This window comes from Microtus oregoni, unplaced genomic scaffold, assembly GCF_018167655.1.
Source record: "Microtus oregoni isolate MIOR12 unplaced genomic scaffold, Mior012 000057F_ref0000458, whole genome shotgun sequence".
NCBI lineage: Eukaryota > Metazoa > Chordata > Mammalia > Rodentia > Cricetidae > Microtus > Microtus oregoni.
This window is the reverse complement of record NW_024543833.1, coordinates 195,861-339,695: the sequence shown is the minus strand read 5'-3', so window position 1 is coordinate 339,695 and position 143,835 is coordinate 195,861. Positions and strand designations below refer to the sequence as shown.

The 143,835-nt window shown below is 44.3% G+C and overlaps 4 protein-coding genes and 1 non-coding gene across 9 annotated transcripts in view; 3 read left to right on the top strand and 2 right to left on the bottom strand.

Moving 5' to 3' along the window:
* Skor2 (SKI family transcriptional corepressor 2) overlaps nucleotides 1-32,500 on the top strand; it is a 41,656-nt gene extending 9,156 nt beyond the window's left edge. Inside the window, exons 4-8 of the mRNA XM_041639308.1 lie at nucleotides 8,524-8,589; nucleotides 8,969-9,067; nucleotides 16,983-17,050; nucleotides 25,177-25,242; nucleotides 32,286-32,500. Coding sequence (XP_041495242.1) covers nucleotides 8,524-8,589; nucleotides 8,969-9,067; nucleotides 16,983-17,050; nucleotides 25,177-25,239 — 296 coding nt within the window. The 3' untranslated portion in view covers nucleotides 25,240-25,242; nucleotides 32,286-32,500. The remainder of the gene's footprint in view (nucleotides 1-8,523; nucleotides 8,590-8,968; nucleotides 9,068-16,982; nucleotides 17,051-25,176; nucleotides 25,243-32,285) is intronic.
* Nucleotides 32,501-48,999: 16,499 nt separating this feature from the next.
* Ier3ip1 (immediate early response 3 interacting protein 1) lies at nucleotides 49,000-61,307 on the top strand. Its single transcript, XM_041639262.1, has 3 exons — nucleotides 49,000-49,182; nucleotides 56,941-57,042; nucleotides 61,115-61,307. Exons 1-3 carry the CDS (start codon nucleotides 49,092-49,094, stop codon nucleotides 61,168-61,170), a joined length of 249 nt encoding a protein of 82 aa, XP_041495196.1. The 5' UTR covers nucleotides 49,000-49,091; the 3' UTR covers nucleotides 61,171-61,307.
* Nucleotides 61,308-66,432: 5,125 nt separating this feature from the next.
* Hdhd2 (haloacid dehalogenase like hydrolase domain containing 2) lies at nucleotides 66,433-94,420 on the top strand. 4 transcript variants are annotated; one of them, XM_041639259.1, is made up of 7 exons: nucleotides 66,433-66,567; nucleotides 69,857-69,967; nucleotides 73,843-74,051; nucleotides 77,794-77,878; nucleotides 86,998-87,214; nucleotides 89,468-89,531; nucleotides 93,103-94,420. In XM_041639259.1, the coding sequence occupies exons 2-7, from the start codon at nucleotides 69,867-69,869 to the stop codon at nucleotides 93,204-93,206; spliced, it is 780 nt and encodes a 259-aa protein (XP_041495193.1). In that variant the 5' UTR covers nucleotides 66,433-66,567; nucleotides 69,857-69,866; the 3' UTR covers nucleotides 93,207-94,420. The 4 variants fall into 4 exon arrangements, with proteins under 4 accessions (XP_041495193.1, XP_041495192.1, XP_041495195.1 ...); XM_041639258.1 differs by having other exon boundaries at nucleotides 66,489-66,642; XM_041639261.1 differs by having other exon boundaries at nucleotides 66,536-66,650.
* On the bottom strand, nucleotides 72,096-72,218 carry LOC121438856. Its single transcript, XR_005973130.1, has one exon. It is a non-coding gene; the product is annotated as a small nucleolar RNA SNORA40 (small nucleolar RNA).
* A 4,645-nt stretch (nucleotides 94,421-99,065) lies between the features above and the next one.
* Nucleotides 99,066-138,155, bottom strand: Katnal2 (katanin catalytic subunit A1 like 2). 2 transcript variants are annotated; one of them, XM_041639285.1, is made up of 14 exons: nucleotides 138,068-138,155; nucleotides 136,478-136,523; nucleotides 130,624-130,738; nucleotides 129,739-129,837; nucleotides 126,989-127,087; nucleotides 126,727-126,804; nucleotides 123,547-123,645; nucleotides 121,025-121,088; nucleotides 120,797-120,915; nucleotides 116,021-116,112; nucleotides 110,852-110,962; nucleotides 101,331-101,493; nucleotides 100,031-100,133; nucleotides 99,066-99,317 (listed from the first exon to the last, which is right to left on the bottom strand). In XM_041639285.1, the coding sequence occupies exons 1-14, from the start codon at nucleotides 138,138-138,140 to the stop codon at nucleotides 99,178-99,180; spliced, it is 1,401 nt and encodes a 466-aa protein (XP_041495219.1). In that variant the 5' UTR covers nucleotides 138,141-138,155; the 3' UTR covers nucleotides 99,066-99,177. The 2 variants fall into 2 exon arrangements, with proteins under 2 accessions (XP_041495219.1, XP_041495220.1); XM_041639286.1 differs by having other exon boundaries at nucleotides 136,478-136,520.
* Between the last annotated feature and the right edge of the window lie 5,680 nt (nucleotides 138,156-143,835).

Below are 143,835 nucleotides of genomic sequence, written 5' to 3'. Positions count from 1 at the left end.
GAGTGGGTTCCGCATCTCCACTTTGAATAACTTCAGTGAAGTTAAGTGATTTGAAATTGAAAGCAGTGGGGTAAGCTGGCAAGAGGGCTCAGAGCTATTGCAGGTCAAGGAAATGAGGAAAAGAGGCATCCTCCTGCCGTTCAGTCCCTCGGACTCTGAGCGCAGCCACATCTTGCTATCTGTATAGAAGTTTTAAAATCAATTTGATTTCCACGGATATGATTCTATAGTGTACTTAATATGCTGGGGATGGATTTCCAAGAATAGTAAGAAGCAGTTACACTTCTCATGAATATATAGCACATGAGGCACTCTGATTTATTATTCCATTCGATTTTAGAACATGCTTATGATTTAAAAAAAAAAAAGAAGAGAAATTTTTAAAAGCCAGAGAAGTAGATCTGAATTTTTGTTCTCTCACTTGTAAGAAACTTAGGGTAAACAACACAAAAAATATTACAAAGCTCTGTATCTAAGTTCATCTGCCTATAGAATATGATAAACCCTCTGATTTATTATGAACATTATTTTTAGAAAACATATCTTGAAGCCTTTCAATATATGTACTCAGATTAAACAATCCCTGTATTTAGCTTTCTATTTATGAATTTTTTCTTTATGCTAATTTTTTAATTTATCTGAAACTTTGAGATAGAAAACGATGGAAAGATTTCTAGGGAAAAAATTACGAGTATCGAGATGGTGGAAAGAGCAAACCAAGTTCTTCAAGTTGTTCTCTGACCTCCACATGCACGTGTTACATTCATGCATGTCCCCAGCCATACGCACACACAGACACACACACACACACCTCACACACAAAAGAAATAAAAGTAAATGCAAAACAAATAGAAACATTACATAGTGTTAACTCATAGAATCTATTCTAAAACTCAAGAAAAATCTAAATTGAACTCAAGGGTCATGGATGAAAGTAAGAAGTAACATATATACAACTAATGATGGGATTTGCTTGTTTTTTGAGCCACAGTCTCTATACAGGCAGGCTGTCCTCAAATTCATGGTCTTTCTGACTTACAGTCCCTCCTGATTGCTGGGACTACAAGAATGTGTAGCCACAACCAGCTCCAATAATACATTTTGGGTATGCATCGCGAAGTGTGCCACTGCTGGGCTTTATCGTGACCTCCCTGGCATTACACTCTCCAACAATCTCTTTTCACCAGTGGGGTAGTACTCAGCTAGCCTGTTCTTTAGTACACCCATTTTGGTGACTTTTTGTTTTGTTTTGTTTTTTGTGACCTTACAAAAGTATCAAACATCACAGAGAAGTAGTTTAGTGTAATACCAAGAAAAAAGCAGGCATCTGTATTCCACTGACAGAGGAGAAAGTCATTTAACTTCGCTCCCTATGTGACTTATGACTTTGTGATGTGTTTCGGGTTGTTTGTGAGTATATTTTTGTGCATGTGGGGGCACTTGTGTGCGTGCACACATGGAGACTGACGATCAGCATTGAGTGCCTTTCTTGGTCAGCAAGAGGCAGGGTCTCTCTCTCATTTGAACCCAAACGTCTCTGATCTTCTAGTCTAGCTAGCCAGCCTGTGCAGGGGAATCTCATCTCTCGCTCTCTGGGATACAGGCCAGCCACGACATCCACCTGTGTTAGTGGGTGCATGGGATCTGAACTCCAGCCTTCATCTTTTACCTGCTAAGCAATCTCCCTAGCCTCTGTATTTTGTTTTCTTATTCCTGGATGCAAGGAACCTTTTAAAACCTCGTAAATGTGCTAAATGTTCAATTATTCCAGTTTAGAATAATTTTGAATCCATCTAACTTGTACCTCTAAGATACATTATAAGGAAAAGAGAAAAGGTGTAGAAAAGTCTTAAGCCAAAATCAGTTATTAAAATTCGGTGTTTATTTTGGGAGCTCAACAGGCCTGTTTGGCAAATTCCGGGCCGTGTGGAGAGAGTACTGGAAGGCAGGGGGGCAGCAGAGCAGCCATCCGGGTGGAGATGATGTGATAGTGTGTTGGGAACAGAACACAGACAGGAATGCAAGAGTCCCCAGGGCTGTTGAAGCATTTGCTTGCTGGACATGGCCATCTGAAAGTGTGAATACATGTGTATCTTATATATAGAAGCTGTCCCCAATCCAAATGCGTGTATCTACTGAAGTGACCTTCCGAGGATACATGCTTTCTTCCTGTGCAAGCAAACATCTTCACCAAGTGTTTTCAGTAACAGTATCGGGAGGATCAATGTGCTGGCTTCTGGGGCTGCTGATGGCAGAGTCCCTGAGAGCTGTGTGTGACTCAAGGAAGATTTGAGGAGATAGCTAAGCCAAGGTGTAGGATGCCAAAGAGGGGAGGCCTTTCAGTAGAAGGGATAGGCAAAAGCCAAATCTTTTACTACTTATTTTAAAAATTGGATTTGATATTGTGCCCCACACCGGTAAGACACCCTGCATCCTAGGGTGAACATGCAGGTTACAGTCTTTAAATCTGATTTATTTAACGCAAAATGTAAAGATTTGTTCTTACTCTTTGAAATTTTTAGACATGTATACAATATTTCTTGATTATATCTACCTCTCATAACTCCCTTCCAACTTCCCCCAGAATCCTCCATCATATCTCCCTCCCAAAGTCATGTCCTCCTTTTATAACTGTTTATTCATTCATTGCTGTTTTTAACCCACTGAGTTCAATGGGATCATCCATAGGGGCTTGGAGAACCTACCAGTGACCACACTCCTAAAGGAATGTGACTCTCCCTCCCCACCAGCCATTAACTGTCAGTAGCTGCTCAGCTAGGGGTGGGAACTTGGGATTCCCTCCCTAAGCCTTGCTGGAATTTTTACCTGGCTTGATCTTGCACGGATCTTGTTCAGGTAATCACAGCTACTGTGAGCTGGTGTGCAATAGTCATGTCATATGCAGAAGACAGCATGTCAGAGCTCTCCTCCAAGTCCTCTGGTTGGCCCGTTCTTTCCACTCTCTGTGACTTGGGTGGGGAGGGTGTCCCATCTATGCTGAGCCCCCAGAGTCACTCACTCCCAGCACTCATTGAGCAGCTAAGAGTCTCTGCATTGGCCACTGCTCACTTCAGTAAGAAGCTTATCTGAGCAAGGTTGGGAGCAGCACAAATCCATGGCTATAAACACAAATCTTTAGAGTAGAGTTTGACTGCACAGTCACAGAATAGGGTCTCCACCGAGGACCAACAAGTTCCCTGGCCATGCTTTGGGCCATGTCTACAATGCCCGGCTTGAATTCTTTCCTGTAGGGCAGGTCTGAAACCCAGGGGAGTTCAATTTGTTGCCTCTGTAGGCAGCCTTGCCACTCCTGCGCCAGGGTTGTAGATCACATCTCAGCCAGTGTTTCAGCATGTGGGTCCGGTACTAAGACCATTGATGCTTTTTCTCTTCCAGAAGCCTGCCTAGCCCTTTTCAGCACTAGGAAAACAAGCATTCAGAGAGAGTTTCAATGGCATCTATGTCATTGGCTTCTTTTTCTGTCCTGTGCCCATCAACAGAACATGGCATCTCATCTATTCATGTGGCCTGGGAAATGAGTGTGCCTAACTTGCATATGGTCCTACATTTCATCTCTAGCCAGTAAGATAGAAATAAATCATTAACATAAATAGAAAAAATGAAACACTTTTGTAGTAAAATTATTATTGTAGTAAAGTTAATAAATTCTAATATATGTGATATTTTATTGGAAGCCAGGGCAGACATTTATGTTAATTACTGTTTTCCATGTTTTCGCTAGAATTCACACTATGTGTTTTCACACAGAAACTTTGAAACTGTCAGACATGAGCAGAACCTATTTTTTATTGGGACATCATAAACTTCCCAACAGAACTGAAAATACAGTTAGCCTGATTAAGTCTGATTTTTTTTAAATTAATTGAAATGTATTTTTTTTCACTTAAAAGAGTTAGGTTTAACTATAAGAATTAGTTTAAACATCCCCGTGGCATTTGAAGATTTACAATAGCATTGGTTGGTGTTCCTTTCACAAACTGGAATAAATTAGTACGACGGGCATTTGTGGGAAGCATTTTCAGCGTACCTGGGATAGGGTGATGGGTGTTCCTGCCTTCAGAGAGCAAAGCGCCTAGTCAGGAAGCAGAAGGGTAAGGAAAGACACTTAGAACTGTGGCCCAGGAAGGGAGCGATCATCATCCGCATTTGCAGATTCTGAGACCGGGTCATGGAAGCAGTATCTTAGTCCTGTCGGGTGCTGTAACAAAAATACCTCACTAACTTAAACAGTATTTATTTCTCAGAGCTCTAGACACTGTGAAGTTCAAGATCAAGGTACCAGCAGACCACAGTGCCTAGTGAGGGCTTCATAGGAGATCCGCAGACAGCAGTTTCCTTGCTATGCAGGACATGATGAAACAGAGCCCTGACAACGGCACTGATCCCATTCATAAGGGTTCTGTCTTGATGACCTAATCAGCTCCATAAGCTGAACTGCCTCAAACCATCCTCTCAAAGATAGAGAGTGAGAAATCCTCGGTCCATGCCAAGGAGACTTGGATGGAGTTTGGCTTTGGAATAGAAAGTGGGAAGAGGGTCAGGCACCCGAGGCAAGACAGACAGTACAAGGCAAACACAATCCACAGTGAGAAACAGGCCTGGATGCAGTGAAGGATGAGCTGGGGGGGCAGGAACACAGGTTATAAGAAGACCTGGAAACTCCAGAGGAATTTAGAGTGGATATTTTTTCCCCATTGATGTCCAGCGGATCCATTGAACAGGAGTATGCCACGATATACAAGAGAAAGTGATTACTCTTGAGCCTATAAAGGCTGTGCTTGTGTAGTGACTGGCTGATTCTTTTTGTGTGTATATGTGTGCGGATTTTTTTCTTATTGAGCTCTATATTTTTCTCTGCTCCCCTCCCTGCCTCTCCCCTCCCCTTCAACCCTCCCCCAAGGTCCCCATGCTCCCAATTTACTCAAGAGATCTTGTCTTTTTCTACTTCCCATGTAGATTAGATCCACGTATGTCTGTCTTAGAGTCCTCATTGTTGTCTAGGTTCTCTGGGATTGTGGTTTGTAGGCTGGTTTTCTTTGCTTTATATTTAAAAACCACTTGTGAGAGAGTACATATGATAATTGTCTTTCTGGGTCTGGGTTACCTCACTCAAAATGATGTTTTCTAGTTCCATCCATTTGCCTGCAAATTTCAAGATGTCGTTATCTTTTTCTGCATGTAGTACTCCATTGTGTAAATGTACCACATTTTCCTTATCCATTCTTAGGTTGAGAGGCAGTTAGATTGTTCCGGGTTCTGGCTATGATAACAATGCTGCTATGAACATAGTTGAGCACATGTCCTTGTGACACGATTGAGCATCCTTTGGATATATACCCAAAAGTGGTATTGCTGGGTGTTGAGGAAGGTCGTTTCCTAATTTTCTGATAAATCATCACACTGTGTGTGTGAATTTTAGCCCCTGCGCATTTGGTTTCCTATTTATGTCAACTGAAGCGTGGCACATCCTCACATCCATCCCTCTTGTCCATTTTCTGATGGCTGAGTATGGGCAAAACCAGGCAGGATGGAATATCTCCCAGAACACGAGGCCACCTGAGCTGGAGGACCCCAGAGAGAATGGGAAAGCGGAACTATGTACCCGGGCCTTGGCTTCAGGTTGCATTTGGTTGTCATGGGGTTGGTCCTGCCTGGCTCACTCTCAGCTGTGGTGAGCACCATTCATGGGATCATGAAGGTAGCACAAGAAGGTGATACATCCCTACTCAGCAGCTTTGGGTCTCATCCCTCCCCCAGTGCATTTATATGCTAATGATTCATCCCTTTCTCACTTCGCACTACTTGGGTTTCTTCTACTGCCTGACATGTTTGAGGCCAGGGCCCTGAGAAAGATATCCATTCCATGCACAATGTTCTGTCCTCTATCTCTAAGGAACTGAGGTCTCTCGGCTTCTTCCACCTTCTCTGCTTGTAAATACTTCTTAAATGATGAGTGTAGGGAAGGAAGGTAAGCATTTTAATTTTGGGGATGTCTCCAAACCCATTCATTAATTTTGAAAAGTGAAATGCATCTAACCTGATGGAATATTTATAAAAATTGGAGGCCCATTGTCAACTAAATCACATTTATTTAATCTAGTATTAGACTGCCTTTTTTTTTTTCCCAACCAGATGGAAAACATTAGCAGTAATAGTGAACAAACATCCAGGCTCCCAGAGGTCATTTTTAACCACCATTAACAATCTGGTTTTCACAGATTAGCAATAATGCAGGGAGTGGCAGTCCAGTAAAAGATGCACAAGGTGCAGCTGAGACTGCTCTGGCCTTAGTTACCTAACACCTAGACGCTTCTCAGAAACTCGTTGGAAAGGGAACATTTACATCTTCTAAGCTCTAAATGGGCCTTTTTTCCCCCTCAGAATGCAGTAAAACCTCTATTTGAAATAGACACTAATGCAAAATGTTAATAAAACCTCCACAGAGCTAATGAAAAGGCCAGTCCATGGTCAATGGCACCATCAGATTTTCCTGTAGTCAGTATTCTTCCATTGATTAGCTATTGATTTAGGGGTATTCTCTGAATATAATGCTAGTAATTACGAAGGGGAAAAAGAAACATAGCTATATCTATTTTAATTTTTAAATGTATCCATCCAATTGGAATGTAATACAAGATAAACAGTTCCCAAAATATATCAAGGAACCAAAAGACCTGGTCTACAACATGGCAAGAACGTGGCTTCTAGATGTGGTTTCACGTCCATCTGAGCCATGTTTTGAAAGTTAGACTGAGAACGTTGTAGAATGGGACAGTGCCATCTCAGTGCACGTGAGCACGCACAGAGGCAGGCACCTGCTCGCTCTTCTCTGTTTGGACTCAGCATTGCATCAGGAGGGAACCTCTGTACTGGTCAGTTGATGCACACAGGCAGAGCTGCGCCTGGCACACATTTATCTTGTTTCAAACATCACCATGCTCGGTTTGCATATTAATGGTTTGTAACCCACCTATTACTTTTCTAGTAGAGAATCGGATTTCTTAGGGATTCTATTGAGGTCTAGAATCAGGATGCTTCACAGGTATTTTCCTTACCACAAAGAGAAGAAAACCAAGTTGTCAAGGTTCCAGGGTGCCCCTGAAGCTATAGAGAGAGGTCATGTTCGAGATGTACCGGAATGAAGTTGTGTGACTACGGTCTACTTGTTAGAGAATGTCTTCCATTAAGGAACATGGGGGTGTGACGGATGTAATAGGCCCCACCCCCGAGTATGCGTCTACTTGAGAATATTTAAATGTATGAATCAGTTGCATATAAGTCCTTTGAAGAGAAGCACGTACATCCGTGTGCACCTTCACACACTGCAGAGAGTCAGCATGTAGAATACAGATGTCCGTCCATGGCATAGGTTGCTGCTTTGTGGAGAAATCCTTCGTCTTTTATAGAAATCTTAACTTGGCAGTGAGATCTTCCGGTATTCCAACAAGTGCCCCGGGCCATTACACTCCATTTCTTTCTGAGGGAAATGAATAAATAGCGAGAAGAGAATTGAAGTGATACATTCTGCTGGAGCCATGACTTAAAATTTATGTCCTCCTGGTTTTTTGTTTGTTTGTTTGCAACAACAGAAGACAACTTACTGAGGGCTCATTGTACGTCCAGCCCCTGTTAGGCACCAGCTGGTTTTAGAGAAGAAACAGGGCCTTTACCTCCAGCGGCATTGGCCTCGTCGATGAAGAAATATCTGCAGGCATATGGGAGGTGCCTCACCTCTGGGAACCAGTGCGGGGGATCCATAAAACCTTGGAGAACCGTTACCTGCATGAGTACACCTCTTCAGACAAAAGCCAGAGCTTAATCAGCCATGTGGCTGTCACAGACATTTGCATGAAATTTGAAAACACAATTATCTAATTAGCCGAATGAATGGGCTAAACCTTTGGTGTATTTTCTGACTCTTGAACTGTAGTGAGTACACTATTTAGTTTGCCGTTGTTCTTGTTAGCACACAGCAAAGCACGAACGGTCCAACCTTCATTCATGATCCAGACGGCTGGCTAATTTCGTTTGGCTTACAAACTAGCAGATAGGTTACACTTCACATCTCTGCTTGCAGTGCGCATTTCTTTCCAGCCAGCTACCAATGACCTGGAAACCCTCAGGTTGACCAAGACAAGTCAAGGACTCTCCATGCTTTCTTTTCTGCTGTCCCAAATTTAGGGGGCCCGAAAGTTCAGGAAACTTCTGCCAGTTGTGCTCTCAAGGGCCTTCCAGGAGAGCATGTGTCCTCACTTCAGTGATCCTGTTCTCCAAGAACCAAACAGGCTCTCCTCATTTCCTAGAGGGCTTCTGCAGATCAGAGGCGTGGTGCCCATTCACAAGAACAGCATTTAGTCCTGGGAATAGCATTAGTCCTAATGTCAGGTTAAATTAAATAAACACCTTTTCTAGATGTAAAATAAATAAATGAATGAATAAAAAGAAAAGCTGGGGGAAAGTAGTCCATGCAAACTAATATTTATCCTGTGTTTTTTTTTTAAGGTGAACACACACAAGAAACCAATTCACCTCATTCACTCAAAAAGGATGTAGAAAATATGGGGAAAGGTAAGAACAAGTTTGAATGTTGTATACTTCTCTTAGCTTTTAAAGAGTACAGAGATAATAAGAAGATATTTTTGTTCTGCACCATATTTTAAGCCTGACAAGCAACATATGAATAATATATGGACCATTGGGTGGATATAATTGAGATTAATGCATACATATCAATCAATACATGACACTGTAATATGATACTTTAAAATAATATATTACATTGATTTATATTCATGGATTTCTGCACAAAATCTATCCTATGTCTATGCAACATTTTTTAAACTGGTAAAATATTTTTGTCTTATAATAACAAATTGCCCTGTGGAACAGTTCTCCGGAGAGTTGTTTGTAAAGATTAGTAAAACTGCCCTTCTTCCTTCTCTGCTAGAGGAACTTCAGAAGGTTTTGTTTGAGCAAATAGACTTACGGAGGCGACTGGAGCAGGAGTTCCAAGTGTTGAGAGGAAACACGTCCTTCCCCGTGTTCAGTAAGGAATCCCTTTCCTTTCATTCCGTGTGTGGTGTTTGCTGGAATATCTACGGTTAGGCTTAAGAGTGTGCGTGTCAGCCGGAAGTGCCCGCACAGCCTTCCCACGCTGTGCCGGGATCATAAGCATGCACGTTAATCCCTTTCTGTGCTTTGAATTGACTCAAAGATCATTTGCTATTTATGCTCTGATATATGGGCAGCTATGTCTGTGCATTTAAAATATGTATGTAAACACGTAATTCAGTATGAAATGTATTCACATATTCAAGTATGTCCATTTATATATTTTAATACACAATGATCCTTTGGTATTTGTTACTTTCTGAATAGGGGAAAAAAGAGACAATTACCCTTCATTTTCAGATAGCTCCGATTAGCCGCCGATGTGAGCGATATGTATAAACACGAAGATCTGAACAATTTGAGGGCCACAAATCTATTGATTACAGTAGCTGCCCCTTGTTTTGAGGGGATTCGTCTGGCAGTACCCACTGGATGCGTGAAACTCGCAGATAGTTTCAAAGTCTCTCTGTACCCTTTTTCCCCCCTACTCACGTTCTTATGACAAAGCTTAATTTGTGAGAGATCAGTAAAAATAACCAAGGACAAAAATAGAACAATTATGACCATCTATACTATAATAAAAGTTATTTAAAATTTATGAATTGTTTATTTCTAGAATTTTCCACTTAATATTTTTAGGCCACATTTGACCTTGTATAAGCAAACCCAGGGTTAAAGGGCACTACCATAATTAAATCGATATCATTTTAGTAGTTTTACACTCTCAATCCATTTTACTGTGAAATTCCATTCCAGTGGGAAGCAGGAAGCCTGGCAGCCTCCAGGTTATCACTTTGCTCCCAGAGCCGTAGAATCTCAGAAAGGCTTCATGGTAGGTGTGCGTGGAAAATTGGAAATTTCACCTGTCGTGAGCAGGGTAGCCCAGGAGTGATCTTGGGAGTGTTTCTCAAGTTGTGTTTAGTTGGATTCCCCTCTTCAGAGAAAAGAAAATGAGAAAGAAAATGGCAGGCAAATGATTTTTTAAGATTTATTTTATGTGTGTGTGTGTGTGTGTGTGTGTGTGTGTGTGTGTGTGCCTGTGTATGTGCACTTGAATGTAGGAAGCCAGAGATGTCAGACACCCCTGGAGTTGGAGTTAATAGGCAGTTATGAGCTGCCCAACATGGGTACTAGGGATCAAACTCTGGTCCTCTGCAAGAGCAGTACGTGCTCTTAGCCACTGAGACAGCTCTCCAACCCCAGTATTTTTTATATTATGCAAACTTCAGGTTTTTTCCTGAGACAATTCTTTTAAGTGTCAGCATGTCTCCTATGATTAATCTGGACATCGCAAAGCTGCATGAAGCTGCGTGAGGCTCTAGGGGTCTTGCTTGAGAAAGAATGTAACTTGTGGTCTCCATAGCACACATAGCTGGACTGATCTAAGGGTGGAGTTGGGGAATCTCTGCATTAAGATCTAGCAGAGTGGGTTCAAGATCAGTGAAGCCCCAGAGTACCTTCGCATTTCCCCATGAGGCCAGTGTGATCATGATTTCTTCTATGGGTAACAGCTAATTAATAATCACTTAAGGGATTAAGTAACTCACCATGATGTATATACTTATACCTTGCCCTTTACTCTAACACAAACCATGTATGTTAAAGCAATGTTAGACTGGTCTAGGGCATAACTCAGCCCTGAGTTCAGTCCCCACCACCACACAAAAAGCAAAAAACCCTACAACGAAAAAACTAGGCCTAGACGTCATCACTTTGATCTGAGCTGATGTGAGTCAATCTGTAAATGCCAGACATATGAAGTATTTCAATAAGCAACATTTTCTAGTTTTGGAACTCTGCAACCTTCTCCACTCCCCAAGAAAGTGGTGTGTGCATACCCAACTTTGAATAATGCGTGGTTTAGACACACCAAAAATAAAAGGTAGCTTCACACAGTGAAAACAGTAGATATGGATTGCGTGCTTGCTAACTAAGTGTAACTGAGTGAGGCCAATGCAGACTCCGCCTTCACTGATGAGGAGGGGAAATCTAAACTCTGGAAAGCCACACCTGGAGGAAGCGCAGGAGATTCTGCAAGAAGTCTGAAAAGCCTTTTCCAAAGGTAGACAGATCTTCACAGTCACAGGCAAAATCCAGTGCTTAGACCATGCAGTGGTGGTGCATGCCTTTAACCTCAGCACTCGGGAGGTAGAGGCAGGCAGATCTCCGGATTCAAGGCCAGCCTGGTCTACAGAGTGAGATCCAGGACAGCTAGGCTTACACAAAGAAACCATGGTGTGTGTGTGTGTGTGTGTGTGTGTATGTGTGTGTGTGTGTGTGTGAGAGAGAGAGAGAGAGAGAGAGAGAGAGAGAGAGAGAGAGAATGAGAATGAGAATATCCTGGTGCTTTAAAGCACTGAGGCTCGGGAGAATCTGTAGGGTGTTTCCATTAGGAATGCAGGTTCTAAAATCTACCAGACTCAAGCAAGCTTCTCCTCACAGGTTATTTGACCTTAGAAGCTGCCAACTGGGGCATATAATTCCTGCCCCACGGGATGAAAGAACTAAATGACACAATCCATATAAAATTCTATGCGTCCACTTGACTCAAGGGAGGCGTTCAATAGCTGTCATTTGTAGTCCCAGGTGGTGAGGCTGAGGCAGGGTGAGGAGGAGAGACTCAACCGTGTGGAGAGTCTCTAAACATTGGGCAGTGTGGTCTTTGCATGGTTCTGAGGGCTGAGCAGAGTCACAGAAATGAGTCCCAGACACAGAGTGGATAGATGATATGAGAGCGAACGAGAAAGGAGGCAGCGGGAGAAGAGAAAAAGGAAGGAGAGAGGGTGGGAGAAAGAAAGGGAGGAAGGAGAAGAAAGAAGTGAAGAACGAGGATGGGGGAGAAGGAGGAGCCTGCATCCTTGGAGGGGAGCAGAAGTCTGGGGGTGGGGTAGCATGCTTTCCAGAACCCTGGCCCTGCTGGGGAAACACTGGAGGAGGACAGACTCCCAGTGCCAGGCAGACGGTCACTAGAGCAGGCTGAGGGTCCAGGTTTGGCTGCAGCATACCCTCCTGCTTGCCCGGGACACGTCCCCCAGACTCTTTTCCAGCCGTACAGCAGTAAATGGATGCTCTGTGTCCACCACCATCCTTCTCCACTCCAACCCTCTCATTCCCTAAAACACCACCTTTGACACCAAGTTCTGCACCCAAGAAGCTGTCTTCAACCCTTCTGCTTATTTAAGCGTCTACAGTAGCTCCTGCCCAAGAAAGCATCTATCTGGCACCGTCTGCCTTGGCGCCTTTCCACTTCTTCCCCTTTCTGCTCCAGTGGCCACGGAGACGGCCCCTCCTCTTCCTTTCCCTTGGCCTTCTAGTTCTCAAGACCTCCCCTCTCAGGTCCTCCTCCCTATCTGTAGCACAGCTCAGGTTTCTCCACCGCCCACACACACTGTGGAAGCCAAAAGACAATCTTGGGTGTCATTCCTTGGGGAAGCCCTTTCTTTCCTTTGGATCACTCATTGGCCTGAAACTCACCAATTAAACCTGACTGGCTGGAGAGCCAGTCCCAGAGATCCTCCTGCCTCTGCCTCCCCAACACAGGATTACATACCTGTGAAGCCATGCCTAGCATTTTTCCATGATTTCTGAGGGCTGAACTCAGGTCACAAGGTAACCTTTGCCCACTGAGCATCTCCATAGTCCCCTGATTATTTCTTACTGAAAACAAACTCACTGCCACCCACACAAACCCTACGGTTCACGTTCTCTGTGTCTTATTTGTGAGGCTTCGTTTTACACTCAGTAGTCCACCACCTTCACGCCTCTCTTTTTGTGGTCTCCTCTGGAAGTGAGCATAGGAGAGAACTTCCAAATACCGACAGATCAAAAGTCCCCAGAGTTGTTTGCGAACCGTGACAAAAGGTAAAGATGATGAGCCGCATGCCCACTGCTCTGTGAGCAGAGCCTTCCAGTAGCCAGATGTGCCAGATGGTGCTCTTCTGGCTCACAGTCCCAGGGATGCACGCCGCACACTTTCTGTTGTTGTTCTTGGCTGCCATGCAGAAGGGCACTGCGGAGCACTGCGCCAGCCAACATGGCGGCAGGGTTCTGGGAGCCGACTATGGGAGAAGGCATAGAGACAGGGCAGTTTGTGGTGGGGGCTGCGTCTCTTGTTGCCTGGTGCCCCAGACTGTGGCTCCTGACTTCTCACAGGGCACCTTATTTCTGATTGTCATCAGAGCATATCAGAATCAAGCCCTCCTGGCAGGAAGGGTGCTTGGACCCTGAACAAATCAGTCTGCTTTGTCATCAGATCTTAAAGTGCTAGAGTAAGAATATTCCTTAGGGGCATCATCCCCACCTGTTCCTTCCAGGAAGGCCCCAGGCCCCAGAGCAGGGCATTTGCATTGCTACCCAAGCCTGACCCTCGGTTGATATGGCTTTGTTTTTCTTACACTCTGTTCCATCACTCTCCCTCATTGCCTCCTCAGGACTGCTGTGGGCCTGGAGATTTTTAAAGAATTTAAAACTTACCTTTCTGTCCTATGAACTCACTAGATAGCGAACTGGAAGGTAGATGTATCCCAACTAGTAATACATATTATGGATATGTTAGTAGTGGTTTGGGCAGCTAGCTGGAAGAGTCCAAAAGAAAGATAATTGATTCTGGCAGGAGAGTCAAGAAAATTGAAAGACTTTTACAGGGAGGAAGTATTTGAACTGGGATTGGAGGTCAATGAAGGTACTTGCTATAAGGGTAGACTCCAGCAGGAACAAGGATCCAGAGACAGGGAACACAATGCCTGTTTGAAAACTGGAGAGTGGTTTCACGGGCAGCAGAGTTCTGGAAACTTCCTCCTTGCCCTCTGCTTCAGCTAGCCAAGCCACCTACAGTGATCCTTCCTCCCCTTCCTTCTACCCCAAGCTTCCCTAGGGTGCTGTTTACCTCTCTGCTCTGGAACTCCCTCCCTCCCAACTCCCTGTCATTGACCCACACTGACCCCTATACTGTAAAGTCTTCCCACCCATCACATTTGGAAGTGAAAGTTCGGACTGGATGTTTTTCAAACATGAATGATAATATATGCCTTGAATTCTAATCATATAGAAAGTCACATGCCAAGAAAATGAAAAGACCATATTTTTAATTGATAGGCACCTGGAGACTTAGGATTTGTTACCTTGAAAATGTTAGGAAGCCATTGAAGATTTTTTTTTCAGGCAGAATTTTAAGGAAATGAAAAGGGTTTGTGGAGGAGGAACTAGAGGCCTGAGGTCAGTCAGAAACCTGTTCAGAAAGAGGCAACTGTGAATGGGAGGAGGGAGAGGAGGGTGAAGGGAAAGGAGGTGGAGGAAGGAGAGGAGGGTGGAGGGAGAGGAGGTGGAGGAAGAGGAGGTGGAGGGAGAGGAGGGTGGAGGGAGAAGAGGGTGGAGGGAGAGGAGGTGGAGGGAGAGGAGGTAGAGGGAGAGGAGGTGGAGGGAGAGGAGGGTGGAGGGAGAGGAGGGTGGAGGGAGAAGAGGGTGGAGGAAGAGGAGGTAGAGGGAGAGGAGGGTGGAGGAAGAGGAGGTGGAGGAAGAGGAGGTAGAGGGAGAGGAGGGTGGAGGAAGAGGAGGTGGAGGGAGAGAAGTGGAGAAGGAAGAGGAGTTGGAGGAGGGAGAGAAGGTGGAACTCGCTCTGTAGCCCAGGCTGGCCTCAAACTCATAGAGATCTGTCTGCCCCTGCCTTCCAAGTGCTGGGATTAAAGGTGTGATTGTAGTGTGTGCCACCTCCACCTGACTTTATAGCAGTATCTCTTAAAGCTCCCCTTTCCTCGGATTGTGGCCAAGTCTATAGCACTCATGAGACCAAAGAGGACCACAGCAAGGCTGGCATGGGTAAGAAGGCTCGCCGTGTGTAGAGTCAGGCTGGAGCACAAGGGCGCTAAGGTGCACAGGAGCAGGGCAAGCATTCTCCCTGTCTTACACAGCTCTCAGCGCCCCCTATGGTTAGCGCCCTATGACCTGCATCCCTTCCACTGTAGCTGTAGCTGCAGACTGTAGGTGCCTTCCACGCATTAAGTAGAGGACCCAACAGCCCTGCTCATTTCTGGGTGATTCTTACATGCAAGGAAATAGACACGATGGAGGATGCGGTACTGTAAAAGGAATGACCTGCTCTTACGTCTCAGAATTCCCTGTGCAGTCTAATCAAGTTACAGTGTTGAGAATATATCTTCGAATAACTAAATGTTTGCTTACAAGGAAAGAAAAGGAACAGACTTGTGGCATGTGTCTGCAACCCCCGCCCTTGAGAGACAGAAATATCAACAACAGTTTGAGGTCAGCCTGATCTACTGAGCGAGTTCCAGACTAGCCAGGGCTATCCAGTGAGATCTTGTCTTAAAAAGAAAAGGAGAGGTCAGGAGAGGCCTGAAAGGCATAGCAGACTCTAGGGTGCTGTCAGTCATATTTTTTCAGATGTACTCATTCTTCCGTACCCATGGCGGATTGGCTCCAGAACCCTCTGCAGACAACAAAAGTCTGTGGTGGTGCCAGTGTCATACAGCATTGCTTAGTGTTCTCATATAACCTGCGGATAATCCTCCACATGCTTTCGTCTACACCTACTGCAGCAAACCGTCAGTCACAACCCTCACTCGGGGCCACACACGCGAGTGAGTCATGTGGTTTGGAGCAACAGTAAAAGGTTTCTGAACATTAAATGAGCAAAAGTTAATTCAAAATCAAGTGCATAATGAATCCAAGGCTTTGGGGGCGGGACTTGTCCTTGTCATGTAGCATGACTCAACCACTACCGCTAGTCAAGTCATGCAGTGCCAAGGAACGCTACAGGAACACCTCGGCTCAGGGACTGCATGTTTTGAATTTCATAATTACCATATGAAGTTTTGGCTCTTTAAGCAAAATGGTTTAGTTACAGAAATTTAAAATTTTTTTTACATATATAGGTATTTCACCTAAATATATATGTCTATGCACTTGACATACATGTCAAGTGCCGGTGGGGGCCAGAAGGTGTGTGATCCCCTTGAACTGAAATTACAGACAGTTGTGAGCTGCCACGTGACTGCTAGGGATTGAGCCCAGGGCCTCTGGAAGAGCAGGCAGTGCCTTTAACCTCTAAGGCATCTTTCTAGGAACCTGAGCACCTTTTTATACATCTCTATCATCATTCTTCATCATATAAAGATCAATGTAATGTGTCTTTTGATTATATTGTGTAAGGATGTTTTGGTTTTTAAAAATTGCTTGTTTGAGTTGCTGACTTGGGTTTCCTAAAATAGTAAATAAATGAATTTTGGTTTGGGATTAGGATAGAATTTCCAACAATTTCCTAAGCATACATCTGCCATTTTGTGGTCCATGTTTATGTAAAAACCACATTCTCAGTATTGATAATTATAAGATCAGGATATCAGTCAAACGAAAAAACGCTGAAGATATCATATAGTATCAAATATTCTGCCAACGTCTGACTCTACATAAAGTTAGGCCAGCACATACATCCACCTGTGTGGCAGGTTTGATTTTGTCACTCATAAATTGTGAAGTTAGATATATACCACAGAGTGGTTTTAAAATAAACTTCTTTATGATTTATATACTTATATATCATCAGTATTTGGCTTGTCTACCTATTTTATATACCTACATACGTGGTGAAAAGAGGTCCTGCGGGGTTCTCAGTATAGAGGGATTTAGAGACCCTGCTGTGGGTGTCTCCATCACTGACACAGGCAGATGTGGGTGGATGTTACTCCGTCTTCCTTGTTACAGATCCAGTGTCATGTTGTTGATCTGAGGTTGGTTCAACCCACATCACCAGGAGTCTAGGATTTGGAGGACCAACTGCATACTAAATGTGGATTCTGCACTTGCATTAATTTCCTTTCTGTTTCTCTCTTCCCCAGATAACTTCCAGGATCAGATGAAAAGGGAGCTGGCTTACCGAGAAGAAATGGTGCAACAGTTACAAATTGTAAGAGCCATTTCTGCTTATACACACATGTAAGGTCGCTGGTTTGTTTTCAAAGCCCTCAATGCACGCCACACTGTTGGTCCACTTCCCTCTCCGCTGGCTAAGATGCTGATTACCAGGGGATTTATGTAGACCCAGAGTAAACAGATGTGTCAGTGTGTTTCTTCGATCTGTAACTGCTTCCCATGTGTGCATTGCCTCCATGGGCAAATCAGAGGTATGGCGCGCCCTTTCACGCTGCAAACTAGCAGGCACCATGTGGGGACAAAACAGGAACTCACAGAAGGGCACAGCTCCTGCCCTCCGCACCAGCCAGGCCCTCCATTAACACTCAATTAACCAATTATGTGCACTTGAGGGGTGATGAAAAGAAGCAAATCGCTTCCAAATGAAGCCCTCTTCTCTATCCTCATCCTGTCTCAACGTGATCTCTTTAAATGGGAAAGAGCAACAGTCAGGAAGATATGGTTTTGGGGTTTTGTTTTCGTAATACCTTGCTGTTCCGTCCCATGCAGGCACATCTGGTGTAAGCCCTGGATTTTAAATCAGCCTCCCAAGCTTCTTTTTCCAAAGAGCAAGCAATACAGGAAATAATTTATACAGAATATTTTTGAGATTATTTTTAAACACCTGGCTAAAGACGCTGATGTCTGGTAATGCGGTTGTCATAATTTGGGTTGTTTGATATTGTGTTTCACTGATCTCTTCTACGTGTAGACCACTGAGCATGTCTAAAGTGTCTTAAGAGCCAAATGTAGCTTTGTCAGGATTATTTGAAGAAGATGGTTAGTGTATGGGAGGAGCAAGCATTCCCTGTCCGCAGAGATTCCTGGGAGTACTTCAAAGCAACCTTGGATTTTATTACATTTTCTAAATGAGGGTCTCAGCTAAAAGTGGGGTTTATGATAACGGTGACACCCCCACTGTGGTTCCTCTGGTCTCAGTGCTCATTAATAGCTCCAGGTTTAGAAAACCTTTATGCCAGATAATGCTTAGGAGGGTCTTCCTGTGGGGTTTTGTTGTTGGTGGTGGTGGTGGTGGTGGAAGTGTGTGTGTGTGTGTGTGTGTGTGTGTGTGTGTGTGTGTGGTCTTTGATTACACCTAAATCCACTGGGAAGCTGAGGAAATCTTGATTGATAATACATTCCATACAGAGGGTAAAAACAAACGTGTCTACTATTCTCAGCCTTTGATGTTGGATGATACGAGCTAAAATTCTTTACAGCAAACATGCTGGTCATTTTCTAGAGGGATCTGGGGGAGAATGTCAGTGAAGGACTGGAGGGAGACCGGGTAGGATGTTAAGGCCTAAATTAATCTGCTTATGGTATCTTTTTTTTTTTTTCTGGCTTTTAAAACGGAAATCTCCATCCAAGAAACAAACAAGAATTGAGATTTCGGGGCGGCTGTGAATAGGACAAAATGAGCGTTTAGGACGGAAGTTAGGCGCTTATTTCAGGGCCCCCTTTCAAGGCCACCTGGGTAACTTTAATGTCTTAATTTCTTTTGACAGTTGGTTTCTCTAGTAAAAGAGGAAAGAATGGTATAGGCATATAACAAGTGTGTACTATTTTTTTTTTTTTTTGGTTTTTTTCGAGACAGGGTTTCTCTGTGGTTTTGGAGCCTGTCCTGGAACTAGCTCTTGTAGACCAGGCTGGTCTCGAACTCACAGAGATCCACCTGCCTCTGCCTCCCAAGTGCTGGGATTAAAGGCGTGCACCACCACCGCCCGGCTACAAGCATGTACTATTGCTAGAAGAGAAAGTGTATCAAATCTTTCTATGTACTGCGTTCAAGAAAGATACACGTTGGTAATATTAAACATGCAAATGTTATTTATTCGTGCCATACTGGGTAGCAAAGGGCTCCTGGAGTTAATGAAACAGTTTGGGAGAGATAAGACCTCCCCAACACACATGAACCATGCACACACACACACATACACACACACACACACACACACACACACACACACTCCTTTGGGTATAATACAATTCTTGAAATTCACGAAGACATTTGTAGGCAAGCAACTTGAAAATTAATGAAACAAACATGACTTATTTTTCCTTAGTCCCTCTATTTTGGGTCCCCTACAATAAGACACCCAGGGCTGTGGAGCTGCCTCCAACACCCAGCATAGTGACAGCCTTCAACACTTGAAACACCCAGCATAGTGTACAGCCTGCAACACTTGAAACACCCAGCATAGTGTACAGCCTGCAACACTTGAAACACCCAGCATAGTGTACAGCCTTCAACACTTGAAACACCCAGCATAGTGTACAGCCTGCAACACTTGAAACACCCAGCATAGTGTGCAGCCTTCACACTTGAAACACCCAGCACAGTGTGCAGCCTTCAACACTTGAAACACCCAGCATAGTGTACAGCCTGCAACACTTGAAACACCCAGCATAGTGTACAGCCTGCAACACTTGAAACACCCAGCACAGTGTGCAGCCTTCAACACTTGAAACACCCAGCATAGTGTGCAGCCTTCACACTTGAAACACCCAGCACAGTGTGCAGCCTTCAACACTTGAAACACCCAGCATAGTGTGCAGCCTTCACACTTGAAACACCCAGCACAGTGTGCAGCCTTCAACACTTGAAACACCCAGCATAGTGTACAGCCTGCAACACTTGAAACACCCAGCATAGTGTGCAGCCTTCACACTTGAAACACCCAGCACAGTGTGCAGCCTTCAACACTTGAAACACCCAGCATAGTGTACAGCCTTCAACACTTGAAACACCCAGCATAGTGTGCAGCCTTCACACTTGAAACACCCAGCATAGTGTGCAGCCTTCACACTTGAAACACCCAGCATAGTGTGCAGCCTGCAACACTTGAAACACCCAGCATAGTGTGCAGCCTTCACACTTGAAACAAACATTTTATTGCACTGATCACCCCAGCCTAACCCCGCACAACACAACCATTCTTTTCCATTCTTTCTCAGAGTTTCCTGGGTTGGTTCTGCTATCCTCACATGCTCTCCACACCCCAGTAAAGGACAGCACAGTTGGGAATTACAGAGAGCTCGCTCGTGTGTTATTACTGCCCTGCCTGCCACTAGCAGACATGCTATAAGGTCTACCAAGCTGGACCCAAGGCCCATACCCTGAGCGTCAGCTCTCCCAAAAATGAGCTGCTGGAAGACTGAACCTGACAAGATTGTATTATAATCCAAAGTCACGTGAGCTGCAGTATGAGCGGCCAGGAGAATAGCATGGCTCTTCTCAAAATAGTGGAACAAAATAAGCCTGGTGTCAGAGTTGCTTTTGGGCAGGAAGGACCTGTTTTTTGTTTTGTTTTGTATTTTTATCCTTCTGTTTACCTTTAGAAAGGAGACAGCAGATGCATTGTTTGAACAATTGTTTACCCAGTTCCTTATGCAGCCTTGCGTATCTGCGAAGCGCCTGAGGATCTCTGAAGATGAGCAAGGAGTTGCCAAGTGGCGCAGTTTGGTTTGCTCTCACAGCACTGTAGTGGGATAGTCTCTTCATCAGTCAGTCGGTATGGCTATGCACTGTGCTCCCTGGTAACAGGCAAAGCAAACGACTTGCGTCATTTCATATCCAAAGTCTACACAGCATAGAATCACAGAATACGCCGTCTTTTCCTTTGATGAAGTAACAACCTAGCCTGTCTTTCAATCCCGGAGAATTTAAATATTTAAAACCATCATATTTGGTGATGGTTCCTGCAGATGCACAGCACATTTATTCTGTATTGTTACACAGTGCTCCTATTCAAAATACGTACACAGAAAGCATTTTGGGTATCATTGCCATAAAAAGAGAAGTCATGAATTTCTTTGGCTCCTACGTTTTTAGGTCCTCCCCTGACTATAGTTTCTGCGTCTTTTTTTTCCAGTTTGTTGAATATACACATGCAGTGGCTATACAGTCACATGATGAGCCACCTTCTGCATTTAGAAATGGATGTGCATATACCGCAATGCTGATGTTAAAGCGCGTGCAGAATTAGGTTACATACCACTTGTAAATGGCCACAAGCTGGCTCTTAAAATGACACTTAAAATTTGAATTTTTCTATTACTTGTGTGCACAAAAGAAATAAAGAATCTGGCATCCCTGATCTGAGCTTTCAAATCCTTAAAGTGTTTTCTTTACTAAACCAGATTTATTTCTACAAAACAAAGAAAGACATTCCTCTAGCTATGAACAAAATGCAAACGTTTTAAAATTTAGCAAGTTTGTAAAAAACGTGTTAGCATAATAAAAGGCAAAGGACTTCTCAAGTCACAGTAAATTACGATTCTGGGAGAAATGTGTTCAGTTTTAAAAAGTCAAATCTGCCGTCTATTTGGGTTGGAAAGAAACTGAAGATGTTTTACTCAGCACATAACTTTCCATTGAAACTGACCTACATCTTGAAGTATGTAATAATGTATAGCGAGGACTTGGCTTGCTTCTTCACTGCTAATTTGACAATCATTCTTGAAGAAAGTGTGTCTGTATAAGCAATCACTGCAGGGTTGCCTAAGGCACACTCTTCCAACCCTAAGCTCTTCAGGGATGCTGTCAACTACTGGTCCATAGCTTCTGATCCAGGGCTAGGCCCAGACTCAGCACCTGAACTTGCCTGACAGCTACCGCGAAGCTCAGAGACAAGACTGATGTGCTAGTCTTGAAGTGCCCTCTGCTGTTGTTCTAGGACGCTGCAGTGGCACACAGCCAAGGAAACACAAGTTCCCCATTGAAAGATTTGAATTAAAATAATGTTCAAGCAATAAATTTAGTATTAATGTTTCATTTGTGGTAGACTAGTAAACTCAGTTTACCGCTTCCCTGTGAGAGGAACACAGTAGCTCTTCACAGAGGAGCGGTAAACCCTTCTCATTGGTGGGCACCAGTGAGGCGGGGGACACAGCTTCCCAGCGATAACTGTCTTTCCTCAGACAGCATCCAGTATTCTTTGGGATGGGAACTTGACAAAATTTCCCCAGACTTAAACCGGAAAGTTCTTTAAATTACATTGTCTATCTTCTTCCTAAAAGGCGAATAGAACTATTTCTGTCTTGTGTTTTTACAAAAAGATCTCCAGGGCTATCAAGCAGCTTTGCTTGCGTGACTAAGCATGTGTGGTAAGAAGGTCCCTGCAAGCTTTGGGCTTGATGAAAACTCTGAACTGCCATAGGAGCTTCTGCCAGATTCTATAGCAGTAGGCAGACTTTGATGCTAAGCATCTTTTTTCCACCAGTAATCAAGCATCCTGTGCTTTGACAATGGCTCCATTGTCCTTCCATCCTGGGGCATTCTTCTCATGTTTCTAGCTTTGAGATATCGACTCATCTGAGTATCTGAGCTCAAACCAACTCTCCCGCAACACAAACTTGAAATCTCTATTGGTGAGACACCACTACTTTTGACCTATTAGGGTCAGCTGGGTAAGATATAAAGTATGTAACATTTTGAAGTTTTCTAAGCCTTGGTGATTTCCACAGTGGTAAAAATGGAAAGAAAGCTTTTGTAAGTTCTATAGTAGACTTCATAGGCGTGAATAGCTTAAGCATAGTCTCTAGAATATGAAACTCCCAAGTCAGGAGTATTTGCTGGCATCTGTAAATGTAATATTATGTTTTATAGAATCTTAGAAGCCATCGACTGTACAAGGCACCGTTGCCTAATGACTCAAAAAGGAGAAAAGCTTCTCACTCTAATTCTAAGATACCACCAATTCCAGAGACATTAAAATGTGCAGGGGAAAGTGTGTCTTGGAACCAGTAAAATAGCGTAGCTCTTGGCAACAAGTGGGCCATTTGATCATCTTTACTTATCATTTATGATTCAGGGATTGGAATTTAAGGCATACAGAGGTTGGCCCAGATGCTTTTGCTGTTTGCTTTTGTTATTGCCTTGCCTTTCATTTTGTCCTTGTTCCATGGAAACACGACATTTGTATGAGGGTGACACTCTGTGGCAGTTTAAGTTCTAACCTGGAGCTTTAAGACTCTGGTGCAGTTATTTGAAACACCCCCCCCCCCTTTATTTTTCTAGCTAGATAAAATGTGAGCAAGGAAGGGAATGAATGGAGGGACAGTGAGAGGGGAGACGTGTGACTTGGCTGCAAAAGCATCATCACTCCTGTGGTTTTCTCCAGGTGAGGATGTGGTTTACTCACTTTGGCGAGTGGTCCAGGTGGTGTGAATGTCTCTCCTATGGTGCCTGGGATGTAACAGGCCCTCACAAAGTCCTGCAGCATCTAACCATTATTTTAAATGTCCTTCGTAAGCAGAAAAATAGAACGAGCGCGTCTCACTATTAACTCTCACGCTCAGAGGTTTGCATCAGATCTTGCTACCCTAAACAATAAAATCCCATTCAAGACTCTCCTGTCGTGCAGCTGACAAGAGAGGTCACCTGTGTTGGTCGATGCCAAAGCAGAATGGGAAATCCTCATCTGTCTCTGTGAATAGCAGATACAGCATAACCTCCTGTGAAAAGAGATGGTATAGGTCCCCACCTAACTGCCCTTGTCACAGCTCTCGAGATGATCCTAACCTGGCTCTAAAACATGAGATTAGGGGGCTGAGCATTGTCTGCTGTCGTGTGAATCGTTCATTTCAGTGCTGCTGCTTTCGCTTTGTCCAGTACGCGATGTGTCATCATGGTGAGGTGCTTGTTTCCATCTTCCTCTTGTCGATTAAAATCCTGCTTGATTCAAGTGACAAGCTTTATCTGCTCACCGTCTCAGCCACCGCGCCAGTGTAAGCTCGCAGGCTCTCTCCATTATTAAAGGCTCATGTGTGGACCAATGAAGCAAGAAAGCAAATCAAATACCCAATAAGATTCTGGGGTGGGGAGATGCGCACCACAGAATTATTCAAATATTCCAAAGCTAAGCACGGTGGTGCACACCTCTAATTCTGGCACTTGGCAGGCTGAGGCAGGAGGATCACGAGTTTGAATTCAGCCTGAGCTACAAATGGAAGGAAGGAAGGAAGAAAGATGAGGGAGAAAGGGAGGAAAGGAAGAAGAGGGGGGATGGAGGGAGAGAAGGAGGGAAGTATTATCTAATTGAAGAAAAATGATTGTATTTTTCCCTCACTGACTTTACATAACCGTCATATTTTGGGTTACATTCTAAAAGACTGGAGAGATGGCTCAGTTTGTTAAGATCACTGGCTGTTCTTCCAAAGGACCCAGGTTCAAGTCCCAGCATAACCCCGATCCTAATCCCAGGGGATCTGATCCACTTCTGGCTTCCACAGCACTGCATGCAGTTGTGCAGAGATATACCATGCAGACACAGCAACCATAAAGCAAAATAGAAATAAACAAAATATCAAAAAGGGCTGAATATTTATTCCCTCAAATGTAACATAGATGCAAATTTAGAGTCCTAAATTTAACCTCCTATTGATGCAAGCAGGTAACACAATGACAGAGATGCTTGACCAGAGTTAGAAGAAAACAATGGCAGAGCTGTCTGACCGGGTTAGCAGGAAAGCAGATGTAAATAATGCATGTGTCTCTCTCTCAGGCATTTGAATTTTCTAATGAAACGTCGCGTATCAAATGTGGTAGGCTTTCATTCACAAACCATTCGGACACACTTTCCAGGTCCACCCAGACAGAGTTCTCGGGTCGTGCCTCCCACTCAATGCCCTTGTTTCTAATTCCCTTCATCAGTAATTGAGAATTTACCCAAAGTAATAATTTATGCTTAGACTTCTTTGTGATCCACAATGACAGTTTTATAAAGAAACACTAATTAAACTGCATGATCATCTTGAACAAGTTTGCAATCACATTCATCTTCTGTGACCTTGGACCTATTTCAACATTGTGATGCAGTTTTCAAATAACAATAATGTCATACTGCTAAACACAAAGACCTTAAAACCTTTTCAAAAAGAAAACGCCTCCTGGTAACCTCAATGATTAGCTGTAGCAACAACCCGGGGTGTGATTGCCCGTTCTGTCCTTGCCACACTTTGCAGGCAGACTGCGAGCTGTACCTGGCAGCCTCACACAGCTGAGCAGAGGGGCTCTCAGCAGGGAAGATCCACGGGCATTCAAGTTGTTAGGGGCGATGATGATTCTCCATTAAGTATGTGTCTCCAGCTTGATGGTCTTGTTTGTTTGTCTTACAGATCCCCTATGCAGCAAGTCTGATCAGGAAAGAGAAGCTTGGTGCCCATCTCAGCAAAAGCTAAAAGGTGAGCTTGCCAGAGGAGACGGTTCTTCCTAACCCTTCCTGCAGATGCTGGGGGTGTTCCTTAATGAAGTGCTGGTAATGGCCCAAGGGACTGAGAAAGTTGTATCCTCTGTTTAAGCCAACGCATTTGTTATCCCAGGCTCGGACTTCCTAAAGTAAAGGCTAAGTGCTTCTAAGAAATGACACAGCAAACTCCTAAATTTAAGAACTTCTCTCTCCAATCTTTAGAAGTGATGACCATTTTGTTCTGAAGTTTCTTTTTCTGTATGTCCCTACGAAACATCAACAGTCATTCCTGCAGTATCTCATTCTCTCTCCTTTCCAAAAGTCTGGCTTTCAGTGACTCACTGAACGTGGTGACATGAAAACCTGAGGAGTCACACAAACCATGGAGATACTGTTCAGGCCTTTCCCTAAGCCAAACCTTTTCTTTTCAATGAATCCAGCTTCACAGGCACATTCCTGCCAACAATTTAAAAGAAAAACGTCTAAACGTTAAAAAAAAAAAAAAAAAAAAAAAAAAAAAAAAAAAAAAAAAAAAACAGGCAATGGAATCTCTAATTATATTCAGGGAAAACTAAGAATTTCAAAAGCGGTCTTTTAGGTCTATTGAGGAAGATACGCATATTCATTAGAACTGCAAGACTACAAAACTAAAACATGACTAGATTAAGATGACCTAACAATCAGGATTGCTAAACCAGTCCAAGTCCACTGCTAGACGCACCCCGTGTGTGTGTGTGTGTGTGTGTGTGTGTGTGTGTGTGTGTGTGTGTGTGAGTTTATAGTATATGCATGTAGGTGTGCACGTACACTTGTCCATCCATGCCTTCAGAGGTCAGAAGTCAATGCTGGCTGGTCTTCCTAGATTGCTCTCTGTCTTACTTTTTTTTTTTTTTGGAATTTTTTTTTTTTTATTGAGAAAAGGAGAAAAAAAAAAAACAAGTTTCCACCTCCTCCCAGCCTCCCATTTCCCTCCACCTCCTCCCACCCTTCTCCCCCTCTTCCCACCCTTCTCCTCCTCCCCCCACTCCTCTCCCCCTCCCTCTCCAGTCCAAAGAGCAGTCAGGGTTCCCTGCCTAGGTCCTAGGTCCTCCCCACTCCGTCCATTTCTAGGAAGGTGAACATCCAAACTGGCTAGGCTCCCACAAAGCCAGCACATTACGTAGGATCAAAACCCTGTGCCATTGTCCTTGGCTTCTCATCAGCCCTCATTGTTCGCCATGTTCAGAGAGTCCAGTTTTATCCCATGCTTTTTCAGTCACATTCCAGCTGGCCTTGGTGAGCTCCCAATAGATCAGCTCCACTGTCTCAGTGGGTGGGTGCACCCCTCGTGGTCCCGACTTCTTTGCTCATGTTCTCCCTCCTTCTGCTCCTCATTGGGACCTTGGGAGCTCAGTCCAGTGCTCCAGTGTGGGTCTCTGTCTCTATCTCCATCCATCACCAGATGAAGGTTCTATGATGATATGCAAGATATTCGTCAGTATTGCTATAGGATAGGGTCATTTCAGGTTCCCTATCCTCAGCTGCCCAAGGAACTAACTGGGGACCTCGGCTTGGGCACCTGGGAGCCACTCTAGGTTCAAGTCTCTTGCCAACCCTAAGGTGGTCTGTCTTACTTTTTGATACTGTGTCTTCACTGAAACCGGAATTCACCACCTCAGCTAGACTAGCGGGCAGCAAGCTGGTGCCACGATCCACCTGTCTTTGCCTATCCCCCAACCCCAGCGCTTGCGTTATGGAGATGCGCCACCAGACCCAGCTTCTCTGTGGGTAGTGAAGACAACTCAGGTTCTGGTGCTTTTGCGGCAAGCACACTTTACCACTGAGCTATCTCCCAAGGCTCAAGGTAGCCTTCCCTCCTGCTCATGGACAAGAAGCACATTTTATCCATTCCCTCCAGATGACACTGAGAGGCCCCTACCCCTGAAACTTGTCTTCAGCTCACTAGAGTTTCTTTGCGGGGTGGAGGTGGGGTCCTTACAAAACTGGTTCATCGTCCTTTCTGTCACCCATGTTTCTCTTCCGCATATTGTGTACCCGCCATGTGTGGATGACCGTCTTTGCCACCATCTCTATCAAAAGTATATTTCAGTCTTTGCTTTGACAATGATAATCCCACATATCATCTCCTCTCAAACCCCGTGAAACACTCACGTGCCGCCTCTTCACTTTGTCCTTGGGGAAATGAAGTGTAGAGAAAGGACATGAGACATCGTGTGTGTGTGTGTGTGTGTGTGTGTGTGTGTGTGTGTGTTGCAAAGCTAGGAAGAGGTGCCAACGCAGGCTGCCTTAGATACAGTGTTGGTCTGTTCTAGCCTGTACATCTTGTTCTAGCGGAGAAGAAAGTAAAAGGATTGGAAGTAACATTATTCTGCTTCTGTCTCCATAAAACTAAACTCAAATGAGCTTGTGAGTTTGGCTGTCAGCTGAAGTATTGGTACTAAGTCTGAGGATGATTGAATGATTGGATGATTTTTCTCATATTAAAGTAGAGCAGGTTGGTACTAGTAAAACGAATGGAAATTTTTAAGGTGTTCAGATTCCATGACTCTTAAGTCAGAGAATATCAAGGTAATCAAGACAAGACTAACCCAAATGAACTGTGGTGACTATTGGAAATGCCAAACTAATTCTCTTCCAAATCATCGAGAAAATACTAGCACGGGTGTTTAAAAAGAACCTGGTGTAACACACGTTCAGCAAAGCCTCCACATTATGAAGTTGCATACATGGTGGTGTCCGCAATCAAAGCTGAGTCACTGTAGACAAGATAAATCTGCTTTTAGGTTTCGAGCCCTTGATGGCAGTCTTGCCTCGCTCACAGCCTTTCTCCCACTTCCTGCCCCCCAGTGTGAGTTCATTTTGCGTGTTTGTGAGCCTCACGTCAAAGACAATGTATTGAATGTTTGACTCAGTGTTTGTGAGATTCATCCATTAGAGGGCGGCTTGATTTATTTGTAGGAGCTGCAATGAGTTCTTTAATTCCTTCCACCTCCCATCTCATCCTCACAAATCCCATCTCGCACCTACGTAGTGAAGACGCATTGCCCTGAAGTCTCTGACAACGGCAGAGCATATGGCTAGGTGGAGAAAGAGATTGATTTACGGTTAGAAACTAATGCTTCCTCCATGCTGATTTTGTTTCCATCGTTGCAGACAACAGGGATTTCTCTAAGTAGACCCTGGTGCTTTCGGAAGATTAGCGGTTACTTAACTGCTTAGCCCACTCAGCCATGCAGAGAATCATGACCATGTTGTTAGAGGCAGTCTCTGACTTTCCACGTGTGGAGCCTGCAAGGAGTTACCCCAAGAGAGATTACGAGATAAAAATCATTACAGCAAGGCAGAGAGACGGGTTCTGTCTTGCTGAGTGACCACAGGTTTCCAAATTAGGGCCTGATGCATTAGCATCTTATGCAAGAGCGACCCTTAAGGTAGTGTTCATGCCACCCAGTGGATTCCAATGTGAATATTAAGGGGAGGAAGCTTTTCAAAACCACAGGCAATCCATTTAATCAACCGGGCAAGTCCTGCCACATATCACTGCTCCACAAGTCCTTTTTGGCCCTCTGTTAGAACATAAGAAATGCCATGGTGTGTCCAATTACAGCATCTACCCAGGCCAGCACACCAACTGCCATCCACTGGAAGAGCCAAGCTACTGTTACTAACATCAGTCTCACAGTTAAGGCGCAGGCGTCGAGCACTCTTAACTCGCCCTTGGTATATTCATTATCTGTGGATTTATTTAAAGTCTTTCTTCAACCTAGGCACAGTCCCCTTTGGGGCAATGAATTCTATTTGTTTAGCAACCAGCTGTGTAAAGGGTAGTTTAGTTTATTTATCTCTAAACCAGCTACTAAAACAAGCCCCATTAGGTTAGACATTGTTCTGCTTGGCTTGTCCGTTGTATTGTGAGTTCAGGAGAGCAGCGGGAAGGAGTGGAGAAACATGTCCAAGAGTTATGTGGGTACTCACCTAGACCCTTCTAAACATTTTTATTTTGTTTTATCGTGTGTGTGTGTGTGTGTGTGTGTGTGCGCGCGCATGTGTATGTGCATGCATGCGTGTGTGTGTGTGTGTGTGCGTGTGTGTGTGTGTGTGCCATGTATGTGCAGGAGTTCACAGAAGTCAAAAGTGCCATCCTGGAACTGGAGTTAGAGATGGTTGTGAGCCTCCTCATGAGTGCTAGGAGCTGAACATGGTCCTCTGTGCTTTTAAACACCGAGCCCTCTCTCCAACCCCTGGACCCATTTTCAAGTCTGGGGTCACTTCTGATGTTGTTCCTCCTAGGTAGTTATTGCTCTGAACAGCCTCTGCAAGACACCTCAGTGTCACCAGTCTACAATCTCCACCCCAAATAGAAAATGTTACAACATCAACATTGCTTTAATTTTGACTTTATGTTCATTTTCTTTTAATTACCTTCAAAATTTTACAAATGCTGTTCATGTCACCGGTAGAAACACCTGTGTCTTTACCAGGAAATAATGAGATTGTTTTACCTCAGTGGAAACTGAGTCATAGAAAGGCTCATTTACAGTGGCATGCCATTTTCCAAGACAGTGTATCTATCTAGTGATAGATACGACAGTACCTATCATTGCTTTAGCAGTAACTGTTCCACTGGGGACTAAGTGCTTTGTGTGTATACCCCTTGTGGTATACAACCCTGAAGGTAGATGCTATAGGACAGGATGGCAGATCACATTCCAGCCCCCATTTCATAGATTCAAACACCGAGACATAGGGAGTCACAGAGTTAGCAAATGATAATACCAGCATTGAGCCTTGGTCTGCTCACCGCTTAGCCACTTTCCTGCCTTCCTTGGATCCTAGGGCTGATGAGGAGCAGACGGGATTCTAAATACGACATATTAGCCTTTGTCGCCTGGAGTAATTCCATCCAATGTCTTTGCCTTTGCTCTTACCCATGCATTATAGAAGGCAAAGTCTCTTCCTTTTCTATAGCTCTGGGGATGACTCTCGCATTCCAGACTACTGCTGCTTTCTCTCTCTTCCCTGAAGGGTTGGTTTGTTTATTTTAAGTTTTATACAATATCAGTTTATTTTGAATTAAGTGAGGGGTGCACAAGAGTACAGGTGCTCAGAGTCCAGAGGAAGAGATCGGGTCCCCTGGAGCTGGAGCCACAGGCATGGGTAACCAGCCCAGTGTGGCTGCTGGGAATCAAACCTGGGTCCTCCACCAGAGCATCGTATGCTCTTTGCCACTAAGCCATCTCTCCAGCCCCAGAAGCTACTTTTATTAAAGCCGGATCAGGACCATGTGTAACAGACCCTCAGATGATGGCCTGCTTATTTTTGCCTAATGTTTGAATTCTTTCTATCACTAACTGCTGCTTTGAACACTTTTGGAGAGTTTGAAAACGGGATTTCCGCCCCCATGTTAAGAATATCTACCTCTCTGCTAAATTACTAGTGTTTTCACTTCACTTGTGGGAAAACCAAAGCAAAAACCAGTCTTAAGAACAATGATGAAAAAAACATTGCAAAAGGCTCTTGAGGGGATATGGCTAAACACTCTACTCTGCCTTCTATAAGTATGACCAGAGATGAAGATGGGGGATGGCTCTAGTCAGACCCTGGAGGACCTCTCCCAGAACAGACATCTTCTGTCAGTTGTCCCGAGTCACCCCACTGAGATGCAGGCAGCTGCTTCTGCCGTCTTTCATCTGAGAGCAGACACATGGGCCTGTTCTCTGCAGCATGGCCCGAGACTCTGGACTTGATCTGTGCCTCTCTGATCTGCAACCCGGAGCTGCCGCCTGCTTCACATTTCTCATCCGTTGTCAATGTGCCAATCTGATTTTGAATCGCAAAACCCTCAGGGACGCTTCTACAGAGTCACTGACACCATAAGACAAAATAATAATAAATAACAAATAAAATAGCATGACTTAGAGTACCCAGCCAAAACCAGCAGGCGAGGGGGCATGGAATGCATCTGTTCCTTCATGGCAGGCTGGCTTGATGCTTGCCCAACAGCTGGAAACTGGAGTTCCTGAAGCAAGTCAGATACCTTTACTGCAAAGAAGGCATAGTGAGACAACGCACTCTGGTGTGCTTCACTGTCAGCAGAGATGCAGACTCTACTGTCACGCCCACCTCGTCCAGCAAGGATGACGCGAGACACATCGGAGCTCTTCTCACTGCAGTTTATTCCAGGACTTTATTCACTTTCTCTCTCTCTCTTCCCCTCTCTCTCCGGGCAAACCTCTCCCAGCCCTTAAGTAGGCATGGGCTGCCAATCCTGGACTGCCAGGTGGGCACTGCCCATAGGCCCATGCACATGCAAGCAGCTGATGATCATTGTGTGATAATAGCATAAGTCAGGTCTTAGGCATAATTAGGAGCTGATTATCAGATGTGGCTTCATGCAGCTCGCTACAGACTCTAACACAGCAGACAAATATATACAAACAAAGATACTAGCGCATTTACATTTTTTAAAAAAATATTAAGGATCTGGGAAGATGGATTCCCTGGCAGAGTGCTTGCCACACAAGCATAAGCGTCTGCATTTAGGTCTCCATCAACCATGCAGCTGTGCATTTCGGGAACCCCAGCACTGGACGGGCAGAGACAGGTGCACCCCCTGTCTCACTGACCATCCAGCCTAGCCAAGTCAAGGGGCTCCCAGTGAGAGACCTTGCCTCAAAAACTAGGGTGGAGGGTGATCTAGGAAGACATCCACATTGATCGCTGTCTCCAACACACACACTGATGGGCATGCATGTGCACCCGTGTGCACACACACACAACAACCTATACACATGCATATACCAGATGTCAACATTGACCTCTAGCTTTGACATACACACTGATGGGCATTCATGTGCACCTGCATGCATACACACACATGCATATAACACACACTCACATTTATTTGAAATGTATTGAAACTGTAATAAAAAAATTTTCTAAGTGTTTTTATTATCTGATTGTATCATGCTTAGGTTGTCATGTGTCTATCTATTTATCTATTTATTTATTTATGTATTTATTTATGTCTTATCCCAGGTGACAGATGCATTTACTCTCGTTCTCTTGTAAGATACAGCCTACCACTGAGCGCTTGGGACCTGCAGAAGAACTGCGAATTGAAAAAGCTTGGGAATCAAAATCAGGTTCAAGAGTCGCCAAGGACAAGTGGCCGGCCTCACAGCAGCACGGACAGCCATGTAAAATAGACTGTGGCCATCATTCATTAGTGGGGGGAGGGGGGAGCCAACCAGAGCAGTCGATGCTTGTCACATCTCCTGGTGGAACCAAAGTTTGAATGTTTGTGTTTTTGAAGCATAACTAAATCCAGAGTGTAGGAAGTGCTGCTGGCCAACAGGCTGGGTGGGGGATCCAGATGGTTCCATGTGGTCTCTGCAGCGCCACACGATTGTCCTTTGCTTTCATGGAAGTGACTTGTAGTGGAAAGAAAACAGAAAAGCAATCCCAAGAATGGGGACTTACGTTTAGACACACCCACTTTTCATAGCAAGCTGGGACAGACACACATGGCCCCGTCCTCTCTGGTACTTTGCCTGCTGTATGAAGATTGTATTCCTTGGGAAATATTTTACAGTTTAATATTGAGTGTAATTAAGAATATAATCATGTTATCAAAAATGGTATTTAACTCTGTTGTAGTTTCTTTAACATTCATGTGGATAAAAAGTCTATAATAAAAAACTATGAAGTCATAGATGTGTTCATGTAGTTAAATGCACACTTGCTTGGGGGCAACTCATAGAAACTATGCTTTTTAGAGTTATTTTGGCATAAAATATTTGAATAAATTATTTTTGAAATCATAATTCCTTCACAGATGATTATTAAAGGTTAGACTAGCTTTGGACCCTGTCAGATCTGGGAACTATTCCATGACTCTAGGGTCTTTCCAAATTCCTGTCAGGCGGTCTACCAGACTCGGTGACAGAGTTAGTGCCATGGCTTCCTCCTGGCTGGGATGGAAAATTCAAATCCGTATAATAGTTTTGTGAATAAAGAAAAAAGTTTTTAGATGTAATAAGCAGAAGAGTCAAAATCGTGCTCCTTTTCAGTGATGGTTTCTAAGGTAGCTCTGGGCCCACCGTTGGATGACCCCGTGGATGACCTGTTGAAGCTGCCAAAAACCATCCTAAATGAAGACACTCACTGCTATTGGCAACCCTTGACAGACTTTAAAAGATACTTAAAAGGCATCTCCATGAGGCTGGAGAGACAACAGTTAAAAGCACTTGCTGCTCTTGCATAGGACCCAAGTTCAGTTCCCAGCACCCACACTCATCTGCTCACAACCACCTGTAATTAAAGTTCTGGGGGTCTGGTGCTTATGCAGGCTTCCTCACACCCATGTGGACACACTCACACACACACACAATAATAATAATAAAGTGAATTTTAAAAATGCATATTTATGATATTTAATATTTTTACCCATCAGCTTTATTATTGTGAACTATCTAAGGAAGTGCCCCCAACTTCCTCCTGAGATAGATAAATGTTTTTATCTCCGCTGAAACATTTTGATAGCTTTCTTATGTCGTAGCAAACATCTGAAATACATGAACTTATAAAAAGAAATAAAAAGTTGGGGCTGGAGAAATGGCCCAGAGGCTATGAGCACTTGGTCTTCCTGCAGAGGATCTGGACTCATTCTCAGCACCCATGTTAGATGGCTCACAACACCGCAACTGCAGTTCCGGGAGACAGAGTGCCCTTTCCTGGCCTCTTTGGCCCCTGTATGCACATGGTGCACATATATTCAGGTACACACATGTACATATTTTTTAAGAAGATTTCTCAAAGGATTGGAAGAAGGCTCAGTGGGTAAAGCAATCACCTCAGAAGTAATGAGGGACTGAATCTGGAGCCCTAGAATCCACATAAAATCTCAATGTGATGGCATGCATCTATAATCCCATCACTCCTGAGATGAATGGGAGGCCAAAGCAGGAGAATCCTGGAGGCTCATGGGCTAGCTAGCCTGATCTATACAGTACGGATACGACCCCACCTCAAACAAAGTAGAAGGTAGGAACCAGTGCTGGAGGCTTTCCTCTAACCTCCACACATGCACTTTGGCGTGCACATGACTGCGCTCACACATGTGAATGAACATACGCCAGAGATGGATGGGGGCAGAGACAGAGAGAGACTGAAAACAGAAGAATCAGAGACCGTACTTTGCTGTATTGGCTTCAGTCCATGGTCTGCTGATTTTATTGCCTTTGGTCTGATAGCAAGGCATCGCACTATGGTGGAAGTGTATAGAGGCACCATACAGAAGCCAAGAGACAAAAGCAGGGAGGCCCAGGATCCCAATATCCCACTCAAGGGTACACCCCTAATAATCTCACTTCCTCCCATGAGTCTCTACCTTCTAAAGTTCAACCCCAGGCAGCAATGCCACAGGTTAGTGCCTGGAGATGAAACCAAAAGAAGCCTACTCAGTTGTACCTATTTTCGTGGCTCATGAAGAAAGAGGACACATGGGAGACAATATGTAAATAGTCCCTGCAGCCACCTGATGAAAACGCTGCCGTGAAGATTGCTCCCTGTAGGGATGGACCAGGACACGGGAGACACCTGTTCGAGAAACTGTCTAACAGTTAGTCCTCAGATTGCCCAACTAATTGCTTCAGTTTGCTGAAGGCAAGGAGAAAGGGGGGCGTCCCATCCCAATTTCCTTAGGTTGAGCAGTAAGCATAGGCAGTAGAGGGAGAACTCTAGCTGCAAGGGACATGATCAGCCAGAGAAGAGCTCTGTTGTTTAAGAATTAAAGACAGCCTTGATCGACAGTGGGGAGTGTTAGTGATGTTTACTTTGTCCACTTGACACAGTCTAGAATCACCTGGGACGCTACCAATAGGGATTGTCTAGATCAAGTCAGGCCGTAGGCATGTCTGTGAGGATGGTCTTGATTCTGTTCTTTGAAATGGGACGCCCCAGCCCACTGTGGGCAGCACCATTCCCTGGGTTTGAGTCCTGGACTGTGTAAAGGAGGAAATGATGAGCTGAGTGTAGGCACACATGCGTCCATTCTCTCTGTCCTGACTGTGTGTGATGTGGCTAGCCACTTCAGGTCCTTCCCGGACTCTCCCACAGGAAACTCCAGCCTGGGACTGTAAGCTAAATAAATCCTTTCTTCCTTAAGTGGATTTTTGTCACGGCATTTACCACAGCAACAGAAATGAGGACAGTCAGAGAAAAGGAATTCTGTCATGTGAGACAAATATGTGACCATGTCCTTTAGGGGGTCGTCCAACTGACCCCAAGGTCCAATGACAGTTCCTTTGTCTCTCTTGACTGTATGTCCCAGGTCTGACCACTTCAAACCTCCTTCCATTATACCCACTTTTGTGGGGAGATTGTTACTGTGGTTTGAGCTTGAAAAGTTCCCTTTGTGTTTGAACCCTTAGTGACATTATTTGGGAAGGTTATGTTTGGAAGGTAGAGCCTCGCTGGAGGAATGCATCACGGGGTGGGCGGGGAGCAGGCTCTAAGGTTTTATAGCCTGGCTTCACTTCCTATTCTTGTTCTGCTTTCTGGCTAGGCGACCTCACCTTCGCACTGCTACTCCTACCCCTCCACAATGGACTCAATCCCTGGAACTGTAAATCAAAATAAATCTTCTCTAAGCTGCTTTTCATCAGGGTATTCTAACAAAGCAACAGAAAAGGAAGTGATTGTGTGTGTGTGTGCTTGTGTGTGTGTGTGTGTAAGAAAGGTTTTCAGGGTATTATAACACAGCAACAGAAAAGGAACTGATAGTGTGTGAGTATGTGTGTGTGTGTATGTGTGTGCATGCGTGCATGTGTGTGTTAAGGAGAGGTTTCAGGGTATTCTAACAAAAGGAACTGATAGTGTGTGTGTGTGTAAGTATGCATGTGTATGAGCAGGTTGTCAGGGTAGTCTAACACAGCAACAGAAAAGGAACTGATTGTGTGTGTGTGTGCATATGCATGTGTGTGTGTGTGTGCATGTGTGTATGTGTGTAAGGAGGTGTTTCAGGGTATTCTAACACAGCAGCAGAAAAGGAACTGATAGTGTGTGTTTATGTGTAGCGGGGGAGATGAGGGGCATACACACATGCTATGGTGCACATGTGGGGGCCAGAGAGACAACTCCAGGGTCAGTTCCCTCAATCCACCTTTACGTGGGTCCTGGATTTGAACTTGGGTCACCAGGCTTGTACGAGTGCTTTGCTCACTGAGCTATCTCATTGGACCCCTTCTCCTTTCCTGAAGTCTGTAAGTGAATGGAGCCAAAGCAGCCATTTGGGACAATGTGGTGAGTTTGAAGACGGGAACAATATGCTAATAGGACACAGGAAGGGAACAAAAGCTTGGGAACTACTGAGTCACCATTCCAACTTTGGGCTTCCTATTTCCAGATTTCTTTTACATCAGGAAGAAAACAGGAAAAATGAGGTTTTATTCATTTCATACGAGAATAATGTTATCAGACAACCCCCCCCCAGTTACACTGTAAAAAATATTGTGTGAACTTACCACATAGAATTAAAAACCTAGAAAATGAGCATGTTAGTTTTTCGTCGATTCAAATGAGTAACCCCCCTTCTGATAAGTCACTTTGAGATGGGTCTGTCTACTTCAGAGCAACTGTCTGTGCTCAAGTCCTTTCTGAAATAGTTTCCAGAGCCCAGGTAGAGGAGGCAGGTCATGGCAGGACTTTGATTTTGTCCTAATCCTGCTACATCGTGATTTTCTCCCCAAGATTTACTCCAACTGATTTAAAACCACTTCCACCCGTCAAGCCTGCGTATCCCAAACTGCAGAGCTTGGCTGTTAATATGGATGTTAAAATGCAAACATCAAGGCTGGACGTGCAGTCATCAAAGGCAAAGTTCTAAATGTGTTTTTTTTTTTTTCTGCTCCCTTACCAGCCCCTCGCTCATGCGCTCATGCGTGGTCCTTTAAGTCCCAGAAGAGCTGTTACACCTGGCAGTGCTGCGCTCACTCTGGGTCTCCAGTGCTGATCACCCTGAGTTAACTATGCCGGGGACCATTTTGAAGAATGAGGTATTGAACCAGACACAGAAATTCCAGAGCAGCATTTGGAAGTCCCAAATTGTCAAGTCATGTCCTGCAGGTGTTCTGTCCTGGGTATTCTAATTTTGGAGGGAAGCGGCTCCAAACAATGTGGAAAATCTCAATCTGAACATAATGCTTTAGTGCTTATAAATAAGCCAGGACCTCGATTGTCTGAGAGTACTAGTTGCATTTAAAATCATCTAAGTGGGCCAGCAAGGAGCATTTCCAAACCCCAAGTTTTGTTCATATATAAAGGGTTAAGTATTTTAGGAGAAAATCTTTGTTTGAAAGTAAACTTGAGTTTTAAAAGCAATAATGATAAGACGGACCTTTCTTTCCGTACGGTTGCCCACATGAATAGGGTGGATCAGTCAGAAGGAGCCTGCACTGTGTCTTGGTCATTCTGTTTTCTAGGTGGTGTTTCTAGAAATGCTAGCTGCTGAAGAATGAACTAATCAGAACTTCCAAGGGTTCTAACTACCTTTCCACATGATAGTGCTCTATGGGCTCACGGGCTCAAGGACCTACATGTACAGGCGGTTGTGAAAACGGTTTACTCCAAACCAAAAACAAAAAAACTTCTATTAGGACCAAAGGAAGGAAGGAAGGAAGGAAGGAAGGAAGGAAGGAAGGAAGGAAGGGAGGGGAAGAGAGGAGGGAGGGAGGGGTACTCTTTATCTAACAATAGACATATTAGGTGTTTTCTGTTGCCTCTGATTGCAAACCCTTAGCTCTATTTAGGGCTGTGGTTCAGCCAGCTGTAGCGCTTGCTTATGCGACAATGTTTCAGAGGATATTAATGCTGTTAATCATTTGTGAACTCATTGCCACTTGGTTTAGGTGATGGGCATAAAGGTGAGCTAGCTGCAGAGTCAACCCTAACCCAGTTATTTTTACGAGAAGCTTTCTTGCCGGTTTCTTGGCCTTACCATAGCACTGAGCCAATGCTTGTAACATTCTTTGAGTTTCTCAATGTGAGTAGGCAGATTGAGATAGGTAGGGGGCAGAGAAACTGTTCTTAGTTGGATTAGTCGTTAAGAACACTGGATGGGTTTCCAGAGTGTCCAGGTTTGATTCCCAGCACAGACACAGTGGCTCATGACAGTAACTGCGGTTTTAGAGGATCTACCGCCCTCTCCTGGCCTGTGTGGGCACTGCCCTTATGCTGCACAGACACCAATACAGGCCAAACATCCATTGAAAACAAAAGAGAACAGAGCAGGTCCTGAAAGCGACCTGCTAGGTCAGAAACTGAGATGGAAGGGAACACTCTGCATCGTCTTCACAAGTTCACAGCGACACAAGCGGAGACGCAAGCAGGTGCATAGCCAGTTCCAACAAGGCCAGAGCTCCATAGCACAGGCAAGTTCAAAAGCAGCTGACTCAATCAGCACTCACAATGGCACTGTTCACAAGGCTTTTGTGGGCAGGTTCCAGCCTTTGGATGAAAAGAACACCGAGGGAAAAACAGGATATCAAGAAACAAGCCTCTTATGGTAACTAGTTCTCCTGAACAGGAGGGTAGCAGGCGGAGTTTGGTGAATCAGGCCACAGCCCTGGGAATCCTAGACTTGAGCCAGCAACTGCCAGGCATGCCTGGGAGGGAGGGGCTGAGGCTCTCTGTCTATAGCGTGGTCTGAGCTGATTTGCAGTCTTAAGGAGACCATCAAAGTGGACTGGCTTTCACTTGAGAAGGATGCTTGGAAAACAACTTTCTACAGGCGCCACCTTTTCCTACTCTAGGACAGAGATGCAATTTAGAAACAGTAGTCTCAGGCTCTGCTCTCCGCAGTGAGCCATCATCATGAAACCCCTTGACTCCACACGACAGCAAGAGCGTCCCTGAAAGCAAGGCCTGCAGTTCTCAAATGATAAAAGCCGCTGCTCTCGTCCAGCTTTTACATCATCTCCTAAGGACAGTGGCTTCCTGGGTGGTTTGTTAATGATGGTTTTCTTTATTATATTTTAGACCATTTAGCAAAGTTTATTGATTTATACTTCTTTGTAATTAGTTGTAGTGATTTAAATAGCTTTTACAGCCCTCTAGAGAATGGCTTTTTCAAAGGCTCAACGTTTTCCCCAAATTGTGTACTTTAAAACACGGTTAAATACTGCTCAAATTCAGCGCTATTACTGGCAAAACTGCAACTTTAAATGTCCTTGTTTTCTCATCTCTCTGCTTAAATGAAGAGATCATCCAGTTACTTGGCAGCCAATCACAGTAGCAGCAACGAGCATCAGCTGAGTTTTCCCAGTAAGCTAAACCTTGTGATGAATCTCTTGGTCTATTAACTCATATGATCCTCTCAATAACTCTACGAAGTGGGGCCTATCAAATTGAACCTCAGGGTTAAGATATTAAATTACTAAGTAGCAAAGCAGGGATTTGAACCTGGAGCCAGGGACACTTGGAAATCTTTGAATTTTACCATTCAATACTGCTGCTCAATGGTAAGTGAGCCACGCCGACCCCCATCTGCACTGTGTGTACCAAAATTCGTGAGGATGAGTCTTCTGTGCCTATTTCCCCCTAATTGAAGCATTCCCTCTGGAGGGGAGGCTTCTTAAAACTCAGGAAGCAAATGAAGTTTGCAAGGCTCAGGAAGGAAACAAATACAGGTGAGGATGGCCCTGAAACTAGATCCACAAGGTCCTTCCCCAAGGTTGCAAAAGCAGGGACAATCCAGGGGAGAGGAGACTCTGCAGCCAGTCGTCTGCAAATCGGGCAGGGAGCTCCAGAGATGCAGCTTTTGTGAGTCCTGGCCCATGCTTGGGTGGTGTGGTGGTTTGAAAGAAAATGACTCCCAAAGGGAGTAACACTGTTAAGAGGTGTGATGTTGTTGGAGTGGGTGTGGTCTTGGTGGAGGAAGTGTGTTATTGTAGAAGCAGGCTTTGAAGTCTTAGCTATGCTCAAGATAGCAAGTGTCTCAGTTCCTGTTGTAGCCAGCACCATGTCTGCCTGCACACCACCCTACTCCCCACAGTGATGATAATGAACTGAACCTCTGAAACTGTAAGCCACATGTCAGTTAAATGTTTTCTCTTATAAGAGTTGCCATGGTCATGGTGTCTCTTCACAGCAATAGAAACCTTAGCTGAGACAGGGGGACTTTTCATGCAGCTGCCTGTCTTTGAGTCACCCGTGTCCCTCTGTCCAGCCCCTGACCGAAGCGCCCCTAAGTAACTCCGGCCAACTGACCGGCTCACCTAATTAGACTAGGACTAAATAATTTCTTTGGTCTGCCATCAATGCCCTGCCTGTGTGAACAGATGTTTGGGGTAGTGGGGAAAATCACATAACAGTTACCTTATTTGTAAGGATCCTGACAGAGTCCTTTTAAAAACCTATCCATCCCTAACTCACTCAAAGCTCCAATAACACTCTCATGATTCCTTTGCCTATGGTGTCATGCTCCTGGACGGATAAATACTCCAGAAAGACGCTGATCAGAATGGACCACCAAAGAATTAGCAACATCAGGGGCTGGAGAGATGGCTCAGTGGTTAAGAGCATTGCCTGCTCTTTCAAAGGTTCTGAGTTCAATTCCCAGCAACCACATGGTGACTCACAACCATCTGTAATGAGGTCTGGTGCCCTCTTCTGGCCTGCAGGCATACATGCAGACAGAATATTGTATACATAATAAATAAATATCAAAAAAAAACTCAGAGACAGATATTGGAGTTCAACGTGAAGACCAGAAAAGAAAAGCAGCCAGTCATGAGCTCTTACCTATACCTCAGTCCAAAAACGGTGATCCTTACTCCAGGAAACCTCAGACTGAGACTGTGATTGAGAGCTGTCTAGTTCTGGGATTAAGGGTGTGTACCACTACCGCCTGGTGCCTATGGCAACTAGTGTGGCTATTGGGATTAAAGGTGTGTGTCACCATGGCTACTGAGATTAAAGATGTGTGCCATTGCTGCCTGGTCTGTAAGACTGGCCAGTGCAGTTGTTTTACTTTCTGATCCTCAGGCAAACTTTATTTATTAAAATACAAATGAAATGCCACTACAGAAATCAGTGTGGCATGTCCTCAGGGAAGATGGGAATCAACCTACTTCAAGATCCAGCTGCGCCACTGGTGGACATGTTCCCGAAGCAAGCGCCATCCTACCACAGAGACGTGCGGCGAACATGCTTCCCACGGGGCCATCTCTGTCAGAAATTCTTTACAGACCATACCAACTGCCTACTCTGATTTAGACCAAGTTTGTGCAATTGTGGCATTACTGTCATCTAAGATACCCCCCTGACTGCTAACTCTAGTTGTCATTTAAAATAGTTTTAATTTATCCTTTGATAACTTCATACATGCATATATTTTGATAATCTTCATCCACATCCCTCGCCCCTCTTGTGCTCTCCTATTAACTTGTCATTTTGTATAACTTTTTCCCCCCTCCCCTTCCTCCTCCTCTTTAAATCAATGTGTTCCTGGAATACATCTCAAATAGTTTTCTCAAGGAGAATATGGGAGGACCTATCTTCATGATAAGCTTCCTAAAAGACGTGGCCTTATCATATTTATTGTTACATTACTATTATTGCAAAAAATGCCAAAAGAAATATTTCAAAGTGATTTGCACATTTAAAAGATTTTCAAAACATATTTGTTCCTTATAAAATGCTAGATTTTCCTTTGTACTTAAATTTTTAATGCAAAACTTTTTTTCCTTGTTTTGCTCTTTGTTTTTTTTTTAATTGTCATTTTAAAATTGGTAGATATTGGTAGATAGTAGATATTCTGATTGGATATAAAATTTTAGATTCTAATTAGTTTTCCTTCAAAATAATGAAAGAAGTATACTCTTATCTCGGTAGTAGTTAGTTCCTCCTTCTATTTTTGGAATCTCTATCGTTTGAGGAGTTTACACAAGCTTACAACAGGCACCTGTAGATGAGTGCCCCTCCCCCCCTTCATCGGGGAGGCTTCTTTCTTTCTGCAGGTATCTGGTGATGAAAGCAGAGGCACACAATGTGCAGGCTGAAGTGCTCAGCTCTACATGGGAAAGCCATGTCACCCACACAGGCAGGCAGGCAGGCACGCATGCACACATGCATGCAAACACACACGCAGCTCGGGGATCTAAGAGCCAGCATCTGCAGCAAAGCAGTATTTGTAGGGCACGACGGCCCTTCCTTGCATGAGCTCACAACACTGTGCCTGTATGCACACGGCCCACTCAAGAGCAAGCCATGCAAGCACAGAGCAGGAAGGGGTCTGTGAAGTCCCACCCCTGTGTGCTTCATGCACCACCTCTAACTGAACGACAGTTACATGTATTTAAAGCCTTCAGATGACCCTGATGTCCAGTCCGGACCTAACCTGCCCTTCTGTTCCATGTCCCACTCATCTTAGCACTGAATCTCCGCAGCTTCATAACTTCATGCTAGTAGCCCATAACTCATTTTTCTTAGTAGGCAGCCTCTCCCTCTCCAGCAGAAGAAACACACTTGATTATCTGTGCTTACCCTGCCGCACCTCTCCCTCTCCAGCAGAAGAAACACACTTGATTATCTGTGCTTACCCTGCCGCACCTCTCCCTCTCCAGCAAAAGAAACACACCTGATTATTTGTGCTTATCCTGCTGCCCCTCTCCCTCTCCAGCAAAAGAAACACACCTGATTTGTGCTTACCCTGCCGCACCTCTCCCAGCCCCCTGCATATGTAACGTATTTCTTTAAAGTTCAATAAATTCCTTTAAATGATTTTCAGATTTATTTACTTTGTATGTGTGAGAATTTTGCCTCCATGGACGTCTGTGCATATGTGTGCCTGGTACCCCGCAGGTCAGAAGAGGGCATTGGATACCCTAATCCTGGAACTGGAGTTACAGACGGTTTTGAGTCACCACGTGGGTGCTGGGAACCAAACCTGGATCCTTTGCAACAATTACAAGTGCTCTTAGGGCCGGGCGATGGTGGCGCAAGCCTTTAATCCCAGCACTCGGGAGGCAGAGGCAGGCGGATCTCTGGGAGTTCGAGACCAGCGGGGTCTACAGAGCTAGTTCCAGGATAGGCTCCAAAGCCACAGAGAAACCCTGTCTCGAAAAACCAAAAAAAAAAAAACAAGTGCTCTTAGCCTCTGAACCATCTGTCCGGCCCCTAAGGTTCAATAAATTCTTAATGAATGAAAAAGATGAACACATAAATGAATGGATGAACGAATAAGTTATAAACATTTAAGTAGTTTATTTTTTTTCAATTCTGATTTTATTTACTCAAGTAGTACTTTTTGACCTAAAATTAGTCAGCTTAACGTAGTTACTCGGGATTAGAACCAGAGGTACGGTGACTCATTTTAATTTTTTAAAGAAACTTTCCATTTTAAGGTCCTATTTCCAGAAAAACTCTATAGCACACAAATTTTCAGCTTGCAAAGGGTTTCATTTGCGTCTTATAGTAAAAATAGCTTGTACGTGTCCACAAACGTGAATGGAGCTCACTTGTGGCATTTTTCTATTTTGGTCCAATGCTGACCCAAATAGAAGCCATTTGGGTGAATTCTGCTGCCATAAGCCCATTTAAACCCAGGGTAGCTATTGTGAATAACAGGATTAAAAGCAAACATACTTCAGTCACCATTGATTCCCACTGAAGACATAGATAAGAAAATAAATATATCTATATATGACCAGGACAAAAATGCTTAAAAAATAATCCATTTTTGTCAGACTTCACACTGATTCTAAATTTTTAATAAATAACACATAATATGTCTCTCCATTTGGGCTATTTTTTAATGACTGCAGGAATAGAGATGCTGAGATACAAAACCAGAAAAAGAAAGGACCAGGTCAAAAAGTTTATGGAAAACTTCTTCTAAGATCTAACTGAGGGAGAAAAAAATACCATAACCTCATTGTTTTCATTGCCAGGGGAAGGTTTTAGGTGGTGTAAATATAATGACTGTTTTCTTCAGTCAGTGGTTTAATTTTTCTCCTGTGATTTGTCACAGACAGGACTGTGAGAATACAAAACTGTGGGGAGTTCTATGGGACAGACGACCCAAACTCTCCCCATAAAGAACTTGTTTTCATTGTTTGATTTCCTAAGAAGTACTTGGTTAGGATGCTCTAGGAAGAATTAACTGAGAGAGGGGAAGACCTTCCCAAACACACGAGCTCGTTTGGAGAGCAACCTCACAGGAATCCTCAAGAGGCCATGGGAGCTCAAACCAGGACTTCAGTTGATGAGAAGGTGGAGCGGTTACAACACCCCAGACTCTGCCTGTATGAGAAGAAATAGATTGACTCACGTTTCTGGGGGTCAGAGAGCCCAAGATTAAAGAGCTAGCAATTGGTGAGGAAATTTTTGCTGTGTCATTCCATGGTAGACAAGCAAAGAGACATGAATTTACTCTTTTACAATGACTGGCTTTTGAAATAACAGCATTAACCTAGTCCCAAGCAGAGTCCTCGGGACTCAGTTGCTTCTCAATGGCCCTGTACCCACCCTGAAAGGAAAGGATATATTCTACAAAGACACACATAGCCTTCCCACTGATTCTCAGATGACTGAAACAGTGAAGTCCAAAGAACTAAAATAAGGTAGCGAAAGAAGCCCTAGTGCTAGCCTAGAGAGGAACTTGCCAGACAAAAAGAGATTTCACGCCATTCTGAAGAGTTTATCAGGCCAGCTTGCAGCACGGACCAGAGAGACATAACCAATGATGGGTCAGCGATGGGTGGGGCCACATCTTGAGCAGGACTGCTTAGTTATGCACAGTTGCCCCTCTTCTGAATGTAATCCCACCAACTAAGTTTCCTGGCTCTCTATTAGCCAGGCCTGACTTGTTGCAGCTGCCAGGGTCTGGTCTTTCACCCTAAAAACTTGGGTTAGAGTGCTGGTGTCTCAACTGCTTTTCCACTGCAATGACAGAGCACTATGACTAAGGCGACTGGTGGAACACAACACTTAACGGAGGCCGAGTTTCAGAGGACGAGTCCATGACTCTCACAGCAGGGAGCATGGCCCCACAGCTTCAGACTTGGTACTGAGGCAGTAACTGAGAGCGCACTTCTGATCCATACGCCTGAGCCCGAGTGAGAGAGGTGACTGCGAATGGCATCAGCTTTTAAAACCTCCAAGGCCACCTCCTCTTAATCCTTCCCAAACAGTTCCACCAACTGAGGACCAAGTATCCAAATATAGCTCTGATGGCCATTCTCAGTCAAACCACCACAGATGGACACTCCAGGCTTTCTCTCGTGGGCCACCAACCAGCTCCTGAATCACGATACAGAGACTTATTAGTTATGAATGCTTGGCCCTAGCTTATGCTCGTTTCTAGTTAGCACCATTTTCCCCCTGTAGCTTAAATTAACCTGTTCTCTTCATCTGTGTTTTGCCTAAGGGCTTTTTTACCCTTCTTTCTGTATGTCCTACTCTGTATCCAGTGGTTGGTGGCTGCTCGGCTGACCCCGGGTGTGTCCCTCATTCTCTTCTCCTCCTCCTCCTCCTCCTCCTCCTCCTCCTCCTCCTCCTCCTCCTCCTCTTCTTCTTCTTCTTCTTCTTCTTCTTCTTCTTCTTCTTCTTCTCATTCTTCTCAAACCCAGATTTCTCCTCCTACTTATTCTCTCTGCCTGCCAGGCCTGTTTATCCCTCTTCTGCCTAGCTATCAGATGTTGAGCTTTTTATTAGATCAATCAGGTGCCTTAGGCAGGCAAGGTGAAACAGCAGCACATCCTTTCAGGATCAAACAAATGCCGCACAAACAAACAAATGTACCACATCTTTACATCCTTAACAGAGGCAGCAGAAATGAATGTAACGCATCTTTACACAAAGTAATAAACCTCAGCATAAACAAATGTACCCCAACTTTACCCAGTTAAAAGAACATCCCACCACAGATGGGCCTGTGCTTGGCAGGCAAGAGAGCTCGCTGTCCAAACATGAGGACCGGCATTCTCACCCTAGTACCCGTGTAAAAGCTGGGCATGCCTGCAACCTCCGTGCTGGAGGCAGAGACAAATGGATCTGGGAGCTCGCTGGCCAGCCAGCCTAGCTGAGCTTCAGGCTGAGCAAGAGTCTGCATCAAGGGAATAAGTCAAAGAATGATAAAAAGGCATTCAGCCTTCTCCTCTGGGTTTAGCACCATAAGCATGGGCATCTGTACCTGAAAACTCATGTATACACACAACATATACATATCACACACACATATACATATCACACACATATACATATCACACACACCACATATACATATCACACACCACATATGCATATCACACACACATATACATATCACACACACCACATATGCATATCACACACACCACATATGCATATCTCTCTCTCTCACACACACACACACCCTTTGCATTACAATGCTGATTAAATTTCAGCATACACTTGGAGAGAACATTCAAACCATAGTGTTTATTAACGTAAAAGTTAACAGGATCTACTGCTGGGTTGTATGCAGGATGTAAAAGTTAAAGAGAGACCCAGGAACGGTCCTAGAATTTTCCTCTCAGCTCTGGAATTCACTCATACATACTCTTATTTTTCAAAGATTCATTTATTTTTATTTTGTGTGTATGGGTAGTTTTGCCTGTATGTATATTGGTGCAATGCATAGTGCAGTTCCAGAATCGGCCAGAAGAGGGTGCTGGATCCTTTGGTACTGGAGTTACAGACACTAGCGGCCTTGGGTGTGATCAGAACCAATGTGGGTCCTCTGCAGGAATAGTTAAATGTTCTTAACCACTGAGCTAGCTCTCCAGCCTATTCCATACACACTCTTGTTTCCTCTTGCAGGAAGAAACTAACTGATTATTGAAGGCCCTAATTCCTTGATTCTTGTTAAGAAGCAAATAAAATCACTGACTCCAAATCAGTAGTTATAAGTTATATAGCATATATAGTATATATTATATAAAGTTATTACAGTAAGATGTCATAACAAACTGTTATCATACTGTTGTCTCTCAGCCCAGAGAGAAAACCCCAAACAAAGAAAACAGCCTGAAGAAAATGAAAAGTCATCACTGTCTGACCTTGTAAAGACAGTTTCACCTCCAGCAGGGACATCTGATAGGGTGGTGAGCCTGAGTCCATAAAACCTCTCAAACGTCCTTCCGAAGTTCAGCACCAGACCACAACCGGTTTAAAACTCTCAGCCCTCAAAGATAAAACACAAAAGCAAAAACATTCTTTTAGTTTCTTTTCTGCTGTTGCTTGAGAAACTTTTAGTTATTTGTTGTTTGTTTGTTTGTTTTGTTATTTTTGAGACAAGGTTTCTCAGTGTGGCCCTGGTTGTCCTAGAACTACTCTGTAGACCAGGCTGGCCTCGAACTCAGAGACCTGCCTGCCTCTGCCAAGTGCTGAGATTAAAGACTTGCACCAACAAAATTTATAAAGCTCATTGGAGAGCTTTATAAATTGTAACAACTTGCACTGGGCATGGTTGCATAAGCCTTTGAAGCCAGCACTAAGAAGGCAGAAGCAGGTAGATTTCTGTGGGTTCTAGACCAGCATGGTCTACACAGAGAATGCCAGCCCAGCTACAAGTAGACAGTGAGGCCCTGTCCCTAAATAAGTAAATAAACTGAAATATCTACTTTATACATATGTGTGTGTGTGATACAATTTCTAGGATTTTGAATTTCTTTGAAAATAAAGCAACAATTGTCTTTGTTATTTGTTTCTTGAGACATGATTTCTCTGTGTGGCTCTGGCTGCCCTGACCTCACTGTATACAAGATCCCTCTGCTTCTGCCTCCCAAGCGCTGGGATTAAAGGTGTGTGCCACCACCGCCCAGTGCAACAGTTCTCTTACAGGATATAATCTGCTGTTAGCAGTTTAGGCTACAAACCTGGAATTTTGAGAAATAATAAATCAAATAACACGGCAGCAGAACGTGTATACTACCTTCCAAGTTGCTTTTGCTAGATTTTTAAAATGGAAAGGGCCTCGGAGATGGCCATCACCTAATTTTAGAACGGAAAGTGGCAGAAGCCCAGAGAAATTAGCCTGGTTTTTATGGCAGTCGGGGAATCAGTTCATGTGGCAATTGGAAGGCACTGCTCTGGGCAGCTCTAATCCAGCTTCCAAGCCATCCACCCATGGTCCGTCACTTCCTGTTTCAGTTAATTTTCTGTTGGTACAACAAAACCCTGTACATACTCGTCAAGAAGGACTGGGTCATATCCATGAACAGTTAGGGATGTTAATATATCCAAGTCTTTCCATATGGCCGTGGGTGAAAGAGCTTCCTTTCCCCTTCTGTATTATTTATATTCTGGCTAGAGTTTGATCAAGTTTGAACGCTTCAGTCTCCATTTTTTCAAGGGTAAAATCTGAAAACTAACTTTTCACACAGTTCTTGGGAACATCTAGGGCAGCCGGGCTCAAGAGAAGCACAACACAAGACTCACGCGTGGCTCACAACCACAGCAAACAAAAAAGGCAAAAGTAGGCAGAAAAAATGCTAGAAAAAAAATTACTTCAAATATATTCCTATTACTTCAATATATAAAGAACACTTTTAAACTGCATGTTACTCTACATCTGTTTTCTCAGCCCCTGTCTGTGAAGAATGATTACCGTCTCAAGTGTTCCAGACTCCTGTGGCTCACCTCAGGATGCGGTACTCCGTCGCGGACTCAGCACGGGGCGGGGCTCAACCAGAGGAGGCGGGGCTCCTCGGTGAGCGCGGTTTGGGCCGCGCGGGCTCCCGTAGCCGGGGCACGGTGGTGGCGCCACGTCCAGGGTGGTGTCCGGAAAGGAGTCAATAGGCCTGGGGACTGCTTGGGGTGGCCATGGCCTTCACGCTGTACTCCCTGCTGCAGGCGGCCCTGCTGTGCGTGAACGCCATCGCCGTGCTGCACGAGGAGCGCTTCCTCAAGAACAGTGAGTGCCGGGGCGGGGGTGGGGGCTGGGAGAGGGGCGTCCCCGCGCCGCGAGCCGGGGTGGGCGTGTGGGGGCTGGCGGCGGGGGAGCCCTGACTCGATTCCGCCTGGCTGGTGTTTCGCTCAGACAAATCCGTGCATTTTTGTTGTTGTTGTTACCGGTTTTATAGAGGGAAAGCTGGAGAGGAGTTTTGAGTTCAGAGCTGGGAGTGGAGGCGCTTTCAGCTTGCGCGTCGTTAGAATGACTGGTGGGGAGCCTGTAGACGTTGGTGGGAGGTAGGATTGATGGTGAAAGGAGTTAGCAAGGACTCCAGCCACCCTTGTTCTAGGTGCACGCCCCCATTGGGTGTATACCGTGTGCCAAAGACCGTGCTGGAATCGAGGAATACAAACATGAAGACACACGCACGCGTTATGGTTTCTTCGTCCTCACAATCAGATCTTCTTGCCAGACTGGTCCAGCTGCTTCTTGCTGTATAGGACAAAGCAGACAGGACCACGTGATGTTAAACAGTTGTTTCAATATACCAACTGTGCCCTTGGAATCATTGAAACTCAAACCCACAGGCAAGAACGATGCATTTCATATATTACTCCGGAAGAGATGAACACGAATATGTGCCAGGCCTCTGTAACAGAAGCAGGTTACACCAGTCTCCTGTCCTTAAGATGAAGTTTAATCTAAAATGACTAACAGATGTGTCAAATATTAGAAAGATGTAGGGTCATATTAGCCTGAGAATCTGAAAAAGGGCCTGAGAAAAGATGTGTCTGACCCGAAGTCTGATAAATGAGTAAATACTTACTAGGTGAAAGAAAAGATTGGGGCCAGTTTGGAGGCTGAAGCCTTGAATACTGTTACTCTGGTGGGAAAACCAAGGTAGGTGGAAATAGTTGTAACTAAGAACATGCCGTGGCCAGGTTTATGTTACTGAGTTCTCGTAGGCGCAGCGCCGAGAAGGGATGGGAAGGGAAAGGAGTGGATTTGGAAAGGGCTCAGAGATGGCAGGTACAACCTTAATATAACAGTAACCGTGTAGTTGTGTGCAGGATTGGTGTTAGGTGTTTTACATGTGTGTGTAAGAGAGAGCGTGCAAGAGAGCTTACTGCAGCTCTGTGATACAGTTAGGGTTTTTATTCCAACCTTCAGGTAGGGAATCTAAAGCAGAAAGTGAGCTGGTAACTTCTAGGATCGCATGGGTAGAAGGTGGCACAGTTAAGCACACTGACTCCAGAGTCCATTTCTTTACCTCTGGACTATACAGAGAACTCTTCGTGATCGTGTGACGCGTTGGATTGTGTTCTGACTCCGTGGCACCTGTGGCTGTGACCTTATCTGGAAACACATCTTTGAAAATTTGTAATCAAATTGAGCTCTTCATATGTGGATTAGGTGTTAGGCCTTAGATCTAGTCATTGATATCCTTTTAAGGAGAGCGAGATACAGAAGCATACGGACACACACTTAAAGAAGTGGTCACAGGGGCGGAGATGGAAGTGGCTTGGTTTCAAGCCAAGAAACCCTGGAATTCCAGCAACTACCAGATAGATGTTACAGAAGGCCTGGATGAGATTATCCCTCGGAGTTACCAGAGGGAACCAGTTCTGCTGGATTTTGGACTTGGCCTCCAAAACTGAGAAAGTGATTTCTATTGTGTTAAGCATTGTCCAGGGTGCCTTATGAAGGCAGCCCTAGGTAAAGACAGGAGAGTCCCTGGAAGCTCAGTGGTCAGGTGAACAGCAAGAGCCCTGTAGGCAAGGACCAACACAGGATATTGTCCTCTGACCTCCACACCAATGAGTCCACACACGTGAAGATGCACAAATGAGCATGAGAATGCATGCGTGTGCTCATACACGCAAAGATTTTTTTAAAATGTAACTGTAAGGGACCTTATATTAGGATTCTCTAGACTAGAGAATCTATAAGAACAGAATTTACAGTATGTATTCCATATATTTAGAATGACTTAGAGGCTGTGGTCCAGCTAGCCCAGCTCTAGCTGTCTACCAATGGAAGGTCCAAGAGTCTAGTTGTTCTCAGCCCACAAGGCTGATGTGTTATCTGGTCTTTAGTATATGCCAGAGTGCCAAAGAAGTAGGCTCTAATGCCAGTGAAGGAATGGGCTTCCCAGGCAGAGGGAGAACAAGCAGGTAGAGAGAGTGAGCTTCCTTTCTCTATGTCCTTTTTATAGGCTGCCAACAACAGGTGTGGCCCTCTTCAGAAGATCTGTATTAAAGGTGGGGCTTCTGATTTTAAATGATTTAATTTTTAAAAAAGTCTTGCACAGGTGTACTTAGCCACTTGGATTTTAGTTAATTCCGGATATAGTCAAGTTGACAACCAAGAACAGCCACCACAAGTCTCTAAAGAACATTTGATGAGGGGGCTGGAGAGATGGCTCAGAGGTTAAGAGCATTGCCTGCTCTTCCAAAGGTCCTGAGTTCAATTCCCAGCAACCACATGGTGGCTCACAACCATCTGTAATGAGATCTGGTGCCCTCTTCTGGCCTGCAGACATACACACAGACAGAACATTGTATACATAATAAATAAATGTTTAAAAAAAAAGAACATTTGATGAAATTTGAATTAGTACTTGATGACAGTAAGGAATTGTGTGTGTGTGTGTGAGAGAGAGAGAGAGAGAGACAAAGATAGTATTAGAGTTGTATAGGGAGGTATTCAGAAAATTTACTGAAATGTTTGAGTGAAATATAGCATCATTAAAATGTAAGCAGAGAAAATGTAAAGTCTCATGTCTCTGGCATCTCCAGCATCTTGGGGTCTCCAAGCTTAAACTTCACAGCTTCACACACTGTTCTCTCTAGACCTCCAGTTAGGAACACTCTGACACACACCTGGCCTCAGCAGTTCCTTAGTCACAGAGGCAAATTCCATAGCCTCTTTCTTAGATCTTTAACTCGAAAGCCAGAACTACATGGCCTAAGCTGCCAAGTTCTGCTGCTTGCTGGGACAGAACATAAGCTTATTTGTTCAATTACATCTTCACCAGCTTTCTGTTTTCCATAGTTTACTTCACTGCCTAATCTTGGCTGTCCTGGAACTAGTTCTGTGGACCAAGCTGACCTTGAACTCAGATATCAGCCAGCCTCTGCCTGGACTGCTGGGATTAACAGCACACACCAGCAGACCCAGCTCTAAACTTTTCTTTAATTCCTTCTTGTGAATTGGAAATTTAGCTAGGTGGGATCTTGCCTTGAGGTTACCTAGCCCTTTGTTCAATTTCTTAATTTGTTTATCTCCTTGAACAAAGGATTTAGCTCCGTTCTAATTTTTGGTGCTCCTTTTCTGCTCAAATTTTACATTTTGTAATTTACCCTGCTCAGCTTACTTCTTTTCATTGTAAATCTTCATTAGAGTTACCACTAATAACCACATGCCAGATTCTATACTAGGCTGTTTTGAGATTTCTTGTCAGTGTAATTAATCCAAAGGTCTTTACTTTAGCTTCAGGCAGATTTTCCAAACAAGGGCAAAAGGCAGCCACATTCTTCCCAAAATATTACAAGAACAATCTCTAGGCCTTTGAAATCTTTTGAGCCAGCCCAACACAATTCAAATCATTCTCAGTACCATTGTCTTACGTGTTCCTACTGGTATGACCCCTTAAGCAGCAATCTTCAAACACTTCAGAGATCTACAGAATATGCCATTTAGGGCTGGAGAGATGGCTCAGCAGTTAAGAGCATTGCCTGCTCTTCCAAAGGTCCTGAGTTCAATTCCCAGCAACCACATGGTGGCTGACAACCATCTGTAATGAGGTCTGGTGCCCTCTTCTGGCCTGCACACAGACAGAATATTGTATGCATAATAAATAAATAAATATTAAAAAAAAGAATATGCCATTTAAGATGTTTTAATAACAAGGCTTTTCATGACAGTGAAAAACGTCTACTTCTGGCACACCAATCTACTTTAAAAAAAAAAAGATGATAGGCATCAAAGAACCTCCATATGGAGTTTTCTTTCAGTGTGGCAAAGCTAGCCACTGGGTAAGAAACTGCCCTTGCTTCAGCTGCTGACTGTATGCTTTCCCTGACCAAGAATAAAACACGGAGGCCTCTCTTACTGTTTCTGTTTAACATTGTGCTGGAGATTCTGCCCAGGGAAATTTGACAAGAAGTAAGAAATAAAAGATCTACATTGTGAGGTTTAAAAGGCAAAACTATCTGTTTGCAGATAGATGATATACTCTTGTGTATATAGGAAATCCTGAGCAGTGAGGCTAATTATACATAGGCTTCCTAAGGTTGTGTCACACAAGAAAACACATGAAGACCTGTTGTTCAGGGCTGGAGTGATGACTTAGTTGGTAGAGCACCTCCCATAAAAGCCTGAGAACTTGATTTGAATCCCTGTCATTCATATAAGTACTGGGTGGGCTTGGTGGCCTACTTATAATCCTGGCATTCCAGGGGTGGAGACAGTGGGTGCCTGGAGCAAGCTTGCTAGCTAGACTAGTCAAATCTGTAAGCTTTGAGTTCAGCTAGAGACTGTACCTCAAGACACACAAGATGTGGGCCGGGCGGTGGTGGCGCACACCTTTAATCCCAGCACTTGGGAGGCAAAGGCAGGCGGATCTCTGTGAGTTCGAGACCAGCCTGGTCTACAAGAGCTAGTTCCAGGACAGGCTCCAAAACCACAGAGAAACCCTGTCTCGAAAAACTAAAAAAAAAAAAAAAAAAGACACAAAATGCAGAACAGTCAGGGAAGCTCCCGGCGTCAACCTCTGGTCTCTCCATGCACATAGGTGCATGTACCCCACACACAAATGCACACCTGACGTCAACCTCTGGTCTCTCTGTGCACACGGGTGCATGCATGCCTCACACCAGCGCACACCTGATGTCAACATCTGGTCTTTACATGCCCAAGTTTTTGGTCCCCAAATGAATTCACGGAGCTGGATTTCTGATGCAAATTACATGAGGGCTTTTTAATATCCAAGCTTAAGTTTAGACCCCAGCATGGTAGGTGCAGAAAGTATGGCAGGGAGCCCTGGAAGGGTAGAACTTTTAAAGGGGAAACATCCTAATAAGGGGAGTTCATGTCCTGTCATTTGGGGATTGGGTAAGGAGGGCATAGGGTAAGATAGTTTCTGAAACCTTTGGTCAGTTTTTGAGTGTGAAAACCTAACAAAGAGCCATCAATTACTGACAAGGTATCTTCAAGGACAGGATGCCTCCCATGAACACCTGGACCTCGTTAAATTTTATGGTCCTGCTCCTTAGTTACTTAATTGGCTATTTTTAGGGTATCCTTTTAAATTCTGCTATTGTAGCACATTGCTGGAGCTGAGATCTGTGCTGCCCCCAAGCTCATTAAATGGCTTAAGATTAAGCCCCTTCTTTAAAATGTAATTTGCAAAGTTAGGTCCTCACATGCACGCCCCACACCAACACATACCAAATTCCTGAACAAAATAGTTGAGAAGCCCTGTGTAGCACTGTGTAGAGGGAAACTATGACAAGCATCTCTTCCCCTGGTCCATCACATGTTTGTCTGTGGACACATCCATATAGTAATTGTCCTTGCTTTCCAAATGTTCATTGTCCAGTCATATTTCTTTCTCTGGTAGATAGCCATTTTTATAAGCTTCTTTAAAACTTTTATTTTTTTTAAATTTTGGTTTATTTTTAAGTTTGTTTTCTTGGAGCTGGAGAGATGGCTCAGAAGTTAAGAGCACTGCCTGCTCTACCAGAGGTTCTGAATTCAATTCCCAGCAACCACATGGTGGCTCACAACCATCTATAATGAGATCTGGTGCCCTCTTCTGACCTGCAGACTTACATGCAGGCAGAAAACTACATAATAAATAAATCTTAAAAAGAAAACTTACTTTTAAAAAGTTTGTGTTCTTTATTTTTTGATCTTTGTGTGTACAAGTGTGTGAGGGCAAGCGTGCGTCGAGTCTGAGGACAAACTCATGTGTGGGTCTCTGCATTCCGCCTTGTTTGAGACAGGATCTCGTTTGTTGCTGCACACACCAGCGTTGCTGGCCTCAGGTTTACAGAGAGTCTGTGTTTCCACCTCCCATCTCTCCACAGGGACACTGGCGTTACAGATGTGCAGCTGGCTTTATGTGGGGGCAGGGGTTTGAACTCATGTCTTTGTGCTTGCCCAGCAAGTGCTGTACGTGCTGAACCAACTACCTGTTCCCTAAAACTTGTGGAATGATTTGTCCATCTGATAGTTCATGTGTATTAGAAATAGAAAATACATAAAATAAGTAAATGGGGTTATTCAGAAATATTGTGATCCTAGAATTCATATTATCTTCCCTTTTCTCAGTTTTAACTCAGTTTTAGTTCAGTTCAATTCCACAGCCCAGAATTCATCTTATTTTCCAGTATTCCCGATTAACTCAATTCACTGTAATTCCACTTAGTTCCACAGCTATTTGCTGAGTACTTGCTGTGGTGTGGGGAAGTGGAAACATGAAGACAGGTGACTGTATTACAGTCCCTGTCCTCCAGGAGTTTGTGGGAAATTCCTGAAAACACCCAACCGAGGAGAAGAAAGTCCCTACAATAAGTGGGATTTGGTGAACAAAGAGAAAGAGGATTTACTGTGGCCTGGGTCTGGATGTGACAGTCAGACCCAGATCAGAAACTGGCTTTAACAACCAGTAGGTAATTGGCTGGGCCATTGTCCTCTGTGTCTGTTGGGCTCATCGTACCACGCTCCACAAAGTCAGTTTAAGGGGTTTTGCAGTCCATTGACCATTGTCACTGCGTTCTGAGTTTAGAGAAAATCTAAAGGGATTGAAACAGTGAGATCTTGAAAGTCTGGTACTAACAACTGTGATGGAGGACGGAATGCACTGTGAAAGCAAAACCCACTGCCGTCCTTGAGAGCGGAAGGGAGGGAGGGTCAACTTCTTTGTGAAGTTGAATTTGAGATGGTTTCATGCTACAACAGGAAAAAAACGCGGACAGCCATTATTTAACTGTTATCTCAACCCAATAAGAGCTGATTAGGTGTGAGTTTCCTGACGCTTGGGCTCTCCCATGTATAAGATAGACTTGTTCTTCGTCTTTGGGTTTAGAGGTTAGCATGCCAGGAATTAATTAACTCTGTAGTCATGTGAGAGTAAAAGTGGGCCTGAAATGAGGACATGTCTTTAGAAGAAAGAACAGAAAGAGAACTGGTAGATAAAGGGTGAAAGTGGCTTGTAATGACAAGGGAAATGACGGAGGAGGTGAAAGACTCATTTACAGAGAATGGCTCAGAATGCAAAAATGAAGAATGATCAAGGAGAATGGGAAACTATGTGCTCCAAAGGCGTGCCCAAAATGCACGTGAAAATTTGCCCACGTGCTTCCCGGCTACTGCGTTTTCCTGTTGATACTTTATTAGATGATATAACTCTTTAATTGTGTTAGTAATTATTCACCCTGGCATATTTTCAGTTCTACACTGAGAAAGGGTCCTTTGATCATTTTAAAGAAAGAAATAAGCAAGCTGTAACAGTAGCCATTTTCGGTGACTTGAACACCATGAGATTGTTTGGACTGTAGATTATTTTACAAACTCAAAAGTGGAATGAAGAGAATATGATTGTTGCCACTATCAAAAGAGGGGGAAAAAAACTATTGAACTCAATATCTTAACTCTAAGATGTATGACTTTATACTTTGTCTTCATAGGGCTCAAACTAATCTTTTAAGAGATAATGAGGGAATAAGACGGCACAATACATTTAACTCAGCTAATCATCTTTCTCTCATACAGTTGGCTGGGGAACAGACCAGGGAATTGGCGGATTCGGAGAGGAGCCAGGAATTAAATCTCAACTCATGAACCTGATTCGATCTGTACGAACCGTGATGAGAGGTAAGAAGAAACCTTTAGGTTACAATTGTGTGTTACGATTTAAGTAGCAAAGCTTTTGAGAGTGAGAACTATCGGGTTCCCATTTGTGGTAGGAACTTTTTCTTCTTTAACCTGAATTTACTGCTTGAAGGTTGCTGATTTCTAGGAGATGGACTGTTACTAGGGACTTCTACATTGCAATGTAGAAAGGTTCTGTATCTGGCATTGTATTGGAAAATATTGTGGAGCAATTCAATCAAAGAATGCAGGCACCTTGAATTTAAGCATTGAGATTAGAGACTTAATCATAAACCTGGGATGTATTGTTCGTGAGTTTATTCTTTTTAATGAAACCACAGAACCTTCTTTGCACTGTATTTCTGCTCAAGTGTGCAGCCATGTGGATCTGCCAGGTCCTCTGTATTTCCAGAGTGTAGTAATAAGGGCGGCGGGGCTGCGTTCTCAGCACCCCCAGCCGCCTGCCCGGCTAGCTTATGCCCCAAAATAATTACACAGACACTGTATTCTTTTAAACACTGCTTGGCCCATTCTCTTCTAGGCTAATTCTCACATATTAATTTAGCCCATTTCTAATCATCTGTGTGTAGCACCCCAAGGTGCGCTTACCAGGAAGATTCTAGCCTATGTCCATCCTGGGTCGGAGCTTCATCGCGTGTGTCTGCCAGGGAGCAGGGCATGGCGTCTCTGCTGAGGCGTCTGCTTCGGAGAGCAGAGCTGTGGAGTCTGAGCTCACTTCCTCTTCCTCCCAGCGTTCTGTTCTGTTTTCTCCTCCCACCTATCTTCTAACCAATAAAAATGGGCCAAGGCAGTTCCTTTATTAGCCAATGACCTTCCTCCATCATTTCCCCTTTTTCGGTTTAAACAAAAAAAAAGGCTTTAACTTTAACATAGCAAAATTACATATAACAAAACAGTTATCAAGTAAAAGTTACAATAATCTTTATCATAACTAAGGAAAACTATAACTATAACTAACTATTCTTAACTCCATCAAAGACTCCAGAAAGATACACTACTACCTAAGCAAACAAGAAAAAAGCAACTTTTAAAACTCTAGAAATGACAGAGACATCTCGCTGCCTGGACAGTCACCCAAAGTTCCTCTGTACCGTTGGGGCATCCATCTTCAGGCTTCAGGCCCATGGTATCCAGCAGACATTTCCATAAAGCAGGAAAATTCAAAGTCAGTTCAGTCACTATCTGTTGTGTCCTGCAGAATGTCTCGCAGACTCTTTCATGAATCAGGAACCCCGAAAGATCATCTCACCTTAGGCAAGTTCAGTAGTCCTCTCTCTGTGGGTTCTCTTGTCCAGTTTATGCAATAGTCCAGGCAAGAGCAGTTTCTTGCCCAAATGGCTATCAAACTCCATAAGGTGCCTCTTTGATGCCCATCTTCCTCTTGAAGTACAGTGGTGCTGCCAGGAGCAGAGTGTCTCATTGTCATGAAAAGTCCTCAGTTATTAAAACATTAAATGTCCTATTCTGTAATCTTTGAAAGACATGAAGAATGTCTATCTAAAATATATCTCTATATATCTAGAAAATCTAACTAACATGACTACAAGCTTTACTATTATCGATGATTATCCATTAACAACCTATATTTCTTAATTATACAGTACATATTTAAATGAACTACACAATCACAATACCTTAATCAAAATCAGAAACACTTATACATATAACAAAATTGACCTTAAATCTCTATCAATAAAGCAAAATCTATACTAATACAAATTATTCATATCTATATCATATCCCCCTTTAAATGTAAAAGAACATTTATAAACCATATTTGGGAACATGGGCGCAGTTTTTTCTCTCCAAACTGCTTCCTGCTGAATGGGGGCGTCGTTAATTAGGTCTTTCACTGTATAACCTGTGTGCTAGTTTCATCTCAGTTGGCAGTTGAGCGAAGCAATTTTTTGAAGGCGTGCACAGGAACCATTCAGGAGGTTCCATCATACCAAATCGGAATAGAAGAAATGAACAGCGTCTCATCCTCTGTGAAAACAAAATAAGAAACTCCTTTCCAAAGTATCATATCCTTAGATCCAAATTCAAAATATCTATGTTGGATTAGTTCAGCAGCATTTATAAACAAATATCTTTTAGCAGCTTTTGCTCCTTCCTCAGCATTCAAATAATTCAAAGAGAGCATAATAGCATACAGTATCAAAATTCTCTGTGTTATTTTCCATCTTTGTGCAGCTTTGTTTTAACCTCTATTTTGTTTATTTTTACTTTTAACTCTTTGCTTTTTGAGACAGGTTCTCTGTATCTTTGACCTGAAGTAACTCTGTAGACCAGGCTGTCTTTGAACTCTCAGAGATCCGCCTGTCTCTGCCTCCCAGGCATTCGGGATTAAAGGTGTACACTACTACACCTTGAACTCACAGAGATCTGTTTGTCCCTGCCTTCAAACACTGGGATTAAAGGCGTGTGCCACCACACACAACAACTCTCTTCCTTTTTTTGTTTTTTACTTTAAGAACTTCAACTTTTCGTCTGCATATATTTTTAACACACTTCAAACCATTTAGAAATTTTCTTTGTCTTTGAATCTCTCTTTACTGTATATCTCTCTTTTTCTGACCACATGAGCCTTTAAATTACTGAGCATTATCAGTAGGATTATAGGCGTGGCTTTGCCAGCTAGATCCAGTCCATTTTTTAGCTTTCCAGCCTCATGGCGGATATACAGGCTGTAGCATGTTTACTGCAACAACTGTATGGCATTTCAAGGTCCCTGCCAGCAAGTGAGCTACAACAGACAACACTCAAGTCCTCTCTCGGTAGCAGGCCCTCCTGCCTCAAACAGTCAGAGTTTGCCCTGGCAGGATGGCCCAGAAAGCCGGCATTTTTAAACGGCGCAGCTTTTTTCCTGCTACGGCTGAAAACCGAAAAGCATGCGTTCAGCTTTTCGTCAACACTGTTTAAGTGTTTCGTGGCAGGACCTCTTAATGAGCTGCAGGCTTTGCAGCTAAAGCTGAGTCAGGAAGCCTCTCTTAGATGAGGCGCTTGCTTGCCTCTAGCAAGCAGTGCAGACCCGAGAACACAGCGAGTCTAGTTGCCATCAAACAAATCGTAGCACTTTACTCCAAATGCTCTATTCAAAAGCTCTGTCTCCCACAGGAGCCAGACAGAGATCGCAATGGCGGCACAGCCCCAGGAAGTCGCGCTTTAAAATGACACAGCGTTTTTTTTCTGCTACTGTTGCCGAATAAGGAAATCTCTCTATAGCACGCCACCAACAAACAGCAAAAATCTGTGTTAAACTCTCGCTCCCTTATTTTTAAGTCTTCTCAGGTTTTTTAAGTGGGTTTAGTCCATCACGTGGGGCGCCATATGTAGTAATAAGGGCGGCGGGGCTGCGTTCTCAGCACCCCCAGCCGCCTGCCCGGCTAGCTTATGCCCCAAAATAATTACACAGACACTGTATTCTTTTAAACACTGCTTGGCCCATTCTCTTCTAGGCTAATTCTCACATATTAATTTAGCCCATTTCTAATCATCTGTGTGTAGCACCCCAAGGTGCGCTTACCAGGAAGATTCTAGCCTATGTCCATCCTGGGTTGGAGCTTCATCGCGTGTGTCTGCCAGGGAGCAGGGCATGGCATCTCTGCTGAGGCGTCTGCTTCGGAGAGCAGAGCTGTGGAGTCTGAGCTCACTTCCTCTTCCTCCCAGTGTTCTGTTCTGTTTTCTCCTCCCACCTATCTTCTAACCAATAAAAATGGGCCAAGGCAGTTCCTTTATTAGCCAATGACCTTCCTCCATCACCAGAGCTGCGCCAGCACCATTCAAAGATGCAGCATGGTGGTCCACACCTGTAATCCCGTCCCTTGGGATGCAGGGAAAGGAAGTTTTTGCGAGTTCCAGGCCAGCCTAGAGTACAGAGGAAAATATCATAAGCTTTATGATAGTTAATTTTTCTGTTACTACAATTACATTATGATTATGATGGCATAGTTTTTAGATACTTCATCCTCCTTGGAAGCTATCTGCTACTGTTTAGCTTTTTTCTATTTTTTTGTTTTCTTTTTATAGTAACAAACTTTTTTTTTCCTTGCAGTGCCATTGATAATAGTAAACTCAATTACTATTGTATTGCTTTTGTTATTTGGCTGAACGTCATTGGGACCAGAGACTCAGAAGAGACGCCCAGGAGTTACCATTTCCATTGTGACTGGAATATCCATGTTTTAGCAGGCTCATCTTGCAGTTGACAAAAATGTAAAGTTGACAATAAAAGCAGTTTCTATTTACCTGATTTTTCTCAATATTGCGCTTGTAGTTTCAGTACAAAGGTTAGCTCATCGGCAGCAGGAGCACTTCAGGACTGCACACACTGCTGCAGTTAAAATGGGCAGAGGTTGTTAAAGGGCTGCTGCCTCTGCCTGTTAGATACTGCTCTGTCTCACAGCTCAGGGATGGACTTTGCCCCAAAGTGTTGGAATCCTTTGTTGTTTAGAAATGACCTAAGAGTAATTAACTTCCTATATGAACTTAAAGAGTTTTTTTAAAGAAACAATGACATATAATTGACAAATTAGTAATTTGGGTTATTTATTTTGATCTCTTTGGTTAATTAAGTCTACACCATCTCTGCTATAAAGAAATGTATGCATAACTACATATCAGACAATACCCTGATTTCAGGAAGAATTCCAGTTCTGTAAATCAGTTGTTTGGGTTTAAAGACTGTGGGTTTAAGTTCTTTTTAAGCTGTTGTTGACCTGAACAATGAGACCAGAGTATTTACATATTTTCATTGGTAGAAAGTCTTCCCTGTTTACAACGATGATTTGTTTGATAAAATCAGTATAACTGTTACTTGGCAAAATCAGCCCATACGTTCACAAAGTAAGTGTTGGAGCAGGCTGTTTATCGTGACGTGGGCCTCCTCCCTTGTCATTTCCATGTCTTGGTGGAGTAGCATGGTAAAGTGCGGTTCTTGGTTGCCATTCTGTCTGAGGACCATTTATGCTCGATAACTTTTATGTTTTGTTTGTTTTTGGTTTTATGTCTTTTGTTAATGTCTTAGGCCAATCTTGAGAGGGTCTTTGCTCATCCCATAATACTGCAGTACAGTTTTACATAGGAAAATTTAAACTGTGCGAATACTGTATGAAATGTTTCAGTTACAGTATTTCAAAGGGGTGGAATAGCATTTTTCTGTATAGGAAAACTTTCATAAATAAAGTTGACTTTCCAACTCATGCATTTGGTTTGTGCCTTAGTATAAACCTAGTGTTATTAATTTGTTCACTTGTTTAAACTGTTGAATAAATTTGTAATAAAATAAATATTCCTAATTTGTGTATTTCTTCAGTGAATTAACTGAATTGCTGATATAAGTCGAGAACTCTCAAATAGCTTTTATGGCTTAAGTTACTTCTATAACTGGAGCCTCTGCTGAAGATCTAGTCATGTCTTAATTGGAGAGGGCTGATCTTTCATTTGGACACAAGGGCTGGCAGCTGGACCAGGAAAAAGCATTTGAATGCTTGCCTCCTACGGGGAACCAGCATACTCGGTACTAGGATGGTCCTGTAGACTGAGTTAATAGACCAGTCTTAGTGACTCACACCCAGTTTTATTTTCTAAAAACATTGAAGGTGATTAAGTCCAAGTTGGAGCCCCTAATCAGCTCTTTAAAAAAGTGATCAATTCAGGGCATTCCTACTTCTACGTACTGAGTCATAGAAAATTTTCAAAATGAGACTTTGGTCCTACCCCCACTGTTCATATAAGACATAATATCCACACACATTCCTATTAATTTAGTTTGGAATATTGTTCAAGTTTACTCTACTGGGAGCCTGGCAGGACCAGTGTACTGGAGCAAAGCAGTTCTGAGAGCATGAAGTGCTGGCTCCAGAACACTTGCTTCTGGAGCTGTGCTCATGATCTAGTTTTGACGTCGGTTGGGGGCTTGATTTCCCTGGAGTGGATGAGATCCAGAAACTGCAGTGTCATCTTGAAATCTGTAGGCAAATGGATAGAGCTAGGAAACATCATTCTGAGTGAGGTAACCCAGATACAGAAAGACAATTATATGTACTCACTCATAAGTGGTTTTTAAACCTAAAGCAAAGAAAACCAGCCCACAAAGCACAATCCCAATAGACAACAATGAGGAGTCTAAGAGAGACATACATGGATCTAATCTACATGGGAAGTAGAAAAAGACAAGTTCTCCTGAGTAAATTGGGAGCATGGGGACCATGAAAGAGGGTTGAAGGGGAGGGGAGAGACAGGGAGGGGAGCAGAGAAAAAATGTAGAGCTCAATTTTAAAAAAAGAAGAAACCAACAAAAAGATAGTCTCTGACATGTATTTTTAAAGGAAAATGAATTGTAAAAAAAAAAAAATCAAAAGAGAAAAGAAACTGCAGTGTCTTTTTCTAGTCTAGTAGCCTCACATTCCCAGTTCCCTCCCATATCCTCCCCCTTGTCCATTCTCAGGATTAACTGTGATCCTTCTAGACTCCAAAATATTTTTAATAATTATGGTCCTCGTGCTCTGACCAGTGTCTGTGCCTTGCTCCTTTTTAAAGGGTATTGATATTACTCTAGATATTAAAATTTTCACAACACAGTTTTACTCAAGTGTACTGGTTTTTAAGTTTTGCTTATGAACTGTAGACCCAGACTATGAAGGAACAGAACTTTGATGCCCTGACAGCTGAGGAGGCTCCATAGGAGCTGGTCTTGGGCAGTCACCGTTTGTGTAGGTGTTAGGCAGCAGAGAGTGTTAGGGGCAGTCCACAGTGACAGGGCTGCAGACTTGGTGAGGGCCTCAGCGCCCTTAGTCCTATTAGAGTTACAACTCTGGTGTGAGCCTACGAAGCCAAGATTCCAAAGTTGCCAACTGTGTTTGGCATCATAGCACCCAGGCAGTCCTCGGTCTCGGCCCTTGGCAGCAGCTAGTGTTGCAGCTCTCATATAGTTCTGCGCATCGGGGTTTCTTGTCTGCTCTCAACTATCTCAGTGACCAAACCTACAGTTTATATCTCCGGCCCCTTACAGGCTTTTATTATTTTTTGATCTGTCTTAGCATTCTGCCCTTTGCTCTTTTGTGCTGCCCTTCCCTTTTATTCTTGCTCTGGCTGTTTAGCTGCAGTGGGCTGCCCCTCTGTAACTCGATCTCGCTGCCTGCTCAGTTATATAAATGCCACCATTACTCTCCTGCTTCTTTCTTGGCATTACCACGCCACCCTACACAACGGAAGGAAGGAAGTCTGTTCAAGAGAAGCCCTTTATGACAATGGATGTTGCAGTACCAGGGGAGATAGCACAGGAAAGTGTCTCCCTGTTGACTCAGTGAACCTAGACAGCCTGCTTCCAGAGCCAAGAAGGGATGTTCGGTTTGCTCTTACTGCCAGCTACAGTAATAAGACTTGTGTTTGGGGTCAGTCACAGCTTCTGCACCAGGCTTGTTAACAAAATGCTGGGTACAAATGTGTCATCCAGACCTGCCTTTGGTTGCACCTTCAGAAGGTAGGGGATTCAGGCAGGACGGTGGTATATTCCTCAAGGTTCTCTAGAGTGGCTTACAACCTAGTCACTTTCAGACTGGTGCAGCTAGTTTAACAATGCCATCTGCCAACGGGCAGTCCAAGAATCTAGTAGCTGTTCACGCCACGAGGCTGAATGTCTCAGCTGGTCTTCTGCACATGCCAGATTCCCAAAGAAGCAGGCTCTAATGCCAGTGAAAGAATGGACTTGCCAGCAAGAGCAGGCAGGGAAAAAGAATGAACTTCCTCCTTTAGTGTCTTTTTATAGGCTGCCAGCAGAAGATGTGGCCCAGATTAAAGGTGGATCATCCCACTTCAAAAGATGTGGATTAAAGATTGGTCCTCCCACTTCAAATGATTTAAGAAAGAAAATTGTACGGTCTACATTAAGAGTTTCAGAACAGCCAAGGCTGCACAGAAACTCTGTCTTGAAAAACTGAAAAGAAAAATATTCCTCACAGGTGTCCCTAGCTTGAGTTTTGATGTAGTCAAGGTGACAGCTGATAATAGCCATCAGAGTTGGCATCTCAGGACTTTTAGTCACTGTTCTGCCGCTGCGAGGAGACACCATAGCATTGGCAACTCTTATATAATGGTTTACTTACACATCCAGAGAGTCCACTTGTTCTAACCACGGTTCTGGCACAGTAGTGAAGAGCTTTACATCCTGATGCCCAGGCTGCAGGCAGAGATAGACAAACTAGGCCTGGCAGGTGTTTGAAACCTCAAAACCCCCCCACCAATGACAATCGTCCTCCAACAAAGACACACACCCTAATCCCTCCTAAACAGTCCATCCACTGGAGACTAAGCGTGCAAACACGTGGGAAAGGGATTCTCACTCAAACCTCCACAGTGGCTGTGGAATGTTCCAGACCACTGGTGCTGGCATGGGTGAGTCAGGGTGGCCAGTTCAGCCTTTTTGCTCACAGCTGCCTGTTCCCCAGGGTCTTGGCTCGCTACAAAGGGAGTGCTCACAGTAAGAGCGGTTTAATACACAAAGTGATCTTAACAGACTTTTCCACCCCATTCCCCGAGGAGAGGTGGATCTCCCTCGTCCGTCTCAATAACACTAGTGACTGCAACACCGGGCAGAGAAAGTGCTCGATGGTGCTCTGATAGCATGTGAGTTCTGGGCCAGCATCAGAGCAGCAATCCCGACAAGAGGGTCCATATGTGTAGGCCGTCCCACCACACTGCTCCCGAAAGTTAATTCATGTCTTAATCACTTTTCTCACTACTGTGACGAAATACCTAACAGAAACAACTCAAGATGAATTCATTTTGGTTTAAGGATACGGTCCATCATAATGGGGAAATGCACGGCAATAGAAACACAAGGCAGCTGCTAGTCACATTGAGCCGCAACACGCAGAGACAGATGTTGGCTTCTCTCCAACCCCTTTGTGATTAGCCTGGGACCTCTGTCCACAGGATGGTACGGCCCACATTAAGAATGAGTCCTTTCCTTGGATAAGCTCTGCAAACAGCTTCATAAGTAGTGACTCCTAATGTGTAAGGAAGGCTGAGACAAATGGACCAAGATCTTGCTCCCCTAAAAGCAGGTAAGGCCCATGGGAGCTCTCATGGAAGGAAAAGCGGACTAGGAAAGCTGAAGGCACAGTTTTGGATGGCATGATGGGAAGATGTAGAGGCCTGAAGTTACTGGGGCACACAAGAAAATGCTCTTTAAGTGCCAAAATAGAAGACGTGTAAAGCCTAAAAAAAGGACAAGAAATAGGGACGCGAAGGAGGGAGGAAGCAGTGTTTGTGCAATGGTGCTGCGGTACGGAGCGATACGATGAGCAATTGCAAAAGTGACGGCTCCCCTGCGAACCTGGGCTCCAAACACCTACAAACGACTCTTCACCTCCGGAGGCGCACCAGAGACCCCGGGAGCTGCGCTGGGACGTGGGGCGGGACTTCCGGCGCGTCGGGACTCAGTCCGGGTCAGGCGCTGTGAACGGTGTCGCCCTGGCCTTTCCTGAGGACCGCGGCGCCGCAAGGGTGAGGAGGCGCGCGCAACCAAGAGGCGGAGGGCTCCGGAACAGCGGCCGCACCCCTGCCGGAGGCTCATCTCCTGTGAGCGGGTTAGGGGAAAGCCAGCACCACCCTAGAGGGCCGAGCTGCTCGGGCCGGGCCTCCCCGCGTCGCGCTGGTGACCGCCCCCCTCTGCGCTGTGCGCGTGCGCAGAGCTGGTCTCCCAGGGTCCGCTCTGGCGTCCCGGCTCAGTCTCCCAAGGCGCGTGGTTACGAGGTGTTCGTTTCTGTTGTCCTGCCTGTATAGTGCGGACGGCAGGGTCCGAGGTGGTGGAAGTCCTTGCAGTTGAGTTTGCAAAAAGAGGTCCTTGCTCTTAGGTTTTCCCAATTCAGAGATAAATGCATGAGTTTAGTTGATTTAAGACGCTTTTGAGTGTCCACATAGGAAAAAGCAACAGCCCTTCCATTTACAAAGCTCTACCGTTTAGTGGGAGATGCCAGCAGGGCGGGGCAAGGCTGGTAGACTTTATACTGGGGACGCACAGACGCCCGGAGAGAAGTTGAAGTTAGCCAGAGGAAATGATACCCGAGACTGAGCACTAAAGGAGACGGCCAGAGGGAAGGAGGATGGGACGGAAAGCGGCAGTTTTAGACAGCCACGGAAGAGGAAAGCAGAAGTCTTCGGCCGAGCAAGCTGCCGAGAACGTGGGTGTGGGAGTAAATTAAATCGGTAGAAGAGGTGAAGGGCTCCGCTTTGTACACCACTGTTCGTTGTTTGGACTTCGGCTTGAGGGAATGGGGATCCTGCAGATGATTTAATAGGAGAATGACTGAATGAATAATAGTATCATTTATTGACTCACACATGGTTTCCCAAAATGTTGGGTACTGTAAGAAAATGGAGGCATTTTAATCCCGAGCGTTCAGGTGGCATTACTGGAAAAACTCGCTGAGAACGATTTCTTTGAAATCTCATGTTTTATCATATTTGCACAAGTTTTTAAAATTATATGTCTCAAATATCATTGCGTTGGTAGTTTTCTCAAATTCCCAACTCTTGCATCGTATTTACCTTGGAGATTTTTTTAGAGTCCTCATTGCATCATTAAGTACTCTCCTTTCCCAATCTCAGCAATCTGTAGAACCCCGCTTCTTCCAGTGTAGAGCACTGTTCATGGTGTCGAATACTCCCAGCAGTGAAGAAACAGTCTAAGCAGCTAAATTCTCCCGAGTTCTTGCAGGCAGGGTTCATACCTTCCTTTGTTTCTTCATACTCAGCGGCCACTCTTGCGTTCCAAGTAATGATGTGGGAGTGGACTAAGAGACCATCGGAGAGGAGGTTTGGGGTTTTCTTAAAATAGTTAAGAGGTGATCTTAAAACCAAGGTAGTTTTAAAGATAAAGAGAAGTTAGGCCGAAAACCAAGGTGGTAGGACTGACTGGATTTAGCGTTGGGGCTGCAAGTACAGCCCCTTGTGGTTTACAGAGAAAACCGCTTTCAGGTAAAGATGGAACTGGCCCAATGATGCTGTCAGGGTGTTGTGCCTAAGTCCTGAGACTCCCCCCCCCCCCCCAAAAAAAAAAGATCACCACAGAGCCATACTCTTCCAAATGCAAAAGCAAGGTTTCATTTATTGTATATGGGCTAGTGAGGGACCCCTGCCTCGCAATCTGTTGCAGCAGGTGGAGGGAGGAGGACCCCACCTACTATTGTAAGGGGTTTATAAAGACAAAAACCACAAGGCAGTCACGTGATTGTAGTGAGGTGTAGGGGACGGCTGCTGCGAGAGGTGATCAGCATCAGCAGGGTGGCTGAAGCTGCTGTCCCCTGAGCTGTACTTCAAAGGGTTGGTGGGGTGTTACAAAGCCTCCCATTCATCTCCTCTGTAGTCCTTCTGGAGGGCGAATGGATATGCGGGGCGGTCATGTGAGTAGTGAACCCAGGCTGCCATTCCATCCTCTAGGGCCCTGGGGATTGTCATCAGGATGGCAAATGATCCCTTCCATCTTGGCTTTAGGGTCCCCTGACCGTGGTGCCATATTGGAGGCAAACCTGGTCTACAGAATGGTTCCAGATCAGGTAGGGCTACATAGTGAGACCTTGTCTCAAAACAAACCCTAAGTCTCAAATATCATTCCTTCTCTTGAACCTCTATATTTAAGCCCACCTCCCCCATGATCTATAAACCATATTTATCGTTAGATCCCATAACTCAAAATAGAGATTTAAGGGGCTGGGCATGGTAGCACAGACCTGTAGCTCCAGCTCTTAGGAGGCAGAAGGATTGTGAATCCAAGGTTAGCCTGGGTTATAACAAGACCTAGTCAAAATAAGCTAAGTATCAAATGAGAGGGAAATATGCAAAGTAAAGTTGCACATTAGAAAGTAAGAAAGTGATCTTTAAAAATTCTACATGGAACCAGTTGGTGGCGGCACACACCTTTAATCCCAGCTCTCTGGAGGCAGACAGAGGCTCTCTGTGAGTTCAAGGCCAGCCTGGTCTACAAGAAGTAGTTTCCAGGACAAGCTCTAAAGCTACAGAGAAACCCTGTCTCGAAAAAAACAAAAAAACAAAACAAAACAAAAAAAAAAACAGCAAACAAACAATTCTACAGGGAACTAGAGATGTAGTTTAGCTGTTAGCGTGCTAACCTTGCATGCATGAAGCCCAGGATCCCATCCCCACCATTGTAGGAACCAGGTATGGTGGTGCACGGCTGGGAGGTGGAGGCAGGAGGATCACGGGGAGTTCAGCCTGGGCTGTATGAGACCTTATTTTAAATACACTTATATATGTGTGTTTATATATACTGTTTATTGTTAGCTATATAACTTGATTTTCCACCCTCAGTAATCTATAAATACTGGCAGCTCCTTGGCCACACACACCAGTTCAGAACATAGTTGCAATTAGAATGTTTTAACTGTCCATAACGAAAACTGAAAAGACCTTGTTGATGTCAGGTTCCTGTCTTTGTCCTCACTGTTCTCATGCTTACACAAACCATTTGCCAGAGTTTTCTACGAAACCTGAAATTAGGTAGTAGCACCTCATTTTAGCATTTCCCTTCCAAGTTTTAACTCAGTATTGAAAAGAAAATACATAAAAACCTAAGCATTATTAAAAGTTTCATGCATTAAATGTTATGGTTTTGATTTTTTTTTTAAAAAAAAAATGCTGTTTATTTCCAAAAGAAAAGCAGCTCAGCACTAAGCAATATCTTCCTGGAAATGAATGGTATTTTTGATTGCTTACCAGTTTTTAATTGTCCATTGTTTGTTAAACTGTATTTTTAATTTCATTTGCTCTCTCCTAGGGAATGAAGGATGGCAGCGCGCCGTGCGTTAAAAGCTGTTTTGGTAGATCTCAATGGCACACTTCACATTGAAGATGCAGCTGTGCCAGGCGCACAGGAAGCTCTTAAAAGGCAAGCTATCCTCCAGGTTCAGATGACAAATACGTTTTTAAGTGCCGCTTTACCAAGGCGGATCATTAGCGAAATGGATGGCCTTGAGATGGTGTTTCACCAGCTCACCATCCATGGAGGAACTGCCTTGGGTCTCGCTAGAAGATGTATGTGTTGTAATATCCTCGAGCACTATTCTCTCTGCCTTTATTAGGTCTGGCCTTTGCTCTCTCTGTTTGTTCTCTCCTCCCTCCCCCAGTATGGTTTTTTTAAATCGATAATGTAAATTGGGAATGAAGACTCAAGAACCTGAAATAATAATTTAATTCTAAAAATATAGAATAAATAGCACTGGGGGAAAAATCACATGAATCCTGCAATCCAGCTGAAGTATATATACATGTTCAGTTTCCTCAGCTCCTAAAATATAACGCTGAATTTAAAACTGCTTGAAAGACTTGGAATTTTTTGAAATATTTCCATCCACTAAACTTAATACTTCTAAAGATTAAAGACTGTCTTATATTTTTGATTCATCAGTTACAGTACTAACCAAGTACAGGTCTAGGAGCAAGCAGAGAATGCGTGGTAAAGGCATGTTAAAGATAACCGAGGGGCTAGAGGTTACCTTTAACATTAAAGAAAGTGCTTGCTCTTCAAGCATGAGGATCCGAGTTCAGTCCCCAGCACCCACTCACAGCCAGGTGTGGTGGACCCAAGGCTCACTGGCAGGCCAGCTTAGCCAAATTCACAATTTTCGGGCTAGTGGGAGACTTGTCTCAAAGGAGGTGAACAGCACCGAAGGAGAAACACCTGAGCTTGTCCTCTGGCCTAATATATGTACACGCGTGCATACCCACACACACGTGCACACCCACACACGCGTGCACATGTATACACATCGTCAACTGAATATGGATATTTGAGAACAAAATTAGAGATTTTCAAAACAGCAATATAAAATTTGGTGCTTGTCATTTTCAAACCTTAGAATATTCACTGTGTGCTGTTAATCTAAAATCCAGTAACAAGCATCACCACTGCTGGGTATGAGGGCAACAGCTGACACAGGCTCCATCCTCCCTCTCCATGTAGACGCGCAAACATGAGAATGCCAGTGTCGCTGGTGCTCATGCAGTGGAGCTGTCCTGTTCTTCTGGAGTCATGACGTTAGCTTTGTAATTGGAGGAGTTATGGGTAGAGCAGTATTTAACACCAGTAGACAACTGGGTGCCCAGCTAGACTGTATCCTTGGCGTAGTCTCTGTCTGAGTCAGGCCTTCTATGGTGAGCTTCTGTGTTTGCTTTCTTGCTTTTTCAAGTATCTCATGCTGGCCTTGAATTTAAAATACAGCCAAAGGAGGCCTTGCACTTCTGATCCTCCTTCTTTAACCTCGGGCTGGAATTGCTGGTGTGTGCCACTATGCCCAGCATTTGCAGTACTGGGGAGCAGAACCCAGGACTGTGCACGCTGGCAGGCACTCTTCCAATTGAGGGACATCCCAGCTTTATTTATTTTTAACAGCTAAACTTAATTTTTATCTCCTCCATAAAAAACATTAGAGAAGCTGAACAATAATGCTGACTTTCTACACACTGTATAAAGTGTATAAAGGCTTTATAAAAATAAGTAAAAGTAGGCAGAATTATTTAAACTCTCTGCTTTTCTATCTAGGGGATTTCCTCTGTGATTCCTTTACTATTTGTCAGAGTCACCACAGCTTCTCCAGAGCCAGAGCTTGAGATTTCTCTCAAGATCACCCTCCAGTTAGAGTGAGCTGATGTTTACTCCCTCCAAGCCCATGGTTCTTCTCTTTGATTTTCTTTGATCTACATCTGAACAATGGAAATACTGATGGCAACATCAGCATTCCCTATCTGAGATTATTAACATTAATTTCTAGAAGCTGTTTACTTCAGCATCCCTTTTAGAATGAACCCTGTGCAACTTCTTAGCACGGCTGAGCTCAGGTAATATTCCCACAAGCTGTCGGTCACACTGAGTGACTACAGACCTGTGGGATATGCCAGTGCTTCATTGAAGCCAACACCATTCGTTCACAGTAAGACTCGCACCTTCAACTCCAGACCTCATGTTCAAGTGGAAACCTATTGTCAGTACCTCCATAACTTTTAATTGTCTTAAGTATCATTTTCCTCTATGTATATATCAAAACCCACACTGACAAAGAGTTCTGGGTTGAAAAAGAGGGTTTACTTTCCCACCTGTCTAAGCTTTGTCCATAAGTTCAACAACATCACACATCAGTACTAGATCTTACTGCTCTGAAGAGGAGTTTTCTGCTCTAGATTGAGAGAAAAATCTTATCTCTGCTGAACAGAGACACCTCTGTGAGGCTGTGTGGCCTGTGAACCAGCACTCTGTCAGGCAGGAGGCCATCCATTGTTCTGTCTGAGTCTCTGGCAGGTTTTCCTTCCAGGGAAATCTTTCCACTGGCCCCACCACTGTGATTTATATAGAAACAAGGAGACAATGGAAGTGAAGGACACAAAAAGATTTTGTTTGTTGAACAGGTGTGGTTACTGCACAGTAACTCCCATTTTGGGGATAAGAGCCATGTTGAAGTAGTCAGTTTCTTTTATTAAATAAATCACCACATTTACTGTGTTTTGCTGAAAAACTACCACACAGACATTATAGAGGTAATCGTGATTACAGTGAATTAATCAAATAATTTTATTTAATGCTCCTTGGGTGAATTCTTAAAACTCTTTTCTGTTTTATTCATTTGCTTGCTTTAAATTGTTTTTAGTACTTTTATGCCTTTGTAGCCTTCTGGGGAAGACATAAAAAGCAGCGCTGTTAATATAAATTCTAAACTATAGTTAAATTATAATTACTTCTAGATTTTATGTTAAAACACTATTGAACCAAGAAAAGATTATTTTTAAAGAAGGCCAGATTCACAAATTATTTTTCTGAAACCATCCAATTATTCAAAAGCAGATGGAATCAAATCAGTCCTTCATGTAAGCAGTTCAAGAGGAGATGGGGTCTTGCTGTGTAGCCCAGGCTGGCCTTAAATTCACTATGCCCAGAGCAGCCTCAAATTTTCTGTAGAAGTACAGCTAACAGCTCCTGGGTCTGACAAGAAAACCAGTTTGTTTGTTTTTTATTCTATTTGTTTGTTTGTTTGTTTTTCGAGACAGGATTTTTCTGTAGCTTTGGAGCCTGACCTAGAAACTCGCTCTTGTAGACCAGGCTGGTCTCGAACTCACAGAGATCTGCCTGCCTCTGCCTCCCGAGTGGATTGTGGAATTAAAGGCATGCGCCACCACCACCACCGCCCAGCTAGAAAACCAGTTTTGAGCGTTTCTCTTAGCTGTCCAAGTAAGTTCTGTTTATAAACACGGTGACTCACTGGGGTGCAGCACACTTTGAAAGATGTGCTGGATTATCTATTGGACTTGTTTGGGGTTTTTTTCTTATGTCACTTGCTTCCAGAATACTTTCTCAGGTCTCTAGTAACTGGGCATCCTTTGTTCTTCAAGTAAGGGAAATAAAGCACTGTTCCAGAACATGGAAGCATTGCTGCACCCGCAGTGCTGCCTAGCGGGGAAGTTACTCGCCTCCCTGAGCCTAGTTTTGTCATGTTCCGTCAGTGGGTAGTCTTTACGATAACTCACCTCTCAGACCCATGAGGATGGTGGGCCTTCGTTTCTTCACTAAACTCCACAGCACAGGGCAGCTGGAGCCCAGAAGGTCTCACAAAAGTAGACATAGCTTTCAGAGTTTAATATTCCAGCTTTTGGAGGTGAAGCACTGTCCCATATGGTATAGACAATTTGTAAGCGTTGGGCGATTATTAAAAACATAGGTGGTATTGTGGCCCATGAGGCAAAACCAGCCCTTCCCTCTCGGTCTGTCTTCCCCAGGTTGCGCGCTGCCTCTGTGATGGTTAGGTTTGTGACCAATACAACCAAAGAAAGCAAGCAGGACCTACTGGAAAGGTTGAAGAAATTGGAGTTTGACATCTCCGAGGACGAGATTTTCACTTCTCTGACGGCGGCCCGGAACTTAGTAGAACAGAAGCAAGTGAGGCCCATGCTGTTGGTTGACGACCGTGCACTGCCTGATTTCACAGGTGAGAGACTCAGGAGTTACTAACAAGTCCTCAGACCTGAGAGCATGTGGAGGAGGCATCTCCTTAAGAGTTCTCTGTTAGTACTGAAATGGGCCACAAGACAAACCGAGAAAACATATGGAGCCCTTGTAGACTGGAGGAAAGCTGCTCCTGCACTTCTGAGGTCGACTTTGCCAGGTCACCTCCTGTGTGAATAGAGCTTGGATCTGAGCTGATGTTTCTCAATTCTTTTTCACCACCATTCACAATAAGAGATTGGCTGTATAGTGTGTGTGTGTGTGTGTGTGTGTGTGTGTGTGTGTGTGTGTGTGTTTCTGTGTGTTAAATAGTACTCTGACTTTGTGACATATGCTGTATTATCTGTTTGGGCTGTTTGATTTTTAATGCTAGAGTATTCTAAATTAATTTCATAATCTGTTAGTGAATTTTGAGCCATGGCTTAAAAAAAAGAATTATTTTGAGTATTATGACCCAACCCAGGATGTGCTCGCTTCTCTTAGTTAGATGAGATAAATAAGGGCCTTCTTAGGAACACATGCCATTCACAATTAATAGGAAATATTTTTCAGTAAAGAGAAAACTGTTTCCACTTTGGAAACAGTAACTGGGAAATGTCCTAGTTATGCGAAGCTTTGCTGCATTGCTTTGTTGTCATAGATGAGACTGTGACTGATAAGTATACAAAATAGATGTGAATATTCTAATTATAATTCCATGTGATAGATTTCCAGGTTGGTCAGAACCTCCAGACCTGTACTAATAGGAAATACACCCGGGTACCAATCAGAATTATCACTTGTAGGGAAACGGAAACCAACTTTGACTGCCTTCAACTGAAAAACAAATACATTACCATCCCTGCAAATTTTCCGGATTGTACAGTCTTCCGCTGAGCGTGCCTTCGAGCAGTGACAAACTCGTATTCAGACTATGTTGGCTGATGCCATTTCCTTCTGTAGCTCCTGAAAAGTGGCTGGCGGCTCCCTGCCTCAGCAGGAAGTAGATGAGTCGTGCTTGGTGCATTATGTTTGTAAAGAAACTGCCAAAGACCTCATAATGAGTGCATGTCCAGAGAACACTAGAAGGGAATGTTTCACTACCAAAGAGGATGGTGTGGAAGCTCTAGCTCCTTGGCTCTGCAAAGACTGGAACAAGAACTTCCTTACTTCTTCAATTAAACCATATTTTAGAATAACCAAATATTTGATAAAAATTAAGTTCTTTATAGAAGAATCCCAGGTAGAAATGACAGAATTAAACATCATCACTTGATAAGCCCTCAAGAAACAGGCAAGAATATCAATAGACCTTAAAGCAGTAGCAGCAAGGGTGACGTGACCTTCAGAGTGGAGGAGTGTGGGTAATGGCTCCTTGTCTCCGCTGATCAATTTCAACATCGCTGCAAGTAGAATACCAGAATCATGTTTCATGATACAATATAGTAGGAAATTCATAGTATCGCCTATGAAATAAACTAGTTGGATATGAACGTATATAAAGGAAAGATAGGGATAAAGGAACGACTTAAACAACACTACAGTCAGCCAAATGCAGTGTTTGGCCTCTCCAGGGCTAGCGTCTAATTGCACCAAGAAGGGGTGGAAGTGAACTTAGAGAACGAGAAATAAAAGATAACAGGCAGAAGCAGCATGGGGATTAGAGGTTGTCAGCTTGACATTCCCTATGTTAAGAAACAGTTTGAGATGCTTGGGGAAATTCAAGTATTGGATGATATTAGGAGCTACTTACTTTTTGGTATTTATATTAAGGTTTTTAATATTTTCATTATTGATTAAAAATACTGAAATATGAAAGAGTGAAATGACACAGTAACCTGGGATTTTCTCTCTAAAGATTTTCCAGAAACACGAGGGCGGATTGGTAGAACGATGGATCTATCTAGGCTCATAATACTAGCTTTCTGCTTTCATGTGTTTATGGATATTTTCATGAGAACAAGAAAGGTCATGGGCAACCAAAATGGCTCCATGGATAAAGGCACTTGCCACAAGCCTGAAAATCTGGGTTTGATCCAAGGGGACTATTACTGTGGAAGGGGAGAACCGACTCCTGCAAGTTGTCCTCTGACCTCCACACTTGGACCATGACTGCTGTGCACATGCGCACACAGACACACACAATTAAAATGTAAAATTTTACAAGGCCATGTGGTAGCCCGCAGAGCTGTCAAGGAAGCTGAAGAGTTAATGTTCAGGGCACAGAACTAATCAGGTGCCCCTGATGTCCCTGCCAATCTCGGGGTCGACCTGTGGCCCCAACAGGCTCTGCAGCTGGAATCTGATAAGGTTGGTAGCCGCTTCTTCAGAGGAGTGACTTCCTACTTCTCTGTACTAGCAGAGCTTTAGTCTTAGGCCACCCTGCTTAGCTACAAGGAATCCCATTATTCTGGTGCTCACTGCCTCTGCCCTGTGATGCCACATGAGCCAACAAATTCTCCATTGCCAATGTGATACAGGAGCTGAGCGACAAGACCAGTTTCCGTAATCAGCATAGTTGTTTCTGAATAAACTGAGGGATAACAGAACAAGCTTTGAATCTGATTTTTCCTTTCTGACTGTAATAAAACAATACTAAAATTCTAGATTCTGTTGTGGCAGCAGTAAGCTAGAATTGGGACATAAAAGTAGAATCCTCAGTCAGGGTTGAAAGAAATCTTGCCATTCAGTGATGGACTATACCTCTTGGAACATGTTTATATACATGAAAATAATCAATGTGTGTGAATATTTTAAGAAAATGAGAATATCTTTGCCAACACTCTCTGCTTCAAAGGCAGATGTAAGAATTAACACTAAACCTCCTCAGTTCTCACTACAGGCAGTTATCTTAGTTTGTTCTCGCAACAAACTTTAACAAGTTATTTAATGCTCATAGCAATTAGTAATTACGAAAGACATTTGAAAACGAGTGTCTGGCCGGGCGGTGGTGGCGCACGCCTTTAATCCCAGCACTCGGGAGGCAGAGGCAGGCAGATCTCTGTGAGTTCGAGACCAGCCTTGGTCTACAAGAGCTAGTTCCAGGACAGGCTCCAAAGCTACAGGGAAACCCTGTCTCGAAAAACCAAAAAAAAAAAAAAAAAAAAAGAAAAAAAAAAAAGAAAAGAAAATGAGTGATGAGTGTCTGGACACAATGATGGACAAACGTGGATTAGTATATGCAAAATTATGTGTATGGATGTACATAAATTATCACTATGAAGGTAAATGTGTTTGTCATATCTGATATCCTATTATTAAATACTAAGGCCTTAAAACATGCTTTAATATGTATGAAACTAAAGGTAGATTAGGAAATTATTATAAAGCTGTAGAATTCTATGTGATGGTACTTTACATATTTGTCATGCATATGCCTATTGGAAGTCTAATTTCCCTTGCCTCTGAGAATTTCATTCTCTCATCAGCCACTGATGTTCTGATAGATGTTCTCCTGACTGTAATCATGAAAACATTCAGAAATCAGGCATCCCCAGAAAATACCAGGTTATAATTTTCAATGCAAGTATTCTAGATACTCAGTAGCTATAAAACCATGTGTAAAGAATATGGAATAATAATGTCTCTTCCCCCTCCTCACCTTACCCCACTGCTCTCTCTTTTTCTCTCTCTCCTCTTAAGATTTTCAAAATTTACTTCAAATTATGGTAACAGCAATGTGCACATAAGTGGAGATTTTGTCACTCAGTGTGGCAGCCTTAAACTCTCCCTTTTTCCCTTGCCAGGAGTACAAACAGGCGACCCCAACGCTGTGGTCATCGGCCTGGCACCAGAACATTTCCATTATCAGCTTCTGAATCAGGCATTTCGGTAAGCCAGCTGCTTTCCCTCTGACCTGTGTTCTCCCTCATTTCTTCTTTACAATTTAGCACATGAAATTTTGTGTTTTAATTTCTGACTACCTGGATTGCACATGAGGACAACATCTTCCAGGTCACTTCTGGGTCAGCATTAAATAATACTATCTTGGGTTTTGTTTTATATTTATTCATTTATCCATTCGAGACAAGGTGTTTCTGTGTAGCTCTGGCTGTCCTGGAATGCTTTCTGCAGGCCAGGCTGGCCTTGAACTCACAGAGATCCACTTGCCTCTGTCTCCCATATGTTGGGATTAAAGGCATGTGCCCCTATGCCCAGCTTTATTTTTAATTTTTTAAATTAACATTTATTTCTTGTGTGTGTGTGCGTGTGTGTGTGTGTGTGTGTACATGCAAACATGCTCACTCACACATCTGTCACTGCATGGAGTTCAGACAGCTTTCAAGAGTTGGCTCTTCTTTCCTTTCACCATGTGTGTCCTTTGGATCAAATGTAAGTCACTGGGCTTTGATACAAATGCCTTTACCTGCATCGTCTCATTTTGTTTGTTTTTCTAATATCTGGACGTTAATGCCTGGTGATCATTTCCCCCTCTTATATATAGAAGCAACATTCTAGAATAGGAATTCATAATAAAATTGCAGCTGGAAAAGAAGTAGCTTTTTACTATTATTATTATCATTATTTTATTACTCTTGGCATTTTCCACTGACAATGCCAGCCACTGAGACAGAGAGAAACATCCAGCTCCTCAGCTGAAAACAGTGAAGGTGATTCCCCTCATGAGAAGCCAGACTATGAAGAGTGGAGCCTTGGTGCTTATGAAGGACTGCCCTAGAACCTGGCTGTAGAGTACAGATGGAGGCTCAGGTACATAACTTGCCGAATTGTTGGGATGGAGGCTGAAGAAGAGTAAGTCCAGAAGAATGTCAGATTCCAGCCTCTGCAGGTAGCCGAGAGCTCGTAGGACAGCCAGGGGGAGATTCTCCAGCAGTGTTCACAGACACATGCACGCCAGTGCTGTCAATCCAGTGTGTGTGTGCTTAGCCTGCACAAGCTGCTGCAGCTTCTTCCAAAAGGAAAACCATGGACTTGTTCTCTTACTTTCCAAAATAAGTTGGACAGAATTTACTTACAAATTTGATCTGGAGAGATATCGTGGTTTTTTTCCCCCTTAAAGTTTTCATTTTCTCATTGTGATTTTTCTTATCAAACAACTGAACAATATAATTTGCCTTTGCATTTATGGCAAATGAATAGTTAAAAATATGACAGAAGATACATTGAATCAATTTACAAAAAATATCAATGGTTTGATAGGGATGTAGAGTGCTTGCCTACCAGGTACAAAGTCCTTGGTTCTGAGACGGAGGCAGAAGGGCCAGAAGCTCAGTCAGCTACGTAGAGTTCAAGGTTAGCCTGAAAAACAAGACACTAACTCAAAACAACAACAAAAATAACCAAACAAAAGGAGGAAAAGCAAGCAATGGCCTGGTAGATGTCTAGTATTTTAACCACAAGAACACTATTTTTGGAGAGATGGCTCAGTGGTTAAGAGCATTGCCTGCTCTTCCAAAGGTCCTGAGTTCAATTCCCGGCAACCACATGGTGGCTCACAACCATCTGTAATGAGGTCTGGTGCCCTCTTCTGGCCTGCAGACATACACACAGACAGAATATTGTATACATAATAAATAAATATTTAAAAAAAAAACACTATTTTTATTTTTCTTTCCAGTATAAGGACATACAAGAATCACCCTATCCTATCCTTGATGTAGAATTCATTTATTCATGTGTATGTCCTGTAAGAAGCTTTAATTAAACACAGTAGCTGGTTTACACATCTGGCTACATTGTTTACTGTCAGTTTTGGAAAATAGCCATCCTCATGTAAATCTGAATGGGCAGAAATTGCAGTTTGAGGGCCGGCATTTTTTTTGGTTTTTTGCTCTGTGCATGATCATTGTGAATCATTGGTTAATGGATTAATCCTTGCAAATCACCAGTGTTTGCAGCTCTTGTAGGCACTGTGATGCTCAAACCTTTACTTAAAATTCGTCTAGTAATTGCCGAATGGCTTGAGAATGTTCTTCGCAGTCTATGCTATTAAATATCTTCTGCTTCACACACTTTAATTGTCCTGCTTTAGTTCCTGTGCAATTGTCTGCCTTCCTTTTGTAAGACCTCCAGCCACATCAGAGTTGGGGTTTATTTGAAATAGAAACCTGCATTGTTCCTTACTCCTGTTACTTTTTATGCATTCATCTAGCCACAGATTTCATGAAGAAATTATTGATTGATTTTAGCTGGTAATTTGGGAAGGACATATTTAATAGGAAGTTGGGAGGTCTCTTAAATGAATACTAGACTCAGGGTAATAAAATGTATGTTGACATAATACTGGCTCTGTAATTGCTCGGATGCTGTCTAATTAGTACACTTTCCTAACCATATTGATTTTTTCAGACACCACATTTTAAAGCATTACAGTGTACTTATAGGTCAACTCTAATTTCACAAACGCACTTAACAGCTGGATGGAGAGTTAACAAAGATTCTGGGTCTTGGCCTTGTTTGCATATTGATGTTCCCACAGAGACTGTGCCTTCCACCCAGTGGCTGCAGCTGTTTGGATTATATGTGGCAAATATAGGCATCTCAAATGAACCACCGATTAAATTACTATTCACGTTGATAATGAGAATAAACGTTGGATGCTAAAGCCCATTGCATAACTGCCTTCACAGGCATTATGCGTCAAGACAGATGCATCAAATTTCATATTACACTGCTTCATCTCTATTATATTTTTAATGAACTGGCCTCTCTAAAATTCATGGCACATACATACATCTGTCTTACCTGCCTGAGTGAAATTGCAAATGATTTTAAAGAATTGATTTGGGGGAAAGATTATAAACCAGCTGTAAAAAAAATGTGTATGATCTGGATTTATTTTGTCAAAAACATTCAAATCCCAAGAACCCATGGTGACCTCTTTCCTCTTTCCTTAATTCACACTACAGGAAAAGGTAGTGTTCTGTATCTATTGGCTATTTTAAGAAGTAGAAATCACCAGTGCATTTGATAGCGCCTACAGATGCCCCCGCGCCCACGCCCTGGTAGTGACTGTAGTGTTTGGGCCATGAGTGTGATGCTCCTGTTCCCATGCGTTTCTTCATCTGTGTTGCATATGTAGTTATCCCGAAATGGTAGAAAGTATTAATTTTTATCTTTTATAATTCTTCACCACTTTTCTTTCTTAGAAATATTGTATGATTTATTAATATGAACATAGTTATATTTTTAAATTTCACAGCAGTCTTACTTGATTATAGAAAGGTCTGTTTATCTTACGATCATAACTAGAAGCTCAGTCTTTGAGCCTTTAAGTAATGCATCAATTGGAAGGAAGACTGCGTAGGTAGATTACTTAATAATCTAACCTGATCCTAGTATTAATAAGTCGAAAAGATAACTAATCATGGAAATAGCGTGTTTCCATTGCAGAAAATTATAAAGGCTAAGAAAGAGTAAACTAGAAATTATCTGCTTTTGTCACCTAGAAAGAATTGTAATAGTGATTCAGTGTTTTTAGCACCCAGCTAGTTTCTGTGCACATACTCGTATATACTAGAACAGTGTCACAGTACACAGAGATACAGGGCATCACAACCTCACGTTCAGACACGTAGCAGATGCCGGCCTGAGAGGCAGCTCTGCTGATGACCTCTCTCTTGTCTGAGTACTTTCCCAGGGTCAGAGCTGTGAAGATTTGGGTATGTTTGGATTGAGGGGTTCTTTTCTTTTTATTAAACAGTTGAGTGGACTGGAGAGATGGCTCAACCATTAAGAACACTGGCTGCCCAGATGCATAGGCCCTTCTCAGGCACATAGGCAGAACATTCATAATATCATTTAATTCTTTTTTATAGTTCCATATGTTCATATAAAGAAATGTAGTCATTTTCACCTCCCGTTCTGTTTTCTTATCTCCCTCCCTCTCCCGCTGAACCTTCCTTCTTCCCAACAAGGTGGGAGAAAATTGTTAATGTTGCTGTTGACTAGAGGAGTACTTCCTTAGGAACTTACCTTCTTTAATAGCAACAAAAATCAGGTTTAAGTGTTCCAGCATGTTAATTATGAATCAGAAGAGGAGCACAAAGGGGACAGGGGAGGATGAGCTGTTATAGCCTCTGTGTGTACGGTTTGCTTATACTCTTGAACCTAGGTATTTGGAACCTGTGCAGGAGCAATTTCAGAGTAGTGTGGTATCAAGATCAAATTAGAAATTTTTTGTGGGACTGCTCTATTTTTGAAGTGGCTTTCTACTATGCAGTCCTAATTAAAGTCCAAAAGGGTCAACGAGGTAGCTGAGTGACTAAAGGTGTTTGCTGCACAATGACCTGAGGACCATCTCTGGAACCCACATAGTGGAAGGAGACACCCTACTCCTACAAGTTCAAACAGTAAGAAGTTAAAGCTTTGGACATGAGGAATGCAGAAAATGCTACCAGAAGATTTTAGACAGTTGTGTAACCTGAGCTGTGTTCACAATAAAGAGCGCTGCGCCCCTGATGCTCCCATTGTCAGCAGCACTATTCCTCCCCCGGGTAACCCCTGCTCTGGCTTCTGTCACTACGGCCAGTTCATGGTCTGTTTTGTTCTGAGATTTGCCCGCGTGTTGACAGGCAGAGGACCTTCACTCCCTACTGCTCATTCTTGCACCGTGTGGTGTAGCAGATCGCATGTGCTCTCCAGACCTCTTTATCTGCTCTTCCTGGGCACTGGCTTTGTGTACAGCTTTGCTCCTGGAACATTCTTCTACATGTCTCTGGGGACATACACATTTGTTGTCTTGGGTATATATTGAGGAATGAAGTTGCCAGATAGTGAAATAGGCAATGGTTTAGTTTAGTGTGTGTTGCCAGTTTTCCCGGTGCTAGCACTAAGTCTAGCATTCTCATTAGCTGCACTTACTCCACATTCTTACCAGTCCGTTGACTATCTGTGCAGTTGCAGCTGTTCCTGGTATGCACGGTGAGGTCTTACTTTCTCTGATGATTAATGTCGTTAGGAAACTCTTCATTCGTTGTTGCATGTTAGACAGCCTCTTTTATGATGTGCCCATTTGCATCTTTTGCTTTTCTGGCTGAGTTATTTTTTGTATTGATGTGTAATTAGTATTTTATTTTATTTATTTGTTTATTTTTTTATTTATTTTGGTTTTTCAAGACAGGGTTTCTCTGTGTAACAGCTCTGTCTGTCCTGGAGCTCAATTTGTAGATCAGCCAGGCCTTGAACTCACAGATCTGCCTGCTTCTGTTTCCAGGTGCTGAGATTAGAGGTGTGCACCACTCCCACCAGGTGTGTGATTGGTTTTAGTGTGTTGTATATACCAGTGATAGTTTCCATAGGTACTGCAGATATTGTAGCCTGGACTGGATTTGCCTTTTTGCTCTCCTCTTAATATGAGAGCACAAAGTTCTTCATTCTGATGGGGTCCATTTGTGACTCTTCTCTTCTGTTCCACGTTATAACTCTTTATACCCCAAGGACATGGAGATACTATATTTTCTTCTTAAGCTGCTGTTTTGCCTTTAACTATTATGTATGGGATCTTTTTTAGTCCATATGACTCAGAAGAGGTAAGAATGAGTGATTGAGTGAGGCCCGAGACAGGGTCTTCTTATCTAGCCCAGCCTGGCATTGAATTTGTGATCTCCTGCCTCAGCTTCCCAAGAGCTGAGTGTGTGCATTTCCATGCCCACTGATGGAGTCATTTCTTAATACATATTCGCTTGTTCAAGAAACATTATAAAAGAGACCTGTTCTTTCCCCCACTGAATGACTTGACATAAACCAAGTGATTGTGTATGTAGCGTGTTTGCAGATTCCCCATCGCTACATGGCCATGGTTACTGTATGATTGCCTTGGCTATGCTTTAGCCTTTGCACTCCCATATAAATTTTAGAATCAGCTTGTTAGTTAACCTTTTAGGAGATCCCTGGCATTCACTGATGCCTTATTAAATATATGGATTTGCATATAAATGATAATACATCTCCCAGCCTATAAAAATAAAATGTATATTCATTTATTTGGAGTTTCATTCAGAACCATTTTGTGAGAGGTATGAGGCCATCTTAAACCAAAAATATAGTGAGGAATAAAACTGAAGGCCAATTTGGAGATTCTATTCCAGTGAGGAAGACAGACCAAGCAGACAGATAGAACTACAGGGCAAGTGAGAGGAAGTCCGCTCACTCAAAGAAGGAGCTTGGGAATGCTCTCTCTTATGCCTAACACTCAAGCTCAGACCTGTCAGAGAAAGCTCTGTGAACAGTGTGGGACCGTTCGGTGGTGGGAACATTGAGTCTGCGAAGCAGGACAGAGTTTTAGGGTTTTCCCAGAAAATGAGAGGGGACAGTGTCTAAACACTGCCCACTGTTGGGAAGGTGACTGGAGATGCTCTGAGTGGGATGGGGAAGACCTGGCCACTGTGTGACCTGCATTCCCTGTCGCCTGTAATGAGAAGTATTGAAGGTCTTAAGGAGGAACATGATAGACTCCCACTGTTGCCGGGCAGTGGATTGGAATCCTAGGGCAAGAGCAGCTTGCAGATCTGTGGGGAGACTGTTGTGTCTAGTTCAGGTGAAAGAAGAATGTTTTGAGATACTTTTATTTTTGTTTTGAAAACAGTGGATCGGAATACGGGGAGAGTGGACTGAGTGGGGATTCCAGGTAAACCTGGGTTCTGGCTTGAGTCCACTGAGCTTCTTGAGGTGGACAGAGCAGCCAGGGAGGAATTAGGTGAGGGAGGCTGTTTGTTAATTAGATGTGTGGGTGTCTGTAGCCCATCTTCACCCCAAATGCCGGCAGACTGGTCCTGGCCTCAGAGAGCAGCTACTTGAAAAGGTGGAGTAGTGTATCTAAGAGAGTTCCCAGCTCTGACCCTGGTCCTGGCTCTCTGTGAAAGAAGGTTCCTCTAAGGTCCTCTGCAGCTCTGAGATGTAATTCCCCATCTGCTTCTGGGCAGCTTATCTCTTACTGTGTTGCCTTGGGGTTTCTGTGTGACTCTGTTCCCCCGCTAGGATTATTTTCAGTTTTTTTCTTTGCTGGACTGAAATTTATAGGCAGAGGTTTTGATATCAGGCTTTCTTGTCTTTTCCTTTTATTTTGTATGCCACAATAGGCTTGCAGTTCAGAAGTTTCACATTTCATGCCAACATGTTCTTTCTAGTAATAGAAATAGAAAGGCCCCGTTGTTGCCGACTTGGTAGATACAGGAGCACTCAAGGAAGAAAGTAGCTGCTTTTAATACACTTACTATTTTCCTTGACACAGCATTTCACTATATAGTCCAGACTGGCCTTGAACTTGAGATCTTCCTGCCTCTGCCTCCACAGAGAAATTCTGATATGTGCTACCATGCCTGGCCCTATTTGCATATTTTCTGAGAAATATTTAACCACAAAAGACCTTTAAATCTGTGCCTAGAAAACATTTACTTAATTGTGCTTCAACCTTTCCAAGATCCAGTGAGGCTCATGCTGAGCCGAGAGCAGTAGGCAAGAGCCACCCTCCCAGCCTCTACGGAGACAGCTCGGGCTTAGAGAGATGGAGAGGAACCCACAAATTCAGCCCTTCCAGGGAAGACACTCGAGATTAAGTATACACATCGATCAGGATGGTAATTCTCATCCCCAGTTAATATATAATAAAATATTAACTAAGCTAAATCAAATGAGTTTTTAGTTTAGCTCTATAAGTGGAAAGCAATTTTGAGGTCTATTACATAAAGAATTTCAGTTCCGTGGTGGAGAAGCAAATAAATGGACTTGGGAGGCGGGGCTAGGTGAGTCATCCCCGGCTGCACTGAGCCACTGCTAGCACTGTGGTTCCTTAAGACCAGCAGAGGGGCTTTGCAGCCTCGGTCCTGTTCTGTGAGCAGTTTGTAGTAACTAACAGTAAACCTCTCTAATAGTCCAGCATTGGTTTTTACTTAATAAAATATTTAATCATAAATGTCGGAATTCTGCATCTCCCACAGGAAGTTATTTCTGTGCCCACTGACAAGAATAATTTAGCAGTTTCACAGCCGAGCTCTTAATTACTCATAATTGTGAGGATAAGATGTGATGAATTCTTCCTCCATGGACATACTAAATATTTTAACTAAGTAGATGACTTAAAGTAAATTAAGCTAGTGAGGTCATTTATTTCATGGTTAAAATCAGATTAAGTAATAATATCATGTCTCCAATTCCACTACACAGTAACCAAATGCGACTACCTCTATTTGGCTAACATTGCTTTGTTGGGATGGGGGCAGATTTGAGAGGGAGGTATTGAGTTTGTGGAGATTTGCAATGTTTTTGCCTGAGTCCCTAAGCTCCCTAGTTCTATGTAGAGCTTGTTTCTCACACTGCTGGGAAGTCTTGACACCTCTGTTCTGTGGGAGTATGGTTTGGCCTGTGTTAAACCTGGTGGTGGGCTGCCCTTCAAACCTGTTTAGTGGGTCTCTCGGGATGATGTCCTGATTGCAGTGTTGAGAGCAGTCAAAGGCTCTATGAAGAGCGAAAATTACAAGGAGAAACTAGAGAATTCTCTAGTAAGCTTGTAAAGTAAAAAGCAACTTACATTTGAAGTAGAGGAGACAGAGTTGCACATACTTGGTGCGTGGGCTCCTTCATCACGGCAGCAACAACCCTGTGGTGTCTTCAGAGGCTCGGGAGCCTCCTGCTTCCCATTAGGGAAGGGAACCAACTCGTCTCATTAAGTTAAGCTTCTTCCCTCCAGTGCCTTATTTAGCTGTAGTTCTCTTAATTCGCTTTCCCTGGTGATTTGGGTAAAGTGTGTAAAATCACTAAAGGTAAAAGGTTGAAGCAATCCCAAATTTAATAATCTATCACCTTTCTTTAGTATCTGTGTGTAATTCCCAGCAGTTCTTTGTGAATTCATTAGAAGACAGCAAGTCATTAAAAGTTAATAAGAAACTATTTGTTTCTGTGAATGTGAGTAAAACCACTTTGTAAGTCTGACGTTTTCCCCCACTCATAAAAGACTTGCTTTTAACCTATCTCCATTTCCTCCATCTCTCTAGGTTACTCCTGGATGGAGCCCCTCTGATAGCTATCCACAAGGCCAGGTATTACAAGAGAAAAGATGGCTTAGCCCTGGGACCAGGACCATTCGTGACCGCCTTAGAGTATGCCACAGACACGAAAGCCATTGTCGTGGGGAAACCAGAGAAGACGTTCTTTCTGGAAGCATTGAGGGACACTGGCTGTTCCCCAGAGGAGGCTGTCATGATAGGAGATGTAAGTATTAGAGCCAAAGAGAAGTCCTGAGTTATCTGTCTTGCTTTGAGATATAGCTTCAAATCCCTGCTTCCTATAGCAGCTTTCCTGTGGATGTTCAGTGGTATTTGGGTAAAGACAGAGATGTTGTGCCTAACGGGTCTCCATAGTGACTGAATATATATATGAAAAACCCTTTATACTCCAGTCAGCTAAGTGCTTTATGTATTCTGCTAAAGAAAATCCCAATACAGATCTCATTTTTTAAATGTAGCTTATGCAGAAAACAACCTATACTAAAAGAATTCTATCATTGTCTTTTTAGCATATACTTATGGAATTACCAATCGCTGTATCCATTAGCAAGGGATGCTGACCACTTTAGCTGTTTGAGTGGTGGGGCAGAGCCCGGAATGAGTAAAGGCCCTCAGTAGTCACCAATAGTGATGTGCACCTGACTTTTGTCCTCACCAACTGAGCCGGTATATTTGCTGTGTGTGCTGTGTATGGTAAGCTGGTATGAAGGGTTCATTGTAGCTCTGCATGACAGCATGCTGCAGGAAGCAACCACTAAGACTGTCTGGTCCAACCCTTATTTTACACATTAGGAAACGGAAACCTGGAGAAGTAGGTCTCCCACATAGCCCTGCCGCATGTAGATCTCAGGGTTTGTCCCTCTTTAGGGTCTTAGTCCCTAGGGGTGAAAGTGCCACAGTCCTCCTGGTGTCACCTTCTGCTTCTGGAGTCTTCCACTAAAGTTGATGGAACGGTCACTGAACTTGATCGTCGTTTGAGAAACTATAGCTTTTGTCCCACCTTTTTCTCTTGGCATTCTACCTGATCCCCAGACAAATGTGTGTGACAAGCTAATTGTCTGGGGTTGAAAACCCCAAGGGATGCAGGGTAGGAGGGAGAAGCATGAGAAGTGTGCTCAGCTGTGTGCTGCCATTATCCAGGAGACAGGCAGTTCCCCTCCGCTCCTCCCCATCCTCACTTCTTCAACAGGGAAGATTCAGCTGTGTTAACATAAAAGGTCTTTGGTAGACCCGAAAGGAAGATGTTGGTGTTTGGGAAGAATCACTTCCATGGACTGTTATTGAGTAATAGTGATCTTTTTTATAGAAAGGAATTGCCTTCAGGCATGATCTAAGTGAGTGTGTGTTCAGGCATGAACTGGCAAGGTTGACTGTCTTGATGCCCCTTCCAGACTTTGAATTGTTAGTTACCCCACATCCATTGTCAAATCAACCAAGTATATGTCAGCTAGGTTTCAGATTTGTGGGAAATTTTTTAAGATAGAATTTCACTGTGCTACCCAGTCAGCTTCAAGCTTCTGAGCGCCATCAATTTTTCTGTCTTAGCTTCCTGAGTACTGGGACCATAGGTATGTGCCACCATACCCAGCCCCACCAGGCATATTCATCTCTGTCTTGAGTAAGAATTGGTCCAAGGAGCTCCCTCCAGACACCTGACTCCCAGTGTGAAATGAATGCAGACAGTCTGCTTACATGTACTCCTTCACTTGATCCTAGCTGGTTGGGTGGGCTTGAAAGACATTTGAGCCACAGAAAAGTTATTTTGTAATCTGGCTCATTAACTGACTGAAGCTTGATAATTTACCTCTCAAGGATGTGGTTTCTCATGGTCTCCTTTCAGAGACAAGCTTGTGAGAAGCATGGAGACATCACTGTGTTCTGTGTTCAGTTACTGGGGCTCCTGCTGTAATGTTTCCCTTCTGCCCTGATCTTGCTCTCCAGCATGGCTTCCAGCAAGACTGTTACACAGAATTCCTTAACCCTTTATACACATGTTACTTTCTTGTATTTTAAGAAAGAAGAAAAGCGGGGTTTGGTGGTTTGAATAGGTATGGCCCCCATAAACTCATTTGTTTGAATGCTTGACCATAGTGAGTGGCATTATTAGGAGGTGTAGCCTTGTTGGAGGCAGGCTTTAAAGTCTCATATATGCTCAAGCCACACCTAGTGTGACAGGTTGCTTCTGCTGCCTGCAGATCAAGATGTAGAACTCTTAGCTCCTTCTCCAGCACTATGTCTGCCTGCATGCCGCCATGAAGATAATGGACTAAACCTCTGAAACTGTAAGCCAGCCCCAGTTAAGTGTTTTCCTTTCTAAGAGTTGCTGTGGTCATCGTGTCTCTTCACAGCAATAGAAACCCTAACCAAGACTCAGGGAATTTTAGGTGACCAGTGCAGCCCACTCAGTCATTGGTGGAGTTTGTTGGCAAGCCAAGTCTAAATGTCTTTGTTTTTCCAGGATTGCAGGGATGATGTTGGTGGGGCTCAGAACACTGGCATGCTGGGCATCTTAGTCAAAACTGGTATGTATCTCCTATATGTGACTTCACAGATAAGATGGAGTGGGGCGTGGTGGCACACTTCTAACCCCAGCACTTGGGAGGCGGAGAGTGGAGGATTGCCATGAGTTTGGGGGCAGTCAGGAAACCCGATCTCCCCAGAACCAGGCTATCAGAGGTCACAGTTGCCACAACAGCCTTGGCGGAAGTGGCAGAGCTCTTCGGCACTTTAGCTCTCTTCTGCCATGAAGCTGAAAGGAAATGAGTTTAGGTTCCAGGGAAAAGGCAACGAGGGATGCTATGCTGGAGAGCCAGAGCGGGCTAGAGGCATTGGGACACTCACAGAGAACCGCACACCGTTGTGTAGGATCTCCAGGAACAGGCCTGCTAGGTTGTTCCTGTCTGTTCATTGTGCACTCTTTAAAAGTCTATGCAGAAACCATTTTTCTTTTCTCATAACTTGTTCTGTTTTGATGCTCAAAAGTTCAGGAGCCTGGGCTGGAGAGATGGCTCAGTGGTTAAGAGCACTGACTGCTCTTCCAGAGGTCCTGAGTTCAATTCCCAGCAACCACATGGTGGCTCACAGCCATCTATAATGAGACCTGGCATCCCCTTCTGGCTTGCAGGTACACATGGAAGGAATGCTGTACACATAATAAATAAATAAATATTAAAAAAAAAAGTTCAGGAGCCTGGGAATACAGCTCAGTGGTAGAATGCATGTCCACACAAGGCCCTGGGGTTGAACTTTAGCACCGGACAAAAACAAGAGTTTACAAATTATTTCCACTAAAATTCGTTTCCTTCACACAGTCTCTCAAGTTTAGGGAAAAGAAGATGCCTTCTTTGGCAGGTGCAGCTCACTCGGTCTTTTGACAGCAATGCAGTGGTTAAGTGTCCTGCGTCTTGGGCTCAGTTGTGCTGACAGCTGTGTGGGATGGATCAAGCAAGAATGGAAACATGGTAGTGCCAGGACAGGCTCCAAAGCCACAGAGAAACCCTGTCTCGAAAAACCAAAAAAAAAAAAAAAAAAAAAAAGAATGGAAACATGGAGTCACGTAACAGTTAGTACAGGACAGTGACCACCAGAGTGTGGTCTCTCCAGAGCTGCTTTGAGTTTAGCAACAGAAACAAAAGTGTAGATGATTGGAAAATGTCAGGCAGTTCAATAAGAAAGAACGGACGAGGCACTGTGTGCAGTGTGAAAACTCTTGAGCTCACGTGGGCCCGTTTAGAGCCATGCAGACAGTAAACGCCGTCACTTGGGTGTTAACACAACATCTCTCCGGATTTCTCCATCTTCTCCCACCCCCGAGGATTGTAACCCTGTGGTGTAAGCCATGAGGAAGCAGAATAGCACGTTCATCCTCCTTCCTTGTTTTGCTTTCACTTTCCCCCCACTGAAGGGCCCTAGGATTGTAGTAGGAGCTGTGGGCCTCTTCCCACAGCCCGGCTCCTGGCCGCCTCAGGTGAAGGCGTAAGTCACAAACAATCCCACACCAGTTTGGAATTATGATTAATAGGGTGGTATTTATTTAAAGGGGAAAAAACTTACAGATCACCGTTCCAGACAATAGCCCTCTGCGCAATCAGGAAGGAAGGAGTCTAGTCGCCGGAAAGGGAGAAGGAAGCAGAGAGAGAGAGAGAGAGAGAGAGAGAGAGAGAGAGAGAGAGAGAGAGAGAGGTGGCTGCTTTTTTAAAGGGAGAGACCACGCCCCAATGGGCTGGTATCTCAGCGGCTATTGGCTGGAGGAGCGGAAGGACCTCCCGCAATATAGGATAACTGCTATTAGTCCATGAATGTTTCCTTTTTAGCGAATATCTACCAGCCATCCACTGGATCTGTGCAGTACCGTGAATGGCCCATCTGCCCCAGCTGGTCTGTCAGCAGCCTATCTCCGCTGCATCAAGTTAGTCCTAAAGAATAAAGCAACTCTAGCCCTCACGAGAACAGGCCATTCGTACTGTTGATCTTAGAAAAACTAAGAGGAAGCCCATCATTCTAATCCACGGTAACAGCTGGCGCAGATAACTTTGAATACAGTGCAGCGGACAAGCACTAGCTATCCCAGAATTTAAAATTACTCTGAACATGTAAATCCATATTCAGTAAGAAGTGCTTTTCGTGGACTGTCTTGAGCAATGTTGCTTCTTAGTGGTAGCATATGGTCAGTTTTGTATGCTCAGCTGTTGGTTAAAAGGACTTCTGACTTGTCCTAACCAGAATTTATTTCCATTTAGGATGTGAAATACTGATACAGAGAACTGTGAGTGACTGTCTTACAGGAAACAGGCGCGGGCCGCTGCTGTGAATGGGGCAGGTGGCTTTCTGCCTCATTCCTTCAGCCACCATTACTGAGCACCTGCTCTGTGCCATACACATAGCGTGGGCAACAACTAGACACAGACCTTCTCCGCTGTGTAGAAACCCTCGCACTAACTGCTCTAGCAGGAGCACTCCAGAAACCCATGGCCTTAGAACACTGGATCTAGAAAGTAGGTGGATAGTCAGTCACTGACATGCCAAGTAGGAACTGCCTGCAAGTTTGCTGTCAGCAGGACTTAGCTGAAGAGTTAAGCAGTAGTTTGCCGTGTGGAGCTAGCACCTTGAGAGGGGCAGTGAGTAAGGTGTGTGTTGATCACCTCTACGTAGACCTTTGATGTTAGTGTAGTTAGGAAGAACTCCAGCAGGACAGAACAGGAACCACCGCTGACGGATCAGGGAACTGCAGAACACAGGTCTGTTCTGTGAGGGAAGCTGACTAAATTCAGGCAGAGAAACTGGTAAAATTGAAGAATAAATAGAGGTCATAGAAGAGGAGACAGAAAAAGAAAGCAAAATGCGCTGCAGTCATGCAGGCCACAGGCAAGCGGCAGGCACTCTCCTCTCACTGAGGGTGGAGCCTAGCTACCTATTTTTCCTCTTCCTTCCCTGTCTTCTCTCCTGCCCATTTTTTAAAGACATATTTAGGGAATGCTTGCCATGTGGCCATCATATTAGGTGATAGGAATCCATTGGGGTGCAGAGCAGATATAATCCCTGCTCCTAGAAAACACAGCCCCTATTGCTGTGAGTCATTAAACGAGTGGGTAGCTACAAATTGTAAGCATAGTGGAGACAACCGGATGCTAGTTGGGAGGGGAGGGAGGGAGAGTGATGAAGAGGGGCCTTGCTGTAAAACCTCCCCCAAGGCCCCTGCAGGGACTGATGAATTTGAGAGTCCCAAGTTAGGTGGTAGGCCTGCACTTGGCCTCTGCTTTATATCTACTCTCCTGTTTTAAAAACGCGTTGATTTAAATCAGCAGCCCATCTTTAGGACTGAAGGTGGAGAGAAGATGGTTCAGTGATGTGAAGGGAACCTCAACTGTGAGGTGACCCCATACCTAGAGCTAACCTTTGTGAGCGATCAGAAGACCTGGGAAAGTGATGAATGTGACCATCCTGAACTGCCCCCTTATCTCCTGAAGCCTCAGGGGAGAGTGCTTTGGGGGAGATGGAGTCCTTGATTCTCTGGTAATATAGGGGTGCTCCTGGGTGTGCTGAACCTGGCATTCTAACTGTAACTTTTGTTCACTGACTTTGCCTTCATTTCAGGGAAATATCGAGCCGCAGATGAAGAAAAAATTAATCCACCTCCCTACTTAACTTGCGAGAGCTTCCCTCATGCTGTGGACCACATTCTGCAGAATCTCCTGTGAACCCACATCTTCCATCGTCTGGACGGATGGATCCCTTTCTAACACAGTGGCACCAGTAGACAGCGCCATCCAGTGCTGATCCCGTGGAACCTTCTTCATTGTGCATTAATTAGAAAGAGGGTATTGAATTGCAGCCAGCCCAAGCCTTGCTAATCTCTTTTGTTTTGTTTTGTAAAAGAAGATGAGACCCAAAGAAAGGGAGAGTCGAGATTTTTGTGCCATTCCTGTTAAAATATTCATCAAGCTCACTGGGCTGGGGGGAGCCGCTCCTACGGGAGTGGAGGAGCAGTCCTCACTTCTCTGCTGGAAATGGGATCCTCTGAGCACGGTGCATCACACAGGGATGCACTGGAAGGTGCATTAGGCTGCCAGCGAGATGCAGAGTTCAACTCTGAAGCCCAGCAGAAGAGCCAAGAAGAATGCAAGACAGAAGCAGCGTGGCAAGTCCTTCTGCTGAGATCCTGTGAAGCTGCTCTAGCAGATGTGGAAAGGAAATCTTCCACAGTATTCCCAGCACAGATGACTTCTTTTTCTCTTCATTAGCCAGAGATGACTAATTTAAATTTAGAACCCGAATTTAATTTAAAATAATATTTCCATTAATAACCTATTCATTGCAGATACCTATTATACTGTGTAACAGTTGTTTTGGAAATTTTATGTAAAATTAAAACTATCAGTATTTTACAGATGTTTTAATTAGACATTGTTATTAACAGGAACGGTGCAGAAACTAAAATCAAGCCTTTAATGTCTTATAGACCGTGCATTTTTGAAGTTAGTGTCCACTGGGGACCTATTAACTGTACATTTGCAAGATTTCATTATTTTTGCCTCTGACACTATGGGAGAAATCTTGTAGGAGCTATTGGGACAGATTCAAGCTTTTATGTACTTCTTACTACAGTGGCAAAATGAGATCTCGTCTCGGCGCCTGGATTATTCTTCTCATGTTAAACCCACCCAAACGAAGGAGACTAAGTAGGTAATGATTTTCCCGATGCATTTGCATGCTGTGCTAATCCGAGGCCGTGGCAATTGTTTCCCAGGGCTCTTGGGCATTGAATTATTAGAATGTAATTGTGCATCATTGCTGTGCTCACCTTATTGAGGCACACACTGATGTTAATGAGCCTCAGGCTCTGATGCTTGTTTAGAGATCAACTCTGTCTTGGATGGAAGGGAACAAAGCTAAATAAATGTACTTTAATGAGTGCTTCCTTCTTTTCTGCAAATGCCCCCAACTTAGTGCTTACACACTGTCAGGTGCAGGTGGCAGTGTGACCTGATTGCCACGCCCAGTCAGAAGGAAGTGTGGAGCAGCTGGGGGTACAGCTGCGAGCAAGAGTAAGTCACCTCGCCCCTCCCCACACAGTATTGTGGGAGCCCATATTCAGCCTAGAGAACCCACAAGGGCTGAGGTTGGTCTTGAGGGTCAGATGCTGTGCTGCACAGACCTCAGGAAGAGCTGCATGTGGGTAACAGCTCAGCCAGCGAGAAAGTAGCACTGCCCTGGCACCTGGGCAAGGGGCCACATCCATCTGTGGTCCGGGATTGGGGTGCCAGGGGCAGTCCCTTGCTCAGGAGTCATATTCTGTAGCTGCTGTGCACTGACGCTGTGCTGGCTTCGGTTATTGTGGGAAATAGTAAGACTAGAAGACAAGGCTTTTACCCTAAGGGGCTTTCTAGTTGAGAACCTAGGGGGACTATACCGAAGGTCACTAGAACACAGGACTCCTGTGCTCTCTGGTGACTGCTCCACCTGCAAGATGGAGTGCAGCCTCACGGCTTCCTGCCCAGGCCATCTTGTAACAGTGCCCTCAAGCCGTCCCACATCTCTTCACTGAGCAAGACTGAGTCCTTCTTTTTATGTCTGCTGTCACACAGACAACTGAACCAGTGGAAATGAACTGAATATCCCAGGAATGTAGTGCTTGGAGGCTCACTGTGGATGGAGAGGAAACGGTGGAGCTGATGCTCTGGAGACAGAGCTAAAGCGAAGGTCAAGCTCATGATGGATCACGTGGATCGTGGCCACAGGATGGGAGGGACCTCAACCAGGCGTCCAGCCTGAAGAAGCAGCTTGCTCTATTGTCCCTGAGGACCATGGGAATCTGAGTTCGGAGTGTTTCTGTAACATAATTAACACACATTAGGGCTTGTTAACTGGCCTTTCCAGCAGTCCAGGATAGCTCAGAAGCTTGTTATCTTACACTTGCTAGAAACACTGCAGTAAGGGGCTCAGCAGTCTCTTGGCCTCCTGCAGGAAATGTAACCAAGTGTTTAAGGGGCTTCCTCCACCAGCTATCTGAGTTTTCCTTGCTGCTGTGACAAAATGCCTTGATAAAAGAAACTGGAGGGGGCTGGAGAGAGGGCTCTGCCGTTAAAGGCTAGGCTCACAACCAAAAATATGAAAGAAACTGGAGGGAGGGCGGTTTTAGCTTATAGCTCACAGTACAAGTCCTTCTTGGTAGGGGATTCAAGGCAGCAGGAGCTTGAAGCAGCGACCCTCCGTACATCCCCACTCAAAGAACGCACTGTACCTCGCAAGGGCCTTTTATCCATCTTATACAATCCAGGATCTCAGCCAGGAAATTGTGCCACCCTGAACACACACTTCTCATCACCTCAGATCAAGATAATCCCCCACCGACAGCCCAGAGTGACTCCAGATTCCATTGGGACAGCACTAGTCCCACAGGCCACCTCAGAATTAAAGGGTTATGCTGTGCTGACGCAAAAGACTGGATCCACACTGGTTTCGTCACTATCTTCTAGGCCAGCAAATGGACGAAACGATAATAGGAGTGTGGAAAGGTGCAGAAGATAGGGCATGATAGGCATCGACGGTTGTCACTAGCACGGAACACACTGGCGGAGTGGGAGTCAATCCAGTAGCGGCCGGGTTTCTGTTGCTCCTGACTCACACAGCTAGAGGCTGGGTTCTGCCTGCCTGACACACCACATCTATCATGACAGAGACCAGCCCGCTGTGATGGCTCTGCACAGAAAAGGGGCCACCCCACTGTGACAGGTCCACAGATGTCCCCAGGTGTGATGTCGGGTGCTACCTTGGAATGATAGCTCTGTCGCTTCTCCCTTAATCCCACACTTTCAAACTCCAGCATCCTGGAGGGCGGGGAAGGTGGAAACACCCTGTATTTATTATGTTCAGTTAGCTTTGGATCAGCGGTTCCAGTAACATGAAATTAAAGTCCTTAGGCACCTGCAGTAAAAAATTTTTAAAACTGCATTAATCTATTTGACCAAAACAGCCCTTCCTGAGTGGCAGAATGAATCCCTTCTTGATATCACAGTCATTTGCGTGGAGCCATGTTTACATTATCATGTTTGTTTGTCATCAATCACAAAGATGTTTCTCCACGGAAATTCATGAGGGAGGGCTTTGCTGGCTTTTTATGATAGCAGCCATCAAGGCCTCCTAGCTAGAAGCACATTTCTGTCTTTAAGAGGCAGCAGTGAGGCGCCAGATCAAAAATCATACGAACTGCATAGGTCACTAACAACTTTGAGTAGCTTCTAGTATTTACTTGCATGTCATAGGTATTGGAACTGTTTTTGTGACTAACGTGCCTGAGAAATTTGTATTTATTAGATGCTTGCTGTGGCTAAAGCAGAAGGAAGACAGCAGGCACAGCTCTGTCTCCTAAGATGAGTGTCCGCAAGTCAGGGCATTGAGGCATATAAAAATAAACCTAGCCATACAAAGGACTCTGACATAAAGCAATGGTAGACTTCCTATATAGAGTGCAGAAGCTGGGCACTTGGGAACAATTTCCATAACTTCTGGGGTTCAGGTGGCTGTTGGCCTACACTGTTTTAAAGAACATCTTATTAAATCAGCAGGAATGAAAAAGAACCTCAAACCACAGTCCCTTTCATCTGAGTAGGACACTCAGAGTCACAGCTGCTGGATACAGTGCAAGCAGCTGGTGAGAGATGAAGAAGACAACCATGGACAAAAAGGCTGGGTTTGCTGGTGTGGTCCACTTAGACGTCTACAGGATGCGAGAGATACAGGAGCAAGGGTGATTTACCCCAGTTGCCACCATTTGAGGATGATGTTCAGACGCAAGTCACTCGCCACTGTTTCTGGGAAGATTAGACCTGGCAGATGTTGGGTCTGAGCTGTAGACCTGGCAGATGTTGAGTTTGAGCTGACTCACTACTGTGTCCTTCAGAGAGAACTGGCCCTCACCAGTTCACCCTCTCCACCTCTGCCTCACACTATACCTAGCACACTTGACTCATGTGGTATCAGTTTCCTTGCTACCATAGGCTATAGTGTTGTGAACTCTGATTTATAACAGATAACAACAAAATATCCCACATGTTGGATTAACTTAAATTTTATTTATACCAACTACGAAGAAGTCAACTTCTCATACAATTTCATATATATGTATATGCATATATATGTATATAATGTGCGTATAATCTTTTTCAAGTGTACCTATGTTCTAGAGACTAGAGGACAACCTCAGATGTCACCTCAGAAACATCACTCACCCCCTTTGAGGCAGGATCTCATTGACCTGGAGCTCACCAAATAGGCTAGCCTGCCTGGCCAGTGAGCCAGGGTTTCCTCCCTCTCATGCTAATTTGAAGCTTGTACCCTAGACCTGGCATTTTTATGTGAATGCTAGGGTCAAACTCAGGTCCTCATATTTGTAAGGCAAGGCAGCTGAGCTATCTTCCCAACCCTTTGACCCACTAAAAAATAACTATAGACCTTTCTATATAGTTGAGAGAACATCTCAGAAGAGCTGTGGGTGACAGGGAGATGGGCTGCACACCACTCTGCTAAGAATGTCTTGGTTTTACAATCATCAGCTCACACAGCTGCAGTCACTTGTACAGGGCTGCCAAGACTGGGCCAATTGCTAGGTGGTTGCACACACCTTTAATCCCAGCACTTGGGAGGCAGAGGCAGGTGGATCTCTGTGAGTTTGAGGCCAGCCTGGTCTACAGAGTGAGTTCCAGAACATTCAGGGCTCTGTTACACAGAGAAACCTCGTTTCGGGGTTGGGGTGGGGGAGAGACTGGGACTATCAATCAGTCATGGATTGGGGAGGGGCTTATGAGTCTCTGCCCTTCCCTGGGTAGCTACTGTTTATTGATGAATACTATGGGGGTATCATTATACTCAGTCATATGCCCACAGATGAGCCAGCCCAGCAGCTCCAGTGGATAGTTCCATACTCAGAAGCCCTGAGTAGCCAGGGCAGGAGAATGGAGATTTCCCTTTATTTCCTGGGAAAACAGAAGTTAAGGGCTTGGTGGCAGGACAGTGGTCATGGTGGTCAGCTAGGGCAAGAGGGACTGAAAAGAGAAGGTGAGGTATCTATGGTGGTCTCCTTCCCCTAGAGCAGAGGGGGTGGGAAACAGTCACATGAGGTGTTCAGCTGTTTAGAAAAGCATACTGCTGGATGCGTTTGGGAAGTACTTTAACCCTGATCCTCGGGAGGCAGAGGCAGGGGGATCTCTGTGAGTTCAAAGCCAGTCTGGTCTACGAAGTGAGTTCCAAGCCAGTCAGCACTACACAATGAGACCCTGTGGTGGAGGAAAGAAAGGGAGGGAGGGAGAGAGGGAAGAAGGGAGGGAGGGAATACTGATGGTACCTGACAGGCTTGACAATGTAAAATTAAGAACAGAGACTAAGAAAATACGTTTCTTCAAAATGAAGACTTCAGTTCACAAATAAGAAATACCACAAGAAACTTCTTCAAACTTTTATAGTGGAATTGTAAGAAACCCTCCATTGCCTGACCCACACACTCGTGACCAAAGCCTTCACTTTGCTGACATCCATGACACAAGATCTCATCTCCAAAATAACACATTTGTCCAGATTCATCCAGAGTTCAAGAAAAATCTCCTCCCTTCCAGCCCAGTCACGCAGTGGAGGCTCTCGCTGCCTCTGGCCAGGGCAGGCTGAGTGCAGTTTTATTTACACAGACTCAAACTCCTTTTGCCAGGCCAAGTATCTCTCAGTCAGATTCTTTGCTGAAGGCTTGGTGTGAGCCAACACATCCAAAAAGTCCTCCGTGGTCACGGTATCCAGCTGGATCACAGGGAAATTGCTGCTCTCTAGACAAAAAGGCAACAGTCAAGGTGCAGTGCGGCACCTCACGGTGACAAGGGTTCTTGACAGGTTACTGGGCCAGGTCTGGAGACTGCACAATATCCCATTCTTGACGGCTAATGCAGCTCAAACTCACATCTGAAGAGGGCTGTGGGGGACCTTTCTAAAGTGTAACAGAGGCTTTCAGCCCTGACACCCCAGCTACCCCACCACCCTGCCTCCAAAAGGGACTTAAATATAGTTATCAAATTACTGTTTACTATTTACACAGTATCTCAGATAAATCTCACCCCATGTCAGCATGGGCCAGGAAGAAAAAAAAAAAAAGCAGCAGCGGGAATCTTGCAGCAGAGGATGCAGCTGAGTACGTGTTGGGTGATGATTTCACCAGAGAGCACACAAATGTTAAAAGCCACAGAGCCTGGAAAACCAGGCTCCAGGCTCCACCTACTGGTCAGAGTGGGTGGGACTCCTGCACACAAAGCAAGCACTCTGCCACTAACTGAGTCCATTTTAGAATTTGGATTTTGAGACGGGGTCTTGTTAAATTGCTCAGGCTAGCCTTGAGTTCACTATGTAACCCAAGCTGCCCTTAAACTTGATCCTGCCTCAGGTCCCAAGTGGCTGGGAGCATGCACCATCACACCCCTCCAAGAGTTGGAATACATGGGCACAAATTTCTCTACCATGCTGCCATCGCTGTGGGTCCCAGCCATACCTGACTGGTGACTTTCAAGCACACTGAAGATCTTTCTCACGGGCCGCATGGCTGCCTCCCTGCAGACCAGCTTAATGTCGGAGCCTGAGTAGCCCTCCGTCTCCTGAGAGAGCCACAAAGCCAGGGTCAGTCAGCAGGCAGAAGGCTGGCGTCCGACTCACTCTTGTAGGCAGATCCAGTAGCAGAGCACTGGCTTACAATTTTGTCACCCCTGTTCACTATGTCAGCAATGGACGGAGAGGAGATGCTAACACGCCCAGCAAACTGGCCATCTGGGCGAGAGCTTCCTCATACCTCCGAAGACGTTGTGAGACGCCAGTTGGAAGACTGGATCACCCAGTGTTGCCTAGTGGGGCCCTTACCCCAAGTCCACATTGGCTAAAGTGGACATTTTGTTCTTGTGTTGAACAAGGCCATTCTTGTTTTGAGGGACTTTAGAAAGCATTAGGCTAAGAGTCTACCCAAAGCAGAGATCCTGGGAACGGATGCCCGTGGTAGCTGTTCTTGGCTGTAAACTTGACTACATCTGGGCTTAACTAAAACTGAAGCAGCTGCGTGTATCTGTGAGGGATATTTTCTTAATTAAATCATTTGAAGTGGGAAGAACCACCTTTAAAACTCAGCTCTTTCGAGGTGATGTCCTCAGTCAGCATCACGCCTTCTGCTGGCGGCCTATTCAAGGCCATGAGGGAGGAAGCTGGCTCTCTGTCAGCTCGTCCTCACTAGCAAATCCATTCTTTCACTGGGTGAGAGAACCATCAACTACCTCTTGGGAGTTCTGGAGTATTCTGAAGACATCCAGCCCCATGGTCTGAATTTGTGGGCCTTACTTTGATAGACAGACATTGTTGAAGTAGCTAGATCATAGGATGTAAGCCATTCTAATAAATCCCCTTCGTATGTGTATACACACGCACATATATATCAAATATACATATACTCATTTTATAAGTTCTGTTCCTCCCAAGAACCCTGATTTATACAATACCCAGAAAGCATTAACAAGATACTTACCTTGAGCTTTCCTTTGCAAAGGATCCGTCAGTTCATTGATCACAATAACCCACTGTGAGTCTTAGAAATGGAGTAACTGGGTTCCGAGAGTACGTGAGGTCCCTAGGGTCTCACAGCTGATATGCTGCAGGGCCAGGATTTGACCATAGGCTCTCTGAATCTGAACCCCATGCCACTCCCCGCAGCTCCTACTTTCTGTAGCCCAGTCTCCCGCAGCCTATTCTTTCATGAGGAGGGCTCCTCTGCCCTCCTGGGCAGCTCGGAGGCTCCCTCTAAGGCTGCCCACCTGACTCAGCACGCTGTACTCCAGCTCTGTGCGCAGCTCCAGGGCATGGCTCTTGCTCACAGGGGGCAGCCAGTGGCAGATCATGGCCTGTCTGGCCTCTTGGCTGGGGAGATCAACCAGAATCCTCTTCTCCAGGCGCCGTAACATGGCACAGTCCAGCTCCCTGTATCACAAGAGGACAGGAAATGGATGGAACAGCAAACAGTGCTTCACACAGACAGAAGACAGATTTCTCACACTTGTTTGTGTGTTTGTTTGTTTGGTGTGGGGGGTACATGGCACATGTGTGGAAGTCAAAGGACAGATTTTAGAAGTTAGCCAGGAATATGCCTAAGCTAATAGGCCAAGCAGTGTTTTAATTAATACAGTTTCTGAGTGGTTATATCAGGTCTGGGCAGCTGGGAACCAACAAGCAGTCTCTGCCTACAGAGAAGATTAGTCTAGAAGACCAACAGCCCAATACCAGGAGTTTCAGAGACCATAACAAAGGCATCTCATGCAGAAGACACTCGATGGGATGTTCCACATTCCTAGTAAAAGGTTTTCTGCATTTGAAATGATAATGAGACCCAATGTTTAAACAGCGTTTACTAAATGACTGTTCCAAGCATTTTTATAGATGCTAACTCACTTGCAACACCATGAGGCTGTGCTATTGTCGCCTGCATTTTGAAGATGAGGAAAGAAAGGCTTTCAAAGGGTAAGTAGCTCCCCTGAGCTACTGATGACTCAGGACTGGCAGTATGACTTGGAAAACTGAGGCTGGCGCGGTTCTCTACCCACTGACTCCCAAGCTGCCTCATGGTAGGAATTCAGAAGACCAAGAACAAAACAGAGTGGCAAAAGTTTCCAGAGAGAAAAGACAAGTGACATACAATGGATTAGACATAACACTTCTCAAGCCGCACACGGCAGTGCACAGCTGTGATTCCAGAATGTGGGAAGCTGAAGGGAGACAATCAAGTGGTCAAGATTAGCATGAGCTACACAGCAAGTTCTGGGCCAGTTTAGGCAGCAAAACAAGATAAGGTCTAATTAAAAACACCAACAACAAACTTTATCCATAGCAATGTGAGATGTTAAAAGAGACCAAGGCCTTTAAAATTCCGAGGAAACAATATTTCTAATTAAAAAAAATCTATATCTTGATCAAGCACTCTAGGTAATTTCTAAATGACAAAACAAAGCAAAGCTGGGCAGGATCCAATTACCAGAGGATCTGACACAGAAGGTCAGGGAACCACCAGGGTGGCGAGGCTAGAGCTCAGGGTCCCCTCTGCACACGAGGTGCACAGGACCTGGCATGAAGGTTCTAGAAGAGAAGACATATATGCAAGGAGAAGAATTTGACAGAATGGTACATCTGAGGGTATCAAGCAAGTGTTGGTTTGGACAGTACCTAATTCGTGTCCACAGCTCATTCTGAGTGGCTCCTTTAGAGGAAGATCAAGACAACATGATCACATGGTGGGGGTGGGAAAGCAATTATTCAATATAGATGTCTATATTGATCAACTAATGCCCTAAAGTGAGAGATTTACCTCAAAACTGCTTGTGGGTACAAAATAAGTGCAACTCTCCGACAGCCAGGCCTGATGGATGCACTCTTAGCGACATCAATAATCATAGAATCATATGAGGGAGGAAGCAAAGGACAAATGGAATGTACCCAGAAATCATTCTTTATGCCAATATATTTATATAAAAATGTAACTTGTGGCCACCAGAAAAGACTCCGCCTGGCCCTTGCACTTAGATTTTACACTAGTTATTTGTGTTCTCATGACTCGCTCCTCCTGGTTTAGTCAGTACTTGTAGCTCATCAGTGGTCAGATCAACCAGTAAGCATGAGGTGCATAGGACCCCTGCCTGCTGTAAACACAAAACACTATATACCGCTGGCCACACTGAGAGCTACCAAGGGCCATAATGCATTAGATCAGACCTTCAGGCATCCTCCTCAGGCCTTGACCTTTGTCCTTGCCATACTGCATGGCCCTGGAACTGAGATCATTCCGAAATTTACAACATGAGGGAACCAAGCATAATACAAGTTTGTTTCTTCAACAGTTACAATATTTCAAGTTCAAGTTGTCTGGGTACAGTAACAGAAGAGTGAACGTCCACTCAGCAGGCAAATCTTTGCCATCCATCCATAACCACCATGAAGTAGACAGTCATGACAGGCCTGGGAGAGCAGGCTGAGGAGCCAGCATTGACAGCTCACGGGCAGCGAGAGCTTCAAGCTCCGTCTTCTACAGTAAGCCCCACATGGAAGGCCACCTGCTTACACATGTCCCCAGACAGATCCATTTTCCATTCTAGTTCTGACGTGCGTGCGTATGTGCGTGTGTGCGTATGTGTGTGTGTGTTTACTGGGTACACTACAAGGGAGGAAGGCAGTAACTGGGGTGCTGCTGGCATCTTCGTATTATTTTCTTTATAGGAACTTCCCACTTTGTCAAAAGGGAAGTCACCGGGCTGGAGAGATGGCTCAGAGGTTAAGAGCACTGACTGCTCTTCCAGAGGTCCTGAGTTCAATTCCCAGCAACCACATGGTGGCTCACAACCATCTGTAATGAGATCTGCTGCCCTCTTCTGGTCTGCAGCATATATGTAGGGAAAATGCTGTATACATAATTAATAAATAAATCTTTAAAAAAAAAAAAAAGGGAAGTCACCGCCTCAAATTCAGAGCAAGTTCTCTGTATGCAGTAAAGGCTTTTGATTTGCTTTAATGTCTATCATAAAAGTTACTAAATACACCAGGTTTGGTGGTGCACACCTGCCTATAATTTCAACACCTGTGAGGTGAGGGAGGCGGAGCATGAGCGGGAGAGAGCCTGATCCACAGAGCAAGTTCAAAGGCAGCCTAAACTCAGAGCAAGACCGCTCTTCTGTCTGCACAGCTCACATGGTCCCGGCAGCATCTCCAGCTCATGGCTATATGTATACAAGTGAGAGACTGTCCCATCTAGTTTCCAGAGATCAAATGTCACAGACAGTATGTCTTAGATTCCTCCATCATGCAGATTACTGAGAAGTTCCCAAGAAATCCCACTCAGGTGGGTGGGTGAATGATGTGCTTTGTTGAATATTAGAACATTACGGCCATCATTGGTTTAGGTTAATAGGGAGAAGTTGGACCGGCTTGGGCAAAGGGAACAAAGCACTGTATTTCCTTTTTTGTTGTTTTTTGTTTTGTTTTGTTTTGTTTTGTTTGCGACAGGGTTTCTCTGTGTAATAGTCCTAGCAGTCCTGGAACTAGCTCTGTAGACCAGTCTGTCCTCGAAATCACAGAGATCCACCAGCCTCTGCCTCCTGAGTGCTAGGATTAAAGGCGTGCACCACCATCACCAGGCAAGGATTGTACTATCATTCTCAGGGAAGATTATGGTAATTGTAAGTTTCAGGACTAATCCTTCAGGTTCCCACAGCAGTGCTTCTGAAAAGAACCTGAAAGATGCACATCCGGACTTCTCCTATCCGAGAGGCCAGAGAATGAAGCAAGGGAGCCGCAGCAGCGCAGTCTTTGCTGTACGCATGCGTGAGCTAGAAGTTTCACTTCATAGGGGTAAAAATCACCTCACGTTTCCCATTGGTTACTCCCACCTCAAAACACAATACCAGGAACTGAGGGGGAAGATCTGATGGCTCTGACCACAGATGAACTAGATCAGAAATCTTGTCTTAAGTAGATATAAAAAGTACTTTTTGAATGCACAGTGGAACCCTCCTGGAGGCAGAAGCAAAATTCCCAAATGCTAAAATTAAAGAGGCTCAAAGTCAAGACTGGATAGATAAAGTTGAAATTATAGGGAACTTGGGCTATTTGCTTCTTGGTTGCAAAAGGATTAGGTTGTAAAGGCTTCATGTGGGGCAACCAAGAAAGCCTGGGTTCCTCAGAGGTAGAGCCAAGGCTCACAACATAAAGCAAATGCCCTATATGGTTGAAGAACACACGCCCATTATGATAGTGTAGGCTAGGATACCTCCCTGTTAGCAATGGAAGTCATCAGCTAAATGAGTCTCTGCCTTGCACTCCGGGGAGAGAAAGTCTCCATGGATAGTTCAAAACTATTGGCCTCATTGTCATCGTTCCAGACATCTTAAACTGAGAAGAAAAATTAAGTCAGAAGCTGGATGGTGGTGGCACAGGCCTTTGATCTCAGCACTCAGGAGACAGAGGCAGGCAGATCTCAGTGAGTTTGAGGCCAACCTGGTCTATAAGAGCTAGTTTCAGGATAGGCTCCAAAGCTATAGAGAAACCCTCTCTCGAAAAACAAACAAACAAACAAAAAAAAAAAAGGAAAAGAAAGAAAGAAAGAAAGAAAGAAAAATTAAGGCAGAGTGGCTCAAAACCCCAGTCAAATTTTCTCTATTAGGGTTCCAATGCATGACTCCCATAAATAGATAGCATCTATGTCATTAATAAAATTACAAAATAACCATTAATAAATTACCATTAATGAATAAACCACTAATAAAATTACATGTAACAGAAAACATGTAAATCTGTAACACTTGTGTATGCTATACTTTGACACAGTTAGCACCTGAATCAGCTTCCTAACACCAGCAAGCAGCAAGGGAGACTGTAGAGTCCGCATACCACTCACAGCCCCCCCACCTCGTTTGTACACGCTACCATAGAGTTAAGTAGACATCTCTAGATGGAATTTGCCTTAATAGCCCTGTTCAGCATTCATTCCCTCTGGACCGCTAGGCCTGAGCCTGTGAATACGCAACAATCAAGGCAGGTCAAATTAGCCCTAATTATGCTAAGTTTCTTAGCATCGCTATTACATTAAGTGGTAATATTAAATGTACAACATTTTTTATGCCTCTCTTTGCTCACTTACACATCGGACGACACAGAGAATCGGTTTCTTGCTGCTTCCTTCTCGCCCTCTCCCATGCTCTAGACCAGCCAAGGCAGGTGAGCAAAAGCTATAAGCCAGCTCACTGCTGAGACAGCGATAAAGAATTGCCAATGCCAGAATGATGCTCTTGGTGAAAGCCGCCCCAACTGTGAGGAATTTGATGTTCAGGACCAAGTCCTCACATGGTTGTTCTGAATTAGTTCTTTTCCCAGGCTAGACTGCTTGGATGAAATGAGATCCTGAAGCCAAGGAAAATCTTATTCATCAAGAATATTCCCTCTTCCTAGAAGTTTTCCTTAATAAAGGGATTGGCAGTATGCCACAAAGGAGTTAAAATACAAAGCCCTTTCATCCAGTAATTCCACTCCAGATATCTTTCATAACAACCAGAACTGTACCCAAAGGTGCTGTTTTGTGCATGTGTGCACTGGTTTATGTGTGTACATTCATGTGTGCTGGGGGTGCATGTAATGTGTGGAGGCAAGAGGACAATTATGGGGTGTCATTCTTCAGGCGCAACCCCCGCCCCATTTTGAGGGAGTCTCTCATTGACCTGGAGCTCATTAAGTAGTCTTGGTTGGCTGGTAAGTAAGCCCCAGGGATCCACCTGTCTCCACCTCCAGGTGCACTGGGATTATGAGTGCTCTCCTGACTGAGCTCTCTCCCTGCTCCCTCCTGTTCACAAAGGCTTCTATGCAAGGAAGCTCATTTCCCTGTTACTTATGAATAAAGTTTGGGAACGTCATACATGTTGGACAGAAAGGAATGATTAAATGATGGTATAGCCCACGTGTGGGAATTCTGGGCAGCTATTACGAAATCCAATTTTCAAGGATTATTTAATGACACTGGAAATGTTCTCACTATAATGTTAAGTAATGAAACCAAGACACTAGTGGGACCGCACGATGGTACAACCTCTATGGAGGGAAATTTGGCAGCTACACCATAATTCCATGTGCATTACCCTTTGACCTGGTGGTTTTCCTTCCAGGAACCTATCCCAAAGCTACACTGGTTGAAACAAAAAGTGGCCTATCCATGCCCACTTCTTACTGCCCTACTGTCTGCAATAGCAGGAGAGGAACAACCCTGCTGCCATGCTGATGACAGATTAGATAAACTTTCAGAGATTCACAATGGAGGACTATGTAGCTATAAAGGGAGTAAGGAAGAATTTGTGGCCTTATTTGGAAAGATCTCCAGGAAAGTCTGGTATTTTGTTAAGAAAAAAAACTCAAACAGAACAATTTCTATGGTGTGCAGTCTTTTGTGTAAGAGATAAATGCAAGATTGTGAGACTGCTCCTGTAAAATATGGAGTGGTAGTCACAGGGTTGGACTGTCTAGCCGTTATCAGTTGGAAGCCACTCTGGTAAACACATCCCTTTGGTTTCTTTTCGTGTTTGTTTTCGAGACAGGGTCTCACTATGGAACCCTGGCTGTCCTGGAACTCAGGATGTAGAGCAGGCTGACTGGAGTTCATGAAGATCCCCCTGCTTCTGCTTCAGGAGGGATTATAGGTGTGTCCAACTGGGCCCAGGACAAATCCTGTTTTGTGATACACATACATTTTATTGGTTCTTTTCCTCTAGAGAACTCTGCTACACCCTGTAATAACAGATATGCATTTTTTTCAGAACATAGGCATACAAAGACCTGGCTTTCATCTCTTCTACATGATACAAATAGTAATGACAATAATAATAATAATACAATGAAAACATAACAGCACAATGATATGGCATGACCACTTAGAAGCCCTGGCCATGAGCTGTGCAGCATGTGCTCAAGAAAGTGTTTTTCAGAACTCACAGAACTCACCAGAGGCAACACAGCATTCCTGCAATCACAGCAGCCAGGAGGCAGAGGCAGGAAGACCTGGAAATCAAGGTCAGCCTGGGCTGTAAAATAAGATCATACCAAAACAAAAGCCAGAAAGGCAATCACTCACAAAACGCCCTGGTGTAGTTCTCAGTTTGGAGAAGTGGGGAAGGGGGCTTGCTCACTGCTAGTGGTGACACCTGTTTGTCGACATTTTGGGGTAACCAAGCAGCCCCATGGGGTGAGGGACAGCTCCCTTACAGAGAGTGATTCTGGCTGTCGACCAGAAGCAATGATAAAACCATCACCTCCAGCAATGGGTCATGTCGTGGGAGTACAAAGCCAACAGAAGACAGAGCTCGTATTGCAAGGGAGGAAGAGCAAGAATGCACCAGGGTTTCTCCAAAGTGTTGTTCTTCCTGAGCAGAACATGAAAGTTTTATCCAGGCCACCCACACATGCAAGGAGGAAAGCACACTTAGGGGAAGGCACATTTCTGAGTATACTCGCTAAGGTCCACATTTCTGAGCATGCTCAGTTTAAAGTTATAGGTCAGAGAGTTTTAATCAAAATACAAAGAATAGCTTTGAAGGTTCATTAATACCATTTTAACATATTTTTATGTGTATGACTGTTTTGGCTACATGTATGTTTATGAACCACGTGTGTCTGGTATGGGAGAAAGTCAGAAGAGGACGCTGGATCCCCCAGGATCACAGATGGTTGTGAGCCACCACATGGGGGCTGGGAATAGAACCTGGGTCCTCTGTAAGAGCAGCAAGTACTCCTAACCACCAAGGCAACCCTGATGGGGGATGCTAAACCCAGAGAGATGTTCCACAGAGGAACCAGACCAATACACCTGAACCCACAGATCAATCATAGCATCGCCAAAAGCGAGAAAACAAGACGCTGCTCACCTCGGGATGCGATGCAGAGTGATGCTGCCGATACCGAGGTAACATCTGAAGAAAATTGTTGAACTGAATCAGCCCCATTTTTAGCCTAGAGTACTTAGAGCAGGAAGACACTACGAGGACAACAGCTGACCCCAGCCAATCAATCGCACAGAACACTGCAGGAGCTACTGAATTCACGTGAAGGGGAGAGCTCTCCATATTTCTGGAGAATGTGTGTGTAAGTCTCTCGAGGTACAGACCTGGCACACTTGTATTAGGAGCCATACAACCTCACACCCTCCATAGAAAACACCCAGAGCCACCAGGCCACAGAACAAAGGCACAAAAGCAAAAGCAGTTTGGATCCATTTGAAAGTAGCAATCCTTGGAAAGTAGGGGGTAAGGACACAAAACAACAGAAAAAATAATAATAACTGCCTGGCCAAGGCCCAGTTACTGGGTTGCTGTGTCTGGCTGTGGCAAGGCAAAGGGTACAACCCAGAGCCTTGAAGCATTTATGTGAAACTGGCCTGTTTAGGAATCTGTCCTGTTATCTCTCTTGATTTCTTAGAAGGTTAAGTAACAACTGTCCCAGTTTGGCTGAAAGGAATTTTAACCTGGGTGACCCCATCGTGACTTTAGCCATTGCAACCCCATGTGGAAGCTTCGCACCAATCAATGACTTCCAAAGATTCAAATACTGAGATCTCAATTCTCTATTGGACTCCACTTTTAGCGTTGTGCATAAACAGATCTTCAGATGTTAAATGCTAGTCATCTGAGCACAAGAGAACACGTATTACAGATGTGCAGGGAGGTGGGCCGGGTTCAGACTATGAACGTATCTAAAGGAACAGCTTACACACACATTGCCTAAAATTGGTCTCCGTCCCTTCTTGTTTGGGACCCAGAGGATTAGCATGATTGAAGGAGCTTTCTGTTTGTCCCTAAATATGAAAAAGGAGATGGGTGAGGTGAGAGGACACCCCCTCTGCTCGCTGCTGTATGGGGTGAGGTGAGAGAGCCCTGTTCACTGCTGTTGCCCACAGGCTGATTTGCCTTTCATGACCTTGGTCACCCTCTAAGAATATTTTCTTATGCATCTCCTTCCCTGTCTAGGACATAAAAAATAATAATATGAAAATGTTCTGAGAACTGTAAGAGCATTATAACATTTTTAAAATATATTCTCTGAGTAGATATTGTTTTCCCCTAATCAACATCTCTTATTTCCCAATTCTTCTAGAATTGTTCTTAAACCACTCTGGGATACAGTTTGAATGGGAAACTCTGAGAGTAGATTATATTTTCAATTAGAGATTATTTAGTTTTCTATTTACTATATGGCATTAGAGATAGAATTTTCCTCCTAACTTAAAAAACTTTAATTTTAATACCAATAAAAATCAAACCATTATTTCTGAAATGTTCTTTGAGAACTAACGATATTAAGCATTTATAGGGCTATGCAAAACCTCTGCCTGATTCAAAAAAACCTATAGTCCCTCCTATATCCTAATTTCTGCTACTTTAGTAATGATATAAAAAACTGACAAAGGCTACTTCAGGGAGAAAGGGCTTGTCTAGCTCACAACTCCAGGCTACTGTCTATCACTGCAGGGCAGGCAGGAGGCAGGAGCCATGGCCGGGAGCAGAGGGAGATGAATGCATGCACGCCTCTTGATGACTCTACTCCTGTACAGCTCAGGGCCCAGACCCTGGGACCGGCGCTGCCCACTTTCACACTGGTCTTTATAGTCACGGAGATTGACTCCTTGTCACCCACATCCACTAGGGATTCAGTTTGTGTGTGACTTCAATGCCTCCTCCTACAGCTCTCACTGAAATTTTTATCAGTATTCAGTAGATCATGAAAATGCGTGCGACGTGTGTGACGTGTTCTCTTGATGCCTTACCACGGCAGGTTAGACGCTGCTAAGACAAACACGAGATCCTCCGAGCGGGCCAACCCGTCCATCTGCACCAGGAGCTCCGTCTTCATTCTGAGGCTCCCTTCGTGTTCTCCCCTGCAGAGATAAGGAGATAGGAGGCCCTCACTGGCAGAGCCTTTGCCCTCCTGATGTGAGTGGCACTCACAGCATTGCCCTGTGGCCGAAAAACAGGCTCCATTCTGATAGCAAATAAATGGGCATTTCAGGTGCTTTATTTTCACATAATAAAAAGGTAAATAATACATACGGTGATGATATTTAGGAGAAAAGTGAAGGTTGACATAGAACTAAAAGAAAATGATAGAAGGATGGTGAAATTAAACATGTCTACCTGCTTCGTTATTTAACCCTTTAAAATGCCATAATTGCCAGGTGTGGCATGGCCTGAAACTGGTGAGGCTGAGGCAGGAAAACTGCCGTGAGTTTGCAGCTAGCCCAGGTTCCACAGCTTCAGCCAGCTTGGGCTTATAAAAATCAAGTTTAATGACTTGAGTTGAAATGGCACAGTAGAATAACCCATTTATAGAGCAGGCTTCACATAATGTCCATGCTTCTTATGCCTGCGTATGTGTGCATTTGTGTTTATAAAATCCCTGCACTGAGTTGGCTTCATCCTCTCCTAATGAAATGTATAATAATGACAGAGATTAGCGTCTGGTCTCTGTGCAAATTTGCCCTCTCTGCCTCCATGACCATTGCCCGGGTCCCTTCCACCTGAAGGAGCAAGGCACCGAGATCCGAACAACCCGCATTAGGTTCACACCCAGAGCATGCTCGGCAGATTCTGTTCATTCACACTCATTTAATTAAAAGAACAATGACTAAATGTCTTCCTTAGTGTGCACAACACTCCACCTCTCGTGCACATGTGTGGAAGCAACCCATCCCGAGTATAGACTGAGTATTCTTTATCCCAGATGACTCCGATTTTTCTGAATTTTGGAATGTTTGCACATACATAAAGAGTCATACTAGGGGAAAACCCAACTTTAAGCATGAAGTTTCATACATATTTCATGAAGTTACTTATTTCATCTGTACCTTCTCACACAGCCTGAAGGTAATTTATATGATATTTTATACTTTCACATATTAAACAAACTTTCCTGGGTGGAATTTCCCACTTTAATTGTCTGCCAGCTCTAACAAAGATTCAGAACAGGTCTGTTCAAGTGCTGGATTTTCACATTGGGGTGCTCCATCTGCGTGTGACTTAGAATCTGTATCTCTCAAGGCCCAGACGTTTTCTGAGAGAAAAGACTCCCACTCTACAATGACATGTTCACATAGCCTTTGCCCACAATTACGCATGATATGTGCGCATGTGCTAATCTTAATGTAATTGTCCATACTTATGCACAACTAGCATGATATGGCCCAAGAAGACATCAAAACAGTTGCCCTATTTTTTTTTTTTTTGCCTGTTTTTGTTTTTTCAGATAGGGTCTCACTATATAGCCTTGGCTAGCCTGGAACCCACTACCAGGCTGACCTCCAATCCACAAAGATCTGCCTGCCTCTGCCTCTGCTCCTTGAGTGCTGGATCAAGGTGTGCGCTACCATGCTCAGCTTCTTTCGTTGAGCACTGGGTTAAGGTGTGCGCTATCATGCTCAGCTTCGTTGTCTTTGTGTTTTAAACTAGGATCTTCAAGTCCCATACAGGGACCCCAAAACTCAAGGAGAACCTGGGTGAAGCACTTGCCACCAGGGATGGTAGGAAGAACCAAATTAGCCAAATCTAGGCCACCCCTGAGGCAGGCCAGAGAGGCCTGTCTTTGCAGGGGGAGACCAGTGAGAGCACGCAGGGGCCTGTGGCTGGGGTGCAGCTGGCTGCTCCTGTCAGGCTGATGCAGCAAGGCAGAGGGCTGCAGTGGGGTCTGACAAGGCACAATAAGGTCAGGTCCATGTCCCATGTCAGTCAGACGTAAAGCCCACCCATCCTGCCTGCAGCCTTGTTCCTCTGTTTTCCTGCTGGGAAAGTGGTTTCCACTGGGTAAAATTTCACAAATTATTTTCTAATTCTACTTTTATATTTCCAACAAGCAAATCTTTGCCTTTTATTAGCCTGGGCTTTGTCTCGATAACAGACTATTAAAGGTCACTAGTAAATAGAGCTACACAGAAATTTTCCAGACACCTGTTTTTTATATTTCCAGATTGAGGTGTCAAATTTAATAAAAGTTTCAAAAAGTATCTCTGATTATAACAAACCAATCAGGTTGATAGAGTGCTTTTCTAGCAACCACAAAGCCGTGGGTTCAATCCCTAGCATGGGCACCCACACATGTGCTACCACACTTGGGGGGCGGATGCAGGAGAATCACAGTTCAGGATCATCCTAAACTATACAGTGAGTTCAATGCCAGTCTACGATACATGGGATCTCTAAGGATGTTTGGGAAAGCTATTTTATGCTTCATATATATGTGTGATGCATCTAATTAATTATTCTTTATCAATAAAAATTGGGAGTCGGATATCAGTAAGATATCTGATATCAGTAAGAGCCTGAATAAACAAAGAAGCAGAGGAGAAGCCACCTGAGATCTCCTATCTCTTCTGCTCCTCCATCCAAAAGGGCTGGGATCCTAAGCCCTGCCTTACTACTTCCTGTCTCCTATCAGTCCTCAATGGTTAATATGGTCAGTTAATGGCTAGCTCCACTCTCTGACTCAAATAAAACTTTATTGTCAGAATGTGATCAAAATATACACAACATATATGTGTATACACATGTATGTGTGTACATACATATGTGTACAAACAGACACACACACACACACAAATTCATACAAGAGTTTAATTGGAGTTGCCCCTCACAGGGAATTAAACTCATCTCAGAACCCATCTGTAGGTTGTCAAATAAAAAGCCCCGGACTTTCCTCTCCTCTATCATTGGTCAGGTGTGTCCTAGAGAACCCAAAACAAGGGCTACCGATACTGCTCTTGAGGGCCCATCAGAACTTGATTGCAAGACCCTGTTGCTGAAGACAGCACACACATTGGTCATAGGATATTGAGAAATCATGTTAGTATTGACCAGGAAGCTTCCTCCCTACTGGGTAACTCACCAGAGGGTGCTATGCAGGATGCTAGGGGAGGAGAGTCAACAGTCTTTTGTTGTTATTGTTTTTCCAAGACAGGGTCTTTGTATCTCTGGCTGATGTGGAGTTCATTATATTGACCAGGCTGGCCTCTAACTCACAGAGATCCGCCTGCCTCCGCCTCCTGAGTGCTGGGATTGAAGGCGTGCATCACTATGTCTGGCTTGGGAGTCAACAGTCTTATCCAGCTATGACCCCTGTAAACTGCAGTAATAATGGATATGGCAATAGTCACACAAATGTTATGGAGCTAACCAACTGCTTTCTGATTCACTGGAGAAAGTGCATGCCTGGTACTACAAATCCAGCCAATAACCCAAGGTTGGGGAGTTTATAGACCCCAGGGGTCAACCTACTACTATGATTTCGCTAACTGGGCATAGTATAAAACTGCACTCTAAATTCCTAACTCTCTGCCCATAGGTTAGTGGAGCTCTCATATTCTTTCAGAGAAGTTTCTTTGGGCGATAGACAGTGGTTAATGCAGAAACTCAGACGGGTCAAAGTGAAGAGAGTAGGTGGCTGTAGCGTGCTCGGCCACTAATGGGACAGATCTGTCACAGCCTTCCTCTCCTGAAGCTCAGGGACCATTTCAGAAGCTGGTGTAGAAAGGGGTCAGGGAGAACCGGAATCGACAGCATCTCCTGGGCATGACAGGACCACTACACTCAAGACCTCAGTAGCTCTGAATGCTTCACCAGACCTGCACAAGGGCCAGCCCATCAGTGTTCTAGCATGGAGCCTGCACTCCTAACTGAGGATCTATGGACCGTCCATGGCTCCTAGGGGAGGGAAAGTCAGTTTTCTTTAAGGGCGTGGCTCCTGGTAAGTGGACCATGCTCCAACGGATGGCCCTACACCCAGAAGTATATAGTCAGCACAAGTCAGAGTCAATGAATTTTTAAATAATTTTCAAAAAATAAAGAGACAAGCCAGGCACTGGTGGCGCACACCTTTAATCCCAGCACTCGGGAGGCAGAGGCAGGTGGATCTCTGACCTTGAGGCCAATCTGGTCTACAAATCAAGTTCCAGGACATCTAGGGCTACACAGAGAAACCCTGTCTCAGGAAAAAAGGGGAAAAAAAGGTGGTGAAGATCTGGGGAAATTAAAGGGAGTAACTGAGAACAAATGTGTGCAAAATAAACTGTATAAAATTCTCAATTAATGAAATATTTTAAAATAAATTTTTAAAACTTAACAATGGGGACTGAGGTGATAGGTAAGTTGGTAAATGTCAGCCCTGAGGACCTAAGCTTTGATTCCCAGCATCCACATGAAAGGCCAGACACAGGGGCACATTCTCTCTCAAAAACACAAACAAAAACAATGCAGAAAGAGACTTCTGACCTACATGCACGCACACACGCGCACACACACACACACATTACAAGCACCAGCACAAACATGTGCACACACACACACACAACATAAGTCACACACACGCACAAAATCAAGCAGGCAAACAAGCAGCCCTATTTGCCCTTTTGAATGCATAACCAGAAAGCATTTGTAACTGAGAGGCGCTCCTTCCTTCTGGGGACATTTTCGGACGCTTAATCTTTAGAAATAATGCATGTGACAGATGTCCAAGAATCACCGGTTCCTCTGCCTCCAGAGAATGTAAGGCAGAAGCGGCTGATCCTGTGGTTGCAAGGGCCAGCCCCGGTCCCCACAGGCAGCCCTCCAGCCCCAGTCCCCACAGGCAGCCCTCCGGCTCCAGAGGAGGTTATTTTGAGGCAGCCAGGCCAACGTGGCAGCCTGGGATCCTGCGGCTGGATGATCTTCAGGCCTGAAAGCCACTCTGTGGGGAAGGGGGGATGGTGTTTCCTCCGGTTATAAGAACTATTTAAATCAGCTACTCAGTTAACAGGATCTAATTTAAAGACCTTTCCATGTGTCTGCAGAAAATTTGTGGGCTTATTAATAGGCTCATTCTGCTGGTAAACATCGATGGGCTTCCGACCATCACACACACTTACGAAGGGGAGAAATGATGGCCAAAAACCCAAACCCAAACCGTCTGTTACCCAGGAGTCATGCCTCTCTGACTTATCACAGACTCCAGCTCGTCCAGGAAGATCGTGGAGGGGGCATGATAGCGGGCAAGTTCAAACAGCACCTGAGTGGGGAAAAGCAAGAGCGGGGTCAAATATGTATTCTTAAGTTAGTCTTCGTCATACATGTCAACTTTAGCCCTCAAATGTTCCCAGATTAAAAGTTTAGAATTGCTTTAATAATAAGCATTTGCTCTATACCAGTACTCTGGGGCAACTTTATAACCATCGCCGTTATTTCTCCCGAGTTCCACCTGAGGGGGATGGATGGTCTAATTCTTTCCATTTATCAGTTGATAGAGAGTGGGCAGCGAGTTCAAGGTTCCGAATGATAAGTATGAGAGCTGGAGATAAAATTCAGTTCCCAAGCTCCTAATTGCCTTGTTAACCCTCGGGACACCTGCCAATAACATTCTCCATGTGGACATAAACATAAAATACATAAAATCATGTAGTAACTTTCCCCCCTTCATCTTTAGGAAAAATAGGATTATTCTCAGAAGGAAGAAAGTCAGGAAAAGGACACTCATGGACAACAAACTGAAAATGTCCTTTTCTGCTCCCCACGTGATTCCACAGGGCCCCGCTCTACCTCAACACTGCTTGCTAGGATCAGGTTCTTTGTACATCTTTTCCCTTTCATTTGCTATTGTTGCTGGGTTTTGTCTTGAAACAGCTTCAGCTAGACTGGAACTCACAGTATAGCTCAGACTGGCTGGTGAACTCAGGGGATCCTCCTGCCCTGCCTCTCAAATATAAGGAGGAGCAGATTCCCAAAGGCAGTTCTTGACGGAATAAGATGTTCTGTTCCAGAGTAAAATATGACAGACTGAACAAGAACAAGAAAGCAGCCAGCAAAAGAACAGACATAAAAACAAAATAAAGAACTCGATAGGGAGATATAGTGGCGGTGAGCAGTATAAAGAGCTAAATCTTTTATTTTTTTTTAAATCCTGCAGCGATCTCTCGAGCACCATGATCAATTCTTCACTGGCTGACTGGAGAATGCAGCAGCAATGAACAGAAAAGCAGAGATTCTTCAGCTGCCATGGGGATTTATTCTCCATGTCACTGAGCATAAGGAAAGCATCGCAGGATAAACAAGAGGGAAATGCTCCCGTGTGGCTTTCAGGAGCGGCAGGATATCTCTCTGAGGAAATCTCTCACATCCCATGACTCAGTGAGTCCAGGGTGATGAGTCAGCATTTCCCTGTCACAGAATCCTGGTTCATAACCCCTGCTCCTTCTCAAAACTAAGAGAAGGACTGTGTGTAGATGTTTCCTTTAATGGAAATATCCCCTCCTAGACAAAGGACGGAAGCTAAGGAGACTCAAGAAATAAAGGGAATGTAAAAGGGAATTTACAGGCTCAGGAAGGAAAGGGAACTTATAAGACTCAGGAAATAAAGGGAACTTACAAGGCTCAGAAAGTAAAGGGAACTTACAAGGCTCAGAGAGTCTTAAAGGGAACTTACAAGACTCAAGGAATAACAAAAATTGAAAAGGCTCAGGGAATAAAGGGAATTTACAGGCTAGGGTAGTAAAAGTTTACAAGGCTCTGGGAACTCTTGAAATACAAGACTTACAAGACTGATCCCCATGGTTGTAGAAGCATGAACAGCTGGTACAGAGGGGAGATTCTGTGATTGGTGGAACTCCCTGCAAACTGTCTAGGGAGCACCAGGTATGCATCCTCCATGATTCATCACCTGAGATAGGTGGGTTTTTTGGTGATGCAGATGTCTTTACTTCTATGTCAGTCATCTATGTTCCAAAGCTCACTGGTGGACACTTGGGCAGAACTGTTTATTCGGTATTCAGCTGGGTGAGTACACACTGGTTCACACACACACACACACACACACACACACACACACACACACACAGCAAAAGTCATGAAACAAAGGACAATTCTGGGAAACGTATCACTAACACCTCTCCCATACACTGGAGACCAGCCAATTAGGAACAAGTAACTTTTCTTCCTGTCACAGGAAGAGAAGCCCAATTATACCTGATTTTAAAAGCGATTACAAAACACCAATTGACTCAATGAAAAAGAGGATATTAGACCCCTAGATCACTATACACAGTTTTAAGGAGCTTACTCAGGTGTAGGAAACCAAGGGCCTCTTCAACATAAAGTTAGAAGAACTAACTGCGTTTAGGGCTTAGGTCTCCATATTGCTCAAAATACTGAGTTTCCATTCCCAGAGAATAAATAGAATCCTGGTAAGTGCTTCTAGAAGCATTCGTCTAAAATATCCAGAGGCGCTTGGAGGAAGTTAAATCATGTGAGGGGGAGGAGATGTAACCATCAACAGGTGTATGCATTTGCTAAAGAGATCACTCAGCTATTCAATAGTGCTCAACTCCTAAGAGGCAGGAGCATTAGGAGAGGAGGGGGGTTCACAGCCCAAAGGTTCCCTATAAATAACTCCTTAATTGGAATAGACAGAGAAACAAATGGGAGAAAATGCTTTTCTGGTTGAGGGGAAGGTCCTAAAGGGTTTGCTTTCCCTAAAAACCTTTACAGGAAGGGGTGGACAGAATGACTAAACCTCCCCAGGTGAGGATCTTCCCAAAATCTCACAGAACAGGAAAAATTACTTCTACAAGGAAATAAGACCCTTCAAGGTTGGCAGAGATTTCAAGTTTCTTCTTGAATATTTTTCAAATATTTAAGTGAAAATGCATTTTTCATAAGAAAAAAGAAATATAAGTATCTTCTAAAGTAACTTGTAAAATGCTCAAATTAGGGGCCTGGGGGGGTGGCTCATTCAGTAAGGGCCTGCCGTGTGACCTTGAGAATATGAGTTCATAGATCCCAAATCAAGGAAATGTACGCATTCATGCATTTTCCATAAAGCTAGATTCTTTTAACTATGTGGTGAAGGAGATGGAGACATGGGACAGGAAGGATTGCCTCACTCCTGGAATGATACTAAAGCAGAAAACAAAAAAAACTGAGCTAAAAAAATACTCACAAAGAAGGAACATTCCTGTGATTGGCATTTCTGGACATTCAACACTAAACAAGAAACCATTTTCTCTCCATCTCTGTTAGGACAATCATGAAGTGTCTAAATGTACATGTCTGTCCACTTAGGGTTTATCCAGGGAGTCTGGGAACTTTCTTGAAACGCTTTGCAGTGTCTTGTGCTCATGGTTCCAAACACTTTTTGTGATGGGACACAAATCTCTACTCTTCAGGGGAGGGCGTCTTTTGTGAGTTGTTTTACTGTTACTCAACACACAGAAGTTAAACACACACACACACACACACACACACATCCCAAAGAGCTTTAGGCTGATAATGACTGTAGTTAATTGAACCTCGGCCTTTTGAAACAGAACTGACCAGAACCCTAGGGATCCATACACAGCAGATAAACAGGAGTACCTGGGGATCTGGTTTGAGACAGCCCCAGGATAAAGATCAAAGGAGAAAGTGTAGATAAATATTTTCATAGATTTCATCTTGATCCAGGCACTGTGGTACACGATCTATAATTCCAGCACCTAGGACAATAAGGTGATCCCAAAAGACAGATCATGAGTTCAAGGCCAGTCTGAGCTACATCTAGAAAAAGGCCTTGTCTCAAAACAGTACCACTAAAATAAACAGAGCAACAGAAAAGAAATACAATGCTGAGTGAGTGATAAAAATCCATAAAAAACTTAAACATTTGAAACAACTTGAAAACGATAACAAGGGGCTAAGGCCTAATTTGGTATTATAGTAATTGCCTGACATGCAAATGCCTGCATTTAATCCTTAGAAATGAATGAATGAATGAATGAATGGTCAAAGTAATAAATAATAGGTATGGTCTTATTTTTTCACCAACCCTTCTAAAATATCCCATTATGTCTTCTAAGCAGTCTATGATCATTTGGAAATTAGCTTTATGAGGGACCATAATTCCAGAGTAATATTTTAGGATGATTTCTTTTCAGAAAGTAATTTTACATTTACTTAGTATTGATTACTTATCAGTCCTTCTACAGGAGGCAAACAGTCTAACAGGATTCCTGGCAAGGAACCCCCTTTACGGAGAGGTGTACATCACAGCAGCTGTTCTCTTAGGGTGACAGGAAGATACAGCAAAATGTTAGAGTGTAAGAGATGCCATGGACCAGGAACGAGATAGTGTAAAGATGGAAACAGCCTTCCAAGGAGAGAACACACTGTACAGGCCATGAGCAGAGGAAGAAAAGTTGCTCAGAACATCTGAAAGAATAATTAAGGTTTACGTCTTTCAATTCCTCCACAGAGTGCTTAGTGTAGGGTCTGGCACACGGCAGTGGCCTCACACTAAATGTTAACTGGATAAACTGTACATGCTTAATAATGAATGGTTCTTGAGTGGAGGAAACAGTAGGCCACTTTAGAGACTTTTATTCTCGTTTTTAGTCCTAAATTGTGTGAATCAAAAAATAGCTGTTGGTAAAATTCCAGAAGAAGGGAGTCCATGTTTTGCTGGTGGCACTATGATTAATACCCACATGTGACAGTCAATCCACTTCCTGGGCTTTGGGGAGTCACAATCCAAGCCAAGGCTAACATACATACCACCTTAAAACCAACACGCTCTAGCATATATATATATATATATATATGTATATATATATACATATATATATATACATATATATATATATATCCTTAAAACCAACACACTCTAGCATAATTTTGTACTTTGGTATTCTAGAAAACTGATTTTTAAGCATCTTAAGAATTCCTACCCGGACAAGTTTTTCTGAATCTCCTCTCCACTTGCTGACAATGGTGGAGGCAGAAATGTTAAAGAAAGTCGTTTTGCACTCGGTGGCCACGGCTTTGGCCAGCAGTGTCTTTCCTGTACCTAGGGACACACGAGGATGACCATGAGCAGGTGCTACTGCTCCTTGCCTCACGGCCAGGCAGCAGCCAGGCTCCCGCAGACACCCTCCGCTCCCAAAAGATGTGCTTACCTGGAGGGCCGTAAAGCAGCAGACCTTTCCAAGGGGACAGGATGCCTGTAAACAGCTGTGGGTACTTGGAGAAAAAAGACAAGGTGAGCATGAATACATCAACCTGCACATTCTTAGCAGGCAGGGCAGGAGTTCCTGCAAAACAGCCCCTCTAAGGCTTAGCCCCACTTTTTTAAGGTCTGCTCCTCTGTGTGGATCTTGTTTGTCCCGGGGGCATTTTCACACTGGGTAAAAATGTCTGACTTAATTTTTGTGGCTTCTTAAAAGCAATATATATATATATATATATATATATATATATATACATACAATATATATATGTATATATATACACATACATATATATACACACACATACACACATATATATATATACATACATAAGGAAAAGAAAGGTATATGCAGTATTTCTTCTCTGTGGCAATAGTTATTTCTTTTCTCTCTCTCTCTCTCTCTCTCTCTCTCTTTCTTTCAAGACAGGGTTTCTCTGTGTAGCCCTGGCTGTCCTGAAATTCACTCAGTAGACCAGGCTGACCTTGAACTCACAGAGACCCACTTGCCTCTGCCTCCCGAGAGCTATGATTAAAAGCATGTGCCACCACCGCCCAGTGACAATAGTTATTTCTATGCATGTAATTTCCTTCCCTCTATGTTCTCCATGTGGAGCCTTCATCTCCTTTTTAAAAATCATAAAGAAGACACAGATCCAAGATAAGTCCTAGAAACAACCCATAAAGGTATGTGCCCATGGGAAGCTCTATGGGGTAGCCTGTGGCAGAGGCTGGGGACACGGAGGCTCAGAGGATGCTACCAGATTTCAGTTGGGTCTCTTCCATTAGCTCAAGTTCAAACCTTGTAGGAACTGTACAGGACTGGTGGAGGACAGGGGAAATGGCAAACACACTCCCATCGCCTGTGAAGGGTATAATGCCATGGACAGAAATAGCACATCCAGAAACAGGGGAGGGCTGTAGCTCCGTGGTAGATTCTCTTGCCGACCACATTAAACACTGTAGGTTTGTTCCCCAGAATAATGAGAAAACAGCATATCCAGGGTGCCAATAAAGTGCTCTATCCTTCCCAAAAGTTTTGTGCTATGGTTTCACTCTTAGCTCTGAATAAATATATTTCTTACTCCCACCCAAGCAGGGGGAGGAGGGAGGGAAAGATAATCTGAATTTAATGTTTTTTGTTTCCTTGGAATGAAAGCACGGCAAAATCAAGAGCTTCATGGAGTCAGAGGTAGTAATACACAGTTGCTGTTGTTATTTTAATGAATTGTAATCTTGCCCTTAGGAAATTATAGTCCACAAATTATACAAATTCTGTATAGTAGCCTCTCACAGAAGAAAGTGGAGTTCTCCACCACCTGTATCTGGTTCCTGGCCCTCTGACCTTGCCCAGTGGGATGCTAAAGAATTATAAGATGAACAAATGGAAGGGGGGCTATGAAAAAGCTCACACGTTAGGACATGATCTTTCTTCCCTCTCTCTAAGAACCCGTGAACAAGGATGAACTTGCTTGTTGCAGGATTTGGCCATCTGAAAAGACTTGACTGCCCATTATCCCAACTGTTCCCCCAATTCTCCCAGTCACCCTGGCTGGTATGTGGGAACGCCAGGCAAATGATACTGTGTGAAGACAGATGAGGCAGCCTGGCTGGGTTCAGCTTAAACTGCCCACCCACAGAATGACAAGCGAATTTCTGTCCCAAAGATTGTTGTTTAAGGCCCCGAGTGGCAGGGTAGCCTGTCAGATAGTAAACACTCTGCGATACTCTGACCGTCTCCTCACCCCTCTTGAAGTGTGCTGTTTCTTCTGTCAGTTTGTTTCGTGAGGTGTGTAGAAAACGGTCAAAGGCAGGTGATGAGAACAGCATGCTGGCCCTGCTGGTCACAGCCCTGGAAGGGACTGTCTGTCTAGCCGAGCAAAGCCCCTGATGGCAACTGCAGGGGACTGGGGGGGGGGGGGGGGGCTTAGATCTGAGGCAGATCCATAGGAACAAATGAGAGGCCTCTCCTGGGAGATATGTCTACGACAGGGAGCGCACTCTTAGGGAGGCAGGCTAATGGTCAGTGTTTAGCATCTGAAAAGCTATATTCCACAATGTCTTAGGTCTTCAGTTACCACTGCGCAGACACTTTGAACCAATATAGAATATGACTTTGTAGAAAGATTTATTTTTATTTTGTGGTAGTATGCACAAGTAACATACAAGTGCCTGAGGACCAGAAGAAGGCAGTGGATGCCCTGGAACTAGAGTCATGGTATTATAACTCATGGGGGGCTGTAGTGGCAGCTGTGAGCCACTTGATGTGGGTGCTGGGAACCTCCCTCTGCAAGAGCTGCAACAGGAACAGACTTAAACTGGTATAGCACAGACTGTGCGCGATGCTCTAGCTCTGACCAAGGGTGGCCCAGTCAAAAGGCCACCTTACAGACAGAAAAGTCACCACACCGTCTTTTCTTGACACAGCTTGTCTAGTTGATAGCAATCAGAAACATGGCTTCCCATACTTACCCTTATTGGGTACACAACGGCTTCTTTGACTAACTGCTTGGCCGTGTCCAGTCCAATAATATCGTTCCACTTTATGTTGGGGTTATGGAGATAAATGTCCTGCAATATGCATTTGATTATTTTGCTAAAACTGACGTTTTCTTCCACTTCTGGAACAAACATGGCAGCACAGAACACCCGACTTAATAGGATATAATGTGCTGATGATAAAAAAAAATGTTTCCCGAGTATTATAATGTAGACTTATGCATACATTATAAGTTGGGGTTACTTTACCAAAGAGATGGGAAAATAGTCAATGATTTTCCCTGGAGAAGATATTGATAGTAAAATATGATACCTTTGGGGGGGGGCGGGTATAAGAGTGAGCTACACCTGCCATCAGCCTATAGCAACCTGTGCTCCGTTATGACCACAGTCAAGAAATTACCCTAAATTTTAGTGAAAAACATATCCTTACCATAGCTGGGCATCTGTCTAGCTATTTGATCTGGCAAACACTTCCTTAATTTGTTGCAAACAGAGACTTCTCCTACGTTCCCCTGAAACCAATTTCCCTTTTCCCTAGTGAGCATTCCTTGCTTCCAGCTGGAGCGATTGCTTCTGCAGCGTTTGAGGAGGCCAACAACCAAGTGCGCACGCAGTTCCCCTCTTACGGGAGAGCCCTGTAGCGACCAGCCCAGGGCAATCAATTAAGTCGCTTTTACTGATTACTAATTTACAGTTTTCCAATTTCAATTTCACAAGACGCCTCTGAACAGTCGCTCTGGGCCCTTCTCCATCGGAGCTATTTCAGGCAAACAACGTCTGGAGTATTACTTTCTCTTAAGGTCCTTTCCTATGTCATCCTGAGTAAAGAACAAGTCTGGAAACTGTTTGTCTACTTGTTTTGTGTATGTGTGTGTGTTTTTAAATACGTGCTATGTGCACATGTTTCAAATATATAAAAGTATGTTTTTAAAATGGCAAAAAATGTTATGGTCCTATGGCTACTACCCTCCCCCAAGGGCTCCCCACCGTGAGTTCAACTTTACTGAGAAGTATTTTGTAGCTTGAATTCTTTTTTCTTTCTTTTCCTTCCAGCCACTAGTTCTTACTCCAACCTCAGACCCAAAGGGCGATCCTGTCTCTATGAATCCGCAGACTGAATGCCCTGAGCTCCTGTCTCCTCCTGTCTTATCTTCCTCTCTCTGCCCAGGCATACCCCTTCCTGTCTCCACCTTCTCAATGCTGGGATAAAAGGCCTGTGACTCCCAAATCCTGGGATTAAAGATGTGAGCGACCACCGCCAGGCTCGTTTTCTCTTTCAGACTACATCAATCTTGTGTAGCCCAGTGTGGCCTTGAATTCACAAAGATCCATCTGTCTCTGTCTCCAGAGTGCTTGGATTAAAGGTGTGTGCCACCACTACCTGGCTTCTATGGTTAACTAATGGCTAGCTCCAGAGTCTGATCTTCAGGCAAGCTTTATTTGCTAAAACACAAAATACCACCGCAGTATTTATTAGAAATGATTGGGTCATACGTGATGTATATTGTCCATTGTAGGACAGAGTAGTGGATAAAAGACCCAGTCTTCCATATTTTGTGTTTTGAGAGAGGGCCTCACTCTGTACCCCGGCCTGGAACTCACTGTGTGGCTGGGTTTCCCTGCTTCATCCTCTGAGTGCGAGATGATGGAGATTATATTAAACCCAACTCAGGCTTCCAAAACTTGGGGAGAGCACACATCTCTTACTGAGGCTTTTCTTAGGAATCTTAGCACACAATGAGGCTCCATCTACTTTGGTATTTGAACAATCTGTAGATAAGTGCATTTCCCTCCGCAGTCTAGAGGTGACACTGAGTTTAACAGGTGATGTTTAATTTCCCAACCCAAAGTTCTTCCTTGTACACATCCAAAGTCATTTGTCATTGCAAATGATCTTCCCATCACTGGAAACATACAAGAAGGGGCTGTGTCCCCTTCCTCAGGAGTGTGGGATCCCTGCAGGTCACTTCTGTTCTCTACTCTGAACTTCATGCTATCCTTTTGTAGAGACAGGAAGGAGACTACAGATTTGGGGGGGTATGAGGAGCATCAGCTTCTGCTTCCTCATGCATCCTGGCAGCCTTACTCTTTACCCTGCTTCGCTGGTGGAAACCTCATAGCTGCCTCTCTTCTCCATCACTTTACTACATCTGCCTCACTGAAACTGCTTCTCAACACACAGGATGACCTGAGCCCCGAGAGGGATGCTAATCCAGGGTTCTCATCTCTCTACCCAGTTCTCCATCCTGGATACTGCTCAGGGTGGAGAATCTTGCCCCTCTCTGTACCCCAGTTTTGCTGCTCCCCAGATGCACTCATCCACCCAACCAGAGTCTCTCGAGGCAAGCCTGGGTGGAGTCACTGCCTCTGTCTGCAGGTCCGTAGCAGCCTCTGGTAGTGCCTCTGAAGCGGATGTCCTTGCAGCTCAGCAACTGTATGCTTTTCGGAGGATTTTTTTTTAAAGAATCTTTTTGACCTTACCTCAGTTTCCCTCTTCAATTAAACTGAGATCAGTGGAAATTAGAAAAGTCATCTGTAATCAATAATCTATTCTCAACCTAAGAAGCTTGCTTAAAACCATCCAGCTAGAAAGAGAAGGCTCCAGAAATCAAGTGCAGGTCAAAGGATTTCAGGGCCGCATCACCAGATGTTCATTTTCACCGCCCTTAGGTTCACGGTGCAAGCTTGAAGTATCCTTAGCCTAGTGGTAAAAAATCTTTCTTACTAATCTGGTTACGTTCAAGGAAATTTCCAAGTGAGGCCATCACACTCCCAGACCCCGCATTTTCAGACTGGGGCTCTTTAAACAGAACACACGTGTGCTCCGAGCTTTTCTTAGAGCCCTCTTTCCCCTGCTCTGGAGCCCGCCAGAAAGCCTTTCACCTGTCCGTCCCTCTCTGCATCTTTTTTGCTGTCTGTTTTCTTGGCCCCTATAGTAGGATGGTGGGCTTTTTCTATTGTAATTTTATGATTCTATAATTTATTTATCATGCATTATTGTGCCTCTAAACAATATGAGTGCCTCTGCAAGTGGGGGCACTTTATAAATAAATGATCATATTTATTGTTATTAATAAAAGAAGCAGCCCACAATGCTCCAGGAGTCCTGGTCTGCCTCCATAAATTTGTGAATTGAACAGCAGATCTTACCCGGCTCACCACGGCTGCCAGTTCTCGCATCTCACTGTTCATGCCAATAAATGCACTCAGAGGTTTCAGCAGCCGCTCCTGGGGAGAGGAGCAGAAAGGCTGGCCTTACAAACTGCTCTGCCGCGATGTAGGAAGGAAAGTGGGATCTTGGAGAAACTAACGGTGACTGGTTGCAATGACCTTTGACCAGATCTCACAGTTCTCTGGACTCGGGGTGATACTCCTAGAAGTTCCACGAGATTTGGGTGGTTTAATCACTTACCGAAGGGTCTGGGTTACATTCAAAAGTGTTCAAGGCGAGTTCGTTGGTGGCTCCTTTGATAGCATCTGTGAGCAGCCCCCGGAAGTCAATGATTTGGCCCTAAAAGGGAGCAATGGTTATTTAAGCCACAAACACACAAGAGCAGAGCAGCCTTAGAGCTGGGTGTCTATACCCTTGTATGGCAGGCAGATTTCATCTCAAGGGAAAGCTGAACTACTGCTGAATAAGATGATTTGCAGAAGTTGGGACTATGTAGAAAAACAAAACTAAATTAATTCTTCAGAATGGAGTTAGATGAGTAAAATTCATGGACTTTTTTCATCCCTGACACTCAGCATCTCCTTCCTTCTGTGGCTACTTGGCCTGTCTGATCACACTCCTTTAAAACGTTAGATATTCAGGAAGAACCCACTGGGACGCAGATAAAGACAGGCCCGTGTGCTGACTGCACGCTTCATTCAGTGGAGGATGACCTGGGACAAGACAGGTAGGTAAGGTTCTCAGGCCACCCCTGCCAGTGGTGAGTGACATTTTAATTTTGTTTCTGTGAAGGGAAGCTGGGGAAGTTAAACAATTTACCGAGGGCCACAAGCCTAACAGTAGGCTGAGGCCAGGACTCAAACCCAGATGGTTACTATTATGTTTGATTCTGAAATGTCATGAGTTTGAATATCTGGTCCTAACGGCATGGGTCTGGCACGGGAGGCACTGCTGCCTGCCTGGCAGACCTAGGTTACCGCCAGAGGTCCTTTGATGGTTGTTACACTTACCTCTAACTTTACTCTAGCTTCTGCATCCTGGCTGTACACCAGGGAAGGAGTTCAACCTCAGGCTCTCACTACCGCAGACAAACACCCTGCCATGCCTTGCCAGCCATGATGGACATCCCCTAAAGCAGGGAGTCATATCCTCCCTTCTTTTAGCTGCCACTGTCAGTCATTTGGTCACAATAGAAAGAGTAACTAATATAATCTTCCAAGCTCTAGTCCTGTTTCCCTTAGAATCCAGAAAGGAAGTCAACAGCGCAGGTAAGACACACTTACAACCATCAGTGTTTACCGACTGTCTATTGTGCGGCAGCGAAGACATGGGCTCTCCTTTCAACCTCACAGTTAAAGCAGGCAGTGCTATGGTTTCCATTTTACAGATTTCAAAAACAAACAAACATAAGGCTTTACCACAACCTGACCACTGCAGCACTCTGGGCTTGGGCAAACTGACTCCCCAGCCTGTACTCCAAAGGACAACATACTTTTGACATCTTCAGCAAGGCGTCAGAATCCAACGCTAGAGTCCCTAACACAGTGATGAGAAACCCTCGTAGGGGAAACCTCCTAGGCACTGTCACCCAACCCATGAACATTTGAAAATCTAGGAGGGAAAAAAAAATCTATCTACATTTTACACAATGCCATTTCTGCTAGAAACAGAATTTACGGGTAGACTATTTCAAAGGTTAAGTGCTGGGTTAACTGGCCCCTTCCTTGTGACTCGCGCAGAGGCACCGTTTAGATCAGTGTGAGGCATTCACAAGAGACTAAAGCCACAGCATGGCTAGGTACACCACAGGGGACTCAGAATTTGAAGAAGGCACTGAGGACTAACAGGGAGCATTTTCTGGGGGGAGGCAAATGCATCCTCTCCTGCCTCATCAGTTCCCTGAGGCCTCCAGGGAGCCATGCAGACCAGGGAAGGCAGTCCCCAGGCTTGGTGTGCCTGGTAGTCTTTCCAGCACACACCACAGCGACCAGTTTGTGTGTAGGGCAGCAACCCATGGTTCAACATCTTGGCTGAAGGAGAATAGTTAATGAAGGACACCCTGGAGGGTCCCTCAGGAGGAACATGTACTCTTCTTGCCAAAGGGTCCACTACCCCTACCTTTGCTGCATCCACCCCATTTGGGACTTTTCTCTTGGAGAAACTATTTTTTTTTTTTAACAAAGCTAGACCTGAGTTTCATCAGAAAAAAAGAAGAAATAGCTGGTGGTGCACACCTTTAATCCCAGCACTCGGGAGGCAGAGGCAGGCAGATTTCTGTGAGTTCGAGGCCAGCCTAATCTATAAAGTAAGTTCTGTGCCAGCTAGTGAGACCTTATCTCAAAAAACAAAATAAAAAAACAAGGAGGAAGAGGAAGGAAAGGGGGAGCAGAAATATCTATTAAGCACAGGATCAGCTCTAAACCAACTAATCTTCATGGATCACAAATAAATTGTACTCAAGTCTGGAGCATGCCTCTAAGCAGAAGGGCATTAAGCAACTACCCTTGGCAAGGTCATAAACAAACAAGCAGGGGACCCTCTGGGCTGTCCTCACTCTAGTGCCGCACACCAATGTCTGTCTTGTCAGCACAGGGCTCTTGGTGCTCTCCTAACCATTTCTGATAGCAGGGAGGGAGCAAACACAGACCTTTGTGACCAGCAGGCAAACACTCTACCACCTGACTACACCCCTGCTGATCACTGAATTTTTAAGCTGAAAAGAACCCTCTCTCTTCTGAATGTCCATTTGCAAACGGGGAGCCTGTGGTTCCTAGAGAAGGATCACTCTAGAAGGTCCTTCCAGAAAGGAGCGGGCAGATCAGAATCGCATGCCGGGTTTCTGGTCCTCCTGGGATATTCCTTTCTTACTCCACAGCCAACCTTTCATACTTTTGTTGCCATGATCATGTTTGGCAAAAATTATGTGATTTCCTTTTTCTAGAGAGAAACAAACTCCCCCGTCCCACCCTAGGGTCCTGAGTTCCACTTACTCTTTGTGGATGGGCCTTTTCCTCTGTGCCATTCTTCTGGATTTTTGATATGTTTAGGCCAAAGTCAGCATTCTCTACTTGAGCATTACTGACATTCTCCTGGAGGAAAAGGACCATGAGAAGCCAGATGTGGAAGCAGCGGAGACCCAGGCTCTGACTGCCCATCCCCTGTGGAACTCACCTGTCCCACGTCACCTCCCTTCTACCTTGGGCACATAACCCTCTTCAAGACAACTGAATCCCGTGATCATTTCTTCCCATCCCACTTGTCCTCAGCAGTAACCTTTGCTGTTCCTTTTCCTGATTTCCACTGTCCCTTGCTCTTTAAAACCTGAAATGATTTGCTCTAGATAAGAAGGTTCTGGACGTAGATCTCCTGAGGCGGGAGCCAATGACTTCACCCATCTACTGGACCCACTTTTCTTGCTGCCCTCCCTTCTAGAAAGTCTAGTGTTGAGGTAGGGGTGAGGAGTAACCCTACATGCTTTGCAGAAGCTCAGCAGGAGGTGCCGAGGCCCAGCTGTATCTTAGACTGCTCCTGGACCACACTGGGGAGCCGGAGGACACGTTTGGGATGGGAAGACCTCCTTTCTGTACTTCTCTCAGGTATGAGGATCTTATCAGCCAGCCCCAAACCATCCAGTTCCCTCACCCTGAGCTAAAACTAGAGAAGGAGCTGGCAAATCTAGGAATTTGTACATTTTCTTCCATTTTTTTCTTCCAACATACTAAAACATCTACAGTATTCAGGGAACTCTACAGTTTAATTAAACCATACAGCAATTTTAAAAAGAGAACTTCAAAAACAACAAAGAAATAAGCTATTTTTGTTGAGGCCATTTATCAGCCAAGTGTGATATTACAACATCAAGCAGTCATTGTGACCTGTTTAGAATGGTCCTTGACAGATTTGGTGTCCCCTGTCTTCAATATTGAGGTTTTGGGTCGTGGCTTCTGCTGACAGATCTTGGGGAAATTTTGACAATTGTCATTTGTCACCCTAAAGAAGGAAACAAAAACTTTCACAAACATATTCTAACCATTTGATTCTAGGTAAGTAAATAACTAGTGTAGCACATTTAAAGGGAGTTCTCGAAAGACGCATGCACACAGCACAGTGAGGCCCATGCACACAGCACGGTGAGGCTCTATGCACACAGCACGGTGAGGCTCTATGCACACAGCACGGTGAGGCTCTATGCACACAGCACGGTGAGGCTCTGTACACACAGCACAGTGAGGCTCTATGCACACAGCACAGTGAGGCTCTATGCACACGGCACAGTGAGGCTCTGTACACACGGCACAGTGAGGCTCTATGCACACAGCACAGTGAGGCTCTATGCACACGGCACAGTGAGGCTCTATGAACACGGCACAGTGAGGCTCTGCTCACAGCACGGTGAGTCTCTATGCACACGGCACGGTGAGGCTCTGTACACGGCACGGTGAGGCTCTGCTCACAGCACGGTGAGTCTCTATGCACACGGCACAGTGAGGCTCTATGCACACGGCACGGTGAGGCTCTGCACGCAGCACAGTGAGGCTCTATGCACACAGCACGCTGAGGCTCTATGCACACAGCAAGGTGAGGCTCTATGCACATGGCACAATGAGGCTCTGCACACGGCACGGTGAGGCTCGTGCACACAGCACAGCGAGGCTCTATGCACACAGCACGGTGAGGCTCGTGCACACAGCACGGTGAGGCTCTATGCACGCAGCACGGTGAGGCTCTGCACACAGCACAGTGAGGCTCTGCACACAGCACGGTGAGGCTCTATGCACACAGCAAGGTGAGGCTCTATGCACACAGCAAGGTGAGGCTCTATGCACACAGCACAGTGAGGCTCTGCACACAGCACGGTTAGGCTCTATGCACACAGCACGGTGAGGCTCTATGCACACAGCACGGTGAGGCTCTATGCACACAGCAAGGTGAGGCTCTATGCACACAGCAAGGTGAGTCTCTATGCACACAGCACAGTGAGGCTCTATGCACACAGCACGCTGAGGCTCTGCACACAGCACAGTGAGGCTCTATGCACACAGCACGGTGAGGCTCTGCTCACAGCACGGTGAGGCTCTATGCACACAGCACGGTGAGGCTCTATGCACACAGCAAGGTGAGGCTCTATGCACACAGCAAGGTGAGTCTCTATGCACACAGCACAGTGAGGCTCTATGCACACAGCACGGTGAGGCTCTATGCACACAGCACAGTGAGGCTCTATGCACACAGCACGGTGAGGCTCTATGCACACAGCACGGTGAGGCTCGTGCGGCTGCACCATGTACTTGCTCCTAGTTGACTTGGCTCCAGCTCTCTCCTGACTACTCACTGGGCTCCTCTCAACCAAGCTGGAGTGCCCACCCTTCCCAGGGACCCCCAATCCACCCTCTTCCATTCTCCGTCACACCACAGAGGTTCCATGCTTGGCAGGTTGCTTTAGTTTTTAAAAACCCACCCATATGAATGATTTTTTTTAAAAAAATTTAAAAACAAAACAACAAACATTGCTTTAGAACAGCAGTTCTCAACCTGTGGGTCCCGACCCATTTGAGACTCAAATGACCCTTTCACAGGGGTCACATATCAAATATCTCACATATCAGATATTTACATCACGATTCATAACAGTAGCAAAATTACAGTTATGAAGTAGTAGTGAAATAATTTTATGATTGGGGTCACGTCAACATGAGCTGCTGACTGAAGGGTCGCAGCATGAGAAGGCTGAGAACCACTGCTAAGGAAGAATACTCCCGGTGCTAACATCCCCCACCCTTCTCACAAGCATCAGACCAGGGAATCCCCAGGGGTGACAGGAGGAGACAGTCTGTCCTCTCACGTTATGAAACGCCAGAAGATCCAGGGCTCTGTCTGAGTTGTAACCCTGTACACTGAATATCCTTCCTCTGTATAAAACATCAAAGGACCTATAGCGTCAGTGGTTAAGAGCATGGGCTGGGGCTGGAGAGATGGCTCAGAGGTTAAGAGCACTGACTGCTCTTCCAAAGATCCTGAGTTCAATTCCCAGCAACCACATGGTGGCTCACAATCATCTGTAATGGGGTCTGGTGCCCTCTTCTGGCCTGCAGACATACACACAGACAGAATATTGTATATATAATAAATAAATATTTTTTTAAAAAAAGAGCGTGGGCTCAGCACCCATATTGGGCAGTTCACAATTTCCTGTAACTCCATCTTCAGGAGGTCTGACACATTCTTCTGACCTTTACAGATAACTGCACACAGATACACACAAATACACCACTATGGAAAGAGAGCAAACTTAGTCTATGTCTACTGTCACAAATCACTCATCTTTGTAAAATTATTTCTCATCAGTATGTTCCTGTCTGGAAAAACACAGTGATGGGACTGGAAGTCAGAAGAGTAGCTGGTAGAGATGGGGTTTCGAGAAGTGGCGGGGACAAAGGGAGTCTGCAGTTGTCATAAGAGTCACAGCACACACGCTTGAGTGTGCATCACACATCACTACAAGGGCAGAACTAATCCGTTCAGTACATCCTCATCAGTAGGCAAAAAATGGTATTGGGATGTTTGCATTTTGCAATGAAAGACAAGGTCAGACACGCAGGACCTTCTTAGAGGCCATCATGAGCTCTGATGCCTTAAGCTGCTCTCTCCTCTCAGCTCTTTGCAGGATATCTGCAGTAGGGTCACTAGAGGAATGACTCTCATATTCTAAATGATCTCAGACAGCTTCTGCCTCAGTTCAATTCATTATGGAAAAGAAAAGTTGATCATGTCTAATATAAATACCATGTCAACAATACTACCATGTCCACACCCTTATGTTCAGCTCATGAGAAGTGGACACGGAACATTCCTAGGGCATCTTTTTTTCATCTCTAACCTAGACATTAGAAAATCTGTCCTTCAGGCTTTTTGCTGCGACAAAAATGAAATAATCATAAAATGAGTATCAAGCATTTCATACATGCAAATTCTACTAATAGGGTTGGTTTAAATATAATTATAGGTAACACACACAACACGCACATGCGTCTCAACATCCATTTGGGTCTCTCAAAGGCCCAGAACTCTGGTCCTCCCATTTTGATTTCCCGCCAAGAGCAAAATGAACCATAAAGTTTGCTTTGATATGACTCAAGACAAAAACACCAATAATTATAAAATTCTTCTGAATATAGAATCAAACTTCTTCAGCCTTAACTTTATCCATCAGTCCTGTGCTCAAGAGAATTCTACTGAGAAGGTCTAACCTCTTGCTATGATTGTCAACTTGGTTGGACTGTAAGAAACACCTGGTGAGGGGCTGGACCAGCATACATGTGGCAGTTCATAACTGTCTGTCATTCCAATTCCAGAGGAGTCAATGCCTTCTTCTGACTTATGCAAGCACTGCACAAGTGCAGGTAAAACACTCATAAGCATAAAATAAATTTAAAAAAGAAATGCCGAAGGCGTTAATGGGGCACACCTTGGGGCATGTCTGTGAGGCTGTTTTCAGAGACGTTCAATAGAGAAGGGAAGACCTACCCTAAATGTAAGCACCAGCATTGTTGTGAAATATTTGTACATTGTGTGAACATACTGTTAACTTGATTTCTAGGTCTCTGATCTTGCAGTGGGGAAGGGACTTGTGAGAGCCTAGCTTTATTCTATCAGATTCCACTGTCTTAGGCCCATCCCACAAATTCTTTGTTGTGTGATGTTTGATTCTTCTGGCTTTTGAGGGGACCCTCCACCCAGCTCCCAAATAAATCACACATGTAGGTTTATTCTTAGTTATGGATATCTGACCTCAGTCTGGCTTGTTTCTTGCCAGCTTCTCTTAAATTATCCTGACCACCTTTTGCCTCTGGGCTTTTATCTTTCTCTATTCCTGTATACTTTTCTTTATTTCTTTCTCAATGGCTCGTTGTGTAGCTTGGTGGCTGGCCCTTGATGTCCTCTCCTCTTTGTTCTCTTGCTCCCCTCTTCCTTATTTCTCCTGTCTATCCTCTCTGCCTGCCAGCCCCACCTATCCTTGCTCCTGCCTCGCTATTGGCTGTTCAGCTCTTTATTAGACCACCAGGTGTTTTAGACAGGCAAAGAATCACAGCTTCGCAGAGTTAAACAAATGCAGCATAAACAAAAGCAACACACCTTCAAATAATCCCCCAAATTCTCAAGCCTTTTGGGACCCCAATTCTGTCACCTGTCTCATTAGCTAACTTCCCTTCCTTGGATTATCAGCAGATCCATAACTGGGAGAAATCTCTGGTGCGAGGCACAAAATTAGGAAAGAACACTTAGACAACTGGAAGTCAACCCGATGACACACCCTGTTACTGAGTGAGCATCTTGGCATAAAACAGCACCCAGAGCAGCTGGAGCGATGGTTCAGCGACTAAGATCACTACTGCCTGTAACTCTAGTTCCAGGGGATCTAATGCCCTCTTCTGGACTCTGTGGGCACTGCACAGATGTGGTGCACATCCTTACAGACAGCTAAAACACTCACACACATAAAAAAAAAATAAAATTTAAAAAGCCCACAGTGGCCAGAAACACTGCCCATTGCTTTTCTGATTCTCCTCCCTGACTAAGCATTTGGGGTTCAGCCCTTGTGCTTGCCACACACAGACATCAACCCAGAAGAACTGAGGAAACCCCAAGTGACGTGCCCTGAGCACACAGCAGGCATGAATGCACTGAAAGACAAGCGGAGCCCAAGGACGTGCAAGGCTGGCCTATTAAATGCCCTCGCTGTTGCTATGCACAAGCTGTTTTAGCATCAGCAGAGACCGACTAGCTGCACGGGAACCATGAACAGGGCAACAGAACCCCATCGAGGCAGCGACACTGTCCCTAAAGGACAGGGCAAAGCAGTGGTGGCTCGGGCAGAAGATGGTGACAGCCGCTGTTATGGCATGGGCTCCAGCCAGCCATTGCTACAGAGGATGCCAAGAGCCCTTTGGAGGACTCTGGTTCTTCCTTATCGGGTTGGATACAGGGAACTGAAGTCGCAGAACCGAGGCCCTTGAAAGGACACACAGAACGCACACCTCTCAAGACCTAATAACTTACCTAAATCTGAGTTTCCTTTTTCTGGCACATTCTAAGATTTGGAAAATGATTTTTTTCATGGCATAAACTGAGTATACAGTGTAGTTCCTGCCAGAATTGTACTTTCATCTGCCCCCGAGCTTTTGGATTTTTTTATACTAACAAAATCCTACAGTCTCTGCTGCCCCAAGCCAGCCAACCCTGGGACATAAACCAGAAGCTTGCTCCATCTTCATACTTGTTATGTTGTGGAAACTGGGCATCAATCTTTTAACCTTGAAGACCCGGACTGTCGAAGCCACGTGGCCAGGAAAGACTGGATAGCATTGAGAGAAAAGTGCAGTGACCCCGGGAGAATCTGAAGACGCTGGCTCAAGTCTAGGCAGTGGCGACAAGAGGGGACTCCAAGGTCACATGACCTCAGTCTAGTATTGCTAGCAGACATGGAGCTGCACTGGAGACTCTTTAGGAAAGAGATCCCACAGACTCTTAAGCGGTAAGCTAATCAGGCCTGTCATGCCAGTGCACTCCTTTAATCCTAGCATTCAGAAGGCAGAGGCAAGCAGATCTCTGTGAGTTCGAGGCCAGCCTGATCTACAGAGGGAGTTCCAGGACATCCAGAGCTATATAGAGAGACTTTGTCTCAAAAAAAAAAAAGTTAAATTGATGATGACAAGTCATGAATCACTTTACCTTCTGTTGTTCTTCCCTCCGCTTCTTGGTGGTAAATTATTTTCTGCTGTGGAAAAACAAACATGGGGGAGAATTTAGTCTTAAGAGAGAGCAAGCAAACTTTTAGGTACATTGTTCTTTCGCAGTGCTCTTACAAGGTCCTACAGTGTGTGCTTCAGCCTCCGGACCACAGACAGCTGTTCTAATGAGAAGTGAAGGCCCCGGAGAGCAGAAGGGACCACAGCTTCTCAGGCATTCGGAGCCACACAGAGAGAGACCCAGGCCTCAGTAAAACCACCGTGGCCGCACATGTGGGCCATGCCCACAACAGGCCGCCTCTAAGGCTAGCCACTCCACTGAGATTTCACGAATTTGTCACTGTTTTCTGGGTCACATGGCACTCCAGGATTGCATGAGTCTGAGAGGAACATTGACTGAGTTAAATTCTGCCAACTGACCTTTCGAATTAAGCCACTGTGCTCAATCTCACAGGAGAAAACGGGTGCCAGGCTAGATGAGGGCAGTCCACCTAGAAATCAGCTCCTTGAGAACAGGGCTTGTCTCTCTGTGCAGGAGCCAGTGCCCAGATCAAACAACCAGCCAAACAAGCTGAGCTCTGAACCCTTCACTGGAAGAGAGCTCAGAGAAAATTTTAAAAAGAAAAAAGAAAAGAAAGAAAATTAAAATTGCAGACCTTCCCTCAAGTCTAGATTTGGTCCTGGCTATTTTTAATTGACGTTCCTCTTGGTTTCCTGGTCCCTACATGAAATGTTAACGTCTGTGGCTTAACAAGTGCCTTGTAAACAGGACAATGATCTCCCTCGGTTTGTAATTACTTCCCCTACTTACAGACTTCTAAGTCAATGTTACTACAAACCTAGGCCCTCGGCTAAAGCCTCCTTGACTGCTGACCTATCCTGGGCCTTTGCATTATATTGATCACCATCTAGATTGATGGCTTTCAAAAACATTTCATTATCTATACATGAGCTATTAGCTTCCCCAATACTCATTTCCATGTTATTTTCAAGATAGATAATAGGTCTTCCTAACAAGACGTCTTCTGTCATTTATCGTCTTCCAGCAGCCCTTTCCATCACTCCAGAAGTCAATGCTGGCTTTCTTCTAAAGAGCTCCTTCAATACACTGGGGCTTTGCTCTCATTACCCTAAAACACAGTCCTCAAACAAACTCCACAAAGACTAGCGGATGTCAAAATCCAGGCAATCGGCAGGGCAGTGGTGGCATGCACCTTTAATCCCAGCACTTGGGAGGCAGAGGCAGATGAATATCTGTGAGGTTGAGGCTAGCCTGGTCTACAGAGTGAGTTCCAGGACAGCCAGGACTACACAGAGAAGCCCTGTCTCAGAAAAAAAAAATCCAGGCAATCGTGTTTGAATGGCCAGTTCTGGGTATGAGATGGGCTCCAGATCTTTCTGGTCTACTCTTCTAGGCACAGAAGGAACACCTTTGGTTAGTGGGAGGGATAGGCCAAGCTGGTCTTCAGACTTATGATCTTCAGGTCCCCACCTCCCTGAGTTTGGGATTACAGATGTGGGCACTGGAAATACCATTCTGATGTACTTTCTGATATAGACCAAAACTATGTACCTGTCTCTGGCGCCTTCTTAACCATTTTGGGGTACTTCTGGAACTTTACAAAATAATAGCTCTCATATTCCATCAAAATTGTTTCTAGGTCAACGTTGTCACAAACTTCAAAGCGCCGTAACCCCAGCTTAGTCTCTTCCTCCAGTGCTTTAGCCGTATCGATATAGCTGGCAGTTGTACAGAAGAGAAAAGATTAAGTCGGGTGTAAGGATAAAAGCAAACAGAGGGTGCAGATCCAAAGAGATTCAACACAAAGAACAAGCAGACTGTAAGCAGCACATCATAGAAAAACTGGCGAGGAAGAGATTTTTCTAGATAAGGAACCTTACATAGGCTTTTATGGTTTGTGTTGGATTTTGTTTTCTGGTTCGGGTTTTTTTTTTCTTTTTTTTTTAAATATTCATTTGTTTATTTATTTATTATGTATACAATATTCTGCCTGTGGTTCGGGTTTTTTAATGCTGTTGTATTGAGGAGGGGTATTTTTGTTTGCTGGTGGTTTTGGTTTTGTTGTTTGCTTTCAAGTGGTTGTTTTAGGGACAAGGTTTCATTAAATAGCTCAAACTGTCTTAGAACTCATGATCCTTCTGTGACAGCCCCTGAAGCCCTGAGATTACAGACATGTAACTGCACCACATGTTAAATGTATCCAAACGTTATCATTACAGACATGTAACTGAACCACATGTTAAATGTATCCAAACGTTATCATTACAGACATGTAACTGAACCACATGTTAAATGTATCCAAACGTTATCATTACAGACATGTAACTGAACCACATGTTAAATGTATCCAAACACTGTCATTACAGACATGTAACTGCACCACATGTTAAATGTATCCAAACGTTATCATTACAGACATGTAACTGCACCACATGTTAAATGTATCCAAATGTTATCATTACAGACATGTAACTGCACCACATGTTAAATGTATCCAAACACTGTCATTCACAACAGTGCTGTCTGGAAGTCACCTGCTTCTGGGGGCATCTAATGATGCTACCATTGTTCAAAACTAGTTTGAAAGTGCTGGCAGTCAAATAAGCCAGTCCACTAAGAAACTGTCTTTGGCTTGCCTTTCCTCATTTTTTGCTAAATATGTGTGTATTTGGGTACTTTTCTGTTGCTGTCGTAAAATGCCATGAAGTTAACTATGAACTCGGAGAATGTCATTGTATTAGTGCAGGCCTCGCCAGTTATAACAAATCAACTGAATTAACTCGAGATGTTAATAATAAAGGACTGGCTTGGAGCTCAGTTGTAGAGTGCTTTGTGGGATCCACTGCCAACACTACAAATAATAATAGTAATATTATTAATAGTAATAGTAAGATAGGAAACAGACGGGGAGAGAGTATATATGGAGTCACTATACTTTCTGCTCATCTTTCTGTAAACACAAAGCTATTCTAAAAGTAATGTCTGGTCCGTGCTTTCAAAGGGTCAGAGCAGAGGGGCATCACCATAATCGACTGTGATAACATACCCTTCTTGTGTTAAATAATGCAAAATCAAAATGAGAAGGTTTTTCCGCCGGGCTTCCGTTCTCATCTCATACTGTAAACAAAAAGGAAAATTTAGATGGGACAGCAAGACACAGCAGTGCTTTATAGAAATAACGGCTTAGAGGAATGGCGAGCTGTCAAAACCAAGCAGCCTAGCCGAAAGGTTGGCCCGCCTCTGTGGTCTTGGAGGCTGCGCAAAGCCTGTGTGTGTCCCCAGCTTGTTTCTTCCTCGGTCAGTAGATTTAAAGAGACACTGACTTGAATTAGGACTTCATGTGACAAGCTGAACTTACTGCCAAGCTAGCTAGGCTTTTATTGTCTAAAACCAGAAGGAAATAAATATGCATACTGTGAGGATTCAGGCATTATGCTGGCCTGCCCTGACATCTGGCAGGATGCACCCAGGCAGTACCCTGACCAGCCCAGGGTCCTAGTCTGTATGCAGGTGAAAAAGGTCCCTTTGAAGAGACCTCCCACTCCCTCTTTCTTCCTTTTTGCCATTTTCTCTGAGGAGGCAGCTTTTTGTCTCTCTTCCCGTTCCCTCTTCTCCCCCATTCCTTTATCTCAATAAACTCCGCACTCAAACTCTGCATGGCAAATCTGTCTCCTGCCCGCGTTCCTCACCTGCCATGGGTGAGGGTCCCTAACGTGCGGAAATCACAACACGTTCCCCTGCTACTTATACCAGGTCAAGGAACGTGGTTACAAAATAAACTTGTGGGGGCTGGAGAAATGGCTCTCCTGAGAAGATAGTTGTTTGTTCCTTAGCACTACGTTGGGGCTCACAAACCCTAATCCCCGAGATCCAATGCCCTCTTCTGGCCTCCAGGGGTACTGCATGCACATGGTGCACAGATATACATGCAGGCAAACACCCATACAAACAAAATGATAAGATACACTTTAAAAATAAAATAAACTTGTGACCTAGAAATCAGCTTGACAACACACATCACATGAAAATATATCTTTAATTCACTCAGAGTCCAACCCAGTTCCTGGACCAACTCAGTTATGGGTTTCCCCAAGCCATGACCATAGATCAAGAACCCAGGCCACTGAGCAGAACAGAGTCAGGAAAGGGAAATTCCAGCATGACAAGGCCATCATCCAAGCTGGATGAATTTGTGCCTTTATTTGTAGTGCCAATGTGCACATTTAGTACTCTGGGATTACAAATTCTCCTGGTGTATTCTCTAAATATCTATCTACAATAGCACTTCTCCTAATTAAAAATAGCTATCCTTATCTAAAGAGACCAAAGATAAGAAGTAGGTGGGGGGAGGGTAAATGGCCTCTATGTAGTCCAAATTATGTCATAAAATCTGTGTACATGGGCTGGTGATGTAGCTCAGTTAGCAGGGTCCTTGCTTAGCATGCACAGAGAGCTGGACCCAAACCCAGCACTGCCTTAAACCTAAAACTGGATGAAACAACTGGATTACATGTTTGTAATCCCTGTAATTAAAAGACAGAATACAAGAGGGTCATAAACTCAAGATCATCCTCGGCTGCATGGGGAGTTCGAGGCTACTCTGGGCTACAGAAAACCCTGTGTCAAAATATCAATCTATATACAAACACTCATGACACACATGACCTTCATAGCTTTCTAAAAACTAATGTTATAAAATAAAAGCATGCATATAATTAATTATTCAAAAAGCAGTAGTGCTTTATTCCTTTTTCATTTTGGAGCTATCACCCAGGCTGGCCTCAGACTTGCTAAGTGCTGCGGGATGACCTTGAACTCTGACACTCCTGTCTCCCATCCCCAAGAACTAGAACTACAGGCTGGAGCCACAAGCCCATTCCCTTTTCCCCTGTGGGCGACTTTCTATTGTAGTAAAATAGACGTAAGTGTACACCACTTCTCCACCGCCACCTTCAGGGTGCTCTCGCCTCCCTCAGTTGACACTGCCCATTAAGCACCAGCTCCCTGCCCCTATCCTCCCCAGCCTCCACAGCCACCATTCTGCCTTCTGTTCCTGTGACCCTGCCTATCCTGGGTCCCTTACTGTCAGGGTCTGGTGCTAGCCTCTGTGGTCTACACCTTACACAGTAGAATCACTTGTACAATAGCTGTCTTTTGGTGTTCGGTAAACTTGACTTAGTATAAGGTCTTCAAGGTTCACCCACCTTGTAGCATGTGTCAAACTTTCCTTCCTTCTAAATGCAAACTAGGAAGCTAGGGAGACGTCAGTAGGTGAAGAACTCAAACTGGTCATGATGTCTTATCACAGCGGCAGAAAAGTGACTAATACGCTTATAAATACCCAACAATGTCTTGTTACTCTCCTCACTGAGGAACACATCAGACAGTAAATGGGTCTATTACACTCTTCTCCTGGCCCCATGGCCTCCCTCTAGGAACTCCTAGAGGCAGTCAAGCTTAGTATGGCTTAGAACCTAGAACTGCACTTGGCTTGTGTTAGACACACACTCCTTTCCTAACAATGCCCCAAGCAATCTAGGACCCTCATTTGCATCAAGAGGCTTACACACTCTGCTCCTAACAATGCAATAGGTCACTCTCCTTTAGCAACTCCTTGATAATGCCCCCTTGTGCTGCTAAACGCATGCTGGAATTTATCTTGTTGACTATTTTATATATATCCACAATTTATCTTGCTCATATGACCCCCATTTGTTTTCTTTTATTGGTAATTTTGAGACAGGCTCTTCTTCTGTAAAAAGCCTAGGCTAACCTTGTAATGATCTGTTCTGTCTCTTTAAGAGACAAGCCACACCCACTCCCTCCCCTGTCTGCTGAGACAGGTTGATCTTCAGCTTCCAGCCTGAGTTCCCTCTCTTTTCTATCTCCCTCTCAAAGAGGCAGTTTCTGCTTCTCCCCACTTCTCCCCTTCCCCCTTCTGTGTCTCCTCTCTCTCTCTCTCTCTCTCTTTCTCCCTCTCTCTCTGCTCTTCTTCTCTTCTCCCCTCCCTTCTATAGCCACTAAATAAATATCCAACCTCACTCAGCATGGCGTGCCTATCCATGTCTCTGTCTCTTGCCCACCGCGTGTCTCCCTGCCCTGGACCAGCCACTGCTCGGGGACCTGCAGCCGTCCCTGCCTGGGACTGGCTGCTCTCAGGGCCTGCTGCCTGCCACCACATGGCCTGCTGCCACCCCTTGGGGACCTGCAGCATTTCTGCTGCCTGCTGCCACCGGGGATCCTGCAGCATTTTTAATAATCCATTACAAACCTGGAACTTGTTCTCTATCTCAGGTTGCTCTTGAACTCCTGACCCCCCTGCCTCTGCTTATGAGCCCCAGCCACAATGCCTGACTCACAAAATTTTAAATTGATGGTATAAAGTCTGCCAGGCCTACAATATCTTCCTGTTCATCCCCTTCAAATTAGCATAGAAAATCATCTTCTGAATTAAAAACCAATAATGAACCACCAACAAATCGTCAATTGAAAGTGTAAGTGAGGGTGTGCCCCAGAGATGGACACAATTAGATGCTCAATTAAATTCTATCTACGAACAAAAAGAAGCCCAGGAGTGAGCATCTAATGTAAGGGTCTTGTTTGCCTGTTTCAATGATCTGGCTGTTTATTTCCTCCTTTTCCTTTGTGGGCTATTGTGCCACAAAATGCTCCATTATCAGCTTCAAAATTGAATCCTATGATACTGTAGCCCGAGGAGAAGGAAGCATTGAATGTCATTCCCAGATTCAGACCCCAAAGATACATAGGAAATACTACTGTACGTATACCACATGCAGCATTAGCACTTTCAATTTCCTTTTACGGGTGCAGTGGAGATTAATTTGCATGAGCTTGTTTCAATCTCTGTAATAATATCTAAATTTTGCACTGAGTTTTCCATCTCAAAAACAAACAGTTAAGAAGGACACATCTCTTCTTTCAAATGCTTTTTATTATAGTTCTAGTCTACAGCCCCCACATCAAATATTCAACTAAAAGCTTGAGTAGTTGTGCCCATAGGTTCTAATCTGTTTTTGTTTGTTTTCCAATTACTCCCTGATTCTGCCAAGAAACTTCCTAAATTTCAAAGGCTGCACACCCCAACGGAACAATAGAACTATGTTCTAGTTCTAAAACTGGAACTAGAATGTTCCAGAATCCAGGAAAGAGACTTATTGTATTTAATACAGAGCCAGAATTGACCTCTGCCACATGAATATGGGTGCTGTGAATTGACCCCGGGATCTCTGGAAGAGCAGTCAGTGCTCTTAACTGCTGAGTCATCTCTCCAGCTCTGCCTGTTGTTTTTAAGACAGGGT

Excerpts from the sequence above, each read along its gene's own strand:
- Ier3ip1 (XM_041639262.1), top strand. The coding sequence starts at position 49,092 with ATGGCCTTCACGCTGTACTCCCTGCTGCAGGCGGCCCTGCTGTGCGTG. Across the intron at positions 49,183-56,940 it reads GGAGCGCTTCCTCAAGAACA|TTGGCTGGGGAACAGACCAG; the intron begins GTGAGTGCCGGG and ends TCTCTCATACAG. Across the intron at positions 57,043-61,114 it reads TGTACGAACCGTGATGAGAG|TGCCATTGATAATAGTAAAC; the intron begins GTAAGAAGAAAC and ends TTTTCCTTGCAG.
- Hdhd2 (XM_041639259.1), top strand. The coding sequence starts at position 69,867 with ATGGCAGCGCGCCGTGCGTTAAAAGCTGTTTTGGTAGATCTCAATGGC. Across the intron at positions 74,052-77,793 it reads TGCACTGCCTGATTTCACAG|GAGTACAAACAGGCGACCCC; the intron begins GTGAGAGACTCA and ends TTCCCTTGCCAG. Across the intron at positions 77,879-86,997 it reads CTTCTGAATCAGGCATTTCG|GTTACTCCTGGATGGAGCCC; the intron begins GTAAGCCAGCTG and ends CCATCTCTCTAG.
- Katnal2 (XM_041639285.1), bottom strand. The coding sequence starts at position 138,140 with ATGGAATATGAGAGCTATTATTTTGTAAAGTTCCAGAAGTACCCCAAA. Across the intron at positions 136,524-138,067 it reads TAAGAAGGCGCCAGAGACAG|CAGAAAATAATTTACCACCA; the intron begins GTACATAGTTTT and ends GTTTTTCCACAG. Across the intron at positions 121,089-123,546 it reads CCGTTGTGTACCCAATAAGG|TACCCACAGCTGTTTACAGG; the intron begins GTAAGTATGGGA and ends TTTTTCTCCAAG.